The sequence below is a fragment of the Emydura macquarii genome, unplaced genomic scaffold (genome assembly GCF_026122565.2).
Source record: "Emydura macquarii macquarii isolate MOO-44397 ecotype Brisbane River unplaced genomic scaffold, CSIRO-AGI_Emac_v2 contig_3240, whole genome shotgun sequence".
Lineage (NCBI taxonomy): Eukaryota > Metazoa > Chordata > Testudines > Chelidae > Emydura > Emydura macquarii.
Window position 1 is genome coordinate 1 of NW_027133377.1, and position 107,081 is coordinate 107,081.

At 39.7% G+C, this 107,081-nt stretch overlaps 1 protein-coding gene across 1 annotated transcript; it reads left to right on the forward strand.

Annotated features, from left to right (window-relative positions):
- The first annotated feature begins 4,361 nt into the window (after positions 1-4,361).
- PARVA (parvin alpha) lies at positions 4,362-92,913 on the forward strand. The gene is made up of 13 exons (XM_067532069.1): positions 4,362-4,580; positions 61,174-61,263; positions 61,370-61,440; positions 62,603-62,705; positions 65,779-65,919; positions 68,003-68,118; positions 74,741-74,799; positions 75,956-75,975; positions 77,359-77,420; positions 78,353-78,421; positions 81,031-81,132; positions 81,977-82,049; positions 86,760-92,913. Exons 1-13 carry the CDS (start codon positions 4,445-4,447, stop codon positions 86,834-86,836), a joined length of 1,119 nt encoding a protein of 372 aa, XP_067388170.1. The 5' UTR covers positions 4,362-4,444; the 3' UTR covers positions 86,837-92,913.
- The last annotated feature ends 14,168 nt before the right edge of the window (positions 92,914-107,081 follow it).

The window sequence follows — 107,081 nt, forward strand, 5'->3', positions numbered from 1 at the left end:
CTGGGGGCCCCATGGATAGCGGTCTGTTACCTCCTCCTTAATCACAGGGTATAAAGGTATTAGATCCCCTGGTTGTTCTGTGTAGGGAGGGGCCGGCTCATTCTCCTTCCCGAGGTCAGGTAATGAATCGGGGTTGGGTCTGGGACTAAGGACACCATCGTCCCAGTCACCATCTTCCTCGTCCCGGTAAATAGCAGCTCGAACTAGAGCTTCAGTAACCGGATGACTACGCTGAGCTTCCAAGGCTCTTTGCGTCATTGGGACTAACTTTCTTTCTAGGAGGGAAACCTGCCCCTGGGTTGCTAGACAGTTGGAGTGCCAAGCAGCAGCATCTCGTTCTGCTCCCGCTCGAGAATCCTCTGCCTTGTGCAGAGTCTCCTTTAAACCATGTACTTCTGTGCATGCCGCATCCAAGGCCTGACACAGAAGTCCTATGAAGGCATCCTTGCCCTTTCACTGTCTACATCGACTGGCCTTTTGCCACTGAGTAAACTCCGCTTTAAGATCTTTGGGGGAACCCCAACGTTCCCTGATCCACTCCCCCACCCACTGTGGGGAACCCCATCCCAGTTCCTTTCCCCAACTATCAAAGAGTTGCCTGAAGGATCCCATCCTGTTCGTGACGCCAAATAATGTGGTCCGGAGGATGGAATTCAACAGGCAAGACTTATGCAAGAAAGGAAACCTTTATTTTTTGGGGAAAGGGGAATAACAACCGCGTCTAGAGACGACTCACCCAATCATCGCGCTAACATACAGCATAAGCCGGGTCTAACAAACTTCGGTGGGCTATCAGGGACATTCGACGTCTGGGTCATCTGAAGCACCGTTCGCTCTTGCTGCCGGAGTTTTATTAGATCCCAAGGGGCATGTCGTGACTGCCCCCTTCTGGTCCCATCAGTGTTGTTATGATTTGAGAGAATTGTATCTTATTTTCCTGATACGTGACTACCTGCTATCAACCTAATGGTGGATGGTAGGTCGTTTGATGTATCCCGACTATCTTTCCCGCCATTGGGAATCAACATGGCTCCCCCCCCCTGTCCTAACGGTACTCCGTGGCTCAGAAGTCCAGAAGTATTTTGCAGGATGCATGAAGTTTACTCCCGCTTTGATCTTTGGAAACAATGGTGAGGTCTGGGTTGTCATCATGTTGCCAGCGAGCAGAGTGAAAAATTGCTCACTGTTTGAGATTGAAGCCCAGTTGCAGATCTTCCATGAACATTCAATTCATGAGGTCTTCACCATCAGCTTCATTTACTTCATAGTCCCACATAGTGTGCTGGCTGTTTAGTCACCAATATATAGGGTTGGTATTGACACACTTGGAAGTGCTGGCTTCGGCCATTTTGAATTAGGGGCTTTATACACATAATATGCAGCTCCCCTATCCTGATAGTTATGGTATAGGTGGCTTCCCAACATATAACCAGGCCATATTTCAGATGGTAGTGTTTAGTCATATATTTGTAGCCATGGATACGGTAGCAGCTAGCCTGTTGATCATTGCAGACATGGGTTTCTTGGAGCAAAAGGACATCGATGTTATGTGTCTTCAACCTGTTTGCAAGATACTCGTATTTTGCCTGGGAATGTCCCTCAATGTTAAATTGGAGGTTCTGGAATAAGGATCCTATCTGGTGTGTTACTTGGTCCTGAAGAGGGCAGTTATGGTGGCTTGAGTTGTTGCTCTGAAGACCAGGAGATCGTTGATTGGTGTTTGGTCATTGGGTTGATAGCATTAGTTGTGATTTCTTACTTAACAGAGTGGGCTGCATGAAGGCTGCCATCTTCTACTCTGGCAGAGATGATACTTTGCTCTCCCTTCTCCACTGGAATTTCTTCATCAGCTAGGACCCACGGCATCCAATGGCTGGCAAAACTATACACCACAGCCATGGAAATCTGGATGTATCCCAAAAGCCTGGCGGGAGGTGATAGTCATTGCCATATTCAAACCGGGCAAGCCGACTAATGACCCAGGAAGCTAGAGGCCGATATTACTCCTGTGTACTACCTGCAAACTTCTGGAACATATCATCTTCTGAAGAACCACTCCTCTTGTCAAGTCAGTGATCCCTGAAGAACAAGCAGGATTCCGTCCTAAACACAGTTATTGCAACCAAATTTTGGCCCTTGTAATGCACACTGAGGCCGTGTTCCAGAGGAAATCTAAAACCAGCATGCAACCTTTGTGGACCTGTCATTGGCCTATGATACAGTTTGGATTGGAGGCCTAATGCTGAAGCTCGCAAGGATCATCCCCTGCTGCAAAACATTACACCTGCTATGGACAATGCTGAGCAATAAGAGCCTATATGTCCACTTGGACAACGAAGTCAGTTTGCCCTGGTTCCTCAACAATGGACTGCCAAAAGGCTTAGTACTCTCGCTAACACTGTTCAATGTTTACATGAGCGACATGCCTCCAACACAAGCAGCCACCTTCAGCGACATCGAGTCCACCTTGAGTGGGGGCCTAAACACCATGGAGGAATATTTCTGGAAATGGAGGCTCAAGCCAAATCCTCATAAAACAACCGTCACTGCATTCCATTTTGATAACAGAATTGCTAAGCGCACCCTGAAAATGACCTTCTGCAGCAACACTGTGCAACATGATCCCACTCTGACCTATCTTGGAGTGAAGCTAGATAGCATGCTAACCTTCCACAACCAGCTGAAGAAGGTAACTGGCCAAGACTAAGACAAGACTCAACCTGGTTCAGAAACCGGCAAGCACAAGCTGGGGAGCATGAGCATGAGCATCAGTAGAGCCCAGCAAATCCATGGACATCTGCTTTATATTTGCGGATCATTTTTGCGGACCATGGATCGGATGTAGATACAAATTTTGTATCCATGCAGGGCTCTAAGTACCAGTGTTACAGACATCAATGATGGCCCTTGTGTACTCTATAGCCAAGTACTGTGCTCCGGTATGGACCAGAAGTAGTTATACTCAACTTGTTGATATCCATTTGAACACTGTCAAGCGGTGCATCACTGGAGCCCACAAGTGAACCCCAACATCTTGGCTGCTGGTGCTGTGACACATTGCTCCCGCATCCATTTGCGGTGATGCTGCAACTCTTCTGGAATTCCAGTGGATTGTGGGAAAACAAACTTCTTCCCATCCACCAGGACCTTAACAACATCCCTCACCACCACCTGAAGTTGTGTAAGCCCTTTCGGACCCATGAATTTAACCTTCAACAATGCAACTTCAACCTTGATGAAGCTTGGAAAGCCAAATTAAGTTCACAAGAAGTCACAAATAAGCACCTTGTGAAAGACCTGACAAAGAAGATCCTTGACTTTGATCTCCCATGAAGCTTATGGGCACACCTAAACCACATCCACGCAAACCATGGCAGATGTGGATACTTGCTGCACAAATGGAAAATGTAAAGACTCTCCAGTGTGCAACTGTAGTCACCCAAAACAGACTATGGAACATACAACGCCTCAATGCCTGATTCACAAATATGAGGGAGGCATTACAGCAATACACTCTGCTACTCCAGACACAATTATCGGGCTACCATCTGAATGTAAAATTATAGTTGTTACTCTGCATTTACATTGGCCATATGAAGAAGACCAGTGAACTCAAGAGTATAGGGGCTGCAATTCCACCTGGCTCTTATGTGGGCTGCAAAGGGATAAGGTGTTTCCCACCTTCCCCTACTACACTGCCCACCTGCCTAAGGTTGAGGCCTAGATCTTGCTCTGAAAGATAGAATTTGGGCCCCTGTGGATGGCCATAACTTTATTACTTAAGAGTGTCAAAATTTTTACAGAGAAGCAAAAGGAAGTCCCCTGCCGGGATGAGGATACAGTCCAGCCACTTAATATCAGACAGGTACGTCTCAGGTAGGATGGACTGTCCTGGCAGAGGGGGTGGTAGGTCTCCCCTTTCTAAGATCCTAGCAAAGAGCTTGGAAATCCCTACCACAAGTAAGCAAACAAACCAAACACCCTCACTCTGCCTGAGTCCCACAGCAGCTGGGAAGGAAGGAGCGGAATCTAGCAGTACGGTGAGGGCAGAGAAAGCATTGGGCAGTATGGGCAGGTAGAGACAGAAGTTGGTGTGCATGAGCCAGGGCTCAATTTGTAAGGCAAGAAGTGCCCAGGGCTCAAGGAACTTTTTGACATTCATAACGGAGGGGCCAAGCCCAGCGGGGCCGGGGCTCAGCCCTGGCACTGAGGAAGCACAGGCAGGACGGCTGGGCCGGGGTTGCGTGAGTGGGCCGAGCACAGAGCGGCCTTCCCTGGCTCAGCGCGGGAGGGCGCGAGGGAAGGAGAGAGCAGGAGCTGCTTGAAATGCTTGAAATAATTCCGCTTCCGTTTGGAGCAGGGACGCGGGAGCAGCCTCTCGCGCTCTCCAGCTGGGTTTCAAACCAACCTGCCTTCCCCCCTCCCCGCAGCCCTGCGGAGCAGCATGGCCGCCTCCCCCCAGAAATCCCCCGCCGCCCCCAAGTCGCCCACCCCCAAGTCGCCCCCTTCGCGGAAGAAAGATGACTCCTTCTTGGGCAAGCTCGGAGGGACCCTGGCCCGCAGGAAAAAAGCCAAAGAAGGTAAGAGTGGGGGGGGGGGGGGGCAGGCTGGCCCGTCTCTCCTGGCAGCGCCCTTGGCGGGGCGGCGGGGGACGGGGCTGACGCGGGACGGCAGGGCTCGCCCGGGTGGGGCTGGGTGCGGAGGAGAGGCAGGAGGGGGAGTGGCAGCGCCCCCCCCCGGCCCGCTTTGCCCTGCGCTCCTCTCTCGGAGCAGGAGGCAGCTGAGCGCGGGGCGGAGGGGAGCAGAGCGCTCGCGGCGCCCTGTCTCGCGCGGCCGGCCGGGGTGGGGGGGTGTATGTGTGTGTGTGTGTGTGTTGAGGCTGTGAGTGGCTGGGTGGGCGCGCGCGCCCCGGGCTGCGGCTGGCTCTTGTTTGTTCCTGTGGAACGCGTCACTCCCGAGCCATGCTGGAGCGCGCTGCCGGGGCGGGGGGAGCGGGGCTCGGCTCCCCCCCAGGGGCTCATCCATCCCCCGAGCTGAGCGCACAGACCCTCGCGGTGCCCTCCCCGCTGCAGCGCCCAGCCGCCGCCTCCTCCCGCACCCACTGAGCGCATCCTCGGCTTGTTCACTATTTGTAGCCTCCGGCTTGGTTGGCACGGCCGCGAAGCCGCTGGGGCAGAGGCTGGCAAGCGGGTTCAGCTCGGGCTATGGCTAATCAGACAAGGGTTGTCTTGAATGCAAGACTGTGGAGTAACAGGGCCTCCCTTGGCGCGGTCCGGCCTCGGTGCTGCTGTGCAGGGAGGAATTTCTTCCCAGAATGGGTATAAAGCAGGGTGTGTGTGTGTGTGTGTACGTCTCAATTTATGTTCCCTGGGAAATGTGCAGTTGGCAGCTGGACAAGACAAGCCTACAGGGCGATTTGTGTGTTTACATGCTGGAGCTGCTTGCGGCGTTCAGGGAATGGAATTCGTGGAGTTTTTGAAATGTCCCTTAAAGTGCGTTTTTATCGTCATTGCAGAGCTGATTGGAGAATCTAGCAGTTACAAAAGAATAAGAGCTGGAGGGGATTGTGGGGGGGAATAATGTATTTGGGCTGAAGAACTAGTTTCCTACAAAACAAAAGTAAAACTCATCAAAAGGATGACAAGAACTTTGTTACTAATATTCTAATGATTCACAAGTGGCTGGTTGGGAGATGCAAGAATTAAAACTTTGGGGGTGGGAGTGTTGTTTTCCAGGAATGTGGGACCAGATTTAGGTGGAGCAAGGATGTTGGATGAACATTTAGGAATTTATGCCATTTCACTAAAAGAGATGAAGTGCTAAAATAAAAATAACATTCACATGATGGGCCTGAATCAGCTATATGGCTGCATTCTGCTACACCACTAGTGTGAAATGGCCCCAAAGCTGGTTTAACTAATGCAGGGAGGATACTTTCTACACAGATCTGTCCAGTTTATACAGCTACCCAGCTTAATACAGTTCTTCTCATTGTAGTTTTTGTATCTACTCTGGTGTAAGAGTGATCCCGCTAGGGTTTAGAATTAGTTTTACTGGAGGAAAAGGTGCATTGCACTGGGACACACCAAATCTCTGTTTGTGGTTTTGTTCCCTTGGGGCTGTTAGCAGCTTGGCATAAACTGGAGCAGACCTTGGGCATCTCTAATTTGTTGCAGGGTCCTGGCCCTGGATAGGGATCCAGCAGCAATAGTGAGTTTTGAGCATATGCACCCTGAACTGTGCTCTGTGCAAATCAGCCACATACCAGAATCTCGACCAGTATATTTAAAATGTAGGTTGTAAGAATAACTGAAAAAAACCACAGAAGTTCAAAGCTAAGGATGATCATATTCTCTTTGACGTGTCCTGTAATGGCAAGCTGTGGCAACACAGATTACTTCATGTAATCTGAGATCCTCAAAACCACTCTTGTGAACCTGTGGTTCAAGTTTGCCCTTTGCCTGATGGGGAAAGAGGATTAGAATTGATGTCTCCCACCTCTCATGAGAGGGTTGTAACCACTGGCTATCAGATATTCTGATGCAAGTCTCTGTATCGTCTGTTGAAACTGTTCCACATTTGCTAAATAATTAAATAGTTATTGGGGTAGGGAAACTGGACCCTGGGTCTCCCACCTTCCAGCTAAATGCCTAACCACTAGGCTGTCATTCTCACTCTTTCTCTATGTTAATTAATGTTGGTATAGGAAATATTTCATCCTCAATATATGACGTGAGTACGATATCCAGCTTTGTTCTAAATACAGATTAGAAATATGCACTGAATTTTCCTCCACCATTATGGACAATTTTATCATCTGCATCTAGTTACTGACCTGTTAAGACTCCTCTTGTTCCTGATAATTTTTTAATAATTCCTTATTTTCTGTAATCCTATTGGCCATAGATATTTACCTGATACAGTTAGCTTCCCTTATCAATTGCCCACATTTCTTACTTTCTGACTCGTTACTTGCTATCAACCTCAACTCCCCCCCCCCATTTGTTATATATTGATTTGTAAGTGTTCTTAAATAATCGCTAATTTTCAATCCTACTTTTCTGTTTAGATTTTTCATCTCAATCAATTCTGCTCATAATTATTTTTAGCTTTAGTAATAGGACCCCTTTAAACCTCCAAGTATTTATATTACTGATTGGGACTGTATTCTGTTTGCACAAAACAAGTATAATCAGGTTGTAATCACTTGCACCTAAGCCATCACTTTTATTTACTTGATCAAGTCATCTTTGTCAGTGAAAATGAGGTCAAATTGAATTACCCTGTGTTGGGTGCAAATAATTCATAGAGAGTCCAATGATTTTTTAAATTATTGGCAGCATATGTCCAGCATACTCCAGCATATGTCCCCTATGTTGAAGTTCCCTTTGATTACACGCTTTTTCTTTCTACACATTGGAATTAGATTAGATTAAGAAGTTATTTGTTCTGTTCTCTAGTCTGATTTGGTGGTCTGTCACAGACATCCACTTTATCATTTAAAAACATTGATCCATAAACATTCAAGATCCTGTGATTCCAAGATGTCAATAATCTAAAACAAGTAATGGGTGGCACTCTACAGGAAATATACCATCTCCCCTTTTACCCACTCTGAACAGTGATTTTTAACACCCAAGTTATGCAAATCCTCCCACCAGATTTCAGTAATATCAACCATGTCAGTTTATTCTCACGATTTAACAATTCCTCCACTTTATTATCAGGCTTTTAGCACTGGAATATAGACAGCTAAATAGTTTATTCTCTTTGAGTGTCCATGGTACTTCTGCTCAGATGGGTGCTTTTGAAAATACCACCCTTTATCTTTCTTGTCATATAATACGTTTATCTTTGTATACATCGTACTGCTATAATTGGGGCAAGACATTTTAAATTATTTGCCCTGGCTCTTTGTCATAAAGACTAAAAATTAGCAGTAATTCTGAATGATTAAAGAAAATATATTTTACGTATTGTAGGTATTATGAGTGGCTGCTACATATTAACATTTTTTGCATTAAGTGTTTAGATAGCTATTGTAAATAATACAGCATACATATCCAAATGTGACTTCATAATTGTGTCATCAAAAATTCCTTTGCCACAGTTAGGACAATATTGAACCCTTTTACAAATCATAACAATAAAGGCAGTGCCCAAATACTCTGCCAAATCAAAGTCCAGTTGGCATTTAAAATGTCTGTGTGGTGAAGAGCTATGAAAAAATAAACTAATTAATATGCTGGTAATGCAACAGTAAAATCTACATAGTTCCAAATGCAGTAAAATAATTTGTTTGGAATACCAATATAAAATTCCTTTATATGAATAATTTTCGTTTAATAAATCTTACCTTCAAAGACTTGAAAGCTCTTTGCAAAGGTTGGTATTATCCCCATTTTACAGATGGGAAAACTGAATGATGTAGACAAGTTAAGTGACTTCTCCAACACTACACTGCAAGTTCAGTGGCAGTGCAAGGAATAAATACACATTATTCAAAATAGAGAAATACCTGATAGACCATAAAGTACCATGCCAGGACCAAAATCAATACCTAATAAAGCTGATTTCAGCTATGGTCTGAATAGATGTTAGTGCCACAATAAAGAAATGTTTATATGTAAAATATATTGTCACCAAAAAAGATTTTGCAATACCTAAAACTTTTGAAAAAGATTTTACAACACCTAAATTTTGGGAATGAAAAATATACCTTACTTTATACAATGTGTTCACATAATTTCCTCTCACATGGGCTCTTGTACTGCATTTTATTAGCAGTATTTCGTTTGCCATTGGTGCAGTTTAAGGATGGATAACTAAACTCTTACTGCAAAAACAACGAGAGTTCTGTAGCACTTTAAAGACTAGCAAATTTAATTTCAGCAGGCATAAGCTTTCGTGGGCTTCAGCCCACTTCCTCAAATGCAGCTGGTAGAAATGATACAGCAAATATTGTCAACATATATGGCAAATATTGGCAACATATATATTGTGAGATTAAAAAAGTCACAATCGCAGTTTTAATTACACTGTTAATAAAAGAATGCCAATTTAAATGTATTATAAATATTTTGTATACTTTTTATGTTTTCAGATATATTGATTTCAATTACAACACAAATACAAAGTGTATAGTGCTCACTTTATATTATTTTTATTACAAATATTTGCATTGTAAAAAAAGATATAAGAAATGGTATTTTTCAATTCACTTCATACAAGTACTGTAGTGCAATCTCTTTATCGTGAAAGTGCAATTTAAAAATGTAGATTTTTTTTTTAACATAACTGCACTCAAAAACCAAACAAAATAAAACTTTAGAGCCTATGAGTCAAAGCATGAAGGGACATATGAATGTTTAGCAGGTCTGGGAAGTAAATACCTTGCAATGCCGGCTACAACAGTGCCATGCGAACAAACACCTGTTCTCACTTTCAAGTGACATTGTAAATAAGAAATGGGCAGCATTATCTCCCGTAAATGTAAACAAACTTGTTTGTCTTAGTGATTGGTTGAACAAGAAGTAGGACTAGTGGATTTGTCTGAGGTGAATTGAAAAATGCTATTTCTTTTTTATCTTTTTTACAGTGTAAATATTTGTAATAAAAATAAGATAAAGTGAGCACTGTATATTTTGTATTCTGTATTGTAAGTGAAGTCAATATATTAGAAAATGTAGAAAACATCCAAAAACATTTATAATAAATTTAAATTGGTATTCTGTTATTGTTTAACAGTGCAATTAAAACTGTGACTAATCACAACTAATTTTTAAAATCTAATTAATTTGTTTTGTATTAATTGCGTGCATTAACTGTGATTGACAGCCCTAGTTGGAGCTAAGAATGCTGCTTCTGTAATAAGATGGAATATTTTTAATAAAAGCTTATACTTTCTATTAAATGTTATATTCAGTGACATAAAAATCAAATGCCTAAATCTGTGTAAAATGTGTTATAAATTGTCCTTGTAACATGAGGATAATATTTTAATAAACGTTTACAGGTGAAATAACTAGAAATAGTATGATCTTTTCCAGTTTAGGTTAATTGGAGCAGGATCAAACCCTTAAATAAATATTTAAAGGTTTAATTCATCCCATATATGAAACTGGAACAGGTTCAATCATTGTATAACAGAGTGATAAATACCTTAGCTGGCTTATAAAAGCCTATTTTACTAGCTGTAATGCTTTTTACCAATTAGAAACATTTTTGTAAGCTCTTCATAGTGTTCAGGACCACTTTCTAGCAAATCTTTAAAGTAGTGGGAGAAAAGAACAAAATGATCTCTGCCTTTTTATTTTCTGGTGTGTTCCATTATTATCTTATATCATGAGTATTCCATGGTGAGTTCAATAAGGTCACATATGATTGTTCTTCCTGAATGTTCCTGGCCTGGACTGATGGACATAAAAATTTCACACCTTGTAATAAATAGCCTACCTTAGTAGAGAATCTTAAGAATTGGACTCTGACACTCTAATAAATCTGTGATACATTCAGCAAGACAGAGCAAAGTTCAAAATTGCTTAAATTGGCATAGAAGCAGATGCAAAACAGACAGTTTGGACCCATGAATAGGATGGAGAGCAATTACTGTTCGGTGCATGTGCTCAGTCTGTCTTCCAGTTGATATGACATCAATTTTAAGCAATTTGGCCTCTTTTCTATCTAGCTTATTTGGTGTGGATGGTGCAAGAGTTAGAATGAATTTTCCTGCAGCTTCCACTTTTGTGACATTATCTCCCTCATTTTTCTGTATATTTTGTTTTGTTTTCGCTTTGGTGCTAAGGGTCAGAAAAGCTTATATTTTTACTGACTTCTAAGGGAAGTTAATGATGTTAGAGTATATGTTTTAGATTTTCCTACTTCTTGCTAAGATCCCCCAAATTCCCAGCCTTTCAGCTGATACCAGGTTGGATTCCTGAATGTAATGTAATAAGAACTAAAAACATAAAATTGTCCATGAACGTGCAGTGGTGTGAGCTTTTCTGGTATTTTAAATTATCTGAAATATCTTTAATAAAAAATCAGTAACTAAAATGCTGTGCCATATGGCTTATTGAAGGACAAAGGAACACTCTGCTCTTGATATATATGACCTATTGTGGAAGAAATTTATTCTTTAGAGTATACAGAATTTTCCGTTTCTTTTTGAGACCCGAGTACTACTTTTTATGGACCCAATTCTACAATTTCTCTTCAAATTGAATACACATTTAGTACTCACACAAGTAGTCTTAGTGAAGTTAGTGGGACTCTGCATGACTAAGTACTATTCAGCATGAGCAAGGGCTGCAGAATCTGACCCTAATGTTGTAAATTCTATAGAAATATGGGATTGAGGTTTGTTCACCTCTACTTTGTGCTTCATTTGTGGGAGCGACTGGAGATTATAAGCAAGTTTAAATGGCTAATTGTAGATTTGAAGCAGGACACATTCTGCAAAGAGGAATGGGTATGTATCAAGACCTTGTTCTCTATGGGAAAGTAGGTAAAGTTTAAGAATGGAACATATCAGTATTTGCCCCTATGCCTTACTATCTCACTAGAATTGCAGTAGGGTTGTGCTTCAGAGGTCTGACAGGGTATATTCATCTCAGGAGAGGGAGGGCACTGTGATCAACAGTGAAAATAGGTCAGGCCACAGGTTGTGGCCAGATATGGCAAACTCTCCAACTTATTAGCCTGTCTCTTCACCTCACTCCCAGGTGAAGTGAAATAGATACATAGCAATTATCCAGATGAAAGACAGAAAGGATTAGCTTAAAGTGTTGAGTTTAACATCTTCATTAATCAAATAGAGGAACGGCCTCCAACAGTTTAAAATTACCATTGACGTTTCAAATTAAAAGTCAAAACAATAGAAAGAAAAGAACAGCCAAAAAACCAGCTCAGACTTTTGTGGTTTTATTTTAATGTGAGTTTTTATTCATGTCTTTGGATATGGTGGTATTGCTACCCCAGGACTATTTGACAAAAGACACACATCTGGACCTCAAAGATTAAGGTAAATCTAGTTGAATAAAACCATCCCAACACAATAGACAATTGTCTTTTAGTTTCATTATAGTCTTTCCTCAATACAATGAGCCTGTAGACAAGACAACCTTTAATTTTAGACTTAGAGCAGAATAAAATACAACCACAGTTTTCCTACAGTTTCAGGAATCAGTCTTGAAGGTGAAGTTTCTCATCTTCAACCTTATCAATGGAAAAGATCTCACGGATTCTAGAATGAATGAATAATTTGGAGGCCCTAAATCCTCAAGGAACTACTCAGTCTCCCGAGACTACAAGTTTAAAGTTTTGAAAGTCCCACTAGGTCAGCATCCCTGAGAGGCAGCTTATTTTTTGTGAGATCCTTTACTTTGTTTGATGACTTTGAAGACAATGCAATACCATGCAAGTTAACCCTCTTCTCCCCCACTCCAGACCAAAGAGTTTAGTATCAGGCCTCCTAAATTTCTTACCAACGGAAGACAGAATTTCGTGAAGTTTAGATAGACAAACCTTTAATTTAATATTTCATTTGTTCTGGCATTTAGATCAAATATTTCCCAGTAACTTAGGCCATCAACCTATCCTGCAAAGTGCTAAGCACCCTAAACTCCAGTTCAAGTCAATAGTTGTCAAGAGGACACAACACTTTGTAGAATGGAGCTTTTGGGGCGGGAGTGCTGAGGACCTGAAAATGTAGTTTCATTTTCAGAATTGTAGGATTGGAAGTGACCTCAAGACGTCATCTATTCCAATCCACTGCACTCATGGCAGGACTAAGTATTAGCTAGACCATCCCTGACAGGTGTTTGTCTATCTTGCTCTTAAAAATTTCCAGTGATGGAGATTGTACAACCTCCCTAGGCAATTTATTCCAGGGCTTAATTACCCTGACAGTTAGGAAGTTTTTCCTAATGTCCAATCTAAACAGCCCTTACTGCAATTTAATCCCATTGCTTCTTGTCCTATCCTCAGAGGTAAACGAGAACAATTTACATCCCTCCTCCTTGTAACAGTTTTCAAGTATGCAAAAAGTTATCATGTCCCCCCTCAGTCTTCTTTTCTCCAAACTAAACAAACTCAATTTTTTCAATCTTCCATCATAGGTCATGTTTTCTAGACGTTTAATAATTTTGTTGCTCTTCTCTGGACTTTCTCCAGTTTGTCCACATCTTTCTTGAAATGTGGCACCCAGACTAGGACACAATGCTCTAGTTGAGGCCTTATCAGTGCAGAGCAGAATGGAAGAATTATTTCTTGTCTTGCTTACAACACACCTGCTAATACATCCCAGAATGATGTTTGCTTGTTTTGCAAATGTTCCACTGTTGACTCATATTTAGCTTGTGATCCATTCAGACCCCCACATCTCTTTCCACAGCGCAGTACTCCTTCCTAGGCAGTCATTTCCCATTTTGTATGTGTGCAACCGATTGTTCCTTCCCAAGTGGAGTACTTTGCATTTGTCCTTATTGTCCTTATTGAATTTCATCCTATTTACTTCAGACCATTTCTCCAGTTTGTCCAGATCATTTTGAATTTTAATCCTATCTTCCAAAGCACTTGCAGTCCCGCCCAGCTTGGTGTCGTCCACAAACTTTATAAGTGTACTCTCTATGCCGTTATCTAAATCATTGATGAAGATATTGAACAGAACTCGAGCCAGAATTGATCCCTGTGGGACCCCGCTCAATAGCCCTACAGTTTGACCGTGAACCACTGATAATTACTCTCTCTGCACAGTTTTCCAATGAGTTATGCACCCAGCTTATAATAGTTCCATCTAGGTGTCGTAACGGGTTAAAATCATTGTATTGTGTGTGTGCCCCGAGTCCATGTTGAGAAAGAAGTAATTGATTTATAGATGAAGAAGTATTAGTTAGACTTGTTTTATAATGGAAAATTTTGTTATGTGATGAATAGAAAAATCCATTGAGGATCATTAATTGTGCTTCAAGTTGTTTTGTAGCCATTTGTCCTTATAATTGTTCCTAGTTATTTTTGTAATAGATAAGGGGAAGTTGTTAATCTTGTGTAATAGATAAGGAGGTATGAGTTGTAAGCCATCTGGGGAGAGAATCTCAGGGGCAGCAAAAAACCCTGACCAAAAAGTGACCAGTTGAACTTGGAATAAGGGGACTTGCGAGCACAGCAGTTCCTGGCCCAAATTTGGAAGTTTGCAGTTGCTGCAGCTTTTATTTGGCAAGTTACACCCGGTCAAGGATGACCACCTGGCCTGGGGACTCCCCAAGAAGGGACCGACAAAGTGACGTAGCAAATGTCCGTAATTGGTTTGGTGGACGTATAGGCTGGAGTAGAGATAAAAGGGGTTGTCAGGTAAGCCCAAATTGGAGAGCCACACATCAAGAAAGGGGTGCACCAGATTTGCACTGCATAAAGGGTCTGATCAACTGTCACGCCTCTCTCCGGCTCGTTGCCTCGACATCGCATTAGAATAGTCAGGTAACTGAGCCGATAACCCATTGGGACTTGTCCCGCGGATGATAACCTGGGTGTGAATACGATAGAGGTTCCACCTGGATGAAAATCAGCGCTAAATAAGAAAGACCAGGTCATGAAATATTTGTTATCATTGCTGCTGCTGAGTTCATCTCTACATGTGGTGAATAGTGAATGTAAATGTAAAACTAGCAATAATTCTACTTGTATTCCAGGAGTGATTGTGGCTATAATTGTTGGAATAACTGCTTTTTGCACTTGCTTTGTAATTATTAGTTGCTTTTTAAGTTTCATTTCTGTGTTAAGAATTTGTAAATGAATTAGAGAAGACAATTTGTGGTAACATCTAGCGGGCACCCTTCGAGTCTTAAGACTCGCTGCGAAGGCTAAAACCTTTGAAAGACTCGGGTGTTAGTCTCAATTGCGGGCACCCTTCGATTTGTCCCAAAAAGGCAAATTGCTGCGGGAGTTCTTGTAACTCTCGAAAGACTTGGGTGTAAGTTTTGTGTCTTAAATTGCATCATTGTAATTAATTATTGTTTGTACTTATATAAAAGTGAATCAGTAAAAGAAGAAGTTAATAGTTGTACTAGTTAGCTGATAAATAAAAACTACTAAATGGTTAAGAATCTGAATAGGTTGCCAAGTTTTTCTAAGTAGGTTGCCAAGTTTTTCTAAGTTACCGTTTCCAAGCCTCACACTCTGTCTTAAAAGGGATATATATGAACTGCCTTAGTGTCTTGGGGCACCCTTCAAACCGCTCCCGTAATTTCGGAGGCCGTTTGTCTCTGGCGACCTTGTTGTCTCCAGAAAGACGGGTATATTCAAAACACTTAGGCACGTCACTAGGTTGTATTTCCGTAGTTCGTTTATGAGAAAGTCATGTGAGACAGTATCAAAAGCCTTACTAAAGTCAAGATATACTGCATCTACTGCTTCCCCCCATCCACAAGGCTTGTTACCCTGTCAAAAAAAGCTATCAGGTTTGTTTGACACAATTTGTTCTTGACAAATCCATGCTGACTGTTACTTATCACGTTATTATCATCTAGGTGTTGCAAATTGATTGCTAATTATTTCTCCATTATCTTTCTGGGTACTGAAGTTAAGATGACTGGTCTGTAATTTCCTGGGCTGTCCTGCAAAATAACCAGACCGAGCACAAAAACTACTTGTTTGTACTTTTCTCTGATAATTACGACAATATGGACATATCTGGGGTTTTATTTTGAACCCATCACTCCTTCTCAGATTTTACAATGTACTATTGCAAAATATTGCACAAATATTTACTAGTTGATTTTAGTTGTTTTTTTTTTAATGGCCAGCTCACCAAACTCAACCAGGAATAAGTAGTACTAGATGTTTTCCTTCTGATTTGTCGATCTTTAGCAGTAATAAAGAGTCTGCCAGCCATATTCTGCCCTCAGTTTTACTTCAGCTATCCTATTGGTTTCAAAGGGGTTTCACAGATAACAGACATCCTAGGATGCATCAGGCGAGGTATTTCCAGTAGAGATAGGGAGGTGTTCGTACTATTGTACAAGGCACTGGTGAGACCTCATCTGGAATACTATGTGCAGTTCTGGTCTCCCATGTTTAAGAAGGATGAATTCAAACTGGAACAGGTGCAGGGAAGGGCTACTAGGATGATCCAAGGAATGGAAAACCTGTCTTATGAAAGGAGACTCAAAGAGCTTGGCTTGTTTAGCTTAACCAAAAGAAGGCTGAGAAGGCTGGGGAGATATGATTGCTTTTGATAAATACATCAGAGAGATAAATACAAGGGAGGGAGAGGAATTATTTAAATTCAGCACCAATGTGGACATAAGAACTAATGGATATAAACTGGTCATCAGGAAGTTTAGATTTAAATTAAATGACGATTTCTAACCATCACAGGAGTGAAGTTCTGGAACAGCCTGCCAAGGGGAGCAGTGGGGGGCAAAAAACATCACTGGCTACAAGACTGAGCTTGATGAATTTAAGGAGGGGATGGCAATTAACTGATTTTTGACTACTAGCCGTAAATATGCCCAATGGCCTGTGATGCGGTGTTAGATGTGGTGGGTTCTGAGTTATTACAGAGAATTCTTTTTGGGTGTCTGGCTGGTGAGTTTTGCCCACATGCTCAGGGTTTAGCTGATCGCGATATTTGGAGTCAGGAAGGAATTTTCTCCCAGGGCAGATTGGCAGAGGCCCTGGGATTTTTTTGCCTCCCTCTGCAGCATGGGGCACTGGTCACGTGCTGTTGGATTCTCCGTACCTTGAAGTCTTTAAACCGTTATTTGAGGACTTCAGTAACTCAGTCATAGGTTAGGGGTTTATTACAGGAGCGTGTGGGTGAAGTTCTGTGGCTGTATTGCGCAGGAGGTCAGACTAGATGATCCTAATGGTCCCTTCTGACCTTAAAGCTCATTAGTCTGAGAATTTTGCCTTGCAATATTAATTTAGTTAACAAGTCTGTTGATTATGTATTAGCCAGAATTACATCAAACTCCCTCTCCCATAGCTGTGGTGGGTCTGCAATGTTAGCAGGAGTAGAAAAGTAAAACATTTTTGTCACTGAAGCCCAAGTCAGCTGACATGGGCCAGCCAGGGGTGTTTAATTGCAGTATAGACATACCTACTGATTCAAGGCTATACTGTTAGGCTTAGTTTGTTCCCTATAATGGATCCAGGAATCAAAAACACCCACAGCAACTGGGACTATTTAGGGCTAAATTGTGGATTTAGCTGCAGCTCTGCACTGGAAGCAGGGCAGTACCATCCTGTTCCAGGGTGAAAACCAGGAATCAGATACTTCCCAGAGTTTCCCAGCTTACAGATGCTCCTGGCTTGAATTTAGGGGGGAAAAGGGAAACTTTTTGACCTACTCTCTTCTTATTCCCTGGTCCCCTTTCCCAACTTGGAGCAGTCCTTGTTGTCTCTTGAGTGCAAGGGCTGCAATTCTGGCCAGCACGTGTGTCTCTATAAGATAGCGGAGGTTCATTGCTCCCCTCCCGTTATGTGTAAAGGGGGAAACTGACTAGCCCTTAATGAATAAAGTACAACCATTTCTGTCTGATGTCAATTAATACTTATTAATGGATTGTGTTACTTGGTTTAGTGTCTTTATTGAGAAGGGAGGAGGAAGGGGGTAAGTAAATCAATGAATTAACTTACCTTTCACTTGCGATGACCTGACTGAAATATGACTTGAACCATAAGTCAAATCAGATCAGTGGTCTTAAGCAAGTCCCTAGTCCACCACACAATTTGGCACAGTTGGACATGGTTGGCAACCGGTGCTCAGGCCAGGCAAATCCTAGGAGCAGAAAAACAAGGATGTTGCAGGTCAGAGCGAGTGGCATTTGGCAAAGCTGTGTGGGAAGATTACACAGTATCCACTTACATTATTCCTGCACCTGGCTCTAGGCTGTGCTTTAGCTCAGGCACACACTAAATTCACTCAAAATATTAAAAAAACAAAAATTAGACAAGGAGCTTTAAGGCCAAAGTAGGGTTAAATAATAAGACACTTCAGTGTCCTAAATGTTCTGCTCTCCTGTTACTTGTGTAGTACTGTTAACAATATTTAGGACATGACCTTGTGAAATAATAGTGTGTATGCTCATGAAACATTGATGTTAAATGTGAAATTCAAGAAAACAAGTTTGTCATGAGCAGTGATATTGTTTAACTCTGATATTTGATTTCTCCTTTTTGACTTCTTATTAATGTTCACAGTAGGTGTCTTACAGTGTTTCCATGGCTGTCAAACTTCCCCTCCTTTCAGTGTTTTTAGATAATTGTTTTTAGGAAGGAAAGTGGAACACCTGTGATTCTAATACCATGACATTTATGTGAATCATTTTTGGCACTCTTAAACCAAGTTAAGCCCTAGTGATTTCTCTGATTTCTGCTTACATAGGCCTGACACTGCTGTCTTCTGCTTGCACTGAATAGTAGTGTACTCTGCAAGTAGTTCCACTGGGTACGATTAACCTTCCCAGATCCATCTGTTAAGGTGAATTTATGCCTTCTCCCATGGAAATAGAGGGGCATGGCAGCCACTTCAAAGGCATCATTTCCCTCCCTGAGACATGAGGTTCAGAGCGGTGAGCAGACAGAGGGTGGGCTGTGGGAGCTAGGAGCAGCTATACACCTTTCAGCCCTGTGGAGATTTACTGGAGAAGAATACAATCTGATGCAGTAATATTATTTTTTTAAATAGAATTTCCAGGGGGTAACATGGCTGTGTTGCAGCTCTTCTGTCAGGTGTTTAGAAGGCCCTGGCTACCTTTTGACCCTCCCCTCCAGGAACATGCCCCATGAGCTGTTCCAGGGTGAGAGGGGGATCCCTGTCCTTCACAAAGGAACAATTAGGGAGGAAGGCATAGAGACTCCTTTCTGCAGGAGTTCTACAGAGTTAGCTATAGTCAAGCAACAAACAAGCAGAGCAGGAGCAGGTAATTAAAAACCAGTGATCCAGTTTCAACATTCTGCTTCGTGATGATTAGGTGAGGTGGCTGCAGGGTTGTCAGAAGTTATTAGAGCCTCTTCAACGTGGCTGAGCCAATCTGATAGTGTTTAAATGGACTTAAATAGTGCAATTTTTATATTGCTCTTGGAAGACAGAAACCCTGCATTTCAGCATTATTTTCTTGACTGCGTATGAGCAAGTAGTATTTTCTTATACATCATCTATTGGATAAAATAGCAGTACACACCACAGACATTGAATGGACTCAATGTAGCCTCTTCAAACAGAATACAGATATTGACCTATGCGCTCTTGGATGTAGGACTTAACACTCCAGCAGGCCATGCATCTTAAGGGAAACATGGAGGTTTCTTCCCTTTGCTTAGCAAACGTCTGGTGTTTACAAGTCACTGTGTCAGTCTAATTATGCCAATGGGAAGACCAAAGCAGTCTTGTCTTCTGTGCTTCTTTTGCTCTTGACTATTTCTACACAGTTATGTAGCCTGTCTGGATAACCTAGAGGTTAGCTCAGCACTCATGTCCGAAAGCCCCACTGACCTCGTTAGCCAAATAAACAGGCAACAAGCCATGAAAACAGATGGGCATGAGTGCAGGCAGCCAAGAGACCATGTTAGTGCATAAAGTGTGAATGTTAAAGTCGGGATTTCCTCACACAGGAATGTCTAAATTGCTCTGTCGTTGCTAATCCAACTTCAAGCTGGATTGACGAGAGTGTTTGGTGCATCATTGATTTGGGCATAGAAGCTCTCTGGGTACATGTAGTGCAATTTCTCTTTTGTATCTCTGCAGGTGGCCTCTTTGGAGTTAGCCAAAATAAGCTTTCACACCTGCGTAATGGGCTGAATAATTTGGCAGGGTGAGAGTCCATTTTCCATGGGTTTATGTGTGTGTAAGAAAAGCATAACATCTTGTCAGAGTACAGCCCTCCATGTGTTTTTCTTAAGTTTCTTGTCCAGCTCTAGAGTTATGCTTAAGCTTAATAATGTTTTTTCTGGACATAAGGCAGCAAATATTACTGGAATACAAATGCAAAAGAGCACTAACGTACAGGGCATGCTGGACTCTGGAGCAAATGAGGCAATGCTGTCAATGCTTCAGTGTTATTAATTAAAATAATGACATTACAGGACTTACAGTTGCTGTTGGGTAAAAAAATAGATAATGTCTGAGTGCCAGTGTAATAAATGCAGTATAATATATTTCAGCATTGGATTCAAATGATGATTTGTCCAACCTGTTATTGGAGTGCATGATTATGATAAATTCAGGGGCCAGGGGACCTTTTTGTTACAAGTAATTCTAGCTTTATGACCTCCACTTTTTAGGCTTTCTCTGACAACACATGCTTTGGAAAGTGTATCAGGTGCCATGCATTTGAATCATCCCTATGAATTTTACCAGTGGGAGTGACCACTTCACATCTCTAATGCCAATAGGAATAGAAAGTATAATCCTTGCAGTGGGAAGGGAGGAAAATTTAAAGTGGTTCAGAAAAAAAGTGCAGTTGCTATTTCAAAGGATCCAATTAAAAATAGAATGAAGGGAACATAAGTATGGTAGAGTTAGCTCAGAACCAAAACTTCAGATCCCAGTACCCCAGGTGATTGTCAGATCTTTTTTATGCACATGACCCATATTTTATAATGAGCCAAACAAAAATCACAACACTTTTGGAGGGGATTTTTGAAATCTAGATCTGAATTTTGTAGTTGGATCCCAAGGCTATGCAGTAGTACATAAAATATAAACATTTTAAGGCTCCATGCAGTGTCTCAGAGTCAGGTTAGACTCTATAGATTCAGGAAGAAGCCTTTAATGAGTTGGGTGAGGAATGTTTAGCACAGTGCTGTAATGTGGCTTATAGTCTTAAAGTCCTACCACTCTTTTGTTGTAGTTTTGAATACTAAGAGCCTCAGCTAGTGTGAACTGAAAATGAGTGAAGCCATGACCCCTTACAGCAGTAAAGGATCTGGCCCAAAGTGTCTCAAGTTATCTTTTTCTTTGACACTATCCTAAAATTCATCAGATTTATGGATTGGCTTGGGAAAAAAAATAAAAATGACTTCCTACTTTATTTTTTGTATATTCTGTCTTTTCTTTAGCAGCTATAAAAATGTTAAACATAAATGAAATAGCTTATCATGTAGCATCTGAATAAATATCTTCATAGAGATTGTTTTTGGTGCATACCACACTAGAATGTATACTGGGCTTTATGAACAAATTCCCTACAAGGATTGCAGGGTGCAGGTGCTTAGCAGGGCACAAGGTGGCTCCAGTAGCCAGTTCATAATGAAAGCTGGGATGAATTGTAGTAAGTTCCAGGAATGAGTTCACAGGAATAGACCAAAAGTGTGTCAGAACAGAGAACTGCATTTCTTTCTAATGTGGATCTGATATTTTTGAATTTGGATTTGATTTTAATGGGGTGTTTTGGAAGTGCAGTACATCCATTCCTAGAGAGAGAGTGGAGCTGCTAATTTGCGCTGCATTTCACCCAAGGGATCCTCATGTTTCATTGTTAAGGGAATGATTCCTGTGTTCTATAAAATATTATGAGCTTATCTAGTTCTTCTGAATAGAAGGTGATTGCTAAATGTAAAGAATAGAATCCCAGTGGATACTGCAGAAACTACAGAGCAGAACTCTACAGAATTAGAGCAGGAGTGTAGAATGAATTTGATAGGAGGATAAAGCTCAGATACAAATAGTTGTGAAGAGGATTAGTGCAGACTATAGTTCTGTTCAGATGAATGACTATAGTTCTGTTTAGTTATTCTGTTAGAGTTCAATCTTGTTTTTCTTATAAAAGTTCAAGATTTTGTGAAAAATGGAATAAAACAAGCTGAGTGAGAAAATAGAATGGCTTAGTATGAGCAAATTTAGCCAGAAGTATGTCATCTCAGTATTATTGGTCCAGCATGCCATATCTACAGTATTTTGTTTTCAATGTCTTTGAGAGATGAACTAGTTTCATGTCATCTCTATTTTAGAAAATTTCATTCCAGACATCTCAAAACACTTTAAAACGGGCAATGGGGTAGTAAGTGTTGTTATTTCAATTTTATAAATGGAGAAACTGAGGCAGAAAGAAGTCCAGTGACCTGGTTTCTTGTCTGACTACAGGCAGTGGGATAGCTGGGAATAGAAGTCATGTCTCCTGACTCCCATCTGGCTTCTAGTTAATGTTGCCTGTCACTTTTGCTGTTTTTATTTTTGAATGATCTATTTTATTTGCTCTATTTGCTGGAGGTTGTATCCACCACAGGAAACAGAATTTAATATTGTTTATTCCTGAACTGTTTATTTTTTAATAAGAACTGGGCTGATATATATTTTTTCTTCTTGCATTCCATTTTCTTGTGTGACCCATTCAAAAAGAAAAAAAAAAATAGTTTAGGGTATGGCTTTGTGGTAGGCATTGTGCTAAATAAGAAAAAAAATAACAAAATCATTTCTTTGTTAATATGCTGTTTGCCTTTCAAAGAAGAATCAAGATACAGGTTTGGAGTTGACTTATTTAGTTGAAGATTCTGAGATTTAAAAGGGGGATTCTTTTGTTCTTGGTGTTTTATTTTAATTTTTGAAACTAGTTTAATCACTTTATGTGTTTGTTTATTTTAGAAACATGAAACATTTCATACTTTTTTCACCTTGAAAATCTATTGTAAAGACAGGCATAAGAAAGAAAAAGAAAAGTCAGAAATTGAAACTAAAACCAAAAAGCACATACACGACTTAGACTTTTTATATTCTTTGTAGATACATTTTGCTATGTTAATTTTATCAAAAGTTAACTTGTGATGTTAAAACAATTAGTAACACGTAACCCTGAAATATTGGGTCTAATCCTTGTGTCTTTTGCTCAGACAGAACTCTCATTGATTTCAGAAGAAATTTTGTGTGACACAGCTCCATTGAGTTCAGTGGGTATCTTGTGCATGGTAGCTACGACCTTCAGAATACTGTGATGGTACTTTATTAATATTAATTTGTCAAATTAGAAAAGTCTGGCATTTTTGTGGTTGCTCAAAGTCTTATTGGTATGTCTTAGTGTTTTGTGCTCAGGAACTGAAAATATGCAAATATGTCTTCAAAACATTTCATTCTTTTCATGACAGAGTGAAGAAAATAGAAGTAATCAAAAATTGAAATTAAATACTTCGATAGTTTGGCCAATTAATAGATCTGCAGTTGCAGAATAGGAGGTCTGTGGGTTGGAACTGGCTCTTAACTTAATGTTAACTTACATTTAATTAGCCAGACCAGACGGAAGCTGGCTAAGCTTTGCATGAAGGCTTGTGGGAAAAAGACATAATCTTCCATTTTGTCAAAGGAACTAATGCCACAGATTAAAGGTCGGTGTTCTTTTCAGAATTTAAAGCATGGGTGCATAGTGTCTGACAGCAAGAAACAGCAAGGGCACTAGCAAATTAGCTTAACCGCTAGATGCCTAGTATACAGGCTCTGCTTCATTTGATCCCACAATTCAAGTCCCAGCACTCCTGTTTGAGTAATAAATCCCAAGCAGATAAGGGCATTTGTGCTTTTCAGTCTTGTATAAGGCAAGTGGGGGGTCACTTCTGGGAAGTTCGTGCTTATGGAGAAGGAAAACATAGAGGATTCCCTACATCGCTGAGAAAGGACTCAATCCTGTAAATGCTAAGCACTCTGGCTCAATTCAGCAAAGCACTTAATTCTGTGCTTAGTAATAAGCACATGAGTAGCCAAGTCAATGGAACCATTCATGTGCTTAAGTACTTCCCTGGATTAGGCCAGTGTGCTCAGCACTTTCAGGACTGGGCTATAAATATGCACCACGTTAGAGCACAACCGAGAATGCAGTAAGAGGAGCAGAGTGTGCATTCAGTATTGTAGTAAGCACTGCAGCAAGAATTTACACTTTTAAAAAGTGAGGAAATTAAAGTATAAATAAAAATAATTGTGATGAGAATTAAGGAAAGAAGTGTAGGTCATGGCTCTGATTTCTCCCTGAGTGTTCTGTCATTCTGTGGGGCTGCTTCCCATGCTCACTAAAGTCAATGGCTCTGGAATGAGGCCTTTCTGAACTGCTAAACAACAATTTGCTCAACAAGAAATTAACCAATACACATCACGGCCGTGAAACTTAGAGCATGTTGTGATGTTCTAATGAAGTTGTGAATTCTTTTTAAGGGCCTGATTCTGCCATCCTTACACTCATTGATTTCTATGGAATTAGTTGCACTGGCCTACTCACACAAGCATGATGCTTTGAGGTCAGTGAAAAGGATCCTATTGATTTCAGTGGGTTTTGGATCAGGCCTATGGTAAAGGTGCTACTTTATGTGAATAACGGTTGCAGAAATCGGTCCCAGGAAGATTTCTGATGTGATTAATATTCAGTAGAGTTGAGCAAATGTTCTGAGAGTATTCTGTCAATCTTTAATATAATTTGCTTTAGTGTTGCTGTCACTCTTTTGGTAAACAGGTTTTACTGGCATAAATACCTCTAAAAAGCAAATTTCAAAGTGACATGCATGGGTATAACACAGCATGAATTTTAAACTTAACCTGAAGTACTTGCATACCCATCTGATCAAGAAACAGAAAATGGCATACTATATGACTTATCAGACCAATCATAACTAAACAACGTAGCTTGACTGTAAAATACTTACAGAGTAATTGCAAACAAGCCATAGATTTAAAAAATGTCAAGTAACTCAATTCTACCTTGTTGCTCATGTTACTTTTTAAATATCTCATGAAACCAATAGGGTGATTTCTTTAGCAACTCTGATTTTAATTTACTCAACATGAGTGAGGATGGCAGAAGGTTACAGCATGTTAAGAGGAGGGAACCTGTTCTGTTTCTTTCCATGCTATTCCTAGATTGTGGATAAACAGAATACTCAGTCTCCATAGCTGCTATCCTGGCATATTGCAAGGCGCACAAATTCAATAAAATAATTTAAAGGAAAAACTGTTTGACTGTGCCAGCTGGGATCAGGGCACGCATGTTTTTGAAGTCACCCCAGGACTTTAGAAAGTTCTTTTCTTGTAAAAGCTTTGTTACACTGAATATGTATAACTGCTGATGCTTACATTAAAACGTTGTTAAATAACTTTATCTTGTGGATCACAGAAGAGAAATTATAGTGGTCACGATTATAAAGTCAGTATTTATGCACAATTACCACATAGTGGTATTGGAGATGCCACAGTTATTTTCTATTTTGAATATAGAGCAATACTAGCATATGTCACATACCACTCTGTGGCATCTCTAGGCAAACATTCACAGGAAACTGGAAGTTAACAAATAGCAGCTGCTGCAAGTGACAAACAGTAGTATTTAGTTATCACATGACTATTTTCAGCCAATCTGAAAACAGGAAAGTCCAGGCCTATATAATATGGTTTATTGAGAAGTGTAAATAATATTGTCAGACTTTTACCATTGGATGAAACTTATGCTGCACATCAGGGACCAAATTCTGGCCTTTATTATGCTCGTACTACTGCAGTAGGATTGTTTAGTGTGACCTACAGTAGGATTTAGCCCTACAAATGCATTTGAAGAGAACATTTAAGAACAGAATGAGGCAGATTCTGCTCTTGGTTATGGTACGCAGGGCAAATTCAGTGGGAATTAAATGGAGGAATCTAAGAGCGTAAGTTGGACCAGTATCTATAAATTCAATTGATTAAAGTTGTGCCACAGAAGGCATTGTTAAATCGTAAGAGTTTGAGAACTGCTTTTTTGATGAAAGTACTGTGCAACATGATGAACCTTGCCAAAAACTAATGTATCATTTACAGGAAATTAGAAGTTAAAGAGGATGAGTCAGTCTACTTCAAGGCTGAACAGTTTCCATTGAACTTAAATAATAAATGCCAAGATGTAGAGACAACATAGTCAGCTGCAACAGTTTTCCCTTCTTCAGTTGTCTCTTCCATTCAGTCCATGCCATTCTCTCTTTAGGGGAGTCCTCTGTCCTCTTTACTTCACCAAATATTAGGAGTGTAAACATAGATCATTGGAACCTTTGGAGGAAAAAACAACAACATTCTATATATGGCGTCAGTGCCAATTATCACAGAGTGCAGTTCAGCATGTGAAATGTTTGTCTTCAGGGAGTTCTTTTACAGGAACTTGCCACCCATTTGTGTAACATCAGTCTCCATAAAAGGACAGGAATAAATAAGTAATCTGTTTTAGCTTCACACTTTATTCTGAAAGGGTATAGGTCATTTATTTCCAGGCATGTACAAAGATCATGATATAATTGCTGAATTACAAAGCAACAAATAAGAATGGTATATTTATACAAAGAGAATAACTCTGAATAATTCCTGTTTGTAACGGTTTCTACATCTGAATACCAGAGCATGTTTATGAAACAAACACTTTTACTGATGTATTATGTTAATCTAACTCTTGAGAGGAACTAGAGAAAAAATGGGTTTTTCGTATAAACAAATAGTTTTTTAGATTTTTTTAATACTGATTATTTACTTGGTGTACAGAGTGGTTCCATGGCCTTGTGAATAATGCTTTGTATTGCCATAGACAAGACAGAGGTTTGGAAAGAGGCTTGTGAGCATTGTGTGAAGGTGATAATCTCATCCACCGGGGAAGGAGAGGAAGAAAGAGTAGCTGCTTGCATTATGATCTTATGTTCCTTCCTGGCCAGTCCTTGAACAGAGCTGCAGTTCCTGAAATGAAAAGGGAGTGAATTCTTTAGAACTCCTAGTCAAGCTACCTTTATATCTGTATTGAGGCTTCCTGAGCATTTTTGAAGCTGACAAATAACTGTACATATTCAAAATATTAGGCCCTTGATGCTTCCAAGATCATACATACAGGGAGCAGCGCAGGAGGTGGGTGGTAAGAGAGAGAGAGAGAGCAGACCCACAACTTTAAAGCTACTTCTGGCTTTGCTATGAGCGAGTTCATGAAGCTCTAAGCAAATCTTGTGTACACTGCAGGGTTGTGATCTTTTGAAATTGGCCATAGCTTTCTTTATGTGAGATTTGGGTTGAATAATCTTAATTTAATTTAAAAGAATAGTTCAAAGCTTGTTTAAATAGAGAGCAGCCAGCCCTGGATTTGAGATCCTCAGAGGAAGGAAGATTGATTGATTAATTGATTTGTATGTATGAAAACACTATGACATTTTCAAAGCCAGCTTAAGGGGTTTAGCTACATTAATTTTAATGAGACATGGATTTGAAAATCCCAACCTATATTTCTAAAAAGATAAGCCCATTTTCTGTATCCTACTAACAGCTACGTATAGGGCCAGATCTCCCATGGATGCATCGGGATGCGAATTGCAACCTCCTGTGCCCTCTGGGGAAGCATACCCTCTGCAAGTTCCACTTGAGAAGGCAACCTTAAATTCTAGCCAAGGCTCCATAGGAATCTCATTGGCAGAAGTATCCTTGAAAGGGTAATTGAATACATACATCTTTCAGTTGTTCTGGCTCTGCCCACTTTGTGGGCTGTGTCAGCAAGCTCCAGACAAAAGTCAGAGCAAAGGTTTGCTGGAGGCTTGTGACACTGCCCCTGCCAGCCATACTTTCTGCCAGCTGTAGTAGAATCTGGGCTATAAATTGGGCCAACTTGCTACTTTTGCCAGAAGACTCTCTTCATAATAATCAACAGCACACACTGGAGAGCAATAATTACTAATGAGAATTATTGTCATGTTTGGAATATTACCACAGGTGAGAATACCCATTTCTGTCTCTAGACTAAAAAGGTTGGTCGCATGCTCACAATTTAGTTTTAAGTTAATCATTATTCAAACAGCAACCAATTTTCACTGGAGTTTTTCACCAGCAACCCAGCTTGGGTATCAAATCTATTTGCTTGTCACTTGCACGTCTACACTATGTAACAATTGACGGTTAAACTTATTGATATAAACTTTAAACTTTTTTTTATATATATATGTTATATATAACATTCCTTTTGTGTCATACAGTATTTAATTAGTCAAATTAGACCATGATTTAAATTTCTTGGTATTAAATTAATCTTTCATTTTAGAGTAGTGACTGTCTTTCTGATCTCTGATAGTTTGAGGTCATGTGGTATTGAGGAGGCCATAGGTTGAGCATAGAGGACATCAGACTCTGCATTCTGTTGTTGGCTCTGTCACTAAGTTGTTGTGTAATTGTGGGCACTTAACCTGTATGTGCCTCAGGCCTGATCTACACTGGCGACTTAGGTCGACTCAAAGTCACTTAAGTCGACTTACTTACACCTGCATCTACACTGGCACCACTGTTAATTCGAATTAAGGTTTCTCTAAAACTGACTTAATAAGACCACCTCTGCAAGTGTCGTAGCACCTAATTCAAATTTGTTAAATCAATTTAGTGTCAGTGTAGACACAACAGAACTTAAATTGTATTAATTGACCTCTGGAATGTATCCCACAATGCCCCATTTTGACCACTCTGGACAGTCGTGCTGTGCTGCTCAGTGGTCACGCTAGCAGGAAAAGTCCCCTCCCCTCAAGCCCCGGAAAGATTTGAATTTTCCTTTCCTGTGCTGCCAGCGTGGAGAGAGCTTTGTCACTGTTCTCCACGTGGCTACTGCAAAGCCTAAACGTGCTCCAGCATGGAGTTGACCGGAGGTCTTAGATCTCATTGGTCTGTGGGGCAAGGAGTCCATTCTGGCTCAGCTCAGAGCCAGCTAAAGGAATCTGGACATTTATGGGAAGATATCCCAGGGCACGGTGGAGAAGGGACACAAGAGGGATGCTCAGCAGTGCCACGTGAAGATCAGGGAGCTGCGCCAGTCGTATCAGAAAGCCAGGGAAGCTAACAGCTATTCTGGCTCCTCGCCCAAAAAATGCCGGTTCTATGATGAGGTGCATGCAATTTTCAGTGGCAATCCCATCAGAGTGCATCCCTGCAGCATCGATACCTCCGCTTGGTCACAGTCCATGGACAATGATGAGGACTCTGTGGACGAGGAGGAGGAGGAGGAAGCTGAGGAGAGCAGGGTGCAGGAGAGCGGGGTGTCCATTCTCCCAGAAAGTCAGGACTTATTCCTGACCTCCGAGCAGTCCAGCAGCACACAGGAGAGCACAAATGATCCCGTGGAAGGCACATCTGGTGAGTTTTTTTTATTCTTAGCATTTCTGTCCTTTTACATTGGTTCGGGGGGGGGGGGGGGGGGGGGGGCACGCAGGGGGTTTTAGGCATTTCGGTGACTGTACTGGGGGGTTACCCAGGGATCAGTTTTTTTATGTTATGAGAAATGCTACGTTTATCATCAGTTGATATCTCACAGAAACATTCATGTATGTAATCTGTTATCCTTCGCAAAACTTTTCTGGGTAGGCCTGCCTTGTTCCTCCCTCCACAGTAGGATACTTCGCTGCAATCAAGGTAGCCTGCATCATGGTGGAACACTGCTGGTACCTCGCTGTGTCCAGTAGATCTGTGTTTTAAGCATAGCCCTCCCTCCCCCATGCTATCCTCAGTTCCTCTCTGTAAGGGTTTAAAATACAAGCAGAGCTTCCCCCTCCTCTTCCCCCACCACGCTGTCCGCAGTTCCTCTCTGTAAGGGTTTAAAATACAAGCAGAGCTTCCCTCAAAACCCCCCCCCTTCCCCCCCCCCACACACACACTTCACTGTCCACAGTTCTTCTCTGAAATGGCACAGTGGAGCAGACCGTTCTGGGACGTCAGGAATGGAATGAGCCTCTGTGTTTGCCCTGCACACTATATGGAGATTATTGTCTACATTATATCAGGGGATCACTATCTAAATTGTTACATTTGTATCGTTTTCTTCACTATGCTAACTGTGGCTACCTTGTTATTTTTCTTTCATTCTGTAGACACCTCAGCACTGGACCGACCCTTAAGAAATGCTGCGGAAAGACTGTCTCAGATTAGAAAAAGAACAAAAAAAGCAGAGATGACATGTTTGGCGAGCTCATGAATGCCTCAGCTGCCGCAGAGACAGAGCAAACAGTGTGGAGGCTGACCTTGGACAGGGAGAGTCGCCGAGAAATGATGGAGCATGATCGCAGTACCATGCAGAAAATGCTGCGAATCATGCGGGACCAGGCAGACACGCTCCGGCAGCTTGTGGAGCTTCAGTAGGAGTGGAGGCAGGACAGAGTCCTGCTGCAGCCCCTCCATAATGCTCCTCAACTGAGGGCTTTGCCGCCTTCCCCCTCCACTCTCCCCCGCCCCAAAGAGGTCTCGGAGGAGAATGTCCAGTCTGCAGTACGTGCTCGCATCCACCCCGGTGGAGGTGAGCAGAAAGCAGTGGTGGACACGCCGATAACTGGCTAGCAAGCTACCACCCTACCCCATGAGACAGTGAATGAACACTCCCCCCTTTCCTCCATTACTTGAATGTTAAGAAATAAAGTTTTGCATCATTTCAACACGTTTCTTTATTAAATCATATCTTGTTCAAGAGGGATTTGGAGGGCACAGATATCGATTGGGGGAGGGGGAGAGGAATTCAGCAAAGGCAAACAACATACAGGAACAGAAATCAGTCCTGCATCTCATTGCAGAACCTGGTTTTCAAAGCTTCCCTAATGCAAAGTGCTCCGTGGTTCGCTGTCAGAGTAGTGCTGGCATCTGGCTGCTCATAATTTCTTCCTCCAGTCTTTCTTCCTCCACAGCCCAACCCTGGGGGAACCTCTCACCTTCGTTTCACACACATTATGAAGAACACAGCAAGCAGATATCACAGAAGGGAGGTATTTCTCACTCATGTCCAGCCTAGTGAGGAGACTCCTCCATCTACCCTTTAAACACTCAAAGGCACATTCTACAACCATTCTGCAACTGCTTAACCTCTTATTAAAACAGTCCTTGTCACTGTCAAGGTGACCGGTGTATGGCTTCATTAGCCAAGGGAGCAAGGGATAATCAGGATTCCCCAGGATCAGTATTGGCATTTCAACACCCCCGATGTGAATTTTTTGGTCAGGGAAGAAAGTGCCCGCCTCCATCTTAGAGAACAGCCCTGAGTTACAAAATACACAAACGTCATGCACCTTCCCAGAGCACCCCACATAGATATCTGTGAAATGACCCCTGTGATCCACAAGCCTGTGCAGGACCATGGAAAAGTACCCCTTGTAGTTTATGTACTCGGTCGCTAGGTGTGCATGCACTAAGATGGGGATGTATCCCCCATCAATAGTCCCCCCCCCCCCCCCCCCCCCAGTTTAGGAACCCCATCGTGACAAACCCCTCTACTATGTCCTGCACATTTCCCAAAGTCAGTAGCCTTCGTAGCAGAAATCTATTAATGGCACTGCACACTTGATTCACAGCAATGCCCACTGTAGATTTACCGACTCCGAATTGATTCCCAACCAAGCGGTAACAGTCGGGGGTTGCCAGCTTCCAGAGAGCAATGGCGACTCTCTTCTCCACCGTCATAGCTTGTCTCAAGCGAGTATTCACGCGCTTCAGGGATGGGGCCAGCTCCGAGCACAGTTCAAGGAAAGTTGCCTTTCGCATACGAAAGTTTTGCAGCCACTGATCATCATCCCACAGCTGCATAACAATGCGGTCCCACCAGTCTGTGCTTGTTTCCCTGCACCAGAACCGGCACTCCATGGACTGCAGATGACTCGTTACAGCCTGCAGCAATCGGGAATTGTTCTGCTCGATGTCTTGTAGCAGGGCAGCCTTGGTGGCATTGGTGTTGTCTGTGCTTCGGTTTCTTGCTCTGTTTCTAAAATAATCGATGATAAGCCGCGGTGTATTTGTCATGCTCACAATTATAGTGCAGAGTTGAGCTGGCTCCATGTCTCTGCAGCAATGGCGATTGCAAGGAGTAAAAAAACGGTGCAAAAATACTTTTCCTGTTTGTTTGTGTGTGTGTGGGGGGAGGGGGGAAGGATGGGGGAAGAAGCATTGCATTCTGGGACAATGACACTCGTCCCAACAGCCACCGTGGCTAGTTGCACTGTGGGATAGCTACCCACATTGCACTGGTTTGCAATTTGAATTAAGGCTGCTCATTGTAAATGCAAGAGACCAGCGCAAACAGCGTAGTGTGTACACGCTGCTGCAATTCCTAAAAATCGGCTGCTGAAAGTTGAATTAAAGAAAGTCGACTTTCCGCGGCAGTGTAGATATAGCCTCAGTTTCCAGATGTATAAAATGGGGATAATAATGCTTATTCACCTTTGTGAAGCACTTAGGGTTCTACAGATGAAAAGTGCTAAATATTATTTTAAGAGTATTATTATAGGCTTAAAGAGTGGAATGGCTCAAGAAATGGTTTGTAAATCCAATAATTTAGTTTCGGGCCAAATTCAAAATGGTAACCTTAACACCCAGTGTTAGTGTCTACCAGGATTTAAGTCTAAAGCATTTGAGTATGTAATTTAAGGCTTTGTAGAATGCTGTTAGAGTGTATGCACTTATCAATCAGCATGTGTTTGCATTATTTCGTTGAAATGGTCTCAACTAAAATCCAGCAGTTGCCTGTGGTGTTTTTTTAACAGTTTCTATCAGTGAGTTTTACCTTTCAGAAAATGAAGTCCAATTACTAGAAAATAAGTTTTAAACAATTCTCTCTCTCAGAGATACAGAATTATTGGTAGGGTTTTGAACTTCCTCTATGTACATGATGCTAGACACTAGAAGATGGGGGAATGTTTGTAAGACAATCCTTACGGATCCAGAGAGAATGAGTTCTACTCTTCATTCCCCAAAATCAACATTAGCTAAGGGTTGAGAGGAGGGGTACAAATTAGATGAAACAAACAATTAGGATGCCTTCATTGTGTTATCTAGAAAGGCATAATAAGTACATTGTTGTACTGTAATACTTCAAAACTAGAATAACTCTGAAAAGTTCGTCCCAATAAATCTTATGTTCCATCGGAGGAATTTTACCCTTTTTGTGAGTGACCTACAATGATGGTTTTACAATGCAATATTGTTTATACCATAAATCTCTTACATTTTGCTCGATGCATAAATAGTTTTATAACTGATGCTTACTAGCTAGGCTTAATTGTTTCAATGTGATCAATTCTAAGTTTTAAATGTGAATCTAACTTTTTAACTCTATTAATCATAAAACTGTCTGACACAGCTTGTGTACAGTAACTCCTGTTTTTTTTCTATGCATGAGTCATGAGCATATGCTAAGTCTGATTTGTAAAGGGAAAAACAAATAAATAAAAACCCAACACTTCCTCTCTCTAACAATTTTTTGGAAACTAAAGATTAGCATATTTATGGCAATACATATTCCAGTGGTCTTTTATATAATGGCTTCAATGAAAACGAGACTCAGATCGTAGTAGCCTTTAAAAAGAAGTTTATCGACACATGCTGCAGCGTGGAGGTGGAAGAATTTATTGGAGTGACGGGTTTGAAAATGTGTGTGCTCTATTTAGAAATTAGATATAGCGATGCTTCTGTTTAAAGTGCTGGCCTGGAATTAAAGCCAGAAACCAAAGGACTATAAAAATCCTCATTTTGTTGTTTACTCTCAAAGAAAAGCTCCAACTTTGCTTAAAGACTTTTTTTTGCTTAATCTTTTCTTATTCCAAAAAATATGTTTAGAATGAAATAAGAAAAAAGACTGAAAAGAAGTATTTAAATTTTCTAGTTCAATAAATTATTTTTAACCCTGTCTTTAAAATTTGGAAAGAAAAAAAAAAAAAACCCTATGGAGCCAAATCCTATTCTCAGTTGTAGTCAGGCAACATGGGATTGCACAGCTGTAACAGAGACCAATATTTAACTCACTCCATGCACAATTACTGTAAACTATGCCTTGTGAAAAAGAAGCCACTCAGTGCTGGTGAGTGTCTGTTTACAAAGTTGTCTTTTGACTTTGTAACACACATTATCCAATGTAGTGTTTGCAGAAGGCAAATTTAACATGTACATTGGCTATATATAATACTATTTAACTCTCACATGACTCTCTGGGCTGTGCCTATTCTATTGAAGCTAATGAGAGTGTCAGTGTTGGCTAGCACAGCATTGGGTCTTACGTCTTCAAAGTACTTTACAGACTTTTAATTATTTCTGATGAAACCTTTGAGATGTGTATAAGTATTATCCCCATTTTACATATGGGGAAACTGAGGCACAATGACTAGATGTGACTTGCTTATTGTGACACCACATAAGGCTCTGGAAGAGCCAGACCTAGAACTTGTGTTCCTAGCTCCGAGTATGTGTCTACACTGCAGTTAGAAGGCGTGATTGCAGCACCTGTTGGCACACCTGAGCCAGGTCTGATCAAGCTAGCTCAATAAACATAGCAGTGAAGATGCAGCAGCACAGGCAGTGGCATAGGCTAGCTACTCAAGTACATACCTAGGGTCCCAGGCAGGCTTGTAGTTAGCCAGTGCTGCTGCCCAGGCCTCCACAACTATACTTAGAGAGCTAGCTTGATCAAAGGTAGCTCAGGCATTCCTGCACTTGGTGTGATCACAGCTCCAAATTGTAGTGTAGACATACTCTCAATCCTGTGTTCAGTATGGTAGATTACACTGCCTCTTGAATATTTAAAGTACTATCTCTCTCTCCCCTTTTTGTTCCCTCCTCCTCCATTCTGTTCTCCCAAGTAATTTTAATTCTTGCTTTGCTCCTTTTCTTGTTGAGATGAATGTCCCTCTAATGCCAAAAGAATAAAGGGCTGATGGATTTTGAAAAGATAAGGAATTGTAGATACTATAGCAAGAGGCTGGGTTGGACTTAGTTACTTTTTTTGCTTTCTTGTGATCCTACTTACTTTTTACTTTATTTTTTTTTAAATTACTTAGTTTTTCAAGGCCTGTTTCGTTATAGACTGAAGCATATAATTTTACTTACATGGGTAAGAGCTGTGTGCTTAAATCTTTGCAGGATCAGGTTCTTAGTTTTTAAGTGGGTTATGAGACAAAAAAAACTCACAAACCCAAATCAATCAGAAGTGATTGATAGAGGCTTACAGAAGAACCTGGAGACTTTTTGTAGAAAATGTTACATGTAAATGTTGCTTGCTAGCCCAGATTATAATATATGAAAGATATATGGAGTATAAAATCAGAGACTGAATTTCCCTGCACGCTGAATCTGTTGTGTCTCAGGAGCTCTACATTTATCAGTTTAAAAATGACTTGTATATAGACAAAAGCATGCTACATGGTTCCCTATTTTACTCAAGGAGTTAAAAGTCTGGAGCTGTGCTTGATGAACCAGATGGTCTTTAACAGTAACATTGTTCATATTGTTTAGATTATCCTGTTGCAAGTACAGTGCCTCGTTTACCTTTTATGGAAGAAAGTGTGGAAAATTGACCACAGATGTAAGTAACCAAGAATGATGGCTGAGGCAATTCTTACCAGGCCTCCCTCTCTAACACGCCTGATCCTGCAGATAAAAATAAATAGAGAAATGTGAGGCAGCATGAGAAATATCTAGTGTTACCTATTTAAGTATTTAATTTGAGCTCTGTAAACTACTAAAATTTTTATTTTTTTAAAAAAACCTGAGACTTCTTCATATTGAATTGATTTCAGTTATACACCGTAGGCAGCCTGAATGTAGATTTTATCCAGGTACTAAATAGCACATCATTATATATTTTTTTCCATCCTGTATAAAAAGGGAGGAGAAGAAAGCCAAATATGCTGACCTCAAACACAGTTTATGACCCAAAAATCTTCCTGAGGAGATTGGCTCCCATTTTATGCTGTAATGAGAGTTTGTGCACTCCCCATTAATATTGATTTGATTGGTATCATAAGCAAAGGCTGTGCCAAGTTAATTAGAACTAGTCCATTGTTACTTCTAATAATGTGTTACTGAGTTTGTGCTATGTCTTGAAAGGCAATCCCAGATTGAAATAAACTTTTTTAGACAAGTATCTCTTTTGTGCTGTAGCTGGAATTGGAAGGCACAGTGCTTAAACAGAACAAAGGAAAATTGCCACAAATGAAAGCAATAAACCCGGTTTTATAAAGTCCTTTTATTTCCTATCACTTTTCTCTCTCCCCCTCATTTCCTTCCTCTTATTAGGAGCTGCTGTCAAACTGCATTTACTTCTGGCAAGTGGTTCCCTTCAGAGCTCTCAAGCTGACACTATTGCATTTGCATGCAGGTGCTACTGCAATAGAGTGCAGCCCTTCTTGCTGCATACCCCCTGGGAGCGGAGAGGGCTATAAACCCATTCACCACTTGAAGGCCCAGAAACAGAAAAACTCCAATTTGTTTTTATAAATTGAATGTCTTGGCTTGTATCCCTTTAGCCTATGGTTGAAAACAAGATGGCAGCTTTCTTTGACCTTGTTGACAGCAACAATCTCCTTTATTACACCTAGACTTACATAAAAGATCTAAGAAGTGTTTCCTAGCTCAGTCAGTGCTTTTGAACTTCATTCTGACAACACATTGAGCCTTTGTTACATCAGTGTAACCTCAATGACTTTCAGATGCATGGGGTAACCGAGGGTGGAACTTGGCCCCATATCTCTAGCACTGTGAAATGGGCACATAGATTATTAATACAAATTGTAATTAAAACTGGTTCTACAGGAGAAATATCATCCATTATACTAAAGGAATCTCAGGAAGTTTGAGATTAAGCTGCAATTATGAAATATAAGTTACTAATATAAAAATAAAAGATTTAGCAGTTTTCCCTTTGGAGAAGAAAATAGGTTTTTACCTTTCAGATAGAAAATACAGCAATAAATAAATATTTAAGATGGGGCTAATTTATGCAATACAGAGAGTTAGTATACCAGTCTCTAAAACTTAGGTTAAGTTCTTATAGGTCTCAAGTAAAAATAAGTGTGTTAGACTTGAATGGCAGCACGGTTTAGTGCAGTGTTTCTCAGCCTTTTAAGTAACTTCTGAAAATTTTAATAAGTACCTCAACACTCAATTTTCCACTCATGAGAAATACAATCTTTTCTCCCTTTACCACTGGACGACTGTATTTCTCGTAAAGCAGGAGAGTTCTGAGTTCTGCAATTCTGTGTGGCTGTGGCAGACCACAAAACCCCCTGCTGTTTCTCCCCTCCTTCCTCCTCCCCTTCCTCCATATAGGAGCCAAGGTCAGCGCCAGCCAGTCACTATGGCCTGATGGCAGGGTCATGTGGTGTTCTCCTCACACAAGCGGGAACTTGTGAGGTATGAGCAGGCACTAGCAGCCCACCAGAGTGGATAGCAGTGCTCCCCAGGGCTGTCCCTAGGGGGGGTGCAGGCCTGGGGCAAATCACACTATGTGGGCCCCTCTTAAAATTTTTATACTGGTAAAATCTGGGGCTGTCATAGTTGTCAATTGACAAGTGAGCCTGCAGGTAGAGCCCAGATCCAGAACCCGGCAAGCCGCTGGGCTCTAAGGAAGGCTTTCTGGGCACCAGGCTTTGAGCCGGGGAGGGGAGCTGCCACCTGGGCAAGTTGCAGGCATCTGCTGCCTGGCTGACAGCCCAGGAGGTGAGCGACTGCCACCTGCTCTGAGCTGGGGCGGTGGAGGCTTCCGTGCAGGCTGGGACCCGGGGATGTGGGCAGGCGGCAGGCAGCTGTTGCCCATCTTCAAGCCAGGACATGGGAGGCTGTCTCTTGGCTCAGAGCCAGGGCACGGGTGGCAGCCACCCAGCTGTGAGCCCAGCTTGCAGGGTGCAGGAGGCTGCTGCTGGGCTCCCACCTGGGAGCTGGGACTGGGCGGGACGCAGGCAGCTGCTGCCCAGCTTCCCAAAAAGCCAGGGTCTCCTGTCCAAGCCAGCGGCTGCCGCCCAGCTTCCCAGGACTGAGGCAATTGCCATCTACCTCCCACCTAGGAGGTGGGACCGGGCAGGAAACCGGTAGCTGCCGCCCACCTCTCCCAGAAGCCAGTGGCTGCCGCCTGCCTCCCTTCACTGGATTTTTCACCGCGTACCCCGGCCTGTGTCTCGTGTACCCTCAGGGGTATGTGTACCACAAGTTGATAAACTATGGTTTAGTGGATTAAAGAATGGGATTGGGAGCCAGGAACTCTTAAATTCTAATCCTGGCTCTGTTGTGGGGTGATGGGCAAATCCTCTCTCTGTCTGTTTTCCTCATTGGTAAAATGGGGATTATAACAAATCCCTTACCACCAAGTGATTCTTAAATTGTATTTCTACTCTGAAAAGTGATCTTGTAAAAGTGGTGCTTTCATACACGATGGATCTGCTGCTCCTCGGGCATACCCAGAGTCATAGCAGTTTACTTCAGTGACAAAAATAACGTTTTACTTCTCTATTCCTGCTAGCACTGCCAAACCACCACAGCTGACAGGTAGGAGGATGAACAGAGAATTACTGGAGTTAGCGCCACCTGATGGGGCCATTGCTATAGTACACCAAACTTTCTTAGATACTTGGTAGCATGCCAGGTAGACCACAAGCTTGGAGGCAAATACTGAAGACATGTTAACCTGCCAGGATAGACAGGGATTGCTGTTTGCTAGAGGCTGGGAATGGCTGACTGGATGGATCAATTGATGATTAGCTGTTCTATTGTTTCCCTCTGAAGCACTTGGCATTGCCACTGGTGGAAGACAGGATACTGGGCTAGATGGACCATTGGTTTGACCCAGTATGACCATTCTTAGGTTCTAACCACTAGGTCCTGTAGACACTAGCATCTGGTGGGTTCACACAGCTCAATAGTAAGGATTTTCATTTACTTGGACTGGCAGAAGAGAAAGGGGAAAGATATACCCCCAGTATGATGGCTTAGTCAGTTACAACTGAAGATCAACACAATAATTACTTACTCTCTCTCTAGAAAATTGTTCAATTAGAGGGGTAGAAAGGTAATAACCTGCTCAGCAGAGTCATAGTAAGTGGGAATTGCTTAAATTTTAACTGTTCTGTAGCATCCTGCTTTTCTTGTGCCTAGTCCACAAAGAAAAGGGGTTGATAACGTTAAAACCAGAGATGGGCTCAAAATGGAAACATTTCTCCACACCTTTATACTAGACTTTGATGGTTTAAATAAAATAGAACTCGGGATCTGAACCATGCTATACCAAAACCTGATGAATGATATTTTCCAAAAAAATAATGCCCTGCTTTGCTTCTTGTGCATGGTTGGTCAAAGCTTCATGCTTTTATTTGAATTTCTCACCTCTTCCTGCCTGGATATGGTGGTTCAGACCAAATGGAAATAGATCCGAATCTGCCCCTGGTTTTACAAAATCAAATCCCAGCTGATGCAGTTTACAAGAAACAAAACACGACTTTCTCAGCTCAGCTTTCTACAAAACCTATTCTTTTTGGCCTTCATTGGGCCTTTGAGGTTCCGGAACTGAAGCATTCACTTTTTCAATAAACTAAATGTACTATTGATCTTTAAAAGGGCTCAGTGCTCTGAAGCGTGGCATTCAGCTTTTTGGGTTTAGCATTCAGATACTTACGACAGGTATAAGTTTTACTCTGTATTCTAGGGTTATCTTTCTATCTCCTCGTTCCCAAATGTACATGGCATCAGTTAAAAAACATGATAAACTTATGAAAACAGCCAAATGGCTCCATGAAGCATCTGTATAACCCCACAAAAGTCACAGGTCATCCTTGATTCAGAGTTGCCTCAGTAAGTGTTAACCACTAACTAGGTCTGGCAAAAAGAAAAGCAGCATTATATATATATTTACCACATACTCTAAAAAGTCAGTTGTGCTTGTTTTTACTCAGACTGGTAACAAAATATTCTTTCTGCACATGTCAAGAGAGAGACTTTGTTTTACTAGTTCCTATCTTATATCCTGGTGGTTTTTCTTCTTCAAAAGTTCTGCGGTTCTAAATTTAGGGCTTGGGAGTGCAAATCCTACCAGAGAGGCACTGTGGCCTCATGGCTAGAACCCGGGACTGGGACTATCAGACTCAGACTCAGAAGGAGACCTGGGTTCTCTTTCTGTCTCTGCCACTCACCTGCTGGGTGATCTTGGGTAAGTTACTTCACTATTCAGTCAGTTTTCCCATCTGTAGAATGGGGATAATAATAATCACCTTCCTTTGTAAAGTGCTTTGAGATTTATTGATGAAAAATGCTATATAAGAACCAAGTGGTGGCATTATTATTTTAAAGAGCAAAAGAGCAAAGAGATGCTTCTTATTTTTGGTACCCTGTAAAAATGTAAAGTTTTTTTTTTCTTTCAGCATTACTTTTTCACAAACCAGGCCACTCTTGGTAGAGCCTGTTTCCATGACTAAGGCTATAATGAGAGCATCCCCCAGCAAGGGTTCCAGGAATAACCTACACATCTGCTGCAATCATCCAAAAACATAGAGACTGTTATTGAGATGAGTGGTTTTGGTTAATATGTACCACAAAGCAGAAAAAATTGTGCCTATATATTTCAGTGCAGAGGTAATTATCAATAAATTGTGTGTAGAGAGAAATAATGTATGGTTAGGGAATAAAAATGTAAGCCTTGAACTTCCTATCCTGAAAATATAAATCACTGCAAGTTTTAAAACACTTGCATGACTCATATAGAGAGATCATTGACCAAATTTGCTGATGCAGGCAAGATGAAACAAATTTGGCTACATTTTTATGATTTTTTTCCTGCTGCTGTTAGCTTTTTTTATTTACCCAAAGTAATACAATTTTCCAGAAAACTGTAGCAACTCCAACATATGGAACTGCTAGCCAATTCACTATCTAGGTGCATATCTGTATGGGAACAGTGGTGTCAGTAAATTGCTTACTGTGTGAGAGGAAAGTAGTCTCTCAGGAAACATATTGCCAGCGAGGTAATATTCTAGAGAGAGAGTGAGAGAGAACAAAAAAGAAGTGGAGTATATAATACAGTTTAGCGTATAGGATCCTGAGCTGAAGGAAATTGGAGTCCAAGACAACTAACAAAGAGACAAAAGGAAGGCAGAGAGAAAGTAATAAGAGGGACAAGAAAGGAAAGATGGTCTTGTTCAAGTACAAGTCTGAGGGTCAAGAGGCTTAGATTCTATTCCTGGCTGTTTCACTCAGACCGTGGGCCTGATTATGACCTCACTTATACCAGTGTAAATCAGGAATTACTACTCTGTAGTTTTTCACCTGTGGAAGTGAGCTCATAATCTGTAACACTGAGCAAATTTAGTGCCCGATTCTGCTATACATACACTGAATAGCATCTTACTTCACAAGTGGTCCCATTGAAATCAACAGGACTACTCTGGGAGAAAGGGACTACTTATATGAGTAAGGGTGGTAGTATCTGGCAGTTAATCTCTTTAGGCTTGATTCTGATCTCCATACTAGTTTTAGAACTCCATTCGAACTCTGTTGACTTCAGTGTAGTTTCTCTCCCTTTCCGCTGGCATTAGTAAGATCAGAATCAAGCCCTTTGTACGTCAGTTTTCTTACGATAATGACAATGATAATACTAAACTACTTCAGTACTTAATATAAGTATATCTGGTTAGTCAAGCTTTAGACCAGAATATGGCCTGATTTAATAGCAGGAAGTGGGAGTTGCTGCATTGAGGGAGGGGGAGTTATATTGTTGAGCATTTCAAGTTGAAAAGCTTATGAGTGGATTTTTTGCTAAGGAGTGTCTCTATGGATGAAAGGCACCTTGCGATGTGTATATAAATATAACAACAAATGTGGTTCTTTCACCTTGTGTATTTAGGCTCCCCAAGCTGCTTGCAAGATGAAGTGGGTGGACATATATTTATTCACACTTGAACCTTTGCAAGATGTACAACAAATAATAATTGCATACCTGTGGAGCAGTTAACCCTCTGAGAATCTGTCTCCTAATCTTAAGTAATTTGCCATTTATGTCGTGTTACCATCTATGTCCTGTTAGTAGTAATTTATTTCAGTAGACAATCTAATGATAAATTAAACAGTAATAAGTCACCAGGACCCAGATGCTATTCACCCAAGAGTTCTGAAGGAACTCAAATATGAAATTGTAAAACTATCATCTTTGATATATAACCTATTGCTTAAATCAGCCTCTGTACCAGATGGGTGGCAAATAGCTAATGTGATGCCAATTTTTTTAAAAGAGCTCCAGAAGCAATCCTGACAATTGCAGCTGGTAAGCCTAACTTCATTATCAGGAAATTGTTTGAAACTATAGTAAAGAATAGAATTATCAGACACACAAATGAACATGCTCTGTTGGGGAAGAGTCAACACAGCTTCTGTAAAGGAAAATCATGACTCACCAATCTATTAGATTAATCTATTAGATTAATAAACATGTAGACAAGGCTGATCCAGTGGATATAATGTACTTGGATTTTTCAGAAAGCCTTTGACAAGGTCCCTTACCAAAGGCTCTTAAGCAAAGTAAGCAGTTATGGGATAAGAGAGAAGCCCCTCTCATGGATCAGTAACTGGTTACAAGATAGGAAACAAAGGGTAAGAATAAATATTCAGTTTTCATAGTGGAGAGAGGTAAATAGCGGGATCCCTCAAGGATCTATGCAGGCACCAGTGCTGTTCAACATATTAATAAATTATCTTAAAAAGATGTCGACTGTGAGGTAGCTAAATTTGTAGGTGATAGGAAATGAGTCAAGATAGTTAAGTCCAAAGCTGACTGCAAAGACTTACAAAGGGAGCTCCCTGGGTGACTGGGCAACAAAATGGCAGATGAAATTCAATGTTGATAAATATAAAGTTATGCACATTGGAAAATGTAATCCCAACTATACATACAAAATGATGGGGTCTCAATTAGCTGTTATCACTCAAGACAGAGAACTTGGAGTTGTAGATATTTCTCTGAAAACATCTGTTCAGTGTTCAATGGCAGTCAAAAAAGGTAACAGAATGTTAGGAACCATTAGGAAAGGAATAGATGATAAAACAAAATATCATAATGTCACTATATAAATCCATGATAAGCCCACACCTGGATACTGCATGCAGTTCTGGTTACCCCATCTCAAAACAGATATATCAGAATTGGAAAAAATACGAGAAGGGCAACAAAAACGATTAGGGGTATGGAACAACTTCCATACAAGGAGAGATTAAAAGGACTGGGACTGTTCAGATAGAAAAGAGACGAATAAGGGGAAATATGATAGAGGTTTATAAAATCATGACTGGTGTGGAGAAAGTGAATAAGGAAGTATTATTTACCCCTTCACCTAACCCAAGAACGAAGGGGTCACCCAGTGAAATTAATAGGGTAACATGTTTAAAACAAACATAAGAAATTACTCCTTCACAGTCAACTTGTGGAACTTGTTGCCAGGGGATGTTGAGATGGCCAAAAGAATAACTTTGTTCAAAAAAGAATTAGGTAAGTTCATGGAGGACAGATCCATCAATGGCTAATAGCCAATATGGTCAGGGATGCAACCCCATGCTCCCAGTGTCCTTAAACCTCTGACTGCCAGAAGCTGGCACTGGATGCCGGGATGGATCATTTGATAAATTGCCCTGGTTTGTTAATTCCCTCTGGCACCAGCCAATGTTGGAAGACAGGATACTGGGCAAGATGGACCATTGGTCTAACTCATTATGGCCAGAATTCTAGAGGACTGAAGCTTGAATGACACTTGCCAGTGTGACACTTGACCTCCATTTTCATTGAAGATTGATATATTTCTACTTAAAAAAATACGGCCCTGACAATTGTCCACTCCATTTTGCAAAATGCTAATCTGTTTCAGTGTGATACATGTGTGGATATTACCCCCTCTTAAGATTCCTGGTGTAAATAGGAAAATGGGTTTTTCAGAAGCCCTCAGTGTTGGCCTAACTTTTCTCCCACTGAAATTTGAGATTTGTTGAGAGCTATTGAAAGTGTCACTCTGCGCTCTGGGTCTCTGGGTTCCTATATCACAGCCATTTTGCTTTTCCTTATTTATACAGCATGTGTTATTTTTTCTCCCTTTGATAAGATTCCTGTCTTTTGCCATTCAAGTAGATTAGATTCAGATATTTTAAAATGAATCTGCATCCTTTTGTGATCTACGCACCCTTATAATGCCTGACACGGAGTTTGATAAACACAATATATGCGTGGCACTTAGAGAATATAAGAAACAATCTGACTTGCTTTTACTTTAAAAAAACAACCACCACCAATAACCTCTTTTACATTATTCTGTTGTATTTTAATTACCATACTCTTGTAATACTACAGTGTTAAAGAAAGTATGGTCCTCAAGGGTGCAGCACTAAGCACACCTAGGAGTGGTAGCGTATGGTAGACTTTCCACCAGTTTTTCACCCTTCAGTCCTGATGGCAGCTTGGGGGCTTCTAATAAAAGTTAGAGCAACCTCAAGACTTCTTAACTTTAACTTGCAGTAACTTTCCTGAAATAGTGAGATTGAGAGGGGTGGGGGGTACCTAGTGGAGAGGGAAATGGACTGGGGTTCAGTTCCTGCCTCTGCCGCTGGTGTTTTGGGTGGCCGTGGACAGGTCTCTTCACCTCTCTGTGTCTGTTTCTCCATCTGTAAAATTGCAATAATGGTACTATGATCTCCTTTGAGATCTATGCATGAAAAAGTGCTATATAACAGCTAGATATGTATGGCGTGCAGAAAGATGGTGATGCAGAGCTGACTATTCTGGCTTTGCTACCTGGGGATTTTCCCTGCACAAAACTAGCTCACTGTCCATTTTGCACAGGATAAAGCAAAGAGGAAAGAGCAGCATGCAGGATCTGGCCCTGTAATTTTTGGGTAGATTTTATCAATATAAACAGCAGGCGAAATTATTTTCTGGTGTAAATTGATGTAACATCAATGGCTTAGTGTTTTTAAAATATCCTGGCTTAACATCAAGTTTTTTAAACACAAATTTCTCAGGCCAAATGCTGGATTTGTTGGTTTATCTGTTTAAACTGGAGGCACATCACTTCTCATGTAATCAACAATTTAAAGATGGTCCATAAATAATTAAATTTGATGACATATAATGTTAGGTAAACATGCATTTTTTTCTACTACTATCTGGATTTTCTCAGGACCTAGATAATTTTATCTCATTTACTTCAAACATGCAGGTAACTTTAGAATTCTGCATCTGCATTATTTCTAGGGAGGCAAAATACAATTACAAATGACAGTAATTGACATTACATGGTTTAATTAAATTTCCCGCCTCTCTGAACCAAAACCTTTTAACCAAGCATTGCAGTGCTATTTCTGTATTTATTTTTTTTACATGGGTTAATGTGCTATGTGGCAGATATGGTATTTATCCATTTTCACAAATTAAGCTATCAGTATCATGTTGCCTTTAAATTGTTTCCTATACTGATGGCCAAAACCACTTGAAAAAGATTTCCCTCCTCCCTTTGCTAAACTTCCTGTTTTCACAAAGCTGAAATTTGTGAGGCTGAAAATCAACCCCTTGTGGGGCTGAAAATCATCCTACTCCCAGTGCATCTCACCAACATTCTTCTCTTTCCTTTTGTGATTTCTGGGAAGGAAAGGGGGAGGCACATTTTATGAATTGGACATTAATAAAACAATTAATTTCTTCTAGACTACAGGAAGTAGAAGTTGTTTGTGGGAAGTGAAAATGGATTGGCAGGAGAGCATGCTTACAAACTTTGCTCCCCACCCCCAAGCGTGTGCTTCAGACCATGAACTCTAAACTTCCTAACTAAACAGACTCCTGCAAATGTTATTCCTCTCAGAAAACAGCTCTGCTTTGGTTATTACAGAGCTCTCATGCTTGCCTGCTCACTAGTACTGTGAGTACACTCACGTACGTTAGTTGCATTAGACAGGGTCTTCCGGGAACTATGGTAGGTACAAGCAGTGTTTTAAAGATGAAATCAGAGGAAAGGCCAAGATGACTTCCAGCACATCTAATTTTTTCCGTGATTAATTGATGTTGTTCAACAGCACATCACTCCCACCTTCCAGCTTTGTGAGGAAGGGGTGCTGCAATATGCTAGGTGGATAGCCCTCATTATTGCAGAGGGCTATATAGCAGCAGAACTTACAGGAAGGAGGCTGGAGCTCAATGGACAGCCCATTAACCACAGCGTTTTCCTTCATGAACATATCTGAGTTAAGTGTCCCCACGTGACGCTCCCCCATGGATACCCCATGATGGGTGCAATACAAGAGCTTTGTACAGAATACATTGTATTTTTTCTATGATGGGTCACTTCAGAACCAGGACCAAGGGTGAGTGGTTATTTATAGCATAGCTGAATAACCCTGAGTAAGAAGCACCTCACAGTGTTCATTTATGACTCTGGCAGTGGTAATATCAATGAAGTGTAAATGGAAACTAAAAAGTAACCACTTTCTACCACTTAGGATAGAGCCAATGATATGTTATTTCCTCCTGGTGCTCCAAGTGGAAACAGGCACTCAGGAACTTTTACAGCTCCTGCAAGTTTTCAGTTTTTTTAATATCTTCATAGCAATTTAGTTTTGACACTATTTCAAAACTGATTATTATTTCATCTACTAGAACTCATAGCCACAATTATTCTAGAGGGGAAGAGGGTTATATTCAGGGCCGGATTTAGGGGCAGGCGAGCTGGGTTACCAGGCTTGGGGGGTGCTGAGCTCGGGGTGCTGTTTCTGTTGTTAGGCAAGGATCCTTGTGCTAAATCCAAGAGCTTTCTTCATGCCTTGTCGCTGCCGTTCCCTCAGCCTGGTTGTGTCAGATTCAGCGTCATCATCTTTAGATTCAGTATTGCTCTTCAGAGTACTGCAAAGGATATAGTCCCGTTTTCAGCATCAACTATCACGTGGAAGATCCCCACGGACAGTGTTACTAATCTGATTGTGAAGCCACCGAGTCACACTTGCTGGGAGAGCCGCACTGACAGCATCAGGCCAGTGAGGTACCAACTAACTGAGGTTTACGGTTCCCTGAACTGGCACAGTTGAGTAAAGCCAAGGCTGGAATCCGATACGAGGCACAAAGCCTGGCAAACCAGACCACGGACTTCAAATGTCTCAGTTGTGGATTGGCACAATCTCCTGTTCCACGTAAACATTGTAAGCAAGGCATTACAAACTCAGTTGATGTACATTGCGATCACTGCTACTTTGATGAGAAGCTACCTTGATTTCATTGTGGCCTACAGAGACGATTTGAAAATAACATCATTTCTGCCAAAGAAATCGCGGAAAACTTCAGAGTTGAGCCTGTCTTCAAGGAAACTCGTATTCATAAGAAGAAGAGACAGTTTGGTTATGGGGGCAGAGATGAAGTGATGGGAAGCTCAGAAGAAAAATTCAAGAGGGATTCTTTTTGCTCGCTTGTTGACACTGCTCAAGTGTCCATCAAAGAAAGGTTTGGACAAATGAAGCACCACAAAAAAAACTGGGGGGTTGTATGACCTTAGTAAGCTGCCAGTGGACAGGAAAAGGCTCTTGAACACTTGTATGGACCTTCGCTGGATGCTGATATGTGGGGAATGTTTGGATGTCAATGATAAAGACCTCTATGTTGAACTGGACAACATCCATCACATTTTGCCACATGGGAAGCACTCTCCATTCCAAGTCCTCCAGTTCATCCATGATGCAAAGCTGAAGGACACTTTTCCTAATGTGTTGGTAGCTTTGAGGATTCTGCTCACGCTGCCGATCACAGTCGTGCAGGGGTGCTGGAATAATCTTTATAGTCGGGTGCTGGGAGCCACTGAGCCAAACTGTAAACCCTCTGTATATAATGGAAACCACTTCAAGCCAGGGGGTATGGCAGCACCCCCTGCACTCTAGTTCTAGCGCCTGTGCAGTTGCGAGTGGTGAGCGCAGTTTCTCAAAGCTCAAGCTCATTAAAACACATCTTCAATCAACGATGGCCAATGGGAGACTGGCATCGCTTGCTATTTAATTGCTTGGAAATGCCATTGGCCAGTCTTTGGATCTCTCTGATGTTATGCTTCAGTTCCTAAGGGCAAAGGCGAGAAAAGTGACCTTTGAACTAAAGGACTAGGGTTCACATTCCAAGGCTGTTATCTGCTATTACACTGTTTAATACTGGTCCACCCAATGTTGGTGCACAGTTCAATTTCTTGATGTTAGTACATTTCAGTTATTCTTAAAATAAAAGAGTTTCTATAAGCTTAGAGGAAACAGTTTTTTTATTTGCTTATGTATGGCATGAATGAATACAGATTTACAGATCCTGGCATGCAAATTGATCGTCTTATATGACAGGGATAAATCATGCATGCAAATTGTGCATCAAAATCGTGAAATGGGCTACAAATGCAATAAAAAATAAGGTATTCAAAAGTTTAAAAAATGGGGGGGAGGGTGTCCTGGGTGCCATTTGCTCTAGGTCCAGCCCTGGTTATATATATTTTCCCCCAATATCTATCCTTTCCCCAATGTTTTACTGTCCTGTTGATCTCATCCATTCTCACTCCCTGCTCCCCAACTTTTTGTATGTGGTTATTTCCATTTTAGGGCTTGATCCCCGTTCTGTTGGAGTTTTGCCACCTATTTCAGTGGGAGCAGGACCTATATTTGGAGAAGAGGCACAGTGGCTAGGAGTGGAATTTGAACTTCCCTTTTACCATATTACACTTGCATCTCAATTCTGGAAATATATTTTAATGATTTGGCTGCTGATGTAGATTTTCAGTCTTTAACCACATTTATTTTTTTATTGTTCTGCACCTCTGATTTTCAAAACAAACACAGGCAAAAATCAAGGCGTTTCACTTCCTGTTGCCATGTCTCCATTCTGCCCTGCCCCATCTTTTTAGTGTAACTATGGTTCTGTACCAAATTGTAGGGAAAAATACCAGTTATTCATAATTAAAACTGGGCTCAGAGATTTCATGAAAATACATACCTTACAGATGCCATTCAAGTCTTTCATTTGATCATATGACAGGTAACAAAAGATATAGTCAAAGCTGCATCTTAGTTCTCCAGACAACAACTTTCCAAGCTGCAAAAGGCAGATTTAGTTTGTTTTGCAGATGCTCTATGTGTCTCATGTGGCATCATATTAAATTATATAGGCAGTCAGTCACTTGTTCTGAAGTGATGCACTGAGCTGCGAGTTGTGATGTATCAGGAGCGTTCTGTTGGAAAACAAGCTCTACAGCTACGAATACAGCTTCACAGAACAGCTACGGAAAGGGGGCCTCCAAGGAAACGGAGTTGAAATACCTTGCAGACAGCTAGTTCTCCTTGTGCAGATAAAATGAGGGTGACTTGGACAGGGTACAATGGGCTGTGGAGCACTTTGCCCTAAAGGTAGGATATCCTAGACTACTTGTCATTGTTTTTCATGTTGATTTCTATGGTTTCTAATGAGTTTTACTTTCTGCACTTCTATTTTTGTAAAGGGTGTTAATTTTTGTTTTCTAATATTTTAAAATTAAGGACAGGTGGTCATTGTCCTCTTGCCTTGGTCAGACTTCGCATTATGAAGCTCCCACCTGTTAACAATGGAAGACAGTACTGTAATTTGTTCATTTCAAATGTTATTCTGGGATTTAAAATATTTCTATAATATGAGCTATTAACTAAGGCTTGATTCTATATCCACTGAAGGTCAATGCGAGTGTTACTATTAATTTCAATGGGCGCAGGATCAGGCTCTAAGTAATATCTGAACCAGTGTGAAAATGATATGAAATAAACTTTCTACATAGGGATAAATTGCCTTGTTTAGTCAAAAGCATGTTTCAAATGAGGATTTTCAGATGAGCTGCGTGGCATAGGGTACTTTAATTTTTTGTATTATTTTCACTTTACCAAACATCTCTAAATACAAATAGCTATAATTGTTATTTTCAATCCACAAGCCATTTTGGTACAGTTTAAACAAACTGCTATTGAAATTAAATCAATATTTATGGCTTTAACATCGGCAGGTTGAAAATGATGTTTGGACACCTCTGAATTTCTGTTAATGCTGTACAGGAAAATCAATTTAAGAATATTTACTCAGTTGCTGGATTCTAACGTGTGTCCAATATGAAGTGGCAAAACTTTGAACCTGCACTATTGAGTTACTATTAGTCTCAATATTCTGGATGTTGAAAAAAGCAGCGGGATATTGAGGAGTGTGAGTGAAGTATACTTAGCAGGCAGTATGTTGTAGGTAGCTATTTCTAGTGCTGCAACCCTCCTTGATGGGTGGTAGCAAATGACTGCATAAGCTACTTCTTGTTTGAAGTCTCTTGGAAAGAACAACAGCAAAGTATGTGCAGTTCAGAGTACCAGTTTATTCCTGTAATGCCGTTGCTGATATTGTATACCACTTGTTTTCTGATTTAACAACATGCTAATGCTGTACTCGAACAAATAATGTACGAGGCTTCCCTGAGAAGAGGTATTTGGAGGTTAGAACAGGTAGCTGGGTTTTAGAAAGAAATTACTGCAGATTGGGAATGCACAAGAGGATTTACGAAGGGTTTATGAAGAGCAATTCATAGGGCATGATGAAAATTCCCAGAGCTGAGATGTAGGAGGAAGGATGTTCTTTTGGTTAAGGCATAGGACTGGGAATCAAGAGGTTTGGGTGCTGTTCCTTTATGACTGCAGGCAAGTATCTAGGGATATATTTTTAAATGCCCAGCTTCCCTTCTACGGGTACAGATTATCTCCACAAACAGGGAAGATGGGCCTTGACCCAACTCAAAATGTGTCCCTTAATCTCTTTGTGCATCACTTTCTCCCATCTGTAAAAGGGATATAGTAGTAATTTCCTACTTCCCTGGGATGTTGAAGCTAAAATCATTAAGTTTGGTAAATTGTGTTCAGAGCTTAAAATGGAACGTGCTGTCTTATTCCCTGTATTAATTGAAGAGTAACTCAGCTTCCCCAGGCCTGAATCCTGGACTCTTGTATTGGTTTCCCAGCCATGCCGCTTGGACATTGTTCTTCCTCTAAGTTTTCTGAGAGCATCTTCTTTTTAAAATTTAGGTTTAATTTTCAAAGCATCAAAACCATATTACCGATTATGGGAATGACTGAAAAAAGTAGCAATGGCCCAGAGTCTCAGCTGTGCCTAGTACACATTAGGTAGCTGTGAAGGAGAAGGCCACAGAGGCTGTAACTTCAGCTCCCTGATTTCTGGAGCTGGTTCAGTGCTAGCCATAGCATAGATTAGGGTTAGGGATAACCCTAAGCATCTGGGCTGTTCTAATCTATGTCCTCTGCCTAGAGCTCTCAAGGGGCTTTCCATTAGCTAGCCAGGAATTGCCAGAGCCCTAATATGCTCCAGCCATGCTTCTTCCAATCCCTGAAATGCTTTTTACCCTGTAGAGAACAGGAGTGGGAGCTATGCTGGGTGAGGGCTCTTTGTGCCAGGGAAATTCCCAGCTAATGAGATTCTAACTCTGTTATGACATGCTGCTTTCTCTTATGAGTTTTCACAAACTTTTCCCTTTGGATTTCTTCACAAAGTGCACCACAAAGGCTGCTGAAAACGAAGTATTCTTGGTCGTGTCAGGTGCATAAAGCAACTGAGTCTTTGGCAGAGGTATTTGTTTCATCATCTTTTAACACATACACCAACTTTTTTTTTACATTTTAAGTTACATACTTACTCTTAATAACACCTTGGAGGAACTGAATGCTCTAACTATACACACATTAACTGAGCCTCATGACACCACTGTGCAGAACATAAGTAGTGTTATGCCTCTTTTGCAGAAGGGTAAACTTGAAGAATAGAGTCCAATGCAGTGCTCTAACCTCTAGTCCTCATGGTCTCTCAACAAGGACACTACAGTAATAACTGCTTATAATCTGTCTTTGGTTCAACAACTCGCAGGTTTCCAAAGGCTTTCCTATCTAAAAGAACACTGTCACTGGGCGTGAAAATGAACATACTTTGATAGACACTGCATGTTATCTCCCTCACATTAAAACATGTAATCCTGTACTCTTCTTGCAGCGGTAAATTCTGAAACAGAACCCTATGGTCTAGATGATTCAGAAACTGTTAACGTGTTATAGAATCTGCTGGCTCTAAGAAAATAAAAAATCAAGTAGGGAATTCCTGAAGCAGGCCTTATAAATAAGAATAAATGGCAGTGGCAGTGAGGTGGAAGAAAAGTCTCCAGTTATTATAAGGGGCCTGAACTAAGAATCTTGAAACAGGAACTAACTTGCTAGGCAGGATCTCATATGGAATTAACCTGAGAAGGATGAGGGGGATACATACCTTCTTCCCATCAGCACACTGTAGTTAATTCAGTATCTTAAAACATAGTGGCTTGCCTGAGATCCTGATTCCCAAAATATAGGTCCTGACTCTCCAGAGAATTGTAGAAAATAGGCAGGTCACAGGTGTTTACACAGAAATATAAATTTACAAAAATTAAATGCATGTACTGTGATTTTACTGGATGCACAACATAAGTCCAGTAATGGTGTGCCCGTTTAATGTGATCATAATGCTGAAACCTGAGAGCCCAGTTAGATGTTTAGTGTAGGACTAGTGAAGGTTATGAGTATGTGCAGCAGGCTACTAATAATAAATTACACCTGTCTGCTGTATCCTTCTCTCTGCTAATCTCTCCAGGTCACTTTTATTCTCTCTTTCTTTGTGTTTGACTCTTCTGATTTAGTGTCATCCATAGGTTTTATCTTGGTTAACTTTACACCAAAGAAAGTTACAAAAGAGAAGAACTTGAAGACCCTTAGGACAGAAAAATGTGTGTGTTTTGTTCCCATTGGTTGTAAAAACACCTGGAAGTTCTACATAACTCCTGGTCTTCTGTCAAGAAGACATTCTTTGAAGATCAGCAGATGTTTGTCCATTCTGAGAGAAGCAGCCTTAGGAACTACAATTTCAGAACTATCGTCCTGTTTCATACATAGACAATGTATCTGTCCTGGAAAAGGAACTTTAGTCCCCTACCAATGTAACATACATGCAATCGTTTCCCTAAATCCACTTGAAGAAAAAAAAGTGAGGCAGATGGCGGGAATACAGGAGAGCTAGCAAGTTACTTCTGCTCCTTCTGAAAACAAGGCTTTTGTGCATAAGGAGAAATCAGCAAGAGATTCAGCAAATCCTCATCATGCTGCTAGTAGAATAAATGTGTGTCCTTGCATTCCTGAGAACTATTTTTGTGTGTTCTCTGAGGAATAGACAGAACTTTTTGAACTGGAAAAGACTTCTTGGAACAAATCTTTGGTTTTGTCTTTTCTGCATGAATGCCTCTTTTTAATGTTGGATAAGCTACTACTAGTTGGTTGGGAATCCAGAGAACGTTAGGGAAAAATCAACCCCTTAAAATAAACTCCTCCCCCCCCATTTAACTCAATTTTTGGAAACCAAATTTGTAATGAACTGGCTGCCTTCTGTTGGCTGGAGTCAGGACTGCTCCTCTCTCTGTTTGACTCTATACTGCAGGCAGATAACTGAAGTTTTCTTTTAGCTCAAGTGGTAGAGGCCTGTGCTTTTGGGTGAAAGGATCTGAGTTCTATCATTGCTGTCACCATGAAGCTCTGCGTGGATGTGGTGTGCAGCATAGTGAGAACTATAAGTACTAGTTGGCAATAGATTTGTCTGAATTATAATATTAATTTTGCATGCAGTGGTGTCACTAGTAGACCAAATAATAACTTATAACTGTCCTCTGCTACTGCTGACTTGTGTAAGAGCCAATAAGGTATTACAAATTGAGGCTATTTCAAAGAGCTTCCAACTAGACCAGATAGTTTATTAGTCATCGTATGTTCTGATAGGAATCTGGGGCGGTCATAAAATTTCTCATTGGTACTATTTGTCCTTTGGAGGAAAAAAATTAAAAAGTCATTTGGGCTCTGACCTGTCTTCCCTACCTCATTTACATGAGGTGACATGTTTTACAAACAAATCTCTTTGCATTTTTAATAGATGTGTTGAGAGAATCCAAAGGAATGAATGGAATCATTGTCACCTACATTAGATTGCATCATTTCTTACCTGTTATAAACCACAAAGGAATGCTGAGAAGGATCCTTTATCCCAAATGGCAATTTGAAAGCATGCAAAATTTAGTGGAGCTGAGTATCATGTGGTTAAGGAAAAGTATAAGTGATTTTGTAAGGATTATCCTATGATCCTTCATACATTTTCTTCTCTTATTCATGATTTGTAATCTGTTGGTTTTTTCCTATTTATTGCATGGGGGAAGTCAGATACCAGCAAACAAAGTATTTAAGTACCACTGAATAGCTTTAGACAGCTAAGAAAAGTTCAAGGCAATAAACAATTAATTTGTACTATATAAGAGAAAATTAAATTGTAGGATTCCCTCCCCCACCACCCACACTTTGTTTTTTTGCTAGGTTTTGTTTAATAGAGAAATTAGACATCCAAAGAAAATGGATCCTTTTTAGAGAGTGGTTACTAATGCAGGAACATTAAAGAGAGACACATTTTGTAGCCCCGTTTGCATATTTACTTTTACAAATGGCTGGCTTGGAGTCAGCAGTTAATGGAATGAGAATGATATTCCTGTGCAGATCATTTCCTGAAAAACATTTTCAGCTGCAAACATATCTCTGCTTTTCTTCCCTCATTTGTAATGTCTTTGAGAATGAATGGAGAGTAACATTTACAACTTAAGGTTTATGTTCTGAAAACGCTTTTGACAATGAGCCCCATGTAAAAAGGCCCCTTTGCATGTGTTTATGCTGTTTTGTGCTGTGAATATCAAATTTCTGGTAGATGCCATGTCATATTCTGCTAACTTGAAAACAGCTACATATTCACTGGATCATTTCAGTACCATGTGTTGTCTTTTGTGTGGGTTTCTTTTGTCTCCAAGTTAAGTTTGAGCTGCCAAAATATATATTAAATGAATTATCCATTCAAGAGAATTAGGTGCTAACATATTAGATTGTTATTTTCTTTTCCCTATGTAGATTGATAACATGTTCCTGTACTGATAAGATATAACGTTTTGAATGCTCCACAAAGAAGTCATACCAGTTTGCTTGAACAAATGGTATCATTTGTAAATATTAATTTGGCACTTTGAAAATATGTTTTCTTTCTCACTTCCACCCCACTCGTGAGTTTGGATCTTCTCTCACACCAGTGTAAATCAGGGCTAACTCCACTGCAATCAGTAGAATTACATCAGCCTAAAACCAGAATATTGGAGATGAGAATTAGGCTCCTATTGGGCCAGGTCCTCACCTGATGTAAATCAGCGTACCTTCATCGACTTCAGTGGAACTACATTGATTTACACCAGATAAGAAACTGGTTCAGACTGTTTATCGCTTGTTAGTTTTCTACGAAAAATATTAAAGCTGCATTTTCAGTGCCTGATCCAGCAAACACCTTGAAGTCAATGGAATGACTCAGATGAGCAAAGCTGTTCCCATGCACAGATGTTTACAGGATTGAGCCCTTAGGGCCATAGATGCTCCCCAGAAAACGTGCACACAGCAGGGAGAATATGAGGTCAAAGTGAGCCATCTAATTTTGGCTTCCCTGCAAACTTTGGGGATTTTCCGTGGGCGGTGTTCTCATCCTTCTCTCCCTTTGTTACCTTAAGGGTGGAGAAGGTTTTTTAAAAAGCAAATATGAGGAAATGGGGAAAAAATGAGTTTTTTGCACTTTTATTGTTTTCCAATTAAAAAAAGTTAGAAAACTGTGAGAAAATAGGTTTCCCTCCCATTTTCTCCTACTTTTCTTACTATTTTCCCAACCAAAAGAAAAGAAGGGGATAAGGAGAGAACTCCAAAAATGGAAAACAAAAATGTTTTTTGTTTCCAAAAACCAAAGCAAAATGACATTTTAAATTGAACTGAAACTAACATTTTCATGTTGATTCATTTAGAAATTTCCCATGGAAAGCTGAAATTACTTGACTGGTTTTCTGACCATTTCTAGTTTAAGGATGGGGCCTAGGGCAGAGAGTCTATATTTAGTACATATATATTTGGTGTGTAGTGTGTAAGCAACCCTGAATCTGGCAGCGGCAACTGTGCAGCCAACTGTTTTTTGAATTATTCCTACAACAAGCAAGAATAATTTGAGATAGGCATAGTTCATATGAGGCCCATGACCAGCCTGAGTAAGAATGCACTCTGACATTGTTGCCAAATCTCATGATTACTAGTTGATTGTTTTGGGGTTTTTTTTGTAAAGCTCCAGTTCCTGGAATCATGTGAATGCAGCAGAATGTTAGCTTTCATTAAGGAACTAAAAGTACATTTCTAGCCTTCATAATTGCTGAGGGTAGCTTGAAAATGTGAACCCTAAATGCTCAAAAACTTGAAAGAAAGTAAAAAGGGCCCCAAATTTGTCTTTTTTTTTAAAAAAAAAAACCCAACTTCTCATGATTATTTGGGACCTGACCCATGATTTTGAACATTTGAGGTTGGCAATGTTGTACTAACCCTTCCAACATTAGCTCTTAAAACATCAGAGTCCAAACCGACACCCAGCGAAGACAGTGGCACGCTCCCAGAATCAAGCCTTTGTTCTTGTGACACTTGATTTAATTTTGTAAGTGCAGAATGAGTAACACTATGAAAAGAAAGAGCTGCAGCATACAGAGGAGAATGCTTTTGCTGCTATCTCATGACATTTGTTTTGTGATTCTTTTGCAACATGTATATCAAACCCCACAAAGCTTATCAGGTGACATCACATTTCTGAGCTTAGTTATATTGTAAGAGAAGTTTTGCTTTAAGCCTGAATACCATAAAACCCTTCATTCTAAACAGAACAGTGTAATTCTTTCTACACAGAAAATAAATGCATAAAAAGCCAAATTAAACTGTCTAATAAATATTGTGTAGGACAACAGGGTGCATGTACTAGAAAAATTATGCCAATTTAAACTGTGCGGGGAATACTCCACTTTCATATGTGCTCATCAGCTTTCACTGATTTCAGTGGCAGTTGGATGCATGCATCAAAGGGTAAAATTTGGCTTGTAGCTCTCATGTGGATTTGTTAACGTATGTTTATGACCTTCCAATGCTAGATTTTCTAAACTGTTAAGGACTCTATCCAGCTGAAAATAGCTGCTATTGATATAAGCCCTTGAGCTCCAGGATTCTGGGGCCAAATTCACTGTGGGCATAATCAGAGCAACTGATTGACCATTGATATCTATAGAGCTGTGCCTGCGTACTCCAGCAATGAATGTGGCATGCGGAGGCTAATCAAAAGTCTAATGGGAAACTGTCCATTCCTTAGCAGGAGTTTTAATTGGGAATTATACACTGCCAGTGTGAGAAGAGATTTCTCTGAGCCAAGTGTAACGCTGCTGATTTCAGTGATCTCACAGCAGGGGTAAATTCAACCCTTAGCTCCACCCTGCACACCACCATATAAGCAACTTTGTGAATACAGGAACTGATTACACAAGCATAAAACTGGAATAAATCCATTGAAGTCAGTAGAATTACTCCTGATTTTATATTATTGTAATTGAGAGGAGAATTAGCCTACAGAGGCCTCGATCCTTGGCTGCAGTTGAGCATCAATCACCACAGCAGAGGAGGCCGTGTTGTAGAAGTGCGTTTTGCACTCAGACCGTCATGCTGATCCAGTGACTCAGCCAGTCTCCAATGTAAAATAGCAGAGCCTGGTGGATGTTCTACTTTAGACCATCTGTCAAAGTTCCCCGTGGGCCATTCTGGCAGCAGGTGATTGCTGCAGCGCAGAGTGCCTTAGCTATGTCCTCTTTTCTCCAGCCAGGCCTCCTTTGCCATGGGGCTGGAAGGAGTGGGAGCAGAAATTTTCCAGTCAGATTCAATGGCTTTAGAGCAGTGTTGCATCATGAGTGTGGCATAACTCAGCTGTGTTGTGTCAGAGAATCAGATCTCTGTATTTAAGAATATAATAAAAGTCTTTATACTTAAAAAAAACAACAACAACAACAACAAAACAACCAAACAAAAAAAACCCCAAACACTGTTCATAAGCAGCATCTCATTTCCCAATCTCTCCTCTGGTTTAATTTCTTTCTCAGAATACTCCAATACATTGGACTATTTTATGTCTCATTCACTTGTGAAATTTCACTATTAAATCACAAAAGTTCCCTCAAAGCCATATATCTCTGTTTTTATTAAAGTACTAGAATTGCTTATATGATTGTTTGCGAAAATTAATTAAAACAAATAAATTAATAAAACACAATTTAAAAATGGACTACTCTGCTGAAACGTTATGTGGCATGCAAAGCCGTAACCTAAATCAAATTCTTGTGGTTGAGCTATACACTCTTAAGCATATAGTAGTAGTGGTTTGTAATGGAAATTCTTAGAAATCCATTGCTATATTATGCGATACATTTCTCTCTCCACACACACAACCTGACATGATATATACCTTCTTGAATGGTCATTTCAATATTAATTATATACAAGCCAGTCTCTTGGTATCTTTTCTCTCTTATTGGAAGTCTTACATTTGTGAAGAAATTCAGGAAAATTATGCCCATCAACATCTTTTGACATTGACTTTGCTAGCTTCCACATTTCTTCAAAAGTCAGGACACCAGATAGAACAATTTTTTGATGGATAGAATCTGTTATGTTTTCAGGCCACAAGCCTGGATCTTTGAAAAGACAAGAATCAGATAGTGTAGCACTACTCTCTCCTGCTTCTTGTAAACCTTCTGAATGTGGTGGTGCTAATGGTGATATTACCTGACTATCTTTAAGCATTAGATTGGAACCACATGAAGCATGTTCTCGCTGCTTTTATTTGTCATCAATTGCCAGTGCCACAGACAGTCTTTATATTGAAATCATTTTCATCTTGATTTTGTTCATCTGCTTCCTTAGTTAGTATATTGCCTGACTGCAGAAAGGCCTTGTCTGATTTGAAAAACTGGAGGATAGATTGGTGTCCTTTAGATTCTTTTAGTTCTGTTTCTTTTACCTCCTTACATTTCTGGCTGCCTGATTTGTATTTATAGCCACCACCAGACATGGCAGTATGAGGTGTGTGTGTGACTGTGAGTGAATTAGACACTTACTCACATATATTTTGGGCCGGCAAATCCTACCAGAAGCAGCAGCAGCAGCACTGACTCCCACTGTCTTATGGTGCTTTGTTCTGCCCCTCCCACCAGCTGTCACTCCCTCCTGCCTATGCACAAGGAACTCTATGACTGGTAGTTCTTGATCTTGATATGATAGACCATGTCACAGAGAGGAGCACAAATCTCTCTGGCTCTCAGTCTCAAACTACAAATCCTAGTTTAACTGCGCAAGCACACACACTCTATTCTAGAGAAGGCCTGGGCTAGGCCAGAAGGCCCAGCAGCTCACTGTTCCAAATGTTGCTTGAGACTGCTCTTAACACAGCTTCTGATTGGCTCCAGCAAATCTCACAAGATCTGGACAATAGAAACATAGATACCGGAAATAAATTTCTATAACTATCCTCAGGCATGATCTACAATTTAGCCTCAATTTTTTCCTCATGTTAATGGGGGTTGCACCCTGGGCTGGGCCCCCCAGGGCCTCTGGGCCCCGGTAAAGTGTACCCTTCCGCCCCCCCATGTGGAGGCCCTGCCAGCTCCTCTGGGATTGGAAGCCTCTGTATTGTATTCCCTTATCAGAATGTATGTGAATAAAGTTTTCTACCTACATGAAGCATTAGATTTGTCCATTGCTCTTAGCCTTCAGTTTCAGACAATATCCAATAATCCAAGGAACTATTATTGTAATTATTATTTTATTGTTAAAATAGCCACTCAATATTTGTGTAAAATACATATAACACACACACATATAAGCAGGGTAAGAGTATGGCGTAAAGTTAGTATTTTAATATTAAAGATGTTTGCTTCTTCAAGGTTGCTTTTGTGACCTTTAGAGTAGTAAGAGTTGCAGCAGTCGTCATTGCTTTGGTCTTAATAGTATCTTCCTATGCATACAGAACCACTCCTTCAAAGGGCCCCATAACATTTCACAAGGGATAGAGCAGTAATAATACCTGCATTTTAAAAATGTTTTCATATCAATGGTCACAATCTCCCTGTGAAGTCAGTAGGTAAGTATTATTAGTCCCATTGTACGCAGGGAGTTGAGGCAGAGAGGTGAAATGATTTGCCCACAGCCACATACCCAGTGCAGAGCTGGAAGTAGAATTCAGGACCTCTTGACCTTTTTTTTTTCTTCCCCTAGTTTCTTCAAATGTCACTACTTTCTTTCTTTTTCTTTCTTTCTTTTTTTTTTTTTAAACTGAACTGACTGCAGCAGGAATGTGCCACCTCTAAAGTGGAAGATGCAACTCTTTGCCTGTGAAAATAAACTCTATGGATCAGTTTAGGACAAGAGGAATGGTGGGTCGCCTTTGAAACTTCAGGAGGAATTTAGACAGGTAGAATTAAGTTAGCCAAATGAAACTCTGGCCAGGAGAACTGGGCTAACAACCTGTTCTTGTGAAAGTGCATTGGAAAATTAAAGACCACAGATGCTGAGAACTTTATTATTACGTCTCATCCAAAAGACAATGGTTCCAGTTCTTAGGTCTAAGTCTGATTTGCAGTGGTCCCCAGGAGCTAAACAAACCTAAGTCTGGTTGATTCAACAAGTGGATGATTCCTTCAGTGTTGAGGGAATCCTCCAGTGGATTCAGATTTTTGTAGTGCTCCTTTATGATCTCTGTCACTTGGCACAGGAGCATGTATGGGGGAAAAGGGATCTTGGCATAAGCATCGTGGCAACCTGATGATCTCTGGCTGCTAAAACAGCCCCTGGAGGAATGTTGACAACAGAGCTGTTAAAAACTGTGCTGGTGACCAGGCCAGCCCTAGGAGCAAGGGCTACAAAGTGGTCATTTGCTGTTTCTCCCCCAGGTGTGTCCAGTGCTCTTTGGGTGCATCTCAGAAACTGGGCCAACACAGTGTTGGGGCACTGGGTCACTACTGATTCAGAGAGAAAAGTGTCACCCCCACCCCCATTTCTTGATGCACTGTGAATAGATTTTCAGGGGCACCCAGGCCTGATTCTGCTTAATCATCAGACTGGAAGAAGTGTAGCTGGTGGAAATGATTGTTTCATTTAGCCCAAATGGTTCGTTAGTGTTAAGTACTAGTTCATTAACCATAAGAAATGTGAGCTGAGCCTTTCCAAACTTGGCAGAGAGTGAACCTGATCTTGCAAACTCTTCTTGGTAGTCCCACTGACCTCCATGTAATTATTCATGTAAGAACTACTCATGAGTAAGATTTTGCTGGATTGGGTCTCTTATTTTTGTTGCTCAGAGGGTTAGGCAATGGGTTCATGTTCTCAAAAATAAGTGAATATAATTGAAGTAGCTGTTAACAGGAGTGAAATACTAAGTAAAAGTGGCCTGAAATTTGACCAAGCTCTTATTTTTCATTTTCTAGTATCTGAACTACAGGAAGAAGGAATAAATGCCATTAATTTACCTCTCAGTCCAATTCCATTTGAACTAGACCCTGAAGACACGATGCTGGGTAATTCACAATAATTTTATACCTTAACATAAAAGCCTGATGTAAACTATAATGTTATAAATGTACAATTTTTGTAATATCCTTTTTTTTTTTTTTAAACTTATAGAGGAAAATGAAGTCCGAACAATGATTGATCCGAATTCAAGAAGTGACCCTAAATTACAAGAGCTAATGAAGGTAATGGAAAGCATGCATACATGTTCAGATTTCACCGTAAAAAAAAAAACTAAACTACTTTTTCCTTTGACCTTTTCCCTGTCTTCTTTCATCTGAACACCTCAAAATACTGTACAAGCAATTAACTAAATCACACAGTGCACATGTGTTGTTCTGGGGTTCAATCCAGACCGGTGAGGTTTTGTGTCACCGCCTGCCCTGTAACTCTGGATGCTTAAATCTTTGCTGCTGTGGCTCACAGCCCTGACACCAACAGCCAGTAGACAGATGCAGGAGACCAAGATGGCAGTTTTGGGGGGGAAATTCAGGACTGAGACTGTGCTGGTGTCACCCTGAAAGTAGTAACCACGGCTGGTGGAAGCCAGGGTGAGGCTGCTGTGTTATAGGCAGGCTGCTGGGGTCAGAGGCTGAACCAGGACTTCACAGTACACAGACGCTCAGGGAAGTGCAGCATGCTTGTCTGCCGGCTGTTGGTGTCTGGGCTTTGAACCACAGCAGCAGCACATTTAAGGCACCCAGATGACACAAGCTCTCATTGGTCTGGGTTGAACCCCAAAACGTGACAGCGCATGTCCTAATTAAGAAGGTAAAGTATCAATTTTTCAATGAGGAAAAAAGAGATTAAGTGAGGGTATAAGAACTAGTGACAGAGTATAGAACAGAATCCAGGAGTCCTGACTCCTAATCCCCTTCTAATCACAAAACTACTCTTGATTTCCTCTGTCGCTCCTTTCTGTGTTTTATACCAGGAGCATCAGAATGTAGCTTCTTTAGAGGTTGACTTCAGTAACTTTCTCCTCTCACTAATGGCCTGATACAAAGTCCATTGAAATCTGTGAAAAGACATTGACCTAAAAGGGCATTGGATCAGTCCTATACTTAGAGCTCTATGCTAGCTTGACCCTTCCTTCCAAGAAGGGTCAGAGCAATGTCTCCTCTGTATGATGCACTCAATCACCATTGTTGTAATCAGCAAAAATCTCTTATCACCTTCTATGCCTGAATCTTTCTTATTTCTTCCTGTTGGAACTTCACATCAGTTGCATTCAGAGCCATTGCAGTTCTTTTTGCTGAGCGTTTGCTATTGCTGTATAAAATGACATGTTTTACATGGTAAAAATACACAATGCATAATCCTGACAAATTTGTGTTCCCCCTATAGGTATTAATTGACTGGATTAATGATGTACTGGTAGGCGAAAGGATCATTGTGAAAGACCTAGCTGAGGACATGTATGATGGACAAGTATTACAGAAATTATTTGGTAAGAAGCTATATGCTGTTGGTACACTTTCAGTAAGTGGGTCATTCATTCCTAGTTAGAGGAGACTTGGTGTCATCTTACTTTTGTGGCACTAAAATGATATAAAATATAGTTCAATGTTATAAGACACTTGAGCAATAGGCTGTATACCATAGTGTAGAGGAAGCACAATTTACTCAGCTACATTGTACTGTGTGTTACACTGTGGTTGATAAAAAGAACATAATGCACACCTGGATACTAGAGGCAGGATCCAGTTTTAGCAGCAAATCTCTCTCCAACTAAATTTTTTATCTGCATGTGTGCTGTAGGAACTCAACTATGTGACAAGTGAAAACCAAGTTTGAAAGCAGGGGTATTTCCATTACAATGGTGGATGTTTTTAATATGTGCTGATTCCATAGTTTAGTTTATTCAAATCTCAAAGTCCCTCTGGAAAGTTGAAGTTTCTATCTGATTTGAAGTCTGATTTAATGTTAGGGAGGTAATGATACCCAGCAGGCTGCAAACTGAGCTTCAACTGAGAAAGAGAAAGAAGAGACTCTGAAAGCAGAGCTGGCTTGTAACTTAACTGTTGGCTTGGAAGCCACTTTCATAGTGATTACAGCTCATAAAGTCTCCAGTAAAATCCAGTACTGTATCTGAAACTAATCTTGAAACATTCTATGAGCAGTTCTAATAATGGTCATGCATACTAAGTCCATGAAGAGATTTTGCTTCTATGAATGATTAAGAAATTCAATACATTAATATGGCCTTGATCCTGCTATTGGATCCATGTGGGCATAGCCTTGCCGACTTCTGTGCAACCCAAAAACATACATTAGACACAATCTGATTAATTTACTATAGATAATAACATTTCATTGACTTGGGCCTGATCCAAACCCTGTTGCACTCAATAGGAACCCTTCCAGTGACTTTAATAGGCTTTGGATCAGACCTCTGAAGATTGAAGGCCTCGATCTACCTGTGCTCATGCTAGAGCCCCATTGACTTCATGTGGATCCTTGCAGGAATGGAATCTAACAGCCCACTCCTTCTCCCATTGGAAGGTTTGCCATTGACTTCAATGGAAGCAAGACAACCTCACTACCTGAATCATATTTCTTTTGTGACACTAAACTGATGGGCGATTAAGTGTTTTATTTCTGGTGGTTGCATCAGGGAAGTTTTGTTGCCAAATCATCTTTAGGTATTATTCAGTGATTGTGAGGAGCCTGGCAGTTTAACAAAAAAACTAGCAACCATTGTCTTTGCTAATAATGATAACGGGACCTGATTCTGCTCTCACTTACACCCGTGCAATTCCACTTATATCAATACAGTTACTCCTGCATTAGAACAGTTGGGCCCATTGGATTTTTCCCCATTGTTTACTATCAATATCAAATGCACCTTCAACAAGTTTGTTTTGAAATTATGTCTGCATTGATAATACAATGTGAGAGTTTAGCATGTAACATTCAGAGCAATGACTGGGAGTCATTTTGGCCTTGAGCAAACCACTTATTTTTTCTGTACTTAATTTTACTGTATCAGTTTCCAAAATTCCACTGTAAAATGTGGATAATTACAGGAGTATTGTGAGGATTAATCAGTTAATGTTGATAAAGCAATTTGCAAATGAAAAGAACTACTGCATAGAAGTGATAAATATTATTAATAGCAAGATTTGTCTTTTTTAAAATAACAAATGCTTCTGACAACTTTCTGATCAGTAAGAATTTTGCATTCAGGTACTCCCGGATTGGAAATTATATTTATGGATGGAAATCAAACAGTCATCTAAGCCTTTACATAACATCCATAAGAATTTGTTTATTTTTATTACACAATGTCACAAATTATGGATGAAATATCACTATTTGAATTAACCAATACATTTTGTTAAAAGCAGTTTGATAAAATATCTGTAATCATCACTAAACTTGCTTTTTTCCACTTTTTTTGCTACACCTTGAAAATATGTTTGTGCCATTTTCTCATTACATAGAACTAGTGTGACTTGAATGAATTCACAGTTAATTGTGTCTATACACAGAACTTGCAATATTTTATCCAAAATAGTTTTAAAAATTGATTTACTTAAACCACTGCAAACCCCTGCATGGACTCACTTCCATTGGTTCACTCCTGGCTTTTATTAATGTCTCCTAAGTTAGTAATTCACTAAATTAAACTAAACTGATTTTAAGCTTAAGGCTTTGCACCACTTAAACTAATTTGATTTAAAAGCTTATTTTAAACCAGTGCATGTTTTGAGTGTAGAGGAAGGCTAAATTTCTTTAAAAAGAGCCTGCCCAGGATTTGGGGTGCTTTTATACACACTAAAATATATTAATTACTTTCCTGAATGCTTTGTCTGTGGCCACACAGTGCTGCAACTTGGCTTTTACTATGTTTGTGGCCAAATAAAGCTTTTAAAATGTTGCTCTGGGGATTGAATAGGGTGACCAGGTGTCCCGATTTTATAGGGAGAGTCCTGATATTTGGGACTTGTTCTTATATAGGTGCCTATTACTCCCCACCCCGTCCTGATTTTTCACATTTGCTATCTGGTCACTGTAGGCTGAGGGAGTAGCTGCTGTGAACAAATCATAGCTGGAGAGGACAAATCAAACCTTTTTAAGGATGATATTTGTCCCTCTCAGGCTAGTCGCTCTGTAGCATAATTCACTTCTGTGCAAAAGATCCCTCAGGATAGAGCAGTGGAGGCAGCTCCAGCATGTTTAACCTCCTTTGATATACTCTAGAGGGAGTTGCATCCAACCTTTGCTAGCCAGTAGTGGGTTTTCACTACTTTAGACTTAAAGCTTAGGGTAAATAAAGGGAAAATGTGGTGATATTGTTAGGACTGCAAAATGAGACTGAAAGTGCCCTTAAGGGAAGAAGAGTGTCCTTAGCTGAACAGGATGAGAAATCAATGATTAATCTGAAAACTGTAATGCCTGATATCTTGTGAAAATCCATTGGAACATAATGTCTTCACATACATTACTCATGGTACCTATGGTTATGGAGTAGACTGGCTGGTTGTTTTTTTTTTTTTTTTCTTCCATTATCACTTCAGAGAAACTTGAGAGTGAAAAACTGAATGTCGCTGAAGTCACACAGTCTGAAATTGCTCAGAAGCAGAAGTTACAGACGGTTCTTGAAAAGATCAATGAAACTCTTAAACTTCCCCCAAGGAGCATCAAGTGGAATGTTGACTGTGAGTTGCATGTTTCACAATGGAATGCTCGTTCGTTGATAGTATAGATACTATAGTTCTCTACTGCAATTCATTAATATAGTATAGCAATTCCACCAATTCCTGCCCTTCGTGGTGGCAGCTGCACAGTAAGGGGCGGGTGAAAGCAAGTGTAACAACTTCTCTCTCCTTTCTCTACTGATGCTCAACCATGTAATGAATGAACAGTTATGCCTCTTTCAGGGCCAAATTTTCAAAATATGACATCTGTGCACTAAAATCTGCTTGTGTACCTGTTTGCAGCTGCATTTACCATATATATGGTTGTAAAGGTGCAACAGTATGCATAACTGCTGTATTGAGGCACACAGACACCTTTCTGCACGTAGTGTGCACGTAACATGCTTGTGGACAGCTAGACTGGATCAGAGACATTGAATATGAATATATGAATATTTAGATTGAAAACTTGGCCCTACTGAAGTCAATTGCAAAACTTCTATTGATGTCATTGGGGTCAGGATTTCACTCCTAGCCTTCACTGTATATAAAAAAGTAATACTAACAGCTAGCAATGCAGGAGAGGGTCTCAGTGGTTGTGATTTTGGGTACTTCAGATGTTGGGTGCCCATCCTGGGACTCTTTAAAGGAGACTGTTTTTCAGAAGGTCCTCAGCACTTTCTGAAAATGAGGCCCATTTAAGGTGTCTTAAGATGGGCATCCAGAATCACAAGTCAATCCTGAAAACCTTGGCCAATATGTTTATAGCAGCTGTTTTCTGTTTCCTCCCCGCACCCTGAAGCACGTCCCTTTCATCACATGTCCCATTGTCAACACAGATCCATGGAGGAGAAAGAGATAGGCATGAGGAGGCAGGGTAAAACTTAAGCAGAGCTGCCTTTCTGTCTTACGTAGTCCCATCATGCTTTTTGTCTTATAGTTTTCTTCCATTCCTTCCTACATTTTCAGGCTGTAGAGGAGGGAGGAGAAGAGGGGTAAGGGCAGCCCTGCCGTTTAACTTAGTTTTAATTTGTCTTTGTTTTAATGTGCTACACCTGTTTGTAAATTTTAGTGCTAAAGTAGGAGATTAACAACAGTGGTTCAGGCCAGCTGTAGTACCAGTAGGTGCAGGTCAGACTTCTTTATCCAGATCTGCCAAAGCACCTCATTCCTGACCTGCAGCATCCCCAGCAAAATTTGACTACTGTGCCAAATCACGTGGTGGTTTTGCAGAGAAATCTCTGCCACACATTTATGACCTAGGTATCATTTTACTAATGCAATAACTTAGTAGTTATAGGTGATTTTATGAATGGAAAATGTGCAGCATCGTATTGTAGCTGTCAACCATCATTTCAGAACATTGCCCAAAGAAAGACTAAAAATGCAGTGCAAATCGGGACATAAGTGAAAATATTAAGAAAGGAAGTACTAAAGTTAGAAATAGATTCCCCTTTGATGTTAGTGGGTTGATACTTGATTACAGCTTTCCTACAGTAGGTCCTTTGATGTCTTGTAAGTCTTGTTAATGTTAACTACGCGTATAAAACCTGCTGAGAAAAAGCTACAATAACAAGAACTATAACAAGTTCATGAGGAATGTTTGAGTCACTGAGTTTAGTAACTTATTGCTCAAGACTTCAGCCAAAATAGGCTCATTTATCATCCTGCAGACATTGTGTCACTTAAAAATGAATAAAGTGCATGTTATGAATACAAAAATATCTTTCTGATAGTTCATAAATCCATATTGAAATAAAGAGGATAAAGGACCAGCCATAGGGAGTGCATAGATGGCTGTTTAAGTGGCTGTACATAAAATCTGGCTTTTGGATCAGGTTTAGATTTCCATCTTCCCAGGCCAATGGCATCCAGACATGTTGCAAAAGCTAATCTTTGTTTTTGCACTGCATTTCCACCACCAGTTGATTTATGGAAAGCAGGAAGGCAGTTGAAGAAAAGGTACCCTGATAGCAGCCTCCAGTGAGTCCAGATGCCAAGGGAAAAAGTATTCCATATTCCCTGGTGTTCCTGCAGGCAAAAAATAAATATTTGACTTAGTTACTTTTCCTTATGTAACTTGTGTTTTTAATATCTATTTCAGCTGTTCATGCAAAAAGTCTTGTAGCAATACTTCATCTTTTGGTTGCATTGTCACAATATTTTCGAGCACCAATCAGACTTCCAGACCATGTGTCCCTTCAGGTTGTTGTTGTCCAGGTAAGATAAGAGCAACTCAGCTCCTGGAAATGCTTTTGAAATTGATTGATGAGTTTCTTGAAGAAATGAACCTAGTTACATGTATGTGTGTGTGCACGCTTCTCTTGCTGGCTGATAATACTTCAGCAAGCAAAAGGCAGAAGAACTAGTGTTTCCCAGATCGAGCCGTGCCTCAGAATATCTTATTTTGATTGCAAAGTGACTATGACATTAAGATGTATTAAATATTATTGTTGGAATGTATTTGTCTTTTTATCACACAGTATGATCTATAGAGTTAATATTTATCTCATTTCTGATGGTCTTCTCACTGCCCCTTCCTAGTGTAGATAACTCAGCCCATGCACTGAGTGATGAATGGTCACCATTTATTAAATCCAAATCCATGTTAAGTGAATAAATATTCCTTTTCAGCCTTATATATACACTAATCTAGTTTGATTACAAGTTTTTGCTCTTTCATAAGCACATAAAGAGACTATAAATTGGATTTTTTTTTTGGTGCCAATTATGCTCCATATTAGAGCTCCATGTGCCTAAACCTTCCAGGTTGTTCTGTTTGTTATTTTTTTCCTACTAGACTCAATTCTAACTGTGCTTGCTATATTTTTTTCTGCCTCTTGCCATTTAATCTGCTTTCTCTTGTCTATAAATAAGTTCTATCTTTATTTTTCAGAACTTAGTAGCCTTTACCTTTTTGTTTGTTTATGTTGCTTGCTTGGGGCTCCTCTGTAGTATCTCTTTGCAAGGGGCATTACTGAGACTCTCTTCAGTGTTGCATGACTGAAGATCCATTAGGCAGATCTAAAAAATTAACAGCTCTTATTTCCACCGTTCATATCTTAGACAAGTTTTTAAATTTGGTAATTTACTAGAAAAGAAAGCCCAGGGGAAACTTCTGGCAGATACATTGCTGAAGGCCGATCATCCTGCTTGTTGGCTTTAAAATTCCAGTTGATGGGCTTTCTCCAAATAGGATAGAAGTAACCCATGGTGGGACTGCACTGACAAATGTAAGACTTCAGAAGAAAATTACTTTCAATCAAGCAGTTTCCCTTCCTGATTATACAAATATTAAAAGGATGAGTTTATCTCATAGTGCTAACAACCAACATCCAAGAAGTAAAGAATATATCCATCAGGTCATCTTTAGAAAAAGGATCTAATGAGGAGAGGGGAAAAACGTGAAAAATATGTCCATAAGGAGTCAAATCTTGCACTCCTCTTTATTCTGACAAAACAACCATTGAAGTCAGTGGGCTTGATTCTCCTCTTATTTTGTACTCTGATGTAAATCAGGAGTAATTCTTCTCAAGTCAATGGAGCTACACGAGTGTAAGGGTATGTCTATACTTCAATCACAGCTCATGTAGACATACCTGAGCTAGCTTTAAACTACCGAGCTTGGATCACAGAGCAGTAAAGTAGCAGCAGCACAGGCTTCAGTTCAGGCTGTACCAGCCTGCCTAGAACACTGGGTAATTACTTAGGGAGCTAGCTCATGCTGAAGTACATGCTGCTATGGCTGCATGCCTCTGATACCTGACCCAGCTAGACCAAAGGTAGCTCAAGTATACCTATGCAGGCAGTCATCACACCCTGTGACTTCTGTGTAGATATATCCCGAAAAGCATTGTAAGAAGGGGCAGAGTGAGAACCAAGTTTTGCCCCAGTAAAGACAAAGCAGAACTGGGTGCAATGGACATGCTTCTCTTCTCTGACACTGCTGTAAATCAGGAGTAAGTGCAGTGTAGTGTCACTGGGATAGAATCAGTGTAATGCGTGAGGAGATTTAGTCCCACTGAGCAAGATTATCAACCAATGTAAATCAGTGTAATTCCACTGAACTCAATGCAGCTGCATTGATTTACAGCAACTAAGGATCTGGCCCAGTATTTTTAGAATAACTTATCTTTTTTTTATCAGTGTGGTTATTTTATACACAGTGGGCCTGATTCTACATTCCTTGTAGAAACTGAAATGCCCATTTGAGTGCAATGGAAGTTTCAAGGAACAATAAATGCAGCCTCAGGCCTTTTTCACTGTTTCCATTTTAAAGCCTAGTAGCTCCAAACCCTGATATATTCTGTAAAGTAAGGTCATGGCTAGGAAAGCTTCAATAGGCTGTAAGAGACCTATTTTTATAAATGCCTCTGTTGTCATTTGATAAAGATAGAGGGAATGGGTGTGTTTATGTCTCTGGGAGTGGGGGAGGGAATTGAAGAAAAAATAGAAAAAAAACCACCTTGATGTGTTTCAGGTTTTTATCATCAGTTTTATAAACACACAAATGTGAAGGTTGCAGTGTCGCCTGGGTTTAGTTTACTGAAAGACAAACAAAGATGTTTCTGAAACAATAACATGCTAAAACCCCACAGGTATTCAGGACGGTGCTTATGAAAGAGCAATTTTAACCTAGATTTCCTTTCATTGTTTCACACAAAAGCTGTTAGCAATTAGAGTAATTAAAAATCTAGGTTATAAGCCGGTTTTTGAAAAATTGCTACACTTGGATCTTCTATGGGTCATTTCTGTATATTATTCTCCTTTCTCTCCTGTAGATTTATTTATTGACAGTATAGGTATCTTTAAATTTCCACTGAAGCCAGTGGGAGTCTTCAGGAAGAGCTGGATTGGATCATGCCCTAATTTTGCTTTTTTTTTACTCTGTATAATATTCAAATAATTACAGGGCAGATTGTGCCTAGCTTGCATGCAAGGGTTGGGGGTTGCGAAGAGCATAAGAACTCTTGCACCCATGCATGGTGGCCAAGCACATTGGCAACCCTCCAATTCCCCTTAATGCAGGAACTGCTCCATTCTAGCACTCCATGGCCCACAAGGTACCGCAGAAAGAACAGTGAGCTCACTGATCACAGAGAGGAGAAATTGTTGCACCATCCTAAACATGGTGCATTGGGTGTGCTTGGAAGGTCTGCGTATTCGGAAGCTCTGGGAAGGAGTGAAGGGTTTCAAAGCAGCATTGCCTCCAGGCACCCGTAAAATCACTTGGACCCAAGAGCACTTCCAAAGATATATTCTTTCTCTGAGGCTACAGAATGATTTCCTATGTCAGCGTGGTGGGATAGACTATAAGAGCAATCATCACCAAGTTAAATTTCTGGGGCCTAATCCTACAGTTCTTGTGTAGGCAAAACTCTTATTGACTTAGTGGGAGTTTTGTCTGAGTTTGGACAGCAGCCTTGGTCCATAGTAAAGAAAACACTGCCAAAATGCTCAATGAGACAAAGGGGAAAACAGCAAATGATAGACAACACAACCACTTTTATTTTCAGATATGCCCCCCGCTCCAAGATATATGCTTTAATACAGTAATGGCTTTTATAACAAGAAGGATTTGTGACCAATTGGAGCTTGCATAGCCTGGAATGCAACCTTACATTTATTAATGTTTAGAGCCAACAGAATTGTAAATACGCTGTTTTCCAAAGAATAGCTTGTATGTTAAAATTCATTGGCGTGAACACCCATCACTTATTTTAAGGGAAATATCTGAACTGATGCCTAATTCCCTGTGTCTTCAATAGAGGAGGATGAACTTTGCCCTTCATTTCAGCAATAAACTCTGTGATAAAAAATGTATGAGTTGGTGTAAACTAGCACTAGCTTGTGTAGTGAAGCCCTTAAAAGAAAACAGTCCTGTATTTTCTATTCAATGATTCCTTATTTCAAAATAAGGTTTTATGTAAAAAATGGAGTTTTGTAGAAACCAAAATGTTTTGCGGAAATGTATAGATTTCAAAGACATTTTTAATGGCAGAAAGGCAAAAATGTTTTGATTCAGCAATGTTGAAATGTTTCAATTAACTTCGTTTTGTCTTATATTAATTATTGATTTCAATATTCTATTTATATATATCACATTATATATGTATAATATAAATTTTACAATATTTAAATGTAATTTAAAAGTCAAAATTAAATTAATCAAAACCAACACAGTCAAAATTAAATGTTTCAACACTATTGAAATGAACTTTTTTGATGGTCCCTAATCAAAATTGTTCTAAAATTTTGTTTTGCAGGAAATTTCAAATTTGGGGGGTTTTGTTCCCATTTGCAACGTTTTATTTTTATATGTCAGACTATAATGTGGAATGGAAATTCCAGAGCCAGACTGTTTTATTTGAATGTAATACCTGACTGGTCAGATCAGTCAAAGGCAGCAGAGTTTGAAAACAATTTTTTGTGTTGTCCAGTGGAACTCACAGTAGACTTTTGAATGGCGTTACTAGGAAATGGGGATAGGTCTTGAGACATGTTTGTTTATTTAAAATATAGTTTGGGATGGTTAACTCTGAGTCAACAACATTGCTCCTGCTACCATTTTAAAAAAGAAATTGCATCACTTTCCATTTAATTCAAAGCAATCTACACAATGACAACTGATTTTTCTGTCAGGCTTTGCTATTAATGTACACAAGTTCCGTATGAAGGAGTCTACATGTTGAAAGTTCTCATATTACTTTTTCAGAGGTCCATTCTGCAGTTGCTACATTTGGGACTTCTATGCCTTTCTCTCATTACAAATGAAAAGCATTGGAAAATATTGCATGAAGCATGACATGCTGGTCAACCACTGTGATATGAAGTTGAGGCATGGGGTATTTGGGCCATGTGAAAATTTCATTAATGTTAGCATTGAATGCCCAGCACTAGAACAGGGCAATACCTGATGTCTCTTTTCCCATTGTTAATGGGGGATTTAGGTTCAGAACTCCCATCAATATTAATAGGAATTTTCTAGTTAGTGAACTACTGCCACCTCTCTGCTGCTACTCAGAGAATGGGCAAAGCCTTGGCTCCATCCCCCCATAATGCATCACTGCCATCTCAGATCTAACACAGAGAGGGTCGTAAATTGTGCCGAAAGAAGAGGTTTCCTTCTGCACTAGAGCAAGGGGGAAAAGCCTGATTGCAACTGCATCACAGGGCAGGTTTACACTGTTGGCAAAATTCAGCGGCAGTGGACAGGAGTTACATAAGCTACGCAGAGTGTCTTCACTGCCGCTCAATCGAACTGGAAAAATTGATCTGATAGTGACGAATTTGCTGCCGTCAGCGTGTACATAGCTACAGTCAAGTTCCTGGGGCAGTGCAGCCACATACTGCCCCTTATTCAGGCTTATTTAGTATTTAAATCTATAGTTACAAAACAAACCTGGGTTAGTACTGGCTTGGCGTGATCAGAAGGAGGAACGTTTATAACTTTCTCCTCTAAACTAAATTTCATCTGACATATATTTGAATAATGTCAATTATTAGTAATATAATCAAACGAAGCCAAAACCTCAGCCCACCATGCAGTCTGAGCAGCAAGACTCTTCACGGGGGTTGCCCATGGGGGCTGCATTGCCTCTCTTCAAGCCAGGGAGCAGCAGCACAGCTGCTTCGCAGACACTATAGCTAAGTAGCCACCATGACCACTGTACCCCTTCTTTTTGGAGGAGGAATAATCAGTGTTCCTTGAGGTTGTTTTCCTCTAGACTCTTTCATGTAGTGATCAAGTGTGTGAGCTTAGGAGAAGTATAAATTTACTTTTGCACTTCCTTGTGTGATGGAGAGTGGAGAATGGTGAATACTTGTCCAGTGGCTAGACTTTACATGTAACACTCAGCGCTTGCCTAATTTTTCTTTTTGTACTACAAAATTTGACTATAGCCATTGATTAAAGTTATCAAAGAGAACACTAAAAGAGGCAGTACATACATGAAATAAGGCCAGAATGGAAGTGATCAGTGTAAGGGAAGGAGCTGAGGAGACTGAGGTTGCTTCCTTTTCCAGCTAACTCAGATTCACTGATAGTCAGTCAGTTCCTTAGCAAGTGTGCAACGCCTTAACACTGACCACTAAATAGCACATACAAAGGTCTTCCTGTATAAGGGCCTGGTACAAAAACCATTGAAATAAAACTACCACTGACCTGAGATTTGGATCGGGCCCTGTATAGATTGTCCTCCATTTTGGATTTTCTTCCCAAACAAACACAGCCTCTAATGCAGAGAGGAGTCAAAAATGGCAACTTTGAAATAAAAATAATAAGAAGGAGAAAGAAAGGGAACAGGGAAAGAAAGAATGGCTAGAATGATAGTCAAAGATTGCAAAAGCTTGGTCTGTGTGGGCACCCTCTGCCCAGATTGCTTTTTCAAACATAGGCTGCAATCCAGCACACCATCTCTGTTCAGCAAACCTTTAACGTGTGTGCTTAAGCTGTTTCATATGCTTTTGCTGAACTGGGGCCTTAAACAGAAAAAGTGAGGGAAGAAAAATGGAGAAAGAAGAAGAAACAGATTGTTTATCCCTTAGGTTCCCTGTTGCAAGTGACATTTCAAGTCTCTGAGTATTATACCGTTGGTCTGACACAGTATGGCCATTTTTATATTAACAAGTGAATTGTCTGGACTAAATTCTGTGAAATACATACAAATGGAAATAATATAACACAGTGATTTTGAAAAAAAAAGAACTTTTTTTATGTTTGTTTCTTATCTGATTGTTTCTTATCTGATAACATTTGTAGATCATAGATAATTTTTATAGTACCCTAAACATTAAACTGTACTAAACTAAACTAAACTAAAATCACTTTTTCCCCCCCCAGAAACGAGAAGGAATCCTCCAGTCCCGACAAATCCAAGAGGAAATAACTGGTAACACTGAGTATGTCAACACCACTGTTGCCAGCAGTTCAGTAATTGAACACAGATGTGTCTCAGAAATTCAACCATTTGCTGATATTTAGATTTCATTATTGGGGTTCCTGGAGGGATCATGCTTCAGCTAGTGATTATAGTTTAGTCTTTACAAGGCTTTCAAACATGCCTCTCAAAATGTAACATTACCAAATTGGAATTACCAATGACAAAGTAACTGCAAATCTCCAAAAGACTGAGACCAAAGAAATGGTAGAGCAAATATGTCTGAAATTTGTGCACTTCAAGAAATCTATATTGCATCCTGTTTCAAATACTATACGTTCAAAATTGTTTGAAGAAGTTTTTCAAACAGACAAGAAGAGGGGTATGTCTCCTGCTTTTACCTTCTGCAGTTTAGTTGATGAAGAGCTAGGTTATCTCAGAAAATTAAAAACTGTTCCCCAGTATTTCATTCACCATTAGGCTCTGGAGAAGCATAAGTGACTGTGGTAAGACATTTACATGTGATTTCACTGTGCAGTTTATAATGGAAACATACAAATCTAACAAGAAGCAACAGCAGAAAATCCTACTTTCTAGTAGAGTGGGAAAACTTCAGGCTAATGACTAATAAAACTTAAACTTTACACTGAAAATGAAAGTCATAATCCCGTGATTACAGATTGTGAGCGTTACATTTATTGTTTTTACCAACATTCATTTTAATCCTTGTGGGTTTATTTCAAGTGTGATATTTATGTGAAGGATCCAAAGAAACAAAACTCTGCAATCCTTAAGAACCTAGTTGAAGCATTTTTGTTTTGGCTGGCCCTTTATTGCAGCGGCTGTGTCAACTGGATCTTTGGGGCAAAGGGAAAAGAGTACATGAAAGTAACATAGCAAAAACCTTCTCCACAGTCATAAGGGGTACATTAATTTGGCTTAGCAGTACGAAGTGTATTACTTGGTATCACTAGGAGCCTTTATTGAAGCCTTTATTGTTGATGAGCCAGATTCTCAATTGGTAAATTGGTGGAGCTCCATTGAACTCTATTAACTTACTCCAGTTTCCACAGAGCTTAGGATCTGGCCACATATGCAGTTCTTTTATCTATCTTAAAGAAAAGCACAAAGTAAAGTAAATGAGATACATAATAATTATGTTTTGCTTTTTGCTATAGGGCATTTTCAGGAAGGCATGGTAAGTTTCATTTGATTATTATCATTTTCTTGAGGCTACCAAAGTGTACTTTAATTAATTCTCCTGCAGCTGATCAGTTCATTCAAACCATAAGTAAGGTCAGGATTTGCAACTACCTTGGTAAATATATAAATAAATGTGCTGCAATTAACAAAAGAAGAGAAACTCTGAAGTCAGTATAGCCGTCTTTAAAACAAACGATTTCTTGTGCCTTTCAGCAAATGTTATTTTATTGGTATTTGGTGATTTCACCCCAGAACTTTAATATAAAAGCATTAATGATTAGAGGCTCCCAACATGAATCAAAGATGATGTTCCATAATACAACTGCCATTCCTTTTAGAGAAGTTGATGCCATGTTCCTACTTGCTTGCAGTCGAGAGGCTTATTCTCTTTTAGTTGAAAAAGTTGTTCTGTGTTTATCCTGAGATTGCACCTTTAATGTCACTGAAACTTCAGCATTGCTTATGGGTTATCTGGTTTATGTAGTTTATTCACAGCTGAGTTCAAAGACTCTGGTCATGGAGATGATTTTTGGGTCAGACTGTGATACTTTTACTCATATTGAGTAATACCTTACTCCATGTGACGTCGCCACTGAAGTCAATAGGACTGAGTAAAGTTATCATCCTAGCTCTTTTGGTTTAGAGAGGGCAAATGCAGTTCTCTGTGGAGTCATTTTGTGCCACACCAATTACTGGTGAAAATGGAAGCACTTGGGGATGATTCAAGCACTCTTTTTCTTTTCAGAAAGTGTGTGCACTGTTACTTCAGTGCTTTTACCTCTCGTAGGTTGGTTATGTGTCCTGGTCTTTAAGAGATTGCTCTAATTTCAGTGGGGTTGTCTTGCAACCTGAGACATTAAAGAGTCCCAGAACACATTTCAGGGTGACACAAAATCATCTGTACCAAGGAGACTTGTTATGATGTGGTAACACACCAAGATCAAAAAGCAATCTGAGCATCGTTACATGCACTTTGTTACAAATGTTGTTCGCTCAGTGACTGAAGGTGCAAGTTCACATTCTTCATGAATTCATTTGGCTCACTATCTACCTTCGTCTAGTTATCTAGGTTTTTGTACAGGTAGATGTTGATCGTAGTTAATTCTTGGGGAGCAAAATTACAGTTCATTGTTCAGATCACTTCATTAGGCAGCCCAAATCCCAGTGAAAATCTGTTACTGGCAAAATACAATAACAGTTTCTAGCAGATTATAGAAAGAGATGAACAATCAGATATACAGTAACTGCAATACAAAGAAACTACATTAAAAGATTCTGCTGATGCTGTTGTCCTCATCAGTCATGCTCTTTAATTAGTGTTTATTATGCAGTTGGATAGCTATTGCTTGCTATGTTAACAGATTTGCTTGTTTTTCAGAACGGGATGCATTTGACACTTTATTTGACCATGCTCCAGACAAGCTCAATGTCGTAAAAAAGGTTGGAAAGTGTTTTATTTCTGAAATATAATTAAGTAGCACACTGACATATTTAATGAAATAAAACTTAAACTTTACACTAAAAATGAAAGTCATACTCACGCGATTACAAATTGTGAGTGTTACATATATTGTTTTCACCAACATCAATTTTGCTTTAGAACACAGAACTAGAGATAGATCTAGACATCTCCATTGTAAAGATTTTTGTCATGTCACTGTGGGTATGTCTACACTGCAGTTTGACACCCACGGCAGGCTGGTGCCATCTGACTTGGGCTTGTGGAGCTCAGGCTAAGGGGATGTTTAGTTGCAGTGTAGATATTCAGGCTCGGGCTGCAGTCTGTGCTCTGGGACCCTCCCACCTCGCAAGGTCCTAGTGCCAGGGCTCCAGCCCGAGCCCAAATGTCTTCACTGCAATTAAACAGCCCCTTAGCCTGAGCCCTGCAATCCTGAGTTAGCTGGTCTGGGTCAGCCATGGGTTTCTAATTGCAGTGTAGGCATATCCTGTATGTAATGTAAAAGAAAACTCAACAGGTAGATCCTTAGCTGGCGTAAATTCACATAACTCCATTGAAGCCAATAGCGAAATACCAATTTACATCAGCTGATTATCTGACCCTCTGTATTTCAGCTGCTGTCAAATTGAAGCCTAGTCCAATAACACAACTCTCTAGACTGCTAACTTTATGAAGAAGAATCACTTTATAACAATGTGTGTTAATTATTTGATTAGTGTTCATGTCAGTTCTGTTCCTCTCTCAGAAAACCAATACATCCAGGAGTTAAATAATTTTCCCAGATTTCTGTTTGTAACTTTAAAACATTTAGAAATAAGCTCAAAGCATGGTACTTGCGCAGGCCTAACTTTTGAGAAAAGTTAAAACTTATGTTTAAAAAGTGTGCCTTGATCAACATATTCTCATTTTTCAGACCCTTATCACTTTTGTGAACAAGCACCTGAATAAACTGAATTTGGAGGTTACAGAACTGGAAACCCAGGTAGGATTCCATAGCAATGGTTATTGGTGGGAGATAATTGCACCATACTGTATATGAATCAAACTTGTTCAAAGGTTTCACTAGATTCTTATTATGCTATCTTTAAGGAAATGGTTATTTCACCCAGAAACCCCTCCGGGTTGTTTAATTTTATATAGGTCTTTCATGTGAAGATAAAAACTATGCTACAAAGACAATGATGTATTCTAGTAATAACTGAATTTCTGGAGCACATTCTCTCAAAAAGACTGATACTTCCTTTACCATTAATATTAATTAATGTTACCTGTACACTGTATAAGGAGGATCCAGACCAATTTGGGTCATTAGAGATGCCATAGCCGTTTTTACAATAAGAATCTTGGTCCCAGTATTCTGATCAAATTCCAGTATGGGCAATTGCATTCCACCTACCTTTACTTTGCTGCAGTGAATAATCTCATGGGACTGCTGTGACACTTCTCACTGAGACTATTTGCACATGTAAAGTTACTAAGTGAATTAGTAGTTGCCTCATTGGGCTCTCAGCTGGAGAGCTCCACAGCATGAGGTGGTGCTGATTCCTTCTTCCTGTTTCTGGTTGCTAGAATGCATTGAAAGAAGCTAACAATACATTAAATACTTCCCTAGTATTCCTTTTCTACATAAACAATTGCTGCAGTTGCCCCAAGGAAGTGATGAGATAGAAAGGTTACATGATGAGATAGGAAGGAAGGTGGTCTGCGTGATCACCAATGAGAGGGGAGGTGTCCTTAGAATATTTTTTCCATTAAGATGTGATCCCTCTTATAAAAAAAAAAAAGTCTCAGAATCCCTCATCTAACTGAATATAAGTCCCCTAATATGTAAAGATTTTGCACAGGTGAAATTCAGAACTAGACGGGAGGAGAAATATAAAGGCTTTCAGAGATATGTCTTTGTTTTTAAGTGTGTGTTTGTTTATTCCATTGTGTTCTTACTGAAGAACTCGCATTAATTAAATGTCCCTAGAGACTGCTAAAAGTTCATTCAAACTGGTATTCACTAAGCTGAGAGGTTGATTGTACTTCCAACAGCAGAGAGAGATGATGAGCAGTTTCAGGGAGTGACCGAGCTGCTTCAGATAACCTGGGGAATTGGATAAACAAAATTTGATTAAGTGAGGCTAAGTTCTAGCATTGATAGTTGTGATGTTATAGATAAGATAGATATGGCCATTCTATTCTAAACCTCTCTTTACAGTCATTCTCTGAAATGTTCCCTTTGGGCAAAAAAGTGCTCATGCCTGGTCTCAGACCAGGTTCAGATAAAATCCATTAATCTGCTTTCGTTAACACATGTGTGAAAAGAACACATTTCTTTTTTTTTTAAATACCGAATTTGTGTAATGTCAAGGAACTCAAAACCATGCTGTTAAAAAGCTTGACATGCTTATAGTTCTTTATAGAATCATAGATTGGAAGGGACCTCAGGAGGTCATCTAGTCCAACCGCCTGCTCAGAGCAGGACTAACCTCAGCTAAATAATCCCAGCGAGAGTTTTGTCAAGACGCAGCTTAAAAACCTCTAACGATGGAGATTCCACCACCTCCCTAGGTAACCCATTCCAGTGCTTCACCACCCTCCTAGTGAAAAACTTCTTCCTAATGTCCAACCTAGACCTCCCCCTGCAACTTGAGACTGTTGCTCCTTGTTCTGTCATCTGCCACCACTGAGAACAGCCTAGCTCCATCCTCCCTGAACCCATTTTCAGGTAAAGGCTGCTATCAAATCCCCCCTCTTCTTCTCTTCTGTAGACTGAACAAGCCTAGTTCCTTCAGCCTCTCCTCATAAGTCTTGTGCTCCAGCCCCCTAATCATTTTTGTTGACATTTTTGTTATGAGGAATGTCATTTTGTTCTGAAATTTTTGAGAAGAATGTTTTAAAATTAATTCCATATATGAAAACCATGGGCATAATGTGTGTAGTTATAGTTCATAATGAAATAAGTATGCACCATAGCAGCTAGATAGATTCCATCTACCTATAAATGTGTACATTGAAAAATAGGTTAATATAGACTTTGCTGCACTCTGGAGAACCCTTTTGTATTTTTATTCCCCTCCTCTTTTTCCAATTTCTTGTGCAATCATTAGATTACATATTCACTTCTACTTTCTTCTGCTCTGGGGCTATGTGCCATATCACAAACACTTTTGAAGAGATGGCTGTGCCTCTGCCACAGAGCCAGCAGAATTTGAATTGAAGGTGTGTTCCATAGATCACACATCCATATAAATGGACCATTCCTGAGTCTCCCACACTACAGAAATGGGCACACAACTCCCTCTTCCTCCAGTGATTAATCTACTTCCAGTCACCAACCTACTCAGACTCCAATGACAAGACACCCGTCAACTGCAGGTCTCTGCTGGCCACAACCTCCTTCCAGGGTGCTTATATGCCCACTTGTTTATTTCAGAGGGGTAGCCATGTTAGTCTGTATACAGCAAAAATGAGTTTTTTCTGCCTGCAGAAATTTGTTAGTCTTTAAGGTGCTACAGTACTCTTGCTGGGTTTTTTTTGTTTATTTCAGTGTCAGATCAGTTTAGGTGTGAAGGAATAACACTGACATATCATGGTCTCTTACAGTTTGCAGATGGAGTGTACCTAGTGCTGCTAATGGGTCTCCTGGAGGGCTATTTTGTGCCTCTGCACAGCTTTTTCCTGACTCCTGATAGTTTTGAACAAAAGGTAATTCTGTTGTTGGATTTCATATATTTTACATCAAGAAAAACTCTTTCTGTAATACACTGTACAAATCATTTTTTGTAAGACTGATGTACTCTACCTAGGTTAAAAAAAATAGGACTACAGTGGTCACCATTAAAAATTCAGCATTTGCCAACAATAACCACACAGTAGTATTGCAGATACTATGGTTATTGCCTCATCTTAGTAGAGGAGGAAATTGTGTTAACTGCATGGTATCTAGGAAATACTAACTGCTTGTTGGCAGCCACTGCCATGCTGCCATTGAGCAATACTCAGAATTCCCATGACTTAAATAGGAAGTATGTGCATGAATGATGGCAAAATCAGATTATGAAAAACAAAAATTGAACATTTGCAAGATTTCACATAGTTTAAAGATATGAAGGAATATTACCTTATATGCACAACATCCAATTTTTAGACCATCCACGCCTTTAATCTTTACATACAATCTCTATTGACATCCAAGGCAATTCAGCTGCATATTTAGGTCAGGACAGTACATGGACTATAGTGTTCCATTTTTACTATTTTATACATTTTGTTAATTTTTAAGTAATTTATCAAGCTAACTTATCTCTCAATAGACAGTTGAACCCAAATTCTGTTCAGATCAGGACTATCCCATTTGCAAATATTTTGATTTATGACCAAAAAACAAACCAAAACTTGGAATAATGATTGGTTCTCTGGATTCTATAGACCAGATCCTCTGATGTATGGAGCCTTGTCAATTTACACCAGCTGAGGATTTTACTATGCTGATCACATAAACTGGGCAGGAAATAATGTACAATAATGACTATGTTCATTATATTACCAGGTCGTTAATGTGTCCTTTTCATTTGAGCTAATGCAAGATGGAGGGTTGGAAAAACCAAAACCGAGGCCAGAAGGTATCCTACTTTATTTATTTATTATTAATCTTCTTACCAGTTTAAGGGTGAAATCCTATCCGGTATTATGGTGTTGTGGTAAAGTGGGATGAGGCTACAAAGAACCTCTTAATGCACAAAAGTAGAGGGGCAAGCTTGTCTGTAGTGCTCAAACAATCTTTGGTTAGGGATGTATCTAGCTCTCCTTCAGTCAGCAGCAAGCGCTACATGGGGATGCCTGCTGCTCCTCAGAGGAGCAGGATAGGCCTATAAGCATGTGTTCCTTAGCCCCACCTTGACAATTCTTGCCCTTGCCAGTAAAAGTGTTCCTGCAAAGGACACAATGGGTGATATCCCTGCTCTGGCCAGGGCAGGATTTATGCATCATGAACAGCTGTACTGAACAGATGATATTGGTAACATGAAAAATTATAACGTGAATTATATTGTCAACACATCTGGATAACTCTATTCCCTCCCATTCCACCTTTGCCTACTAAACCCTCCAAAATGTGCAACATAATTCATAAGGGTTGTGTAGAAGATTTATTCATTGTGATAGGAAAAGACAAATATCCTATGTTCACTGAGTTGCCTTTGAACACAGTACCTAATTGTGAAAATTCAAAATATTTTGCATATATCTGATCCAAAGTTCCCTTGTCTTCATGAGATGACTTTCCATACTGTTTCATTTTCAGGCTTGCATCCTGTGTATTTCTGCTGCTAAACTTATAGGCTAGAGGTTGAGATTTGGCGTGGGAAAGCTGAACCCCACTGAAGACAATGAGAGTTTTGCCATTGATTTTCGTAGTACCAGAATTTCACCCTTGCACTCTCATATGAAAGAGATGGGTTTAAGTCCCATTCTCAAGGCTGGATTGAGGCAATCCAGGGTCCAAGGCACCCCATGATCTGACATGGCTTGCCTTTGTGGCTCCACTCCTGTAGCCCCCCCCTCGGCCGTGGTTCTATCTCCCAATTTGAGTAGTGGTGGCAGGGACTTCCCTCTCTTATGAAACAGGGAGAACAACTTGGGCCCCTCTTATCGTCTCAGGATTGGCAGCTCCAACCCCGCTCCTCGTATGCACACATACTTCCCTTGGGAGAACAGGGGTCCCTCAAAGAGGCAGGAATGGCAGCAGGTCCCTGCCCCAGTACTTACACCCAAGCTATCTGTTTGCTGGGCCCACTGCACTCTTCAGCCACACACAGAGTCCTTTTCCTGGGTGGTGTTGGCTGGATTTCCCAGCACAGTAAGGTGTGGAAGTAACATTCCATAGATATGAATGGGACAGTTCACACCTTTCACACCTGCAGGCTGTCCACAAACTGAGGCTAACATCACTGGATCATCTCTGCTCTGCTCACATTTTCAATTGCAATGAGAACAGTTAGAGACTTAGCCCTAGTCTACACTAAATGAGTCTGAGCACCATAGTTAAGCCAACCTAACTTCCAGTGTAGACAGCATTAGTTTGACAGAAGAGTTCTTCCATTGACCTAGCTACCAGCTCTCAGGCAGAACCCCTCCTGTCAGCATAGATAGTGTTTACAATGAAGCGCTACACTGGAACAGCTGCAGCTTTCTACAGCTTGCAGTTTGTTTAAAAAACAAACAAACAAGCTGAAATTCTGACATAATCATAGGCCTCAAGAGCTGGGGTTGCAGGTATAGTTCTTTAGTGCCTATGTCTTAATCTGGCAATTTTTTTCACTTCTTGTGGAGGTTGGGACTATTGTGTGCAGTCCTGCTTAGCTAAATTGATGGGTGACTGTATCACAAGGCCTTACGTCTTGGGCAGTCGAAATAAGGCAGTGGAAATAGTGAAATCTAGGGTTTCAAGTAAAACAGAGAGTAGCTGTGATCTCCCACTCCTGGTGGAGGTTTAAAATTCTTATGGCATTTTCATTTTTCAGGTATTTATTGCTCTAGGGGACAGCTAATTTTTCCAGTATAAATCAAGCCATAGGGACATTTCAGTATATATATATATATGTGACATTTCTTGTGCAATTATTGAAATGCTTAATATGAAACTTCCTGCCCAATGTAAATGGAAAAATGCATCTGTTTTATATGTTGTTACATTGGGCACAATGCCCGTGCCTAAAATTCCCAGAAAGCAAAGTAGCATTGGAAAGGATCTTACTATAAACATATATACTAAATAGTCTTAACATTCACACACAGCTTCTATGAAATTTCTGATGAATAAATGCTGCAGAATATGAAAAACATACGTAGAAAAAATAATGAATATGGTAAATAAATGAGCATTTATGCATATTAATGACTTTTTCAGGGTCAGCTATTTATTTCTGTATTTGCAATATATTCTTTGCAATATATACAATGAAAGTGCTTAAAATATCCTGGTGCCTTTATTTTGTCTTTTACTACTGCATTGTATTCAAGTGACTTCTGTAGATGCGATGCTAAATGCCAGAAGCCAAAATTTTCAGATATAGAAGCCTAAAGCTAGACTCAGAAGTCAATGTTTAAGGATGGGATTTTCAAAAGCACATAAATGATTTAGGAGCACAATTTATATTGAAGTCAATATAGACTGAGGAGTCTAAATTTAGGTTTCCATTTTTTAAAATGTTGGCCATCGTTGTTTTTTTTTTACTAGTCGTCATGATTTTCGTTCCAAAATGGTCCCTACTGCACACAGCAGAAGTGATTTCATAAACACTGTTCATCAGTCCTAATGAAAGCCTTGATCTTGCAAGTTTTTGCATGGTGCAAGGCTGTTGATGTTGGGCTAGAGCACAAATGCAGACAAAGACTATGTGCAAGTGTAATTTTAAAACAATGAACACAAACACAATTAAATTGTGGTCTCAAGAATGCAACCAGCTCTTCAGGCCAATCAACTCTAATATATCAGGGACACACTACAGCAGAAGACTCCATGGCTCATAGTCTAGATCCTGGTTGGAGTTCCATCAGTTCTGCTCAGGCTTATGGGAATCCTGGCACTCAACCTGTGTCTCCTCATCCTTGACTGAGTGAAGAAGAATTTTAAAGCATTGTTGAGTTCAAGTCCCTTCTGGGTGACACTCCATTTTAGAGGTCAGCCATGGAAATGAGCTATTATGAGAAAAATCTGATAAAATTATGTTTCTATAAAAATGTAATAGAGTTCTATAGAAACTGAATAGAATTTCACTGTTATGGAATTGAATAGAAATGACAAATCTTTCTAGAGGTTTCTTTTTTTAACTATCCTGTAGACTTCTGTAGAGGTGATGAAATTTTCTGATACATTTTATGGGGTGGTATGAAAATATTTTTGCAAAGTTTTCCATTAAGTTCTGTAGGACTCTATAAGGAATAAAGGGGGTCATCTGACTCCAAGATTCTCAGCTCCAGTCTTGATGGGGGAACCTCCCCTTCAGTATAGAGTAGTAAGGCAAACCATAACTGAAGCAATCTGGGGGCTATGTGGGAGAAATGCCCTTTCCTTGATTCCCCGCAGCTCTGGGATTTTTTAAACTTTATAGTCTTGTCTATTAGATCCTGTAACCTGTCTGTGTCTTCCCAGGGCCACAAAGTGACTGTCCTAGGGACTCATTAATTCCATTAGGTGGCACAGTCCCTTCAAGGAATTCAGGCGGCTTCATAAGTACTCCACTCTGGAAATGCAGCTTTGTGGGGCGGGGGGGTTGTACGGCTTCTTCAGCTGGCTAGCCTTTCCCATAGATCTGGCAGCCTGCCATGTAGCCAAAGTCCACAGCCCCCTACAGCTTGCATAGCTCAGAAAACCATGCATAGGTTTGGCTGGATTGGCCCACTAGAGTATAGACATTGTAGTGTAATCTTCAAAATCAGATAAAAGACTGCAGTATAGCTACTAGAATGGCAATATTATTTTGATAATCGCATAATTTGTTAGGACTGCCTGAGTACTTTGAAGATGACTTGTTTACACAGACCTGAACAGGGGTTCAGGTCATTTAATTTTATATATATTCTGTTGCAATAACATTGACTTTCTCAACAACGTCTCTTGGAAACAGAGTGGATATTTATTAGCTCTCTTGTTTCACAAAGTTTTTTCTTTTTAGGTTAGATGTATATTGTTCGAGGCCCTGAGTCAACCATGGACTTGACCACGTTCCTAACTTTAAGCACTAGGAATGTGGGATCTTCAGCAACAACTTTCAGAGGCATTTATACACCTAGCTCCTGAGGTGCTTTAGAAAATCTCACCTTAAGATCATCCAAGTGCTTTTATTTCTTTGCTAAATAGAAACCTAACAGAATAAATTTTATTCAGTATGGACCCAATCCTGCAGCCCGTACATATCTGAAGAATTCCACGGGAGGATCAGCCTTTGCGCACCAATTTAAAAAGAAAAAACTGTTTCCAAATTTGTACTTGCAATTTTTCACCCATAAATCATGGGTGCTAATTTTTCCATGTAGACATGTAACTAGGTGATAGTATTTGCAAATCAGAAGCTGCAGGTTCCTGTATTCATCAGCACCTACAATTAATTGTGGCTGCAAAATTGATGGCTGGGTTGATGGTCCTGTCAAAAATTGTCCTTACATTTGTCCAGTTTCTATACCCATTCCCTCCCTACTATGCTTCCTACATTTGTGATTGTGTATTTGGGGCAGGATGTACTTGCATGCTAGAAGGCTGGACTCTTTTTTTATGAGTGCTTGCTGGATGTCATGAACAGAGCTGATTTTCCCTTTTTCCCTTCTTTTTCTAGATATTGTAAATTGTGACTTGAAATCCACACTGAGAGTGCTGTACAATTTGTTTACCAAATACAGGAATGTGGAGTGAGGAATTTATTTGGGACAGATGAACAACTGTTAACAAAGCAACCTATCACAACAATCATATTCTTCACGGTCATTCCTTTGCATTTGTATTTTTAAAGAGCTGAATCATTTATCAGAAGTGTTTTTAACTGATTATTCTTGTTATACTTATTATACCGTATGCTTAAAATTAGAGCTACATTAAACCAAGTGAAATGATGAAGTAAAAAGTCTGAAGGAAGATAACTAGGTACCTTCTGGGGAAATCCATCTCTCAATATTTCCTCTACTCTGTTTTAAAATACTCAAAGCAACAAGTAACAGACTTAATAGCTTTAATTATACTGGACTTTGGAACCAATTGCAGAAGGTTATCTTCAGCTGTATGTTAAATATTAATTTGAAAAAAAAAACAGTTATTTTTCTTATCTGAGAGTGGACAGTATCTTCTATCCATAATAACATGGATACATCAGGGGATCTTGCTAATTTGCAGAATGTGTATGGAAAGATAAGTAAGATGTGATGGTTCACACCGGAGCCAAGAAGAGATCTTCCAAAGGCACTAAACCCAGTTAATTTTTTTATGCTGTTGTATGCATCATGGCTTGAATTTTCTGGGCACTGACTGATATGACTACTTATTCCTTCAGACTCTTAATAACATGATGTTCTGATTTAAATGTGCATTATCGATCAATCGGAACAGCACACTTTACAGCTTGTATACTTGATTTTGTGCAACGAAAAGACCTTCACTGCAAAGTACAAAATTCAGCACAGTATCAAAACCTTATAATACAGTCTCTTCATAAGCGTAGGATGGATTTGTTCTACAAAGACACCCAGGGAAAGTAAAAACTGAAGTAAAGGAATTATTTTTACTTAAAATGAACAGTTTAGAAAAATATAAGTGGTATAAATTATGCAATATGTAGGAAAGGCACAAGGAATTAATAATTAAAGCCTAAATTAAAAAAAAAAAAGTGAGTTCCCACTTAAAGACCTTAAAGAAGCCTGATTTTCAGAAAGTGGGTGCTCAATACTTAATGAAAATCAGACCTTTTTATGGTGCTTCAAGTTAGGCATCTCAAAATGGAAGAATGCAATATCACTATTCACTTTTGAAAAATTAGGCCAAAAGCCATATAGTGTAAGAGTAGTAAGGAGTGTTTGAGCATACATATTTTAATACAAGTGGAAAAGAATGAACAAGAAAAGGAAAGTTTGTAGTGTCTGACACTATAATATTTGTAAAACTGTTAGATGGGGTAGCACTTAAATACGATAGCCTTAAAAATATGGGATAAACAACTTTTTTTTGTACTGACATTTTGCCTTTACCTTAGAAAGAAATTATATAAATTTAATAGAAAGTAAAATAATGGCCTATTTTTTTCTATAGTCTATTTTATACATTGAGCCGCAGGCTGTGTTGCTAGGTTAGCTTTATTACACAAAGAGAGGCAGTATCTATTCTCTTGGCAAGTTCATAATTGAATTGTTTTGTTATACAATGTACATCATGCAAAAGTATGATTGTAATTTTCTGGAAACAGTCCTCAACCTTTCACATTCTAATGCATTGTTTGGCATTAACTCAGACTTGCTGAGATTGTTTCAGTACAAGATTCTGTGGACATTTTAGATGAACAAGAATTATTTTGCCGCTCTAACCATGACACATGAGCTGTGATGATTTTACATTTTCAGTTGTCAGACACACAGGAGAAATGGGGCCTGATTCTGCTCTCACATCTCTATCAGGCCTCAATTGGATAGACATAGGAGTTCATGCTAGTAGATCACATTGCATGAGTCTAAATCGGAAACAATGCCATTGAAACCAGTGGTTACCAAGGAGAATAGTAAATTAATCATTACTCAAAGTTTTAAAATAAAGATTTAGATGTCTTTCTAAAAGAGATGCTCCGACTCAACCACAGGTTATTGGGCTCAGTAGCTTTCACTTACACCGTTGGAAAGTAAAAGAATTCCTTTAGGTTGGAATTACTGGGTAAAATTTCTGGCCTGTGTTATGCAGCAGGTCAGACGATGGCCATAGTGGTCCCTTCTGGTCTCAAAGTCTATGAATTACACCAATTTAAAATTAGTGTAGGAGAAAAGAGAATCATGCCTGTGGTCTCTTGAGTCAGTTTATCTGAAGAAATGCAATGCTGGTAAGAATTATTCATAACAGGTTTATGTTACTCATTGTCTAAAGCACTAAATATTTTATTTTGCAGTTTTTCCTTTTTTGTTTTTCAGTGCAATCGTTAGCGTTAAATCAAGCAATTATGTTCTTCCATGGATACTAAGTGATATTAAATAATGAGCTGATATTGACTTTGGTTGAGGTGGTTATTGAGATTCATTACTCTGAGAGGTAAATATTGACTGAGGCAAAGATAACATCAATATTTAATTCAAGGAACAATAAACCTGGATGTTCACTGAATCAACTATTCAATATCTGTATTGTTACATGCTTTCTGAATGTCTAAGGAGTATCTAGATATCCCTACATTTTGGTAATAGTTTTCAAATGCAAGGCAGCTTTTCCTTTTAAACTGAGTTTCTAAAGGGTTATGAAGTTAGAGGTTTAGAAAAGAAAAATTATTTTCCTTTTTAAGAGGTAAATAATTGGACTTTTTGTTCCCAGTCAGAATGCACTAATTTGTATATGTTATCTGATTGGTTAATGTCATTCTGGATCTCAGTATTATTGACCTTTTGAGGAGATAAACAATAGGAACTCATCCTGCCTTTTTTTTTTTTTTTAAAGCCAGTCATGAGCCCAGAAGAGTTCTCCTGTACCTACCGATTGTAGTTCCAGTATGTTTTAATAGTTTGCCAGGAAGTTACAGATTTCCTTCCTTTGTTTATTTGGCATGTATTTTGTCCATTTATAAATCTATATGCTAGTAACTGTTAGAATGCTAGAGCTCAGTTCTTTAACAAATCTGTAAAAACAAAGTTTTACAGATCTTATTCAGTTGGAAAGACCTGGCACTCTCACACACATTGAACATATTATGTGAGTGAAGCACATATTTTTTACTGCCTTTGTTTTCAGAGCACTTTTTTAGGAGAGACAGTTAGCTCTCTATGCGTAAAAGAAAGATTACAAACAGCAAAACAGTTGCCGGCATCTGTGCATTCATCCAAATTCTTATTATGTGTTGCTCTGCTACTGATGTAATTGACAAATTTTGTGTGTCAGTAAATTCCATCTACAACAAATCAGTGGACAGAATTGTGAAATATCTACAGTACAGTAATTGTTTGACACTTGAGACTATAAAATTGTTTAAAATTTAAGCCTTGATGTGATCATCTGTTTTATAACAAGAATTTTTGTAAACTAAAAGCTTCTTCTGTAGCTATATAAGAACACAATTATTATAAACCTAGAACAGTGTACACACACACACACACACACACACACACACACACATTTACAGGTCAGTGGATCACTGCTTATATTTCTGATTATATAGATTTGAATAGCCTATAAAATGAGTATGAAATCTAATCTACAGATATCTAATATATATTGCTTTTAATATAGAAAAATATAAAACAATAGAATATAAGTGTAGTCGGTTTTCTCTTTATCAAGTAATATTTGGCCTGCACCTTCCTTATGTGACGCTAATTGGGTCAAATTTTGCTCTCGGTTACAGTGCAGTTACTCCTGATTTATAGCAGTGTAACTGACCTTGAATTTGTTCCATTGGCATAGAGGTGATTTACGTTTTAGGTCAATTATGGCTTTATTTATAATTCTTTATAAATGATTAAATGTTTCCAGATCAATAGTGGCAATTTAAAAAGAACAATGTCTTGAGATGGCATTGAAATTCAGTGGGCCCAATCCAGCAAAATAATCTGCACCTTTCTGTGACATGAAGGCCCACCAGTTTCTGGGACCACAGAAGGCTGAGAGAATATTAGTCTGCCATGAGGGATCCCTAAAAAAGAGAAAAATCTCTGCCATAGCTGTTAAAAGCTGCTAGGGGAGCAGAGAGTGCTCTGCTTCCCAAATCTTAATTCATCTGTCTCCCATCAGAGCCATGCAGCAGTGCTGTGTACGTCTTCCCCATCCCCATGATGACCATTGTGGTGTTTGTAGCAGGGGAGCCCTCTGCCTGTGGTGGAGTCCTGATGGAGCCTATCCTCCCCACAGTTACTGTTTGTCTTACAGTGGGGAAGAGCAAATGTCTATGCCAAGTAGCCTCTACTTCTTCTCAGAAGGAGACCTCCAAAATGGAGTTGTCACTCACTGAGATTCTAATATCTTAAGGCTATGTATGGCTTCTCCAAAATTCTTTCCCATCTGACTGAGTCAGTCAGCCAGGAAAGAAGGGGCCCGTGAAAGGATGTCATGGGAATCGCTGAGTGAGTTCACCTGTTTCCCCAATATCATGTCCAGAGAGCTGGATTGCTATATATTGCAAATGGACTGGTGGAGTCTTGGGCTCTCCATGGAGAGTGGTGGTCACAGAATGCCTAATCCTCAGCATTCCTTGGTAGCTAGGTACTTCTTCCCTCAAAAGAGGCAGAAGCAGTGCTCAGGAAAGCTCATGGAATTCTGTGGACTAGCAACTGCTGGATACGGCCCTAATATTCTAAGTAAAATCTACTTATGTTTACTCTTTGGATCAGATTCTCTGCGGGTGTATATCTCCACGGAAGTAACTGGAGTTGCACCAGCAGAGCATTGGCCTCAAGACAAGCTGTATTAATTAAGACAAATGACGCTTGATCAGTGTGACTGACCTTTGCATTTTCCATTGATTTTGCAGGGGACATGTTTTTAAATTCATATTTCAGATTCACTTAGCAGATACTACTTCAGGCCACTAATGTTGTTAAACTGAACGGCTTTAAAAGTGATGGGTTTTATTTCATTAAGCAGAAATATGTATGAATATTAGATATACTACATATTAGCTTGAGACCTTTTTTGCATGTTTGTTATTCTCTTAATCTCCTCTCTTAATGATGTCTTCACTCAAAGCCGCTGAATGTGCTGAATACCCCAGAGTAGAATAGTGCCTTGAATAATACTTGCAGCTTTCTCTACAGAATTGCCTAGTGGTCTTTTATTGTCTTATCATGAGAGCTGCTATTGCATTTTTCTAAAGTTAATGCGGTCACAGATTAAATATTTCATAGAAAGTGAAAATTAGGTTAGAATAAGATTTTTTAAAAATGTGTTCACATGCAAAATAGTCTATTGTAAGTAGATATTGGAGCCAAAATAATAAATCTCTTAGAATCACAAATTTTCTACCTTCTAAAGACCTCTGATCATTTGGCATTTGTTAGGGCTAAATTCTTTGTATCTGAGTCTAAATCTGTGCTTGGTTGCCCTGAATCTATTAGAATATGAAAAAGTTGTTTCCAACTATCTGTTTGCTGTCTAATAGTTCAATAATTCTATGCTTTACGATATTATTATTGTTTGGTTATAAAGTTCAAGATCATAATAATTAAATGTGCAACACACAAAAAGCGTTGCAATTCTTGCTTCATAAAATATATATCTCATTGTGTTGGTTTATATAAATTAACCTGCATGCCATCTACTGCAGATTTAATGGCTTTTATCAGAGTGTATTTTATGTACTCTGTTAATAACAGAGACACTACATTACCAATATTTCTTGTGCTTTTTCTGAAAGATCTGTTAAGAACCACAATAAAAATCACACTTGAAAATCAGAATCTGTCTTTGCTAAAGATGATTTATGTAACAAAAATTAGCAAGGTTACGTGCTGGTATATTCCTGGAACTCCAAGCCTTCTACGTGCATCTTCCCCAGTCTCAATTATCTCCATGTGGGTGTGCTTGGTGTTTATTATTATTAGCTGTGGAGGCTGGTGACAGCTGAAAGTGGGTTGACAAAACAGACATGTAAACATATGCTTGAGCCTATTAACAGCAGTGGATAGAGAAAATGCTGTACCTGACTCAAAATAGTGTAGGCAAAGCACACCCTGCCTCTGGTTATTGTTGGTATATTAGACACTTTCATACTGTATTCATAGTAATGTATTATACCAGATTCTGTGAAATATTTCAGTTGTGTTATTCAGTAGTGTGTCAGTAACATATTGCAATTAAAACTCTCCAGTACATAACGTAACTGTAGGTGGTTAATGCATTGTTGTTGTAGCTGTTTTGGTCCCAGGATATTAGAGCGACAAGGTGGGTGAGGTAATATCTTTTATTGGAACAACTTCTGTTGGTGAGAGAGACAAGCTTTCGAGCTTACACAGAGTGCTTCTTCAGCGTTGTTAAGAAAGCTTTGGGGACCTAATTTTTTTAATGAAATTTTGTTGTGATACTTATATCTACACAGTAGTTTTAATGCAGCATATTTTTCAGTTTGTATTCCGGTTATATATTCAATTAATTTCTTAATGAAGTAGGTCATTTTTAATGCTAACACATTTGTACCATAGTCAAGCAATTAAACTGCACCTGAATTGCTTGACTTAGAAGTGTATGTGAAAGGATTGCAGGCATGGGTCCTTAATGTGGTTTTACCCACAAGGATAAATGCAGAGTGATGTAAACAAAATCATAAATCTATATGGTTTTTTCCTGGAGTCTTTAAAGAGAAATTAGTGGTGTGAAAGACTTATAAAGTCACCTATTCCATCCACCAGCCAGTGCAGGATTGGTCCCTCCATTCTATTCCCAAATCAGTTTTATCGGAATCAAACAGTGGGCTTACACTTCCTCCCTTCTGAGACTATGCCATATTCTAACAGACCTCAGTTTAGAAATGTTGTCCTGATATTCAGTCTAATTTTTACATGATTCGATTAATTTCATTCTGAATAATCTGAAGACTTCTCTCTTCAATATTTGCACCACTCAAATTTGGTGAAAATTAATACTACACTAGTGTGTGTTATTACAATTATTTAAAAAAAAAGCAAAAACATTTTATTACATGTTGAGACTCTGAAATTTTCAGCTGTTACTAATCAACACAATTCACTGCTCAGATCTTCCAATGCTTAGAATAACAAACTGTGCTGATTACAGTCATTTTGCTGAATTATTAGTCAATTGGATATGTGCCAAATTTATAACTATTATATTAGGATTAGGTGAAGATATGATGCTATTACATTACATAAGAAAAAAAAAACCCAAAAACCCGGTGTCTAAGATGTTCATGTACTATTTTTACTAAAAACAACCTTTGTTGTTTTTTCCATCAGATACAAACACAATTCCTTTAATACAAGAGAATAGCAGATAATTCTGTGCATGGGCTTGATCATGCAAGGTGCTGAGCACTTTTGTCCCAGTTCAAGAAAGCATGTAAACACATGCTTAACTTTAAACACTTGAGTAGTTCTTTTGATTTATTTGCAAGATCGAGCCCTGTATAACTAAGATCCCATGTTACACAGAAATATTTATGTTAGAAAGAAATGTGGTATCTGGTTTTTCACCTTATGCTGCCTGCCATTTTGTGCTATTATAAGGTCCTACTGTGGCCATCACAGTACCATACTTAATACTTGCTTCCTTCAAAGTATCCTCTATAATTATTTCACAAATTAATTCATAGGGATACATACAATCTGTATTCTTTTACCCAATCTTGAAGTCATTCAGGGGAAGTCATTTGAAGGCATTGGTTTTGTCTGCATGCTGGCTGAAGAAACAGGGCAAAGGATATTTTCTGTGTATGAGTCCTTTTGGTTCAGATTCTCAAAAGATATTTAGTTGCCTAAGTTCTATTGAGGATCTGGGACTTAGTGATCAAAAGAGCAAATCATTGCATAGAAACAGAACATTGTCACACACAATACTATTCCTGCCTTGAAGGGCTTACAATCTTAAACAAGGTATGGGTGGAGAAAAGAAGCAAAGTAACTTCCCCAACATCACCTAGCAGGTCAGTAGTAAAACTGGGGATAGAATCCAGGCCTCCAGAAGCCTAGTTACAGTACCATATTGATTGGATCACCCTGCCTCCCTGTGCTGTGGTGGATATATCAGTGCAAAACAGGAAACAATGTTCCTGTGAAATTCTAGTCCCCATGTAAAAGCAAGTGGGTGGCAAGGTAATTGGCTTGAGAGAACATCCATGGAGTTCTCATTGGTACTCTATGCTGACCATGATAAGGAGCTGGGGGTACAATGCATCAAGCCAGCAATCCAGATGTGCACTGATTACCAGGTTGCTTTAGGATGTGTGTGTCAGTGCGAGGGTTTCCAACCTTGCATTTTAGTTTTTACTGACACAAAGCTCTGAAGTCGATTTTTTTTTTACTGACTCAGTAAACTTTTTAGTGACATCTTTAAAAATACCATAAACAATACAATAATGTCACAAGTGTATACTGACTCGTGATATTCTGTACACAGGAATTCAGAATTATGCAGTTGTTTTAGCTGCAGTTAATTGATTGATCGGGTTCTTTGGGCATGTGCAATAATAGAAAACAGGACATTGATAAAGTCATGGTCAGTGTAGTTTTATGATACAAAAAGTGATTCTGAACGATGACAATCAATGTCAAAATACAATGTTTTATTTCTACCCAATTTCACAGACATTTTCATTTATTTACGGGTTAACGGACAGTGTTAAAATTGTACATTTTTTTACTGATGGTCTGGAAATTTACGGACAGTTGGCAACCTTAGGTAGAGGAGGTGCCATGCAGCTAGCTCAGAGGGAATCCCCAGCAACGTTGGGGTCACTATGGGGTTCTACACATGTGTGGGAAATAGTCAGGTGTGCATTGTAGCAGATTGGGGGATGTCTAATATTGCACACAGAGCTGTAACTATACCTACATGCATGTAACTTACATTTAGGTGACTGTCTAAGAGATCAAAACAATTTAATATCATCTGTTCAAAAAAGCATATTAAAGGTATTAAGTTATTAACTTCTGGGCTTTCAAGCCTTCTAAACTTTCAGATGCTTCTGGACTGGTGTTTTCAATGGCACTTGAGGACAGAGAAGGGACAAAATTAGAGCAGCTGTGGACGGTTAATTACATAATGGTAATCTACTGTGTCAGGAGCAAGTGCTCAGCTCAGACAGTGTCATAACATCTAGCTTCATATTTTCCTCCACAATAGCAGCTGTACTTCATTAGCAAGACAGATTAACCCCTTATTTACATATACGTTATTGTGAGTCAGAGCCTGCCATATTACCATTCTGGTTTTAATTCACATGGCCTCCACACCAATGCTCTTCATGACTGAAATATAGTATATTAGTTATAGCCTATAATACATTTTTATGAGATCATGTTACAAAAACTGATTTCCAGAAAGACAGGGGGGGGGGGGGGGGTGAAAACTGTAACATTTTGCCTTTCCAATTGATTGTCTTTACATATCAGTGAGTCTGAGTTAAACTAGTGTAATTAATTCTTATTTTCTAAGTTTACAAAACACAAGCAGGGGTGAGATCATTAATATTAATAATATAAAGATGTGCTTTTTCTTCTCTTAATTTCAGCACATTGGATCAAGTGTTACAGTTTTGACTCAGGCAAAATTCCTATTGAAACCCAGAGGATTTTTGACAGAGTCTGGACTGCAAAATTTGGCTTATTAGAACTTAGTTTTTTCTTGTCATTTATATACAATACAACGTCTTGTATTTATAGAGGACAAAAATAGAAAATCGTAAGGCAATCCCCAGCCCCTAAAATATAGTATAAGTATACCTGTTGCAAAAAATACAAGGGCAATGTTAGATAGGCAGAACTGCTTTTCACCTAGCATCCTTGAAACGTCAAAATATTATTATTCCAGATGCTCATTAGCCAGGAAGTTCCTGAAGTGTCCTTTAAAGGAACCTAGACTTTGCTGGCATATGGTAGGTCCTTGCCATAGAGGAGTCAAAAAGCAAAACCCACAATTTTAGTCAGGTTAACAGTTATCATTAAACTTCTTATTAGAATGTTGCTCTGGAACTTAGGATATTTTCACAAATAGCTCTCATTTTCTTTTTAAAGATAGGCTGAAAAGATTTAAGACAGGATGTTGCTTACAATATCCCTGTTGTGGTATTGAACTGAGTGAGAATGTACTCTCCTGAAAAGACAATACCACCAACATCCAAAACCCATCAAGCAAACTCAGCAAATGTAAAGATGGAAGTCTAAAGCATAACTGACCATAATTTGTCAGAACAGAAGCAATACTTATAGAATTAAGCAGGTCATTTCTAACACAGGACAATTAATTACCTCACAGACCTTAGCACATTCAGAATAAATTGGTCTGAATCTTATTTACACTACAGCTCCTTTATGCCACCTTAGCAGTGTAAAGGAGCCCTAAAGTAGGCATAAATTATATTTATACTCCCAGAGCAGGCCTCGCTGTAAATGAAAACCAGGCCCACAGATACTTGACCGAGGCTTCCCACAGTAACACCATCTGTAAAGAAAAAAATTAAGAACAACCTCAAAAACATTTAAATTAAACATATTCCAGGGAAAAGAGAGAAAAATATCTCTGTATGTATGCTTTATAATTAGTGAAGTGCTCATATACCACAGTGAAGTTGGGCTTGTCACCAATAAAAGAACCTAGATAGATCCATTAGCTAGAACTACATCATGTTTACAAGTAGCTGTCCTGTGAATAACACAAACAAGCCTTCCACTTTGGCAGAATTCATGGTCTTAATTGTATTATGATGAGTGGAAGTGAAGAAAGGGGTTTAAGAGGGACTTAGTTTGTTTTGGTCCCAGAGGGCTCAAGAATAAAGCTGGGCAGCATTTGTCAGCTCAATTTATTTTTCAATGAAAAATACAGATTTGGTAACATCAAAACATTTCACAAATTCCTGTTGGTTTTGCTGAATTATTCATATTTAAAAAAATCTGAAAGGAGTCAAAATGTTGCATTTTGACATTTTCTAAACAAAAAGTAAACAATCCACTCAAAACCTAAATAGAATGTTTAATTTTGGGTTAACCCCAAAACAATTTTTTCAGAAGTTTTGGCAAATGAAAAAGACAAAAAATTGCATGAAACAAAACATTTTTCTTGGCCTGAAACAGTTTTATTTTGTATTTATTCTTTTTTTTTTTAAAAAAAAAACTTTCCTAGTGACCAAAAATTTTGAAGAAATTCATCTTTGGGTCAGCCCAAAATGATTTCTTTTTTTGGAATAGCCAGTGAACTGAGAAATCAGTTATTCACACAGCTCTACTAAGGAATGCAAGCTCAGTGCAGCCTGTTAGCTCTCAAATGCTAGAGCCCCAGCGTGTAACACTGGCTGCTTGGAATAGTTCAGCAAGATCTCTTTCCTACAACTCTGCTTGCCTGCTGCTAAAGAAACAGTACCTGCCCTCCCCACTGCCCAATTAATGACATTACACATCGTTCATCAAAACAAAGAAATTAGAGGTGCATATCAGAATTTAGCATCATTCCTTTGGAGATTTTCCAAACGCTTCTCTTCAAAGACTTTGTGTCTCAAAGCCAGCATTTCTGTAGTCTTCCAGTGTATGTGTGAAAGTCTACCTGTCTGTCAGCATTGGCTACAATTAGAGTTTCACAACCACCACCAAAAGTTGCTAAGTCATTCATCCAGAGGCAGGGCCAAGACATCTATGCAGTGGGGCTCCACATGTGCTGTGTTATCTCGAAGACTTGCACTGATTTTTAGGTACATGTACTTTGAATGTTAATTTCTGAAGTTCCTTGTGCTGCTAACTAGACCCTGCATTTCATTCTCTATGAATTGCCGTAGATATTTTTCCCGAGCTGTTTAAGGCTTGCTTTTCTAAGTTTCTCAGAAATCATGCTGATGTTTTCTTTTATATTTTAAGGAATGGCCAACTCTTGAACTGAGCCTGAGGGAAGTGGTTCCCTATGTAATGTATAGTTTGCAAAGCACTTTAGGATCTGTCAGGATGAAGAGCACTGTGTAAATATAAGATAATTACGTATGGATTTGTCTGAGCCACCTCTGCCACCTTATGGGCCATAGGCAAACACTCATCCAGCCCCTCAGATGTTTTTTGGTAGCATGCACTTAGTAACAGAATGGAGCTTTCTGATTCTGTCCTCTCCTCACTGGTCATAGAGGTCCCATGTGCTTACACTGTAAGGCAGGGGCTAGGATAAGGGTGTCCACAAAGAAGGTTCACATCCCCAGGTACAGCACAGTGCCTTGCTCTAGGAGACAGAGTGGGCCTGGCAGGGAGGCATGGACCCAGGCGAGCTGTCACTCTTCAGATCCTTTAGTAGTCTGCCTCCTAGAGAAGACATATTAAGGGGCATGGAGGGTTATTTCAACCAATAAGCTGAATTAGTCTCTAGCCAGCCCCCCACAGCTGTTCCATGTACCTGGATGCCACTAGGATTCATAGATTTGTAAATTCGGAAAGGACCAATGTGATCATCTAGTCTGACCTCCCGCATAACACAAGCCAAAGAATCTCACCAAGTAATTTCCACATCAAGCCCCTAACTCCTGCTCCCTCTCATCCTCCTGCACACACACACGCAGTTCCTTGTGCATTTGCTCAGTACCCAGCTACTTAAGCTGGCCACCGGTATGAGGATTTAAACCACAATGAACTATGCAAACTGCAAAACACTCAGGGCCAAATCCTGCCAATCCTTATTTAGGCAAAATTTTCCATGAAGTGAATTCCCCTGAGTAAAAAGTACAAGACTTGTCCCAGGGAATAGACATCCCTGTTCTTCAAAACCAGCTTCTCTTTTATTCTTCTGCTGCCACATTATCATTTCATAAATCTGACCTTTCTCTATTCGTCCAGTACTAATCAGCATTTGCTAATTAACATGACATTGTATTAGACTGTCATGGGATTCAGTAACATGCCTGCACTGGCATACCCAGTACATGGTATCCTGTTACCTTCAATATAGAGTGGCTATTGATGGAATATGCAGGATGTACTGCATACCATAATTCTTTTCAGGGAGTATTCTGACACTCGGCCTTGATCTTGGCTTTCACTCTGGCAGAGTCCTGTTTTATGTTTATTTATAACTTCTTGCTTTGGGGATAATAGTGGCTGCCTAAGACATTTTCTTGTTATACCATAATTCTCAGGATGAGGCTCTTTGAATTATGGTAAAGAGGACTTTGCCCATTTGGAAAAAGCAAATAGTCATAAATTAATCCGAATGCAATTTTTAGCAAACCAGTTAGTTTAACCAGCCAGTCCAATTATGGTGTGGGTTGCAGCAGGTCTGTGTGTTCAGGACTCCCTTGAGTTGTTTTTAGTTATGAAATAAAAATAAGAAATTAGATCAGTTCTTCTCTGACTTCTTCTAATCACATAGATTGCAAGTGCATATAGCAATGTAGCTTTACCTAAACTAATCTTTGCCATTTTACCACTATGACTAGCATTTACCTCCCTTTCCAAGTTACATGCAGAACACTGATTTCAAATAACAAATTAAATAGTTGCTTGGCTCAGGGATGGTTTTAACTCCTACAGTTATACTCAAACCTAGGATTACAGAGTTGCCTAAATCCTCCCACTGCCTTCTGAGTGACATTCCCCACTCCCTAGCTGCCAGGACCCACCAGCTACCTCCTGACTCACCCCACCTCTCACCTGGCTAGTCCTCCTGCTAACTTCTGGGAGCAACTCCACCAAACCTTTCCTGTTTGTTTCTAACACCTCCTCCCCAAAACTAACCCTCCAGATGACCAAACCTTTCTGTTACCACTCTAGTCTGCCTCACCTTCTAGAGGCCAGATCCTCATGGAAAAGTTGCCCAACCATGCTCCTCACTGTCAAAACCATACAGCTACTCACACTCTACCCAAAAAGTGTCTCAATCAGATCCCAGCAAAAGACATTCCTGCTACCCTTCTTCAAAAGACATTAAAATCTTTCCACTGCCTCCCTAACTTGCTGCACAGCCCAGCTGGCAGACCTACTATTGCCATCATCCACCTCCCAGCTGGCAAAACCCTATAGGGAAGCCAGTAACATTCCCCCACTGTTTTCCACACCACCATTTCTAAAGCCAGAATTAAGTTAATATATTCCTACTACATCCACTGCTCTCTGCAACATAATTTTCACTATACTTTTCTTCTCCTTAGGCTTATTTAAGAACAGGGCAAAATTCTAGCCGAACATACATTGCGCGGCCCCAAGTTAGCCATTATGTGGCCAAACATTAGAAATGAGAAATTGTTGCTTCATCTTTCTTCCTTTTACACTCTTGAATGCTTTTAAACTAGACTAGTGCTGGAAAAACCTCAAACATGCCTGAGTTTGGATGTGTTCCAAAAGCTTTGGTGGCTTATGTGCACTTTCTTAGGACTCTCCATTCCTTTCTCATTTCTCCATGTTGCATTGTTCTCCTTCTCACCCTTCTTAATTCTTTCTCAATTCAACCAACTTTCTCCCTTTCCCTGGGCCTATCTTTCCCTTTAAATGAGCCAGCTCCCTCTCACTGATCTTCTGCGGACCCCTGACTCTCCATTCTCTCTTGCTGAGCTGGACTCACCTCTCCCTGGCTCCCACAGAATATGCTTTCAATTAATTAGGAATTTAAAGGGAAGGGTATAAAGACCTCACACTCAGATGGCTAGCTGTAGAAACAAACAAAACAGGTGAAATTTCCAAATAGGGGTTTGAAGACTTACTTGAACGTTTTATGTTGATTAGATGCAAAGACATGGACCACTAGCAGGTTAAGGTTAAAATTTTGCACACCCAAAATTTAGGCAATGCAGATGTTAAGGTTATCATAGTACTTTAACTCACCTACCTATGTGGCCATATCATGCCACTGATTTTTAAGCCCAGCTGAAGTCAGTGACAAAATCTGTTTATAGATTGATGATGCAATATGACTCACAGGACCAAGTTTTGCCCACAGCTGTGATTTCCCCCTTATTCCCCTCCCCCCAAGCAATAGGAGCAGAGCATATGTATCTAGGGTTAGATTTGAGCCCTTTGATGAGCCCAGCTCTTCCTCCTGTTTGGCCAGCCATGTCCCCTGACAGTTCTACATCCCCACTGGCCCATCCTCACAAGAAGCCTGATTCAATGTGTGTTGAAGTCAGTGGGAGTCATTCCACTGATGTCAGGGGGTTTTGGAGCAGGCTGTGAGTGTAGTATGCAGTAGAACTTAAAAAACCCCAGAAGCATTGGACATATTATAGAAAGTGCTCCTCTGAGGTGGGTGGGGGACATGGCCTATAATATTAATGAAGTCAGAGAGAATAGTATAACACGGTAAAATAAAACTGGAGTTAAAGTATATTTGGCCTATTGTAAAACTATAGATCTCCACATATGAAAGCAATCTGAATACTTGGGGAAATTACATGCATTTTCAGCCTGATTTTTTTTTAAGTGTGACACACATCTATACCTATTTTATCTTTCTTGAGATGTCTTGGTAAAAGTAAAATCCCAGTTTAGTTACTATGTAATTTGCTTCACTTTTTTAAAAATGAAAGCTGTATGAATATCACATTTTTGGCATATATGGAAGTAAAACAGTTAAACTGCTAACCAATAATGTTTTGGTTTTTGTACAAGAGCCAAGAAGACTAATGAAATGTTCATGAGAAAGGCTGGCAAATTGCCACATTCCTATGGGAACATTGCTGCAGTGAGGTTTAACCGATCACGATGGACATTAAGAAACAAATGTGTAGGAGTTTTAGAGTGACCTGTAAATGATCAAGAATCTAGTAAAAATATAGTATTCAGTGTATCTACGACATGCTCATCTTTATATGAAATCTGCGATGACAATGGGAATTTGCATCCTCAGTGATAGTTTTTAAAGAACAGCTGTTGAGTTCTGCTGGCTTCTTTGAAAGTTACAGCAGATGTACATTCATTAAAGAAACTGCTGCAACAAACTACAATATCTAAGCCTGACTTGTAACTTTTCCCCCTTTCTACTGTGCAAGAGCTCCCTGTTAAGGCTCACTCCTGCATATGCTTTTAATTCCATAAAATTGTATTATTTTTATTCTTTTAAACTAACCAGTGAGAAAACTGTATAGGTACAATGTGATTTCTGTTTCGGCTGTATAGCCACCCCCCTTTTGCAGTAATTGTGTTTTTGAACCACATCCATGAGACCATGTGAATCTACTGACATGCTGTATTTAAATTTAGATCAGTGGATTAGTGAATGCTATATTTAATCAAAGATAAGAAGACAAGTGAAGTTTCTGCTGTTTGAGATGACAAACTGCAGATCAGTTAGGTTCCAAAGAACAATCTAACACTTCTCCTATAAGCATGCTGAGAAAGGAACTTGGAACTATTGAGTACCATTAGAAAAAAGCAAGGTAATCATTAGGAGCTTTATGGATTTTACAGCGTGTCTTTCAGAGGCATCCAAAATTATCTAAAATAATCATCATTGACAACCATGGATAAGTTTATTCATGAAATTAAAGGAAAACTGTGTTCTTACTTACCTTTCCACTAGATGGCAATAGTACATGGTAGTTACGTCTATTTTAGAATGTTTAGTGAATCATTTAAGAGGTGAATGTTTTTATAAGTTTGGCTATCTCATTAAATTAGGACATGAGCAATACTACCTATGCTGATAGTCAGCTCTCTCAACAGAGAGTTGTCTTGAGCAGTACAATGAATTTTCTTTGTTTGCATAACATAAATGCAATATACAGATATAATTGTACAAATATGGAGAATAAGAAGAATAAATATTTCTCAGTGATGGCTGGCACATTTAATACACAATAATATGTATGAATCTTATTATTTCATACTGGATAAGGGACTTAAGTTTTATTAAATTCACGGGACAAATCAACCCCGATGTCATTCTGTGGACTTCATTGGCATTCACTAAGATGGATTTGGCTCCATGTTTTTGGATCACAAAATAAAAGAAAAAAGGAGCACATGATACTGAATGAGAAGGGGAACGGAGTAATCTTTCCCAGGCTGAGTCAGAACATCATGTGAAATGGGTCTCCACATTGTGAGCCTGCAGATGACTCATCATTCTGGGAAGTGCGTCCTAAAAAGGTAAGGTTAACAGGGGGAAAGAAGCAAGGGGAAATAAAACTTTACAAACATGTCTAGGGAGAATAGTTATATGTTGATAGGCATTTAAACAGATGGAATATCAGAATCAAGTTTCTGGGTGACTTGGCATCTTGTGGTGACCATTTGACAGCTTGCTTTTTTGCAGCATATGCTCTAGTAAAAAAGTATGTTTGCTAAGGCACGGCAATGTGTTGTAATGCAGATTATACTATTTTGCTGTGAGAGACCCTGGAGATCATTCAAACCTCAAGGTTATCAGTGCAGCCCTTTATCTGTGTGTATATAGATGTGCAGGTATGTACAAATGGCTTGGTTTAAGGAAAATCCTTGACATGATCACTATTGCTCCATGTATCCGCATGGAACACTTGCCCTTTGTTGTTCATATTTTTCAGACAGGAAGCGTTTCTGACCTACAACACATATAGGGTTGAAATTGCTGAGCCAAAACTGAATCAGAGCCTTAACATATGAAGGCATCCAACTCTACAAAGTTCTACCCTCTCCTACCCAGACTATTAAAACTAGCAAGACTATTTAACCCAACCTGCATCATTTGACAGTGCTCCATATTTAATTGCAATACTAATCTTATTTTATAGCGTCCGACCGCTCAGATATTTTTCTGACTCAGGTTTGTTACTGGTTTCAGAATTGAGAAGTCAATTCTGTTTATATCACTGAAATGTTTTGAAATGTGTTTGGTTGGTTTAGTCCAGTCAGCTGTGATTGATGGTAGTTTTAGAGAGGAAGGATGGTGCAGTGATTGGAGCACTAGCCTGGGATTCTGGAGAGGTAGATTCAATTCCCTGATCTGCCACAGACCTTGGACCCGTGACCTTGGACAAGTCATTTAGGCTGCATGCTCAAAAGGTTAGGCTGCTAACTTCCAATGATTTTAATCTTCCATCTGTAAAATAGGGATAAACGGGGCATTTCTCTGTCTCAGGGGGATGCTGTTAGAATATATACATTATTAGTGGTATATAATAAGTATCTTTGACAGATTTTTATGTTGTAGACAGAATACTTTCCATTAAAAGTCACATTTCCCGACAGTTACTACATAAAGGTGTCAGAGGTAACCTGATTTTCCAAATACCATCATGTGGTAACTGTTGGCAAATGATGACATTTATTAGCAACCATACTACCCACAACAGAAAAAACACCATCACAATTGCTACTAATTAATTAGAACTGTATGGATATGAAAACTAAACTACTTTCAGGCACCTAGATGTGGTCCCACCTGGTGAGAGATGAGGTACATAGGCTGGGCAATGTAGGGAAGCTTATACAACCGCTTACCATATCTTATGGACATAAAGGTCCATAGCTGCCAATGAGGCAACTTCCACAACCACCAATTTCACAGCAGCTAATGAGATCGGGGAATATAGGATTTGAAATCAGGAAGTCTTGAGTTTCAATCCTAAATTAGCCAATGACAACCTCTGTAGCCTTGAATCATTCTATGCAACGGAAATTGTAAAATTTACTTGCCTGCCTTTTTGGGGTATTGTGAGGATTAATTAGATGTTTGTAAAGTGTTTTGAAGATGAAAAGTTATCTATATGCTCAGTGCTATTCCATGAAAGAAGGAGAAGATGGACACACATTTTATTTGCTGTGCCATAACAATTCTGGCAATTGTGTAATTTGTTAGTTTCTTCATGTTCTCCAGTGACTTTTTCACTGCTTTTGGTCAACACTGGATAAAGTTACCTTGTCTGGCTCAGCTGTCAAAACTCCCAGTTTCATACATTTGATAGAGGTTTTATTTCCTTATTTATTTTAATAAACATTTAAGTGACTAGGTATCTTTAAAGTATATATGCCTTTTTGTCCTATAGCATTCTCTGTATCCCTTAAGTTGCTTTATTTTATGCTATCATTCCTGGTGACATGGTAACAAGAAGCATATTAATATAAAATGAGAACATACGTGAATTGCACAGATTGAAATGCTGAGAGTTTTCTTTCAGTTGGTAGACATCTCATACATATAATGCCTGCTTCTTTTTGGGAAGGATTACCATTTGTCTGTTAATTGCGTACACAGTGTAATCTGAATGTTCATACATTGCCTTCATTTCTCAACAATTTGGCTTAGCATGTTATTTATTTTTGTTCTTTATATATTATTACTATTATTAGGATACCCAGAGTGGGGTTAGCATTGTACAAAATACAGAAAATAAACCCAGCTGTGCCCAGCAGACTGAGAATATAGTGAGTGTAAAATGCTACATAATCAGAATTCTCCACTCCCTGATGGTAGCTTTTTACACTCATTTGCACTTATTTTATACAGGTGTAAATGACTACAGGCAGTGGGGAATTAGGCACCATATATTTTAAGACTCTGTAAAATCTGGGCCCTTTCCCAGTATGAGAGAGTCCTCTTTGTCTCAGCTGGACTAGAGCAATCACATCGGGCTCTTATGCCACCCAGTGCTTCTGGACCTAGCATATAGGGAGCACTGCTGCATTCCAGTTATTCTCAGGATGTATACAGCATAGTGGTGTATGATCAGAGCTCTCTGGCATGTTTTAGAGCAACCCTAAGGCTGATCTAAGTACAGCAGGACCAGAGATAGCATAGAATCAGCCCCAGAATCAGGGGCCTGCAACTGGTTGTACCCAATAGACCATGGGCATAGTTAATAATCTAACCCCAGTCCTGCAAGGTGCTGGGCACTAGAGGAGTTGGGTTTTTTTTCCAAGCCCTTGTTAATCAAACAAAAGAGGCCACAATCCAAAGTCTGATTCTGGCTAATGCAAGTCAAAAGTTGAGATTAAAAAAATGAACAGGGGGTAACTGTTTTCTAGCCTTCTGTTTTCTAAGCCTAAAGAAACTCTCACAACGATGTTCTTCTGAAAGAGAAAAGCTTCTTTAGTCAAAATGTCTGTGCCCTGCTTGATTCATTGCTGAGCTCCGGACAAGCATGACCCCCCAGAGTCCGACCTGTACCTCATCATGATGGAGAGGTGTAACATCTGAAGTAGGAGACTGCTCGCTGGAGCTATGCCATCAGCGATTAAGGCTGGTCCAAAATATCACCTTGGGCATTATGCAAGTGGATGGGTCCAACAAAAAGCCTGAAAATGATGGCTAACACAGGCAGCAAAGATTGCAGGGCAGCTGCTGCACCTAGCTACCTGAGGTGAAGGAAGCCAGTGAGAAAGACTCA

What these genes read in the sequence shown, in the direction of transcription:
- PARVA (XM_067532069.1), top strand. Translation starts at nt 4,445, where the DNA reads ATGGCCGCCTCCCCCCAGAAATCCCCCGCCGCCCCCAAGTCGCCCACC. An exon ending in CATCAAGTGGAATGTTGACT is followed by an intron (nt 65,920 to 68,002) that starts GTGAGTTGCATG and finishes TATCTATTTCAG; the next exon opens with CTGTTCATGCAAAAAGTCTT. An exon ending in TTCAGGTTGTTGTTGTCCAG is followed by an intron (nt 68,119 to 74,740) that starts GTAAGATAAGAG and finishes TTCCCCCCCCAG; the next exon opens with AAACGAGAAGGAATCCTCCA.